This window comes from Lethenteron reissneri, chromosome 57 (genome assembly GCF_015708825.2).
Source record: "Lethenteron reissneri isolate LAM-NWPU_2019-01 chromosome 57, ASM1570882v1, whole genome shotgun sequence".
Classification (NCBI taxonomy): Eukaryota; Metazoa; Chordata; class Hyperoartia; order Petromyzontiformes; family Petromyzontidae; genus Lethenteron; species Lethenteron reissneri.
The window spans coordinates 8,859,893-8,991,485 of record NC_083835.1 but is presented as its reverse complement, the minus strand read 5'-3'; the positions used below and the strand labels follow the sequence as shown (position 1 = coordinate 8,991,485).

Below are 131,593 nucleotides of genomic sequence, written 5' to 3'. Positions count from 1 at the left end.
ATTAGTGTTGTTGTTGTGATTAGTGTTGTGTTGTGATTAGTGTTGTTGTGATTAGTGTTGTTGTGATTAGTGTTGTTGTTGTGATGATGTTGTTGTGGTTAGTGTTGTTGTTGCTGTGATGAGTGTTGTTGTTGTGATTAGTGTTGTTGTTGTGATGAGTGTTGTTGTGATTAGTGTTGTTGTGATTAGTGTTGTTGTTGTGATTAGTGTTTTGTGTGTGATGAGTGTTGTTGTGGTTAGTGTTGTTGCTGTGATGAGTGTTGTTGTTGTGATTAGTGTTGTTGTTGTGATGAGTGTTGTTGTGATTAGTGTTGTTGTTGTGATTAGTGTTGTTGTTGTGATGAGTGTTGTTGTGATTAGTGTTGTTGTGATTAGTGTTGTTGTTGTGATTAGTGTTGTCGTGTGATGAGTGTTGTTGTGATTAGTGTTGTTGTTGTGATTAGTGTTGTTGGGATAAGTGTTGTGTTTAGTGTTGTTGTCATGAATGTTGTTGTTGTTGTGATGAGTGTTGTGTTTAGTGTTTGTTGTTGTGATGAGTGTTGTTGTGATTAGTGTTGTTGTTGTTGTGATGAGTGTTGTTGTGGTTAGTGTTGTTGCTGTGATGAGTGTTGTTGTGGTTAGTGTTGTTGTGATGAGTGTTGTTGTGATTAGTGTTGTTGCTGTGATGAGTGTTGTTGTGATTAGTGTTGTTGTGGTTAGTGTTGTTGTTGTGATGAGTGTTGTTGTGATTAGTGTGGTTGTGGTTAGTGTTGTTGTGATGAGTGTTGTTGTGATTAGTGTTGTTGCTGTGATGAGTGTTGTTGTGATTAGTGTTGTTGTGGTTAGTGTTGTTGTTGTGATGAGTGTTGCTGTGATGAGTGTTGTTGTGGTTAGTGTTGTTGTGATGAGTGTTGTTGTGATTAGTGTTGTTGCTGTGATGAGTGTTGTTGTGATTAGTGTTGTTGTGGTTAGTGTTGTTGTTGTGATGAGTGTTGTTGTGATTAGTGTGGTTGTGGTTAGTGTTGTTGCTGTGATGAGCGTTGTTGTGATTAGTGTTGTTGTTGTGATGAGTGTTGTTGTGGTTAGTGTTGTTGTGGTTAGTGTTGTTGCTGTGATGAGTTTTGTTGTGATTAGTGTTTTTGTTGTGATGAGTGTTGTTGTGATTAATGTTGTGATTAGTGTTGTTGTTGTGATGAGTGTTGTTGTGATTAGTGTGGTTGTGGTTAGTGTTGTTGCTGTGATGAGCGTTGTTGTGATTAGTGTTGTTGTTGTGATGAGTGTTGTTGTGGTTAGTGTTGTTGTGGTTAGTGTTGTTGCTGTGATGAGTGTTGTTGTGATTAGTGTTTTTGTTGTGATGAGTGTTGTTGTGATTAGTGTTGTTGTGATTAATGTTGTGATTAGTGTTGTTGTTGTGATGAGTGTTGTTGTGATAAGTGTTGTCCTCACTCCGCACGTACGGTGGTGCCAAAGAAGAAGTTCAACAAAGAAGTTCAACACGCACACACACAGTGACTTTAACATTTGTGTAGTGACTTGTAGCGTCACTACTGTGGATAGGCCTCGGCAAGGTAAGGTAAAAGTTAAAAAGTAAAAACGAGCCTACCTTTACCCTACCTTTTACCTTAACACAATACAATCACTCTACCCTACTTTTTACCTTTTAGCAGGTAAGGTAAAAGGTAAAAAGCAACGAGCCTACCTTTTACCCTTACCCCATATAGATTACCCAATTACAGGGTAATTACTAGGGAACTACTACACATGAAAAAGGTTTATAACGGTAAATGCTGGGTAGAGTGCTTTATTAATATAGATTACTCTCGATGATCCCAATTTTGCACGCTTGTTGTTGTCATTGTTGTTGTCGTTGTTGTCGTCGTCGTTGTCGTCGTTGTTGTATCCTCAAATCTTGTAACTACATTTTTACCCAATTCCTAATGTGGTATCGACTGCAAACTTGGTATACTTATGTCATACTGATGACAACACTATATTCTATGATAAAATACTTTTATATACGTGTAATAAAGGACTCTTCCACTGTGTCTGTTGTCCTTTATTTGGGTTCTTACAACTTTGCCCCACACGGCCCTCGCTCAGAGCCTTCCGCTTGGCAGCTTCACAGCTGCCGTCGCTCACGTAGCCTTTTCTCCCCGCTCCCGATGCAGCTCCGCTGCAGGCTTCCCTCTTAGCCTCTCCACCCTTGTGCAGTCTCTCAGCTGCTCTCCCTGCAGCCCCACCGCTGTTCTCCGTTCCACCCGTGCCCGGACACCGCTGGCCAACGGTGCCGAGTCCCACCGCGTGGCGATCGCGCACCTCTCTGCCCTCTGCCCTGCGTGGCCTCCTCCTGTCTTTATTCTCACACTCTCCTCCCGTCTCTTCCGGTTACCGCCCTTAAGAGCTTACCCCTCTCCCCCACGTGACCTAACCCCTCCCCCCGTGACGTCATATCCGCGAGGCCGTTTATGCCCGCATTACACCACCCTCCCCCGTGGAAAAAATTCCAGCCGTCCACGGCTGAACAACAACAACAACAACAAGTAATGCGAGCGACCAGCAACCATTAGACATGCAAGGACAACGAAGCATACAATGAATATAACAATAACAACAAGAACAGTATCAATCAACGAAAAGTAAGGGACTTCGACCGCGTGCGGGTCGCCGGCCCGTCTCGGACGGGCGGCGGCCCCCCTGCAGACCGAGAACGTAAAGGGGTTTTAGGAGCGACAGGATCAAAACTTCCTGTCGCTTTTGGAGGCCCGCCAACGCCACGGTCCCGTTTCCCCGAAGGGCCAGAGTCCGGGGTGTCCCGCAATCGTGTCCGCGGCGGGGTCGGAAGGGCGGCGGGGCTCGGCGTCCCCGCAGCCGTGGTAGGCCCACCCCGAGCAGAGTCCTCTGTCTCCTGCAGTGTCACGGCCGGCTTGTCTGTAAAAGGCACGACAGGCGCTCTTGCAGGGTCAACAGGCACAGGCAAGGGTGCGTCGGCAGCAACAGACCCCGGCAAGGCAACATCAGGAGATGACGCATCCGTTTGAGGGGCCACATATGGTTTCAAGCGAGACGTGTGAACGTACCAACGCCGAGATCCGAACCGAACACGTGCAGACTGTGGGTTGGGAACCTCGATGAGCCGAACAGGCCCTTGCCATGGTTTATGTAATTTAGGGGAGGTCCCTGGCCGCACCTGTGGGCAATGCAGCCAGGCCATGTCCCCCACCTTCCAGGGGCACTTCCCCTTAGAGCGTCGAGCGCACCGTTCGTTCCGGGCCTGGGCTTTGGCCGTAGCCATGCGGGCCCCTTCCCGCGCCTCAGTGACGCGGCGAACGGTGTCCTGAATGTAATCAGGAAGAGGCTTAGTAGGTCCCCTCACTCCTGTTCCCAATTGCACATCCATCGGCAGCACGTTTTCGCGACCGTACATAAGGAAAAACGGCGAATATCCTGTAGACGCATGCGGCATCATGCGGTATGCCGAGAGTACCCCAGGGATATGCAAATCCCAATCCGCTTGTTTTTCACTCACCGTGTGACACAGCATGGCGGACAAAGTCCGATTCAGCCGCTCGACCATACCATCCGTCTGCGGGTGGTAGGGAGATGTCCGGATCTTTTTAGTTCCCAGAGCCGCGCACACTTCCCCCAACAACTTTGAAGAAAAATTCCGGCCTTGATCCATGAGGAGCCTCTCCGGCGCGCCCTTGTCCATAATGTACCCGAATAGAAAGGCGTCCGTAATGGACGCCGCCGACTGGTCGGGCAAGGGCCAGGCCATCGGCCAGCGGGAGAAGTACTCCACCCCAACTAGCAAGTATTTATTACCTTTAGCGGATGGCGGGAAGGGTCCCAAAATATCTAACGCCACCAGCTCATTAACTCGAGACACCCGAATAGACTGTATCGACGGCACATATGGGTGTTTAGGCGGCTTCCGCCGGGCACAATCGGGACACGCGCGAACGTGCCCGACGACATCCGTTGTCATGCCGTGCCAAAAGTAATCTCGCTGCAACGTCAATAGGGTCTTCTACACCCCCAGATGTAACAGCGTGTCGCAATGCAGAGTCCTAATCAATTCGTACCGCAAGGATGCCGGTACCACAAGACGCCAGCGTTCCTGTGTAGGGGTGTTAAAGAGAGGGCCCGTTATGCATGGCAGCCTATGGAAAACAAACACAGTGGGCGGGGCTACGTAAGTGCACGAGGAGGTGCCCTCTACGACGTCCGAGCCAGACACCCTGGGGGGGGCTGGTTCGAACGTTATGATCCCCCGGGGCCCCACCCCTCAGGGAGGGGTTGGGTATAAAAGGGGATGTTCAAAGGGCTCGAGTCAGTTATGTTTAAGCTAAGGGAAGAAGACTGAAGACGTCTTAGATAGAGCCCTGGACTCCCCTAGTTCGATGTCCTTTTCAGGGCCGGACAGGACTGAGCCAGCGGCGTGGTCCCGAAAGCCAGAGCCGGTGCTCTTGTAAGAGCTGGTCTGGAACTCCGGGTACCGGGCCCGACTTACCAGTGTCGGGCCAGTTAGCCTCCCCTAGCCCATTAGTGGAGGATTCGGGGCTAGGACAGAGTTAGCTAGGGGTGTATCCCGAGTTATACGGGTGAGGGGGCCGATACCCCCTCGAGTGTGTATATGCCCACTGTCGTATTGTGAAATAAATATACGTGTGCCTCAACCTCGGCGTCAACCGTCTTCACCGGTACTTCAACTGGTGTCAGAAGTAATTCGAACATGGACACGCGGAAAACAGCGCGGGCCAAAGTACCGCAGGAGGAAGACACTGCCGAGATCGTCGAGCCCGAGACGGCTCCACAAGACAAGGTGCAGCCGGGGCCTGACGCCTCCTTACCGGGGCATCGAAATGAAGAGGGGCCGCAGCCAGACGCGTTACGGCTGGCTCACGGGAGGCTGGCGGAGCTGCTGTATGCCGCTGCCGCCACGCTGGAGACCATCACGCGACTAGGGGCCGGTGATCCAACACGGGGCGAGGCGAGCCAACGACCAGGGCGCCTTCCCGCCATTTCGGAGCAGTCCGAATTTGAAATTCCCGCCATCGACGCTACAGCTGTTCGGGGAGTGGCCAGCCTAGACATCCGCTCCGACATCGCCGTCGCTGAAGCTGCAACGTCATCACAAGCGCGACAGGCGATCCCATCGGCCGTTCGCACCGACGCACAGCCGAGTGGTGGTGACATCAGCCTGCGGGAGTCCACAACGACCGCTGCGCTTCATCAGAGACTGCCCCCGCTGAAGGAGTTCATCGGCGCGGAGGGGGACTGGGCCGGTTTTCGCCGACGTTTCCTCGCCCATCAGGAGATGGCGAAATGGTCCGATGAGGAGGCTCTCTGCGCGCTGCCGGCGCTCCTCGACGGCGACGCGCTCGCCGCCCTCACATCGGCGCCGAGAGAGAAGCGGTCTACGTTACCGATGGCACTACAGCTGCTGAGCGGGGTCTATGGACCATCGGCTGAATGCCGACAGCAATTTTACGACCGCAAGCGGGGTGAGAAGGAGTCGCCCCTAGCATATCGGATGAGCCTCCTGGCGATGGCTAAGTCGGCCTTCCCTCGTATGGACGTCGACGGCGTGGACGCGATGGTCACGGAGAAGATCCTCCTCCTGGCAGACGACCTTGACATCGCGGTCGTCGCCCGGGAGGACGAGGAGATGACATCGCTCCAGGCGGCGCGGCTCCTCCACGCCAACCTCCTGTCACTGCGGCGGAAAGCCAGCAGGGCATCGGCGGGGCGTGCGGTGGCTGCAGCCACCATTCCGACGGAGGAGCTCTACGCCGTCGACCACCGACCGCAACAGGCGACAGGAGCACGGTCGGGCCGGGACGGGCCGGGCCGTTTCAACCATCCGTCTCCTCCAACGGCGCTCCCGCGGTGTTTCAACTGCGGCGTCCGGGGCCACGTCGCCTCGGGGTGCCGCGCTCCTCGACAGCGCGGGACGACACCTCAACGGGACGACGGGCCTCATCACAAGCTCCACCATCATAACCCGGCGAGTCGCGGCACCCCACATGTTTGGCCCACGCACACACCCGTCACGCACTCAAACACCGCAACGAGAGGGGGCCGATATCGCGCACCATCGCGCCATCACGCACCACCCCGGGTACTCATATCGAACCCGGCCAGTGGTCCGTGCTGGCCGATCGTGTGGTAGCCGCATCGTCGGGGTCGTCGGCCGTTGTGGGGCACATCGACGGGGTTGAAGTGCGCATCCTGGTCGATACGGGAGCATCGGCGACCATTATTTCGGAGTTGATTTACAATATTCTCCCTGTCCGGAGTCGTCCTTTGATGCCCATTCTATGCGGCTAACGGGGGCTCACTTGGCATCATCGGACAAATTCGTGCCCAAATTTGTATTGGGGATATTAAATTGTCTGGGCCGATTTTTGTTTCCTCCTCGCTGGCGGTTCCGTGCCTGCTGGGGACGGACTTCCTGGCCAAAATGCCGATTAGGATATTGATCGACCAGGGATGTATTGAGCTCCCGTCGGGCAGACGCATGGCGTTTCTGCCATCGCCTGTTACGACTCGGACGGCGTTCGCGACGGTGCCGGCATTCGTAGAGAGAACGGTGCGCGTCCCTCCGGGGGCGCAAATGTTGATTCCCTTGAAACTTCGGCGGCCCTTCGCTAAGGGTGTTGGGGCCCAAGGGGTTCTGCTGGGGCCGTCTAGGGCCAGGGTTAGTGGACCTCATTTACTTCCGGCCCAGACCATAGTAAGAGGGGACGGTGAACCCTTCATCGCGGTCCTCAATGTGGGCTCGCAGACGGTGGTGGTCCCACAGGGGACCGTGCTTGCTCACGCAACGCCGGTGCCATGTGAGGAACCCGTCGCAAATCACGTCAGCGTTGTCCCTGCGCCGCGACCGCATTCGGACAGCGATGAAGGGTGGCTCGAGGCGCTTTGTGCGGGATCGACGGACCTGTCAGATTCAGAGCGTCAACAACTTAAAACACTACTGCGGGAATTTTCCGACGTTTTTAGTCGGAATAAATACAATTTGGGTTGTACTCACCTGCTGCGTCACCATATTGACACAGGTGACAGCGCGCCAATTCGCCAAAATCCATTTCGGTTGAGTCCCGCCGAAAAGGACCATGTCAAATCGGCTGTTGATGACATGTTGGCTGCCGACATCATTTCTCCTTCCACCAGCCCTTGGGGAGCGCCGATCGTCCTGGTTAAAAAGCAGGACGGTTCGTTGCGGTTTTGCGTTGATTTCCGGCGTCTTAACAAAATTTCGGTTGCCGACGCATACCCGCTCCCTCGGATGGATGAATCGCTGGACGCCTTGGCGGGAGCGCGATTCTTTTCCACACTGGATTTACTTTCGGGATTCTGGCAGCTTCCTCTGGACGATGATTCAAAGCCTAAAACTGCTTTCCGTACACCGCATGGCCTGTTCCAATTCAACCGGTTGCCGATGGGCTTACACTCAGCGCCGGCAACTTTCCAGCGTTTGATGGAATTGGTTTTGGCTGGATTGCAATGGGAGTCGTGCCTCATTTATTTGGATGACGTTATCGTCTTTAGTAAAACTTTTGACGAACATCTCCAGAGGTTGCGGGCGGTTTTCCTAAAGATGCGGGCTGCTAATTTGAAATTCAAGCCCCAAAAATGCCATTTGTTGCGCGATTCGGTGCGTTATTTGGGGCACATCGTGGGACGCTCAGGTATTGCTACCGATCCCGCCAAAACGCAGTGTGTCAGCTCCTGGCCGACTCCCACCTCGGTGGGAGAGGTCAGGAGTTTCATTGGGTTCGCGTCGTATTACCGACGGTTCGTCGCTGATTTTGCGACAATTGCAAAACCCCTGCACGCTTTAACATCTAAAGGGGTTCGGTTCCACTGGGGTCAAGAGGAGGAGGCTGCTTTCTGCTCCCTTCGGGACGCCCTGGTAAAAGCCCCTCCCTTGATTTACCCAGATTTTTCTAAGCCCTTTTTGCTCGACACCGATGCGAGCAACACGGGTATTGGGGGTGTGCTTTCCCAGGTGGTTGATGGCGTGGAACGGGTGGTCGCGTACGGTAGTCGGGTGTTGTCTCCTGCGGAGCAAAGATATTGTGTCACCCGTAGGGAACTGTTGGCAATTGTCTATTTCATCCAACAGTATCGCCCATATCTGTACGGTCGGCATTTCACCGTCCGCACAGATCATGCGGCACTACAGTATGCCCTGCGAGTTCAACAACCATCGGGACAGTTGTCTCGATGGTTGGAGGTTTTCCAGGACTTTGATTTTGAAACCACCTACCGTAAGGGCGTTCGCCATACGAATGCGGACGCTCTGTCGCGCATGCCAACCACCTCCGAATGTGCATGCCTCCTGGGGTCGGGACGTTGCAGGCCTTCAGGGGACGCATCGGTTCCGATCTTGGCAGCCACCGACGACGACGAACCATTGGTTACTAATTCGATCGAACAACAGAGAAGAGATTCCCTGTTGGGGTTGCCCGTCACTGAATGGGGGCGCCTCCAAATGGAGGATACCTCCCTCCTCGGGTGGCGTCGTCGCGTCGGGGGTGCTGGGCGTGTGAAGGGTGATTCGGATGCATGGGAAATAGTGCAAGGTCTGCTGATGCATTGGGACGGCAAATCCCAGCGACATCGGCTGGTGGTCCCTTCTGGGTTGCGAGGCAAGGTGGTGTGGGCCGCGCATGAGCGCCTATTACACCTGGGGACCCAAAAGACTCTTGCACTGCTACAACTTGATTTTTTTTGGCCTGGCATGACGAGGGATGTTGGGGATCTATTGGGATCATGCCCTCGGTGTGCGCAACGGAAACCGCCGGCGCGGGAGTCTAACCCGCCCTTGCAATCGATCAAAGTGTCCAGAATAAATGAGCTTGTCGCGCTGGACATTTTGGGCCCATTTCCCGCCACCCCCAGGGGCAATAGGTATTTGTTGACTGGTGTCGAGTATTTTACACGCTGGCCGATGGCCTGGGCACTGGCCAACCAGTCGGCAGCAGCCATCGTGGAGGCCTTTGTTCAGGGATACGTCCTGGACAAAGGTGCTCCGGAGCGGCTGCTGACCGACCAGGGCAGAAATTTTTCCGGTAAATTACTCAAACAAGTCTGTGACCTCCTAGGCACGAAGAAAATTCGTACATCCCCGTATCACCCGCAAACTGACGGGATGGTCGAGCGCCTGCATCGCACCATTACGTCAATGATGTCACAGCAGGTCTCGGACTCACAGACTGACTGGGACCTGCATATTCAAGGGGTCTTGGCGGCATACCAGATGGCACCCCATGCAGCTACGGGATTTTCCCCCTTTTACCTCATGTACGGTCGCGAACCCGACCCGCCTGTTCGCGCCCAGCTGCAGATCCCCGAGCCGCAAGGGAAAACTAAATTGGCTGACCACGTCAAATTTAATCTGGCCAAATTAACAGAGGCGCGGGATGCTGCAATGCTAAACTCGGACCTCCGTCAAAAGGCGAATGAGCGCCTCAGGCTGGGTCGGGCGCACATGATACAGTGGAAGCCGGGGGACAAGGCATGGCTGCACTGTCCCTAAGTGCCACTGGCTACCTCCTCTAAGCTGGTGCGGCCGTGGCGGGGCCCTGTGGAGGTGGTCGAAGTTTTGCGACCACAGTGCGTGCGCATTAAATGGGGGAAGCGGCGATGGTTCGTGCACCCCTCTAGGTTAAAACCCTTCGTTGCGGTACACAAACCCACTTCACACATGCGTGGCCAAACGTGTGGGGGGTCGACCGACTCATTGGGTCCGTCTCCGTCGTTCTCACCTAATGCCTTGCCGGCCGTGCCACCTCCAGGTGCATCAGGACTGACGGGCTCACGCCCGACCACCCCTCCTGGGGATACCGACGGTCGCGCGGCATCGGATGAGGACTCACTCCGGGATGGACAATTGCCACCTGACGGTCCGCCACCCGGGGTTACCCCGTGTGAGGGGCCCGCTGCAAGGACGCGCGCAAAAATGCGCAGACTGTTATGAGGCCGGAAGATGTGTACATAGGTTGTGTTCATCGTGTGTTGTGTGGGTGGTGTGTTCCCTGCCCATTGAATGTACATATGTTGGGTTCATTGTGTGTTGTGTGGGTGGTGTGTTCCCTGCCCATTGAAATGTACATACGTTGGGTTCACCTGGTGTTGTGTGTATGGTGGGTTCCCTGCAAATTGTATATAGGTTGTTTTTTTTACGGAATTCGTATTTATTCAAGGGGGGGTGCATCGGGTTGTTTTCTCTTCTTGCTGTTGCATTTTGTTGTGTTCTTGTTGCTGTTCTTGTTATTGTTGAAAAATAGTGAGGCACACGCGCGGTCAAGGTGTAAATGCACTTTTATTGTCATTTTTGTATGTTGGCAGCCGGGACGGCTGCAAGCTATGCGGGGGGGGGGGGGTGATGTAGGGGTGTTAAAGAGAGGGCCCGTTATGCATGGCAGCCTATGGAAAACAAACACAGTGGGCGGGGCTACGTAAGTGCACGAGGAGGTGCCCTCTACGACGTCCGAGCCAGACACCCTGGGGGGGGCTGGTTCGAACGTTATGATCCCCCGGGGCCCCACCCCTCAGGGAGGGGTTGGGTATAAAAGGGGATGTTCAAAGGGCTCGAGTCAGTTATGTTTAAGCTAAGGGAAGAAGACTGAAGACGTCTTAGATAGAGCCCTGGACTCCCCTAGTTCGATGTCCTTTTCAGGGCCGGACAGGACTGAGCCAGCGGCGTGGTCCTGAAAGCCAGAGCCGGTGCTCTTGTAAGAGCTGGTCTGGAACTCCGGGTACCGGGCCCGACTTACCAGTGTCGGGCCAGTTAGCCTCCCCTAGCCCATTAGTGGAGGATTCGGGGCTAGGACAGAGTTAGCTAGGGGTGTATCCCGAGTTATACGGGTGAGGGGGCCGATACCCCCTCGAGTGTGTATATGCCCACTGTCGTATTGTGAAATAAATATACGTGTGCCTCAACCTCGGCGTCAAGCGTCTTCACCGGTACTTCACCTGTAACCCTTCCCTCCACATAAGCAGTCCGTCGCGGAGAGCGGTTCCCGGCGTTCCCCCGGAACCCGGTCCCCCACTCTCCTTCGCAGCCCGACTCCGCAGGGTCCCCAATGAATCGTCCAGCATTTGTTCACGAATCCATACAGCCCTTGGACGGTTCAAAACCCCATCAGCCGGTCCTGGCCCCACTGGAGCCTCAGGCACCTCGACCGCCAACACAACAGGCTGAGGGGGCTGCTGGATCGGCGCACACCTATGCGTCCCCGATGCGCAGGCCTTTAAACGCCGCCTCCTCCGGCGGTCCCCAATCAAATTTTCGTCCTTTACCCGTAAGGAGGTGCAGAGGCCTCGCGATCGTTGCAAAATTGAGAACAAACCTACGATAATATGAGGCAAACCCCAAAAACCGACGCACATCCCCCACCGTGGCCGGGGTTGGCCAGTCACGGACGCACGCCGTCTTGTCCGGATCCATGGCAACCCCATCCGCACTAACAATATGTCCAAAATAGCGCACGGACCGTTGCAGTAGGTGACATTTCTTAGGTTTAAATTTCAATTTTGCGGAACGCATCCTGGCGAACACCGCCTCCAACCTCAGTAAATGTTCGTCAAATGTGCGGCTGAAGACGATAATATCGTCTAAATATATCAGACATGTCTCCCACTGCAACCCCGTTAATACCAGTTCCATCAACCTCTGAAATGTGGCGGGGGCAGCATTCAACCCCATCGGAAGACAATTAAATTGAAATAACCCCTGCGGCGTACGGAAAGCAGTCTTTTCCCGCGAGGACTCATCGAGGGGAAGCTGCCAGAATCCCGAAGAGAGATCCAGCGTCGAAAAGAACTTCGCCCCCGACAAGGCATCGAGGGAATCGTCCATACGCGGCAGGGGGTACGCATCTGCCACGGACACTTTATTCAATTTCCGAAAATCCACACAAAATCGCAATTTCCCGTCTTTTTTCTTAACCAAGACCACAGGCGCACCCCATGGGCTATTAGATGGAGATATTATGTCCGCAGCCAACATTTCATCCACTGCCCCTCGAACATGATCTCGCTCCGCCGGACTCATCTGATGCGAGTTCAACCGAATAGGAGCAGCGTCTCCAGTGTCAATATGATGAGAAAGCAAGGAGGTGCGTCCCAAGTCCAGATCGTCGGAGCTAAACACATCCGAATAATTCAACAATAGCGCGCAAAGCGCGAACCGTTGTTCCCTGGAAAGGGAAGAATTTTCTCCGCACAATTCGGCTATCCAGCGATTATCTGGGGCCGCATAGGCTGAAACACCGGCAACCATCTCCCGGCGGCCCAGATAGTCCTGGGCCGTAAACGCTGTGGTGGCGTGTGCCACAACCGTTCACAGCCGGCAGACACACATTTTCCGTACTCCCATTAAGCACTTGCAAAAATGGCTGCTGGTCCGGCCGGATAATAGTCTGTGCCCCTACGAGCGCCGATCCGCCCGTTATAGTAGCGGACGGCGATAACAAAACTCCAGTTGCTCCCTCTCGACCAGGTACAAGTTTCCGATACCGCAAAGGGATAAGCATCTGTGAGCCCGGTGGAATGTCAACAGATACCTCAGACAGCGCCTGCACCTGGCCGACCGGAGCAGGTCGCCCCCAGGGCGACGGCAGAAATGTAATTTTACGACCCCCCGGTAATTCGATACAGTTTTCATTAATTCTAATTAGAATGGGCATTTTGGCCAGAAAATCAGTTCCCAACAAACACGGAACCGCAAGGGACCTCGAAATTAACACAATTCCCGAGGCCGACACTCCCCCGATAGATATATTGGCGTCCACCTGGCCCACAATGCCCATACTACCAAGTCGAAAAAGATGGCAAGCTACCCTTTTTGGATGTCCTAATTAAAAGGAGACCTGATGGTTCAATGAGCCACTCTGTCTACAGGAAAGCCACCCATACGGATGCTTACCTAAAACCGGATTCCCACCACCATCCATCCCAGAAGAATTCCCTCATCAAGACTCTATACCATAGAGCCCAATGCATCTCCGACCAGGAACACATTGCCAGTGAACTCAAGCACGTACGCCAAGTTCTTAAGGCTAATGGTTACTCCGACTACAAAATCCGCAAAGCCATCACTCCAACCATCAAGAAGGATCCTGTTGAGGAGCCTTTCAAGACCATCACCTTACCCTACATTGCTGGGGTCACAAAAAAGATCTTCAAAATCCTGATTAAACACAAGATCCAGGTCCAATTCAACACAGTACATAAAATCCGTGATCTGGACCCGTCTGTAAAAGATGTGGTTCCAGACATACAGTACCCTGGCGTCTACAAACTAAGTTGCCTCTGTGGTAGCAGTTACATTGGGGAAACCAAACGACATGCCTCGGACCCCATCCGTGAACATAAAGCAGACCTGAAACACGGTAGGACAAACACCTCAGCAGTGGCAGATCACTGTTACAACTCAGTGGGCTCACATAACATTGACTTCTCCAAGACAGAGGTTCTCTGCAAGCCATCTGGCTATCATGAGAGATTCGTTCATGAGGCGATCCACATATACAAACACAGAGACAATTTCAACCGAGAAGATGGATTCTGGCTTAGCAATCATTGGAAGGACGTAATAAACCATTTCGGATCTTAACTGATTGTGTTCACGTTTACGGTGACTTTCAGACCGCGTTCCACTCACTGGCATTGTATTCTCCGCAGGGAATGGATTCTTTGCTCCGCTGCAAGTTTTCCCCCCACGACTCACCCATTGACACGACGGTCAATGGTACAGTGTATAATAACAAATAGTATAACATTTATATGCTTAATACAATGTACAAAGTAATATATAGTATCGTAATTGTATAGTAAACATATAGCAGTGTGATACACATTAGGGTGGGTAGAATAATACATAGTGTTATATTAAAATGTGGTTTATAGCAAGACAGTATGTAATTTAATGTTGGGTTTATCTATGGCAGTACGGTGTATGCTCGTGTGATGTAAGAGAATAAAGTTTAGATGGAAGCATATTATATAATTTTTACGACGTAGAATTGTAATGTATTACTTGCTGTTAGTAACTCAGCTTATTGTAGAGTATAGTAAATATACTGATGGTGCTATGCAGTTTATACTTTAGTTTTTTTTTTATGTAGCTTGGCAGCGTCTCATTCTTCACCTGAAGACGGCTGCATGCGTTGTAGCCGAAACGTCGTGAGAATTATTTTATTTTATTATGTTTTTTTATTTTTATTTTATTACTTCCCTTCTACGTGACTTTACCGAAAGAACCAAGAACATACTACCCCCGTTCGCCGCAACGCAGGAATCGTAAACCGGACGCACGGCCTCTGGTGGGATGCCCAACAGATGGAAAATTACATCCGATATAATGGTCGCGGACGCCCCGGAGTCCACTAAAATGCGCACGTCCACCCCTTGTATAGAACCCGGTACAGTGGACGAACCAGTAGCGGCCGCGACGACCCGCCGTGCCAATTTATGCCACTGCGTTACTGAGCGGCATGGCCCAGTCGATGGCCTCCCGTTATTAACAACACCCGGATCGCGCGACAACGGTGATGAATGAGGTGTCAAGCCTTGCCGGGTGTCTGGTGCGCACCGACTTGCCTGTCCTGGAGGATCCTTCCGCGGCACGTCTGCTGTCGAGGCCTCCTGCTGGGGCGGACCTGGGATACGGGCCCAGCAGTCCCTGGCGTAATGGCCCTTACGACCGCAGCGGAAGCACTCGATGTCGTTGCGCCGCGCCGCAGGCCCCCCATCCCGACGCTCCCGCGTCGGCGGCGCAGATCGCGGCCCCGGTCCACCGCGGGCCGACCACTGAGCAGAGGCGGCTGTCAGCTCTTGCGGGCCCCCCCCGTCAGGAACGTACACCGCCTTCTTGGGATCCCAACCCACGGCACCTCCCTCGACGATGGGCCCCCCCGTCCACGCCGTGACTTGCTTCCAGCGGCGCAGGTTGAACTGGGCATCCAGACATTTAGCGGCCGCCCGGGATGTCAGCTTTTCGTGGCCACACACCGGCATAGGGATCTCCAAATCCCGGGACAGCTCGAGCATTTTGCCCAAAATGAGGGGTTCGAGTAGGTCAGGCTCCGTCTCTGGGTATGCGGCCATGGCTAACTCCAAGACAGCACCCCTGTATGTCACCGGCGACTCCTCGGGTGCTCGCTGGCGTTGAACAAACCGGCGGTGAGCATCATCCGGCGGCTCGTATGTATCCGCCATCTCGCCGAAAACTCCCCTCAACGTTTTCTTTTTCTCGGCCTTTATAGAACGGAAGAATCGCACCGACTCGTCGTCGAGAAGAGTTGGTAGAACCTCCAGGGCCTCTGCGTCAGTCCACCTGGCGGAGCGCACCACCACCAAAAATCTGCAGGCGAAAGCACTCCAATCGCCACCGATGGAGAATTCTTTAACAGTTGTCAGATGACGGCTGCGACTCCTCGCTGCGCCGTCCTCGGCAGGTGACTCATCACGCGGCATATTCAAAATGGCGTCGCATCGTGACGTGTCCAAGATGGCGGCTCCCCGCCGCGGAGAGCGCAAGATGGCTGCTTCCCGCCGTTCTTCCCCTGCCACGCCCAAGATGGCACTGGCAGCGCAGGCAAGGCCGAGGCCTGCGGATCACCACCGGGCCTCCCCGACGCCATCGCCGGCGTGACGAGGTCGCACAGTTGCGCCAGCACGGTTTTCAAGGTCTCCAGCTGCGCCGCCATCTGCCTCTATCGTAAGTCCGCGTCCTCCGGCGCGGACGGGTCCACTGACGCGGCGACATCTTGTACTCCCGGACCCGTACTCGTTCCCGCTCGGATCTCCTCCTCCATCGCAGGCAGGTCCACCGCCTAAGGAAGGTCGTCGTCGTCAGATGATGTAGCAGACGATGGTGCAGGAATATTCTTTCTTCTGAGCTGTTTTGACATGCTGTTTCACTTTTGACACCAGTGTAATAAAGGACTCTTCCACTGTGTCTGTCTCCGTTGTCCTTTATTTGGGTTCTTACAACTTTGCCCCACACGGCCCTCGCTCAGAGCCTTCCGCTTGGCAGCTTGACAGCTGCCGTCGCTCACGTAGCCTTTTCTCCCCGCTCCCGATGCAGCTCCGCTGCAGGCTTCCCTCTTAGCCTCTCCACCCTTGTGCAGTCTCTCAGCTGCTCTCCCTGCAGCCCCACCGCTGCTCTCCGTTCCACCCGTGCCCGGACACCGCTGGCCAACGGTGCCGAGTCTCACCGCGTGGCGATCGCGCCACTTTCTGCCCTCTGCCCTGCGTGGCCTCCTCCTGTCTTTATTCTCACACTCTCCTCCCGTCTCTTCCGGTTAACGCCCTTAAGAGCTTACCCCTCTCCCCCACGTGACCTAACCCCTCCCCCCGTGACGTCATATCCGCGAGGCCGTTTATGCCCGCATTACATACGTTATGTTTCGGCTTGGCTCTAATTGTCCACGGTCAACTGACGTTGGCTGTAAATGACCACGGTCCCTTACGTTATGGCAAGCTTCGGGGCCACTTCCTGGAGTCGTGGAGTTCTGGCTATTACCAGTACATTTAATAAAAGCGTGTTTTAATAAAGTTTGTTTTAATATTACTTGTTAAATGTAGGCCACGGACTGCGCCACGGAGCTTTTAGCGGTAAACAAGGTACCGTATTTACCGGGTAATACTTCGCGCTACCTTTACCCTACCGGGCAATTCTTCCGAGCTACCTTGACCCTGTTACCCTTTACCTTTTTACCCCTTGGCATGTCGACACCTTTACCCTTTACCCTTTTACCCGGTAAAAAGGGTCAATTACCTTACCTTGCCGAGGCCTAACTGTGGACACACGCACACGTGTGACGTTACTATGCGGGTGACGTCAGGGCCGGTTCAGGAGATCTGGAGGCCGTGGGTCAGGGCCACGGGGGTTGTGTGAGGCCGTGGCACTCTGAGTGAACCCAGGTGGACACGTGACCGGATCAAGGTGGGGGCGGGGGCCCCGGGGCCACCTCAGGGGGCCACGTGGACAGCAGAGGGAGGAGCTTCTAGAGAGTTCTCGAAGGTGGGCTTGGCCGGGGTGGGGCCCGGACACGCCGAGGCCACGCCCACCTTCGATCTCCACTTCCTGCCCCGCCTCCTCCACCCCCCTTCTCTCTCCCCCCGTACTTCCGAGGCCTACTATACACTATACTATACACTACACTATACACTACACTATACATTGCACTATACACTACACTATACATTACACTACTATACACTACACTACTATACACCACACTATACACTACTATACACTACACTATAAACTTCTATACACTATACTATACACTACTATACACTACACTATACACTACTATACACTACACTATACACTACACACTGCACTATACACTACACTATACACAACACTATACATTACACTATACACTACTATACACTAATATACACTACACTATACACTACACTATACACTGCATTACACACTATACACTACACTATACACTACACTATACACTACACTATACACTACTATACACTAATATACACTACACTATACACTACTATACACTACACTATACACTACACACTGCACTATACACTACACTATACACTACACTATACACTACACTATACACTACTATACACTAATATACACTACACTATACACTACTATACACTACACTATACACTACACTATACACTGCATTACACACTATACACTACACTATACACTACACTATACACTACACTATACACTAATATACACTACACTATACACTACTATACACTACACTACACACTACACTATACACTACACACTACACTATACACTACTATACACTACTATCCACTACACTATGCACTACACTATACACTACTATACACTGCACTATACACTACTATACACTACTATACACTACACTATACACTACACTATACACTACACTATACACTACACTATACACTACTATACACTAATATACACTACACTATACACTACTATACACTACACTACACACTACACTACACACTACACTATACACTACACTATACACTACACTATACACTACTATACACTACACTATACACTACACTATACACTACACTATACACTACTATACACTACACTATACACTACACTATACACTACACTATACACTATACACTACACACTACTATACACTGCACTATACACTACACTATACACTACACTATACACTACTATACACTACACTATACACTACACTATACACTACACTATACACTACTATACACTACACTATACACTACACTATACACTACACTATACACTATACACTACACACTACTATACACTGCACTATACACTACACTACACACTACACTACACACTACACTATACACTACTATATGTAGGACTCGTACTGATGCCACAGCTTCTTGTCTTTCTCGTCTTTTATTCACGCATATAGTTCACACCTCCTCCTCGTCATCCCTCCATGCCTCTCCGTTCGCTCCAATGCATAACCCGCCATCATCATCACTCCATGTCTCTCTGTTCGCTCGCTCCGCTCCGCGACTTCGCTCGCTCTCTCTCTCCCCCAAGGTCCGTTACTCCGCTGCTACCCTACTCTGTACTCACTCCATCCACTGCTACCCTATCTGTATTCTCTCTATCCACTGCTGCCCTTATCGTATCTATTCCTGCTGCTCCGTCTCTGTCCCGGGCGCCAACCACTCCAACTCCAACCAAGACTCTGTCTCTCCGTTACGCTGTGCCTTTATCCCCGAACCAATCAGCCCCAATTCATTATCTCATCCCCCGCTTCGCTACTCGCCCCCAGGCCCCCAGCCTCACGTGATCCTGTTATCGCCGCCAGCCCGGCGCCAGTCATCAGCCACTCACCCTCCTGACCAATCACCGGCCTGCGTCCTCGGTTACCCCCAACACCTGTGGCATCTCCCAATGACCTCCCCCCTAATGGTACAACAACTGTATCCTCAGTTGCCCCCACTGTACGCTGCTCGCTCCCATAGCAACAGAACACGTGGCGCGTGACTTTTCAAGTCCTACATATATAACCTCGTGCCACGACAGACCTCTCGCTTACGTCAGCAGTTTTTCCTTGCTGTGGTTGTCCCACCTGATGACGATTTGCTTGTGTTGCGATCGAAAGGTCGAGATCTATTATTTTCTACCTACGTGACTTTACCGAAAGAACCAAAGAGTATGGATTCCTGCAGTCACGAAAGCTTCAAATCAAGAGTGATACCCCGTGTTGGATATTTTCATGTCATGAGCGGTTGTAAAGGGAATGTGCATCAGAATCGTGTCTATCGAATGACGGGTCATATATTTTTTACTTCCCTCGCCCTTGCAGAGTTGTATTATTCTGTTATCAAACTCCGGGCCGTTGTTCTGCCCTACTCGTGATTGTGTGTTGTTCTGCGGGATGTTGCTCTGCCCTAACAATCTTGATGTTGCTAAATATTAGCCAGGACGGCTATCCTTTTAAAGAGAGCGGGGGGTGATGGAGTATAGCAGGGTGGACTGGTGGCCAGAAGTAGTAATTGCGGGTGTACCCACCCAAGGGGAGACAGTATACATGGGAAAGTCCACAAGCGGAAGAACTGGGCCAAGGGTCATGGAAGGGATCCATCTTTGAGCTCCCAGAACCAGCTAGAAGGTTCGAGAAGCGGGCGTGGCCAAGGCAGGGCCGGGCCCCGCTGGAAGCATGTAAGGGGGTGAGAGAGGGAGCGCGGCTGTCCGTGGGAATCGTGGTCGTCTCGCCGTGGAAGTCGTCATCGCCATCGTCGCTGGCGTCCTTGTCATCATCGCCATCGTCGCCACTGCTGGATAGTCAGCCAGCTATCCAGGCAGTTAGCGCCATCGAACTTGATGTTCAGCGAGTTGTGTCGTGTGAGTACAAGTAATACAAATAAAGGTGCCTCTCCAGTTATTGTCTCCGACATGCAAATGTAGAATATTTATTCCGATGAGTCCAAGAAGGCTTTTCTGTTATAACCGTAACACGCCGACAATATCGCCATTTAATAATAATGATAATACATTTATTTTATACAGTATATTTCCCACGCGCATGGGCGTCCGGACGGGTGTTAGCACGAATGGGTGGGGGGCCTGGCGGGTGAGAGTCCGGAGAAGTGGGGGTCTAGACGGGTGGTGGCACGGACGGGCGTAGATCCAGATGGGTGGTGGCATGAGCGGGTGGGGGCCCAGACAGGTGGCGGTCTGGACGCGTGTGGGTCTGGATGGGTGGGGGTCTGGACAGGTGGAAGTTCGGACGCTTGTGGGTCTTGACGGGTCGTTTCACGAACGGATGGAGGTGCAGATAAGTGGTGGTCCAGATGGGTAGGTGTCTGGACGGGTGGGGGTCCAGGTGGGTGGGTGTCCGCATGGATGATGGCACAGACGGTTTGGGGTCCAGACGGGTGGAGGCACGGACGGGTAGGTGTCTGGATGGGTCGGGGTCCAGGTGGGTTGGAGCCCGGATGGGTGCGGGTCCGGATGGATGAGTGTCCAGACGGGTGATGCCATGAACGGTTGGAATCCCAGTCAGGTGGGTGTCCAAACGGGTAGGGGCATGGACGGCTTGAATTTTGGATGTATGGTGGTCCGAATGTGTGGGGGCACGGACGGGTGGGGGCTCGTTTGGGTGGGAGTACGGATGGGTGGGGTTTCAGATGGGTGGGGGCTCGTTTGGGTGGGAGTACGGATGGTTGGGGGCACGGCTGGGTGGGGGCACGGATGGGTGAGGGCCCGGATGGGTGAGGGCCTGGATGGGTGGGGGTCTGGATGGGTGAGGGCCTGGATGGGTGGGGGCCTGGATGGGTGAGGGCCTGGATGGGTGGGGTCTGAGATGGGTGAGGGCCTGGATGGGTGAGGGCCTGGATGGGTGAGGGCCGGGATAGGTGGGGGCACGGATGGGTGAGGGCACGGATGAGTGAGGGCCTGGATGGGTGGGGTCTGAGATGGGTGGGGGCCTGGATGGGTGGGGGCCTGGATGGGTGAGCGCATGGATGGGTGGGGGCCTGGATGGGTGGGGGCCGGGATGGGTGAGGGCCCGGATGGGTGGGGGCCTGGATGGGTGGGGTCTGAGATGGGTGGGGGCACGGATGGGTGGGGGCCTGGATGGGTGAGGGCCGGGATAGGTGGGGGCACGGATGGGTGAGGGCACGGATGGGTGAGGGCCTGGATGGGTGGGGTCTGAGATGGGTGGGGGCACGGATGGGTGAGGGCCTGGATGGGTGAGCGCATGGATGGGTGGGGGCCTGGATGGGTGGGGGCCGGGATGGGTGAAGGCGCGGATGGGTGGGGGCCTGGATGGGTGGGGGCCTGGATGGGTGAGGGCCCGGATGGGTGGGGGCATGGATGGGTGGGAACCTGGATGGGTGGGGTCTGAGATGGGTGGGGGCACGGATGGGTGAGGGCCTGGATGGGTGAGCGCATGGATGGGTGGGGGCCTGGATGGGTGGGGGCTTGGATGGGTGGGGGCACGGATGGGTGGGGGCCTGGATGGGTGGGGGCCTGGATGGGTGAGGGCCCGGATGGGTGGGGGCATGGATGGGTGGGGGCCTGGATGGGTGGGGGCCTGGATGGGTGGGGGCCGGGATGGGTGAGGGCCTGGATTGGTGGGGGCACGCATGGGTGAGGGCCTGGATGGGTGGGGGCCTGGATTGGTGGGGGCCGGGATGGGTGAGGGCCTGGATTGGTGGGGGCACGGATGGGTGAGGGCCTGGATGGGTGGGGGCCTGGATGGGTGGGGGCCGGGATGGGTGAGGGCTTGGATTGGTGGGGGCACGGATGGGTGGGGGCCTGGATGGGTGGGGGCCTGGATTGGTGGGGGCACGGATGGGTGAGGGCCTGGATGGGTGAAGGCCTGGATGGGTGGGGGTCTGGATGGGTGAGGGCCTGGATGGGTGGGGGCCTGGATGGGTGAGGGCCTGGATGGGTGGGGTCTGAGATGGGTGAGGGCCTGGATGGGTGAGGGCCTGGATGGGTGAGGGCCGGGATAGGTGGGGGCACGGATGGGTGAAGGGCACGGATGGGTGAGGGCCTGGATGGGTGGGGTCTGAGATGGGTGGGGGCCTGGATGGATGGGGGCCTGGATGGGTGAGCGCATGGATGGGTGGGGGCCTGGATGGGTGGGGGCCGGGATGGGTGAGGGCCCGGATGGGTGGGGGCCTGGATGGGTGGGGTCTGAGATGGGTGGGGGCCTGGATGGGTGAGGGCCTGGATGGGTGGGGGCCTGGATGGGTGAGGGCCTGGATGGGTGGGGTCTGGATGGGTGGGGGCCTGGATGGGTGAGGGCCTGGATGGGTGGGGGCCTGGATGGGTGAGGGCCTGGATGGGTGGGGGCCTGGATGGGTGGGGGCCTGGATGGGTGAGGGCCTGGATGGGTGAGGGCCTGGATGGGTGAGGGCCTGGATGGGTGGGGGCCTGGATGGGTGGGGGCCTGGATGGGTGAGGGCCTGGATGGGTGAGGGCACGGATGGGTGAGGGCACGGATGGGTGAGGGCCTGGATGGGTGGGGTCTGAGATGGGTGGGGGCCTGGATGGGTGGGGGCCGGGATGGGTGGGGGCCTGGATGGGTGAGGGCCTGGATGGGTGGGGGCCTGGATGGTTGGAGGCCGGGATGGGTGGGGGCCTGGATGGGTGGAGGCCGGGATGGGTGAGGGCCTGAATGGGTGGGGGCATGAATGGGTGGGGGCACAGATGGGTGGGGGCCTGGATGGGTGGGGGTCTGGATGGGTGAGGGCCTGGATGGGTGAGGGCCTGGATGGGTGGAGGCCGGGATGGGTGAGGGCCTGAATGGGTGGGGGCACGGATGGGTGGGGGCCTGGATGGGTGGGAGCACGGATGGGTGGGGGCCTGGATGGGTGAGAGCCTGGATGGGTGGGGGCCTGGATGGGTGGAGGCCGGGATGGGTGAGGGCCTGAATGGGTGGGGGCCTGGATGGGTGGGGGCATGGATGGGTGGGGGCCTGGATGGGTGGGGGTCTGGATGGGTGAGGGCCTGGATGGGTGAGGGCCGGGATGGGTGAGGGCCTGAATGGTTGGGGGCCTGGATGGGTGGGGGCCTGGATGGGTGAGGGCCTGGATGGGTGGGGGCCTGGATGGGTGAGGGCCTGGATGGGTGGGGGCCGGGATGGGTGGGGGCACGGATGGGTGGGGGCCTGGATGGGTGGGGGCCGGGATGGGTGGGGGCACGGATGGGTGAGGGCCCAGATGGGTGAGGGCCTGGATGGGTGAGGGCCTGGATGGGTGGGGGCACGGATGGGTGAGGGCCTGGATGGATGGGGGCCTGGATGGGTGGGGGCCTGGATGGGTGAGGGCCTGGATGGGTGGGGGCCCGGATGGGTGAGGGCCTGGATGGGTGGGGGCCTGGATGGGTGGGGGCACGGATGGGTGAGGGCCTGGATGGGTGGGGGCCTGGATGGGTGGGGGCCTGGATGGGTGAGGGCCTGGATGGGTGAGGGCCGGGATGGGTGGGGGCACGGATGGGTGAGGGCCTGGATGGGTGGGGGCCTGGATGGGTGGGGGCCTGGATGGGTGAGGGCCTGGATGGGTGAGGGCCGGGATGGGTGGGGGCACGGATGGGTGAGGGCCGGGATGGGTGGGGGCACGGATGGGTGGGGGCACGGATGGGTGGGGTCTGAGATGGGTGGGGGCCTGGATGGGTGAGGGCCCGGATGGGTGGGGGCCTGGATGGGTGGGGGCCTGGATAGATGAGGGCCGGGATGGGTGGGGTCTGAGATGGGTGGGGGCCTGGATGGGTGGGGGCCTGGATGGGTGGGGGCACGGATGGGTGGGGGCCTGGATGGGTGGGGGCCTGGATGGGTGGGGGCCTGGATGGGTGGGGGTTCGTTTGGGTGGGAGTATGGATGGGTGGCGGCCGGGATGGGTGGGGGGCCGGACGAATGAGTGTCTGGACGGGTGGTGCCATGAACGGCTGGAAGCCAAGTCGGGAGGGTGTCCGCTCGGGTAGGGGCATGGATGGGTTGGAGTCTGGACATATCGGGGTCCGAATGGGTGTGGGCACGGATGGGTGAGAGCGCGGACGGGTGGAAGTCTGGACGTCTGGGACGGCTGGGGGAACGGACGGGTGGGGGCTCGTTTGGGTGGGAGTACGGACGTTTGGGGTCTCCGTCGGGTACGTGTCCAGACGGGTGAGGACCCGGACGGGTGGGGGTCTGGGCGGGTGGGGGCCTCGAGTTGATGCTTGTCAGTAGACGATGAGAGCAATGATGGTTGATAGCATCTGCGCATCTTCATTGGTGAAGAGTTCCGGACGGCTGCCCGTGCAGCTGGTCGTGGGTGGGATGAGGAAGTGGTGGGGCCGCGACCACGGGGCCGAGCGTCGTCGTCGTCGTCCTCCTCGGCACGGGCTCCCCAGGAGACGAGACGTTGAAACGACTTGCGCACAAAGTGCCACATTCTCTTGCGCCTGCTCTTGGGCTCGCAAGGTTCACTCGTTTGTGCTGCTGCTACCCGCGTCACCCACGGGTGTCGGAGAGCTTCTTGTGGGGTGAGTTCCTCTTCTGGGTTCCAACTGAAAAAAGAACAGAAAGTACACTTCTTAAAATCTTGATTTAAAGCTTTCATGACTGCAGGAATCCATACAACTTTGGTTATTTCGGTAAAGTCACGTAGAGTAGAAAATAAAATTAATCACGACGTTTCGGGCACGAATGTGTGGGGGCACGGACGGGTGGGGGCTCGTTTGGGTGGGAGTACGGATGGGTGGGGGCACGGATGTTTGGGGGCACGGAATGGGGGGGTCTGAGATGGGTGGGGGCCTGGATGGGTGGGGGCACGGATGGGTGGGGGCCCGGATGGGTGGGGGCCTGGATGGGTGGGGGGCCGGACGAATGAGTGTCTAGACGGGTGGTGCCATGAACGGCTGGAAGCCCAGTCGGGAGGGTGTCCCCTCGGGTAGGGGCATGGATGGGTTGGAGTCTGGACGTATCGGGGTCTGAATGGGTGGGGGCACGGATGGGTGGGGGCTCGTTTGGGTGGGGGCCTGGATGGGTGGGGGCACGGATGGGTGGGGGCCTGGATGGGTGGGGGCCTGGATGGGTGGGGGCCTGGATGGGTGGGGGCACGGATGGGTGGGGGCACGGATGGGTGGGGGCCTGGATGGGTGGGAGCCTGGATGGGTGGGGGCACGGATGGGTGGGGGCTCGTTTGTGTGGGGGCCTGGATGGGTGGGGGCACGGATGGGTGGGGGCTCGTTTGGGTGGGGGCACGGATGGGTGGGGGCTCGTTTGGGTGGGGGCCTGGATGGGTGGGGTCTGAGATGGGTGGGGGCATGGATGGGTGGGGGCACGGATGGGTGGGGTCTGAGATGGGTGGGGGCCTGGATGGGTGGGGGCACGGATGGGTGGGGGCCTGGATGGGTGGGGCACGGATGGGTGGGGGCACGGTTGGGTGGGAGCCTGGATGGGTGGGGGCACAGATGGGTGGGGGTCTGGATGGGTGGGGGCACGGATGGGTGAGGGCCTGGATGGGTGGGGGCACGGATGGGTGAGGGCCTGGATGGGTGGGGGCACGGATGGGTGAGGGCCTAGATGGGTGGGGGCACGGATGGGTGGGGGCTCGTTTGGGTGGGGGCCTGGATGGGTGGGGGCACGGATGGGTGGGGGCTCGTTTGGGTGGGGGCCTGGATGGGTGGGGTCTGAGATGGGTGGGAGCCTGGATTGGTGGGGGCACGGATGGGTGGGGTCTGAGATGGGTGGGGGCCTGGATGGGTGGGGGTACGGATGGGCGGGGGCCTGAATGGGTGGGGGCACGGATGGGTGGGGGCACGGATGGGTGGGGGCAAGGAAGGGTGGGGGCACGGATGGGTGGGGGCACGGATGGGTGGGGGCACGGATGGGTGGGGGCACGGATGGGTGGGGGCCTGGATGGGTGGGGGCACGGATGGGTGAGGGCCTGGATGGGTGGGGGCACGGATGGGTGGGGGCACGGATGGGTGGGGGCACGGATGGGTGGGGGCACGGATGGGTGAGGGCACGGATGGGTGAGAACCTGGATGGGTGGGGGCACGGATGGGTGGGGGCACGGATGGGTGGGGGCACGGATGGGTGAGGGCTGGGATGGGTGGGGGCCCGGATGGGTGGGGGCACGGATGGGTGGGGGCACGGATGGGTGAGGGCACGGATGGGTGAGGGCACGGATGGGTGAGGGCACGGATGGGTGAGGGCACGGATGGGTGGGGGCACGGATGGGTGAGGGCACGGATGGGTGAGGGCACGGATGGGTGGGGACCTGGATGGGTGGGGGCACGGATGGGTGAGGGCACGGATGGGTGAGGGCACGGATGGGTGGGGGCCTGGATGGGTGGGGGCACGGATGGGTGGGGGCCTGGATGGGTGAGGGCACGGATGGGTGGGGGCACGGATGGGTGGGGGCACGGATTGGTAGGGGCCTGGATGGGTGGGGGTCTGAGATGAGTGAGGGCCTGAATGGGTGAGGGCCTGGATGGGTGGGGGCACGGATGGGTGGGGGCACGGATGGGTGAGGGTACGGATGGGTGGGGGCCTGGATGGGTGAGGGCACGGATGGGTGGGGGCCGGGATGGGTGGGGGCCGGGATGGGTGGGGGCCTGGATGGGTGGGGTCTGAGATGGGTGAGGGCCTGGATGGGTGAGGGCACGGATGGGTGGGGGCCTGGATGGGTGGGGGTCTGAGATGAGTGAGGGCCTGAATGGGTGAGGGCCTGGATGGGTGGGGGCACGGATGGGTGGGGGCACGGATGGGTGAGGGTACGGATGGGTGGGGGCCTGGATGGGTGAGGGCACGGATGGGTGGGGGCACGGATGGGTGGGGGCACGGATGGGTGGGGGCCTGGATGGGTGGGGGCACGGATGGGTGAGGGGCAGGATGGGTGGGGGCACGGATGGGTGGGGGCACGGATGGGTGGGGGCCTGGATGGGTGGGGGCACGGATGGGTGAGGGCCGGGATGGGTGGGGGCCTGGATGGGTGGGGGCCTGGATGGGTGGGGGCACGGATGGGTGGGGGCACGGATGGGTGGGGGCACTGATGGGTGAGGGCCTGGATGGGTGGGGGCACGGATGGGTGGGGGCACGGATGGGTGGGGGCACGGATGGGTGGGGGCATGGATGGGTGAGGGCCTGGATGGGTGGGGGCACGGATGGGTGGGGGCACGGATGGGTGGGGGCCTGGATGGGTGGGGGCACGGATTGGTGGGGGCACGGATGGGTGAGGGCACGGATGGGTGGGGGCACGGATGGGTGGGGGCACGGATGGGTGGGGGCATGGATGGGTGAGGGCCTGGATGGGTGGGGGCACGGATGGGTGGGGGCACGGATGGGTGGGGGCCTGGATGGGTGGGGGCACGGATGGGTGGGGGCACGGATGGGTGGGGGCACGGATGGGTGGGGGCCTGGATGGGTGAGGGCCTGGATGGGTGGGGGCACGGATAGGTGGGGTCTGGATGGGTGGGGCACGGATGGGTGGGGGCCTGGATGGGTGAGGGCCTGGATGGGTGAGGGCCTGGATGGGTGGGGGCACGGATGGGTGGGGGCCTGGATGGGTGGGGGCACGGATGGGTGGAGGCACGGATGGGTGGGGGCACGGATGGGTGGGGGCCTGGATGGGTGAGGGCCTGGATGGGTGAGGGCCTGGATGGGTGGGGGCCTGGATAGGTGAGGGCCTGGATGGGTGGGGGCCTGGATGGGTGGGGCCTGGATGGGTGGGGGCACGGATGGGTGAGGGCCGGGATGGGTGAGGGCCGGGATGGGTAGGGGCACGGATGGGTGGGGGTCTGAATGGGTGAGGGCCTGGATGGGTGAGGGCCTGGATGGGTGAGGGCCGGGATGGGTGGGGGCACGGATGGGTGGGGGCACGGATGGGTGAGGGCCGGGATGGGTGGGGGCACGGATGGGTGGGGTCATGGATTGGTGGGGGCATGGATGGTTGGGGCCTGGATGGGTGAGGGCCTGGATGGGTGAGGGCCTGGATGGGTGGGGGCACGGAGGGGTGGGGGCCTGGATGGGTGGGGCACAGATGGGTGGGGCCTGGATGGGTGGGGGCCTGGATGGGTGAGGGCCTGGATGGGTGGGGGCCTGGATGGGTGAGGGCCTGGATGGGTGGGGGCCTGGATGGGTGAGGGCCTGGATGGGTGAGGGCCTGGATGGGTGGGGGCCTGGATGGGTGGGGGCCCGGATGGGTGGGGGCCTGGATGGGTGGGGGCACGGATGGGTGAGGGCCTGGATGGGTGGGGGCCTGGATGGGTGGGGGCCCGGATGGGTGGGGGCCTGGATGGGTGGGGGCACGGATGGGTGAGGGCCTGGATGGGTGGGGGTCTGGATGGGTGATGGCCTGGATTGGTGAGGGCCTGGATGGGTGAGGGAAGGATAGGTGGGGGCACGGATGGGTGAGGGCCTGGATGGGTGGAGTCTGAGATGGGTGAGGGCCTGGATGGGTGAGGGCCTGGATGGGTGAGGGCCGGGATAGGTGGGGGCACGGATGGGTGAGGGCACGGATGGGTGAGGGCCTGGATGGGTGGGAGCACGGATGGGTGGGGGCCTGGATGGGTGGAGGCCGGGATGGGTGAAGGCCTGAATGGGTGGGGGCCTGGATGGGTGAGGGCCTGAATGGGTGGGGGCCTGGATGGGTGGGGGCCTGGATGGGTGGGGGTCTGGATGGGTGGGGGTCTGGATGGGTGAGGGCCTGGATGGGTGAGGGCCTGAATGGGTGGGGGCCTGGATGGGTGGGGGTCTGGATGGGTGGGGGTCTGGATGGGTGAGGGCCTGGATGGGTGAGGGCCTGAATGGGTGGGGGCCTGGATGGGTGGGGGCCTGGATGGGTGGGGGTCTGGATGGGTGAGGGCCTGGATGGGTGAGGGCCTGAATGGGTGGGGGCCTGGATGGGTGGGGGTCTGGATGGGTGAGGGCCTGGATGGGTGGGGGCCTGGATGGGTGAGGGCCTGGATGGGTGGGGGCCGGGATGGGTGGGGGCACGGATGGGTGGGGGCCTGGATGGGTGGGGGCCTGGATGGGTGGGGGCACGGATGGGTGAGGGCCCGGATGGGTGAGGGCCTGGATGGGTGAGGGCCGGGATGGGTGGGGGCACGGATGGGTGAGGGCCTGGATGGGTGAGGGCCTGGATGGGTGGGGGCACGGATGGGTGAGGGCCTGGATGGGTGGGGGCCTGGATGGGTGGGGGCCTGGATGGGTGAGGGCCCGGATGGGTGAGGGCCGGGATGGGTGGGGGCACGGATTGTGAGGGCCGGGATGGGTGGGGACACGGATGGGTGGGGGCACGGATGGGTGGGGTCTGAGATGGGTGGGGGCCTGGATGGGTGAGGGCCCGGATGGGTGGGGGCCTGGATGGGTGGGGGCACAGGATGGGTGGGGGCCTGGATGGGTGGGGGCTCGTTTGGGTGGGAGTATGGATGGGTGGCGGCCGGGATGGGTGGGGGGCCGGACGAATGAGTGTCTGGACGGGTGGTGCCATGAACGGCTGGAAGCCCAGTCGGGAGGGTGTCCGCTCGGGTAGGGGCATGGATGGGTTGGAGTCTGGACATATCGGGGTCCGAATGGGTGTGGGCACGGATGGGTGGGAGCGCGGACGGGTGGAAGTCTGGACGTCTGGGACGGATGGGGGAACGGACGGGTGGGGGCTCGTTTGGGTGGGAGTACGGACGTTTGGGGTTTCCCTCGGGTACGTGTCCAGACGGGTGAGGACTCGGACGGGTGGGGGTCTGGGCGTGTGGGGGCCTCGAGTTGATGCTTGTCAGTAGACGATGAGAGCAATGATGGTTGATAGCATCTGCGCATCTTCATTGGGGAAGAGTTCCAGACGGCTGCCCGTGCAGCTGGTCGTGGGTGGGATGAGGAAGTGGTGGGGCCGCGACCACGGGGCCGAGCGTCGTCGTCGTCGTCGGCACGGGCTCCCCAGGAGACGAGAGGTTGAGACGACTTGTGCACAAAGTGCCACGTTCTCTTGCACCTGCTCTTGGCCTCGCAAGGTTCACTCGTTTGTGCTGCTGCTGCTGCTGCCCGCGTCACCCACGGGTGTTGGAGAGCTTCTTGCGGGGTGAGTCGCTCTCCTGGGTTCCAACTGAAAAAATAAAAAGTACACTTCTTAAAATCTTGATTTGAAGCTTTTGTGACGGCAGGAATCCATACATCTTTGGTTATTTCGGTAAAGTCACGTAGGTGGAAAAAAAATTAAAGAAATCACGACATTTCGGGCACAACACATGACGGATGCTTGTGTTGCGCCCGAAACGTCGTGATTTATTTCATTTTATACTCTACGTGACTTTACCGAAAGAACCAAAGAGTACACTTCTTAAAATAACGAAACTAAAAAGAGACACCGTTCGCCATAACAGATGTGTTTGCGTTAGATCGCGGAAATGTGAATGTGTCGTAAAACCCACCACCACCCGGCAGCCAATTATTAAGGTTCGCTGCGTAAATAAAACATGCCAATTAGTTACTGGTTAAACACACCGATGTGCTGGAGAGGAAACCAACAGCATCTACCATCCAAGCCTCGTGACGTTTCGCCACTAATTACAACCAGCCTCATCAGGTGACAGCCAGAATTGTGGAGAAATCCTCCTAACCCAAGAAACCTCTCATGGATAATATTGGTCGCACAAGCCTACGTGTTAAACAAACACTGTTGCCTATTTAATTCACGTGTAAATTAACCTCGAATTGTTATTTTCTAAGCGGGGGCAACGTTTATTCACAAAAATCCTTTTGCTTTTGACACGCTTTTATTTAACTCTGTCTGTTGTCGTATCCTCAAAAAATATTGTAACTCAATTTTTACCCACTTCTCAATGTGCTATCGACTGCAAACTTGGTATACTTATGTCATACTGATGACAAGACTATATTCTATTGTAAAAAAATCCAAAACATCTATTTTTAAACATTTTACACGCTTTTATTTAACTCTGTCTGTTGTCGTATCCTCAAATCTTGTAACTCAATTTCAACCGTCTTCCCAATGCCGTATCGACTGAAAACTTGGTATAGGTATGTCATACTGATGACAATACTATATTCTATCATTAAAAATATATATTTTTAAACAATCTTTTTTACGAGTATAATTGTCCTTGCTCAACTCATGTTGCCTGTAAATCACCACGGTCCCTTACGTCACGGAAAGCCTCAGGGAGCCACGCCCAGGGGCGGGGGATGTGGAAGGAGGGGAGGGGCCATGGGGGAAGGGGGAGGGGCAATGGGGGAAGGGAGCACGGGGAGGGGCAGCTCAGAGTTGGCGGGGGGGGGGGGGGTGCTCCCTTACGTTGTGGCAAGCCTCGGGGCCACATCCTGGAGTCGTGGAGTTCTGCCATTACTCGTACGGTACATTTCATTAAAGCGTGTTTTTTTAAAAAGTATTTTTATATATTACTTATTTTTACACGTTTTCTTTTAACTCTTTCTGTTGTTGTTGTCGTTGTTGTTGTCGTTGTTGTATCCTCAAATCGTGTAACTCAATTTTAACCCACTTCCCAATGTGGTATCGACTGCAAACTTGGTATACTTATGTCATACTGATGACAATACTATATTCTATCATAAAAAATAGAATATAAATATTTTTAAACATTATTTTTTATATGTTATGTTTCGGCTTGGGTCTAATTGTCCACAGTCAACTGACGTTGGCTGTAATCACCACGGTATCTTACATTATGGCAAGCTTCGGGGCCACTTCCTGGAGTCGTGGAGTTCTGCCATTACTCGTACGGTACATTTCATTAAAGCGTGTTTAAAAAAAAAGTATTTTTAGATATTGTATTTGAAGCCAGTGTCTCACCATTCAAATTATGTGACCATGTTAGGAATATAAAAGTGTGAAGATGACTTTTCCTACTCGATGCATCTCGACAGAGACATGCGGTGAGTGCTGGAGGCTCATTTGTGCCAAGTTGCTGGTGCTTTCAATTTCGATTTAAAGCTTTCGTGACTGCAGGGATTCATCTTCTTGGTTCTTTCGGTAAAGTCACGTAGAAGGGAAATAATAAAATAATAAAAATAAAACATAATAAAATAATTCTCACGAGGTTTCGGCCACAACGCAAGTAGCCGTCCTCAGGAAAGACAGCGTCTGAATGGGCACCACCATGCTTGGCAGCGTAAATTTAAGCTGGGTTGGAGGGGGAAGAGCGCCTTGACAAAGGAATTTGCATATCAAGAGGAATTTAGCATATTTATGGGAAATGCAGATATGGGATTAGTCACTACTTGTGGAGGTGGGGGGGGGTTTCAAAGTCATATTATGCCCGTGCATTATGTTTGCTCCATGCTCATTCTATGCATCCTTTGGTAGGATGCGCTGGAACTGATTGTAACAGAGAGAATTACAATTTTATTCAGATTTATTCCTATTTTACTTTGGAGGGAAGCTATTACGGATGATTATATGCTAAATTTCTCTTGATATGCAAATTCATTTTTCAAGGCGTCCTTCCCCCTCCAATCCAGCTTAAATATATACTGCCAAGCATGTTGGTGCTCATTCAGACGCTGTCTTTCCGACAGACCTGTTCTTCACCTGAGGACGGCTGCTTGCGTTGTGGCCGAAACGTCGTGAGAATTATTTTATTATGTTTTATTTTTATTATTTTATTATTTCCCTTCTACGTGACTTTACCGAAAGAACCAAGAAGACATTTCCTAACATTATTTGCCCCGAAAACCGAACGAAATCCGGAGGTCGAACGGCCAATCGCGACTTGAAAGGACCTGTACGGCTGAGACGCGTATGGGCAGCGTGCATGACGCTTGCCCAGACAAAGGGGACTCCCCTTAATTCTAGATTTGAAGCTTTCGTGACTGCAAGGATTCATATTCTTAGGTTTTTTCCAGTAAAGTGACGTAGGTAAAAAATAAAATTAATAAAAGTAAAATAAAAATAAAATAAAAATCACAACGTTTCGGGGGCAACACAAGCTTCCGTCTTGAGGTGGAACCGTCACAGCACGATAGCTGTATCAAGTAAGAGAAATTCCAAGAAAACAGTCCTTGTATATATACTGGTTGAGGGTGGGAGGAGCCAAGGTAGGGCCTGGATATTATTATTATTGTGAGGTTCGGTGCGGCTGAAGCACGCTGCTAGGAATGAGCCTTTGTTGTGTAGACTGGTTGAACTGGGAGGTTCCAAGAGTTGTTAAGGTGCGGCTGATGTGAAGGTGCGTGTAAATGGGACTGAGCCTCTTGTTATGTAGAGGTGGTGTGGCTGAAACCGCTTCCAGAAATGATTCTTTGTTGTGTAGACTGGTTGAACTGGGAGGTTCTAAAAGTTGTTAAGGTGCGGCTGATGTGAAGGTGCGTGTAAATGGGACTGAGCCTCTTGTTATGTAGAGGTGGTGCGGCTGAAACCGCTGCCAGGAATGAGCCTTTGTTGTGTAGACTGGTTGAACTGGGAGGTTCCAAGAGTTGTTAAGGTGCGGCTGATGTGAAGGTGCGTGTAAATGGGACTGAGCCTCTTGTTATGTAGAGGTGGTGCGGCTGAAACCGCTGCCAGGAATGAGTCTTTGTTGTGTAGACTGGTTGAACTGGGAGGTTCTAAGAGTTGTTAAGGTGCGGCTGATGTAAAGGACTCCCCTTCCAAACAATAACAGCACCACCACCTCCTCCTCCTCCTCACCACCTTCCACTAAAGCCATCAACTCTCCTTACTACAGGTAAAGTGAAGTTCTATGTTCATTTATTTCATTTATTCCATGTATTCATTTATTCCATTTATTGTGTTTCTTGTATTTTTGTATGATTGTATGCATGTAATTACTGTAAACTTCGTGTAAAAAAATGCTTTATAATGAGAGATTTCTTGTGTCTGGAACCAATTCATGTCATTTCCATTCATTCTTATGGGGAAAATTAATTCGGTGTTCGAACAAATCGGTGTTCAAACGGCCTTCCGGAACGAATTAAGTTCGATCTCCGGGAGGGTACCACTGTACTCATGTCTGCCACGGGTATTTTCACAAATGCACCCAATACAATAACGGGAGAAGCCAAAGAGCTGCGAGCGGCTCCAGAGCTTCAGGTTGACGACCGCCAGAGGTCGCAACCGGGTACCCGATACCCGTACCCTACCCTGGTGCGGCCGGGTACGGGTAGGCCGTGAGTCACTGGTGAGTCACCGTTTGTCACTCATTTTCCAACGTCTTGTCTCTTCTCACAATTCAAGTTCCTAGAATCAACCCACCCGTGCTTGCAACGTGGCTTCATCCCAGAGGTCGCAATCGGGTACCCGTACCCTACCCGATACCCGGCCGGGTACGGGTAGCCGGGTATCGGGTAGGGTACGGGTACCCGTTTTCGACACTGGTGCGGCCGGGTACGGGTAAGGAATCAAAACCCGTTTGCGACCTCTGACGACCGCTAGCCTATGGCATCAGTCTGCTGCCAGTAGTGAGCGATGATTGCTGCTTTGTGAGCAATAATCCACATCGAGTAACTCGAGGTGTAAGTTTTGAATTTGACAAACTTTAGCCCTGACGCCAGCCCACAATGGCCTTCTCTTGCGACGAATGTCACGGGATCACTGCCTCCTGCTTCGAAGCGCAGAGGTGGCGTGGAGCGTTACCATGGCGGTGGTTCTTACACCCTCGTTGATAACACTGGTCAACAACAAAAAAAAAATTCTGGCCTGGACTTTTGCAGCTGTTTTAGACCAATTTCAGGGTGCTGATTCCAAATCTGATCTCAGATTTGCTCTATCACATCTCATTTTTATGCTATCGGCATACCCCATTTTCATTGATTTTACCAGAAATTAACTTTGTCACTTATGATTGCAAGTTGTTGCGAGTCAGTGACTGCTTTAGTGTTAAAATATGGTGCTGTATTTTTAGGATAGTGTGTTTATAATATCATTTTATGTAGATATCCACATTTTTAAAATATTTTTCTTCTGCAGTTTTTATTGAAAATGCAATATTTGATATCTCAAAAACAAAAACTGATGCCAGATTTGGAATCAGCAACCCAGAATTACCTTAAACCCGTTGGAATACCTTATGCCAGAAAAAGTGTGTTGACCAGTGAAATCAGGAGGGCACGGCCAAGTTACAAGTGAAAAGTGACATTTTCAGTTTCATTTTCATTGATTAGGTATAGCCCTGTGAGCCATTCGGCTCTTGAATCGGGTGCAACCGCAACAAACTAAAACGTGAACAAGAAACATCTTAAAGTGACTACGTGCAAACAGAAGAATCCAGGAAAAATCAGCAAAGTCTTCCAGAAAAAGCACCGTATATCAACGCTGTGTGCAAAAATCCCAGTTGGATGCAAGTCAAACAATAACAACCACAAGACAATGTAGAACAGGACCCTGTGGGGTGGGCTGGTAGGAATAATACTAATACCGGTACAGGGATATCGACCGGGTATAGAGGAGTTAAAAAGAAAATGATTTGTGCATGGGGGGTGAGCGATGACGTCCACACCCCCCTCCCCACTGACTCGCGTGCCCACAGAGCAAGGATTGCAACAGGCGATGTCATTGGCTGCGCCGAATGCGACGGCCATCTTGTTTAGTTCATTTAGTTCACGGATCGCAGGGGGAGCGGGCGGCCATCTTGTCGGACAGACGGACGGCCTCGCGAAGCCTGTCGCAGTAGGCCTCGCGAAGCCTCCTGCAGTAGGCCTCGCGAAGCCTTCTGCACTAGGCCTCGCGAAGCCTTCTCTGCAGTAGGCCTCGCGAAGCCTTCTCTGCAGTAGGCCTCGCGATGCCTTTTCTGCAGTAGGCCTCGCAAAGCCTGCCGCACTAGGCCTCGCGAAGCCTGCCGCACTAGGCCTCGCGCCGTGCTTTTCGTGCACAAATAAGGCGATTAAATGTATCTCGTCTCTGTGTTAATAAATGTATCTTGTCTCTGTGTTAAAAAAACGTGCTGCGTTTCAGTAAAGTAAATCTGAAGCGAAGTTTAAAGTTTCGCCGTGAGGCGCCGGAAGCGACGGCCATCTTGTTTAGTTCACAGATCGCAGGGGGAGCGGGCGGCCATCTTGTCGGACAGGGTCATGCCAAGTGTTTGCAGTAGGGGGCGATGTTGATACACGGACGGACGGACGGACGGACACATTAATCTATTGGTGGTCTGGTCCACTTCGTTCCTACCAGTATAAAGTTGTCCGTCTAACTCTTACAACAACAAACAAATATGGCTGAATTCTAGATTTGAAGCTTTCGTGACTGCAAGAATTCATACTCTTAGGTTTTTTCGGTAAAGTTACGTGGGTAAAAAATAAATAAATGAAAAAACAACTAAATAAAATCACGACGTTTCGGAGGCAACACAGGCTTCCGTCTTCAGGTGGAACCTGTAGTGATTTTGAAATATGGATAAACCAAAGCGTTTTCGAAATCACCAAAATAAAGCTATAAAAACAATGCAACATTGATCATAGAACATCGTGATGAGGGGGTGGGGAGGATGAGTTGCACGAGGGGACGGCTGCTGTATATTTGATCTCCCTGTGGTCGTGTGGATTTATCTCTGGGTGCTACAGTTTTTCCTGCACATTTAGAATCAACGTCATGCGTCCAGAGTATTTGACCGCTGCTATAAATTACCAGTTGATGATCAACCACTTCGTTCAGCTATCATTTGTGGTCAGGTCACTTCTGAAAAAGAGCCATACAGCTCAGTGGGCCTTACCTGGTAAAATAAAAAAATAGTTTTATTTAGATTGGTGGGTGACTGGTCTACGAGTTTTAGTCGGGAAGATGTGATCGTTCGTTGAGCTCAGCCTGCAAAGTGGGGACATTGCAGGAATATTCCCAATTGCTCCTCCCCACCTCCCATTGTGTCGAAATTTGAAGGTGGTGATATGTAATCGGATGTGAATTTGTGAGTAAAATGCCGAGGGAAATTCATAGTGGGACACTTACCGTAGGAGACACCTGATGAAATGTTGGAAAGAGCTGTCCAAGCCGTTCAGGAACGTCCCGAGATGAAAGCAGTGAGGCATTCGTTCGATGCATCCCTCTGTCAGCTGTCCAGATTTGTCTGGGGAAGGGACAACAGATAACGAAATGGATCACAGTAACACATTCCTGCGGAGGGAGCTGGTTGGAACGTTGGGCTGCTCGGTCAATGGCCAGGGTCAACGGCGGCGTGGTGTATTCCGCAAATATGGCCGACTGTGAGGGCGGGCACAAGCCGGCGTGAGTAGGTTAAACGTTGAGTTTTCTAAGGGCACCACGGGGTGACCAGCCCCTCTCTACCCAGCCCCACCCCACCCATCCCCCACCCAGCCCACCCAGCCCCTCCGACCCTCCCCACCCAGCCCCTCCTCACCCTCCCCACCCAGCCCCTCCCCACCCTCCCCTCCCCACCCAGCCCCACCCTCCCCACCCAGCCCCTCCCCACCCTCCCCTCCCCACCCAGCCCCTCCCTCCCCACCCAGCCCCTCCATTCACGACGGACGGACACAATAATCCCCTGTGGGCTGGTGTAACCAGGAGGTTCCTACCAGTATTAGCCTTCTATACAACAACAGCATATGCAGACAATCGTTGAGTGGAAATGCCAATGAGGGAATTCTTCAAGCTAAAGCACGAGACCCCATTGTCGTCTAGCGACGTCCTATCTCCAGAACGTCGGTGGCACGCAGCCACGAATTGAAAACGAATTTATTTGAGAGCTGCTTTTGGTTTTTGATTTAAAGCTTTCGTGACTGCAGGGATTCATATTCTTGGTTCTTTCGGTAAAGTCACGTGGAAGGGAAATAATATAAATATAAAACAATAAAAATTCTCACGACGTTTCGACTGCAACACAAGCAATCATCACCAGGTGTGAAATTGTCTTGCTGTGGATTTTATTATTTCCCTTCTACGTGACTTTACCGAAAGAACCAAGAATATAGCTGCTTTTGGTGTTTAGTTTGTTGTCCTTCCCTCGGGCAACCTCTGATTTGCATGGTTGGCTACGTACGGTGCGAAAGAAGTTAAACGTACGTACATAGCGTAGCCACATTCTCAATTGCGTCCACGTCCATCCACTTAGTGTCCATCATAATTTAGAATTTGTAATGCGCACGGTATTTACTCACTCGCGATGAGAGAATTACGGTCCTCAGAGGCGCAAGTAACAACAGACAAGCAGGAAGGCAGCCACGCATTGGACTCGAATCAACTGGCTAAGCCTTATGGTTCTCTGTATTTGAACGTGTTATCTATTATACTGGTGGTTTGGCTGCTGCAGCTCCTTACTATTAAAATTCCTTCCCTTTATTACTGCTAACCCTACCTCCTCCCTTTGATGCTGCTAATCATACATAATGCACGGGCATAATATGACTTTGAAACCGCCCCCCCCCCCCACCTCCTACGCATTCCACAAGTAGTGACTAATCCCATATCTGCATTTTCCATAACTATGCTAAATTACTCTTGATATGCAAATTCCTTTGTCAAGGCGCCCCTTCCCCCCCCTCCAACCCAGCTTAAATATACGCTCCAAGCCTGGTGGTGTTTCATTCAGACGCTGTCTTTCCGACAGACCTGTTCTTCACCTGAGGACGGCTGCTTGCATTGTGGCCGAAACATCGTGAGAATTGTATTATTTTATTATGTTAAATTTTTATTATTTTATTATCTCCCTTCTACGTGACTTTACCGAAAGAACCAAGAAGATCTTTAATACTGTTAAAGTATCCTTTTATTTTACAAGGCAAGGCCCACTGAGATATGTAGTCCTGTTTTAGCAGAGAAATGGCTTTCACAAACGGTAGCTCAGCCAAGTGGTATATCATTACGTCAAGATTTATAGCGGCCAAATACGTTTAAACGCATGATGTTGATTCTAAATGTGGAGGGAAAGACTGAAGGTCGTGGAGGAAAATGCACGCAACCAAGAGGAAAACACGCAAACTCAAAATATACAGGCATCAGGGTATCCAATTCGCTTCTAGATTTGAAGCTTTCGTGACTGCAAGATTTCATACTCTTAGGTTTTTTCGGTAAAGTCACGTAGGTAAAAATAAATAATAATAATAATAATAAATAAAAATTATAGAAAAAATATCTATTTCTATAAATTTTTATATTATTATTTATTTATTACCTACGTGACTTTACCGAAAAAACCTAAGAGTATCCAATCGCATCTGCGTTATAAAAAAAAATGTGTTTCTGAATGCATTAATCACGCTACATCCATTTCACTTTATAAAAAAATGCATTATAGCAGAACTGACTGTATGTATGTTTCGCTTACCGAAATACATGCTCCGAAGTGGTGCAGCCTCCAGCATTTCTGACGGAGGTCCACCCAGGATCTGGAAATAGATTTCACGTTTTAATAATATTTTTTTACCCTTTTATCTGGCACAAAACGGACACCTTTTTACAAGGCAAAGGAGGTCTCATGATGTGAATGCTTACCCCGAGCTCTCAATACTCTGATGGGGTGTTGTCTTTGAGTTGTGCGCCTTTTGGCGTCATCTGGTCCAACACCATGTGAGACTAGGCTCTAAGAAAAGCTGTCTCGGGTGTGGACCAATCAATTTCAAGGACAATGCATACATTATCAGAGTGCTGTTTTTTGTTTGCATTTTGACCGTAGGTATTGTGGTCAATGCAAAACATGATCCCTTGTAAAAAGGTGTCAGTTTTGTGCCAGATAAAAGGGTAAAAAAACCTATTATATTTTGCTACTGGTAAAGGCGGTCTCATGAAATAGATTTCACATTTCTAAGTGTATCGCTGGAGAGTTGAGAGTTTCTTGCATTTACGGTTTGATACAAATTTGATTCTTTTTCGATGATGCATCCAATCAGTCGGATCGAACCTGCAAGTTGTGCCGTCGCAAATGTCGCATTTCGCAAGCGCTTGCCACTAACAGTTTGAAAACCCCCCCAGCTGCGATGAATTTCCGTGTGATGATGAGCCAATTTGTTGAGCTGTTATTGATGGCAAGGTCGCTTCTGCAAAATAAGTTAATCCCTCCGTGGGGGTTGCCTGGTAGGATGGGGATGTACTCTTTGTTTTTTTCGGTAAAGTCACGTAGGTAAAAAATAAAATGAAAATAAATTAAATCACGACGTTTCGGAGGCAACACAAGCTTCCGTCTATTTTTTTTTTGACCTACGTGACTTTACCGAAAAAACCAAAGAGTATGATGATGTTGTTGTTGATGGTATTGATGGTGGTGGTGATGGTGATGGTGGTGATGGTGGTGGTGGTGATGGTATTGATGGTGGTGGTGATGGTGGTGGTGATGGTATTGATGGTATTGATGGTGGTTGTGATTTTGGTGGTGATGGTGGTGGTGATGGTGGTGGTGATGGTGGTGGTGATGGTATTGATGGTGGTGGTGATGGTATTGATTGTGGTGGTGAGGGTGGTGGTGATGACCCTTGCAGTCACGAAAACTTCAAATCTAGAAAGGATGGGGATGGTTTAGTTTTATTTGTTTGTGTTTGGGTGATTTGTATACCGTGTGTGTACTTTACACTCCTAACGTGTTTTGCACTTTTCGATTTAAAGCTTTCGTGACTGCAGGGATTCATATTCTTGGTTCTTTCGGTAAAGTCACGTAGAAGGGAAATAATAAAATAAAATAAACATTTATTGTTTTTTTTATTATACAAGTGCTCTGTGTTTAATGGGTAATCATAGCCACGTGGTTTGGCTTGCCGTAAGGAAATTTTCAAGATAAATTGTTATCACCTGTGAATGACTAATTATAGCAACTTTCATATATTATTGCACTTATACAGGCAGTCCTCGACTTACGATGGAGATGCGTTACGACGACCCCATCGTAAGTCAAAAATATCGTAAGTGGAAGATGGCCTAGCCTACCCAGGAGTCGTAAAGAATGGTGATAATTTAGCAAAACAGAGCAATTTACAGTACCGTACTGTATAAACTATATACAGTATTTATTAATTAATTACAATACTGTATTGCACAGTAAAATGTAAAGTAACAAAAACAAGGTAAATTCTTAGCCTACCTATATGAACTGCAATTGAATAGAACGTTTTTTCAGGAAACAATCCTATCTGCTGTAAACACTTTTGACATGCATTGAACGTGTCGTATCGTGGTAACCCTAAAATGAAATCGCTAAAGCTACGTATCATACATGCATTGAACGTATCGTAACGTATCACATTGTACTGTACTCACCAAGATTCTGTCCGTCGTCTGCATACTTGAACGATGTTAGGTTGTCGATGGCAATTTTGTCGTAATGCTATCGCCATCGTAAGATCGAAATATCGTAAGTCGGACCCCATCGCAACTCGGGGACTACCTGTATTCTCCTACAAAACGGCCACGTCACGTGACTCTACAGTGCGGTGACCGTACCTTCGTGAGGCCAGGGACATCCAGCCAGAATTTCCACGTCGGAAGCAGCCTTTTGCCCACGGCCAACTCGGCGAGGATGACGCCAACAGACCAGAGGTCGATGGGCGAGCCGAATGGGAGACCCAGCAGAGCTTCGGGGGCCTTGTAGCCCGGAGTCCCCATGACCTGGACAACTGTAGAGAAGGAAGAGATGACGGTGGTGGTCCGTTAAGTGTCCTGCCGGAGCACAAAGTTGTCTTGCGAGGCTTTCTCAAGCGATGCGCTCAACTAACCCTTGGACGTGTGCATTTCCCCCTGGAATGTGAACCATAGTTCTGAAGAAGTCCTTCTTTCAATGGATCTAGCATAACCTTAAATTTCGATTTAGTGCTTTCGTGACTGCAGGGATGCATCTTCTTGGTTCTTTCGGTAAAATCACGTAGAAGGGAAATAATAAAATAATAAAAATAAAACATTATAAAATTCTCACGACGTTTCGGCCACAGCCGTCCTCAGGTTAAGAACAGGTCGTGAGAATTATTTTATTATGTTTTATTTTTATTATTTTATTATTTCCCTTCTACGTGACTTTAGCATAACCTTATCACCCTACGCTTAGGCAGTGTCGCTTATATTAACAGGAAATAGTACTCCAGGAGACATGGTACATTGCATATAACACCATCCTATTGTAAATTGGTATGATGAACTCGTGGATTTGTTAGTGTCTAATTACAACGGCATCTCAGGGGTTGTCACGTGCTCCTGTTTGGGGAAGTGAACACCAAATATAACTTACACGGTTCATCTTCGTTAAAGCAGGAGTTGAAGTCGATCATTTTTATGGAGCCCTTGTGATGGTTGTTCACCATTATGTTTTCCTGAAGAAGAGAAAAAGAAAATGTGCATTCGGTTATAGGTCTGAGCATGACACGTCGCCTGCACACTACACAACTATACACTACACTATACACTACACTACTATACACTACACTACTATACACTACACTACTATACACTACTATACACTATACACTACACTACTATACACTATACATTACACTACTATACACTACACTACTATACACGACACTACTATACACTACTATACACTACACTACTATACACTACACTACTATACACTATACATTACACTACTATACACTACACTACTATACACTACACTATACACTACACTACTATACACTACACTGTACACTACACTACTATACACTACACTACTATACACTACACTACTATACACTACACAACTATACACTACACTATACATTACACTACTATACACTACACTACTATACACTACACTACTATACACTACACTACTATACACTACACTATACACTACACTACTATACACTACACTGTACACTACACTACTATACACTACACTACTATACACTACACTATACACTACACTACTATACACGACACTACTATACACTCCACTACTATACACTGCACTATACATCATACACTACACACTACACTATACACTACACTACTATACACTACAATACTATACACTACACTACGATACACTACACTATAAACTACACTATACACTACACTACACTGCTATACACTACACTGCTATACACTACTATACACTACACTATACACTACACTACTATACACTACACTACTATACACTACACTACTATACACTGCACTACTATACACTGCACTACTATACACTACACTACTATACACTACACTACTATACACTACACTACTATACACTACACACTACACTATACACTACACTTTACACTACTATACATTACACTATACATTACACTATACACTACACACTACACTAGGAGTCTGCAGCATGACATGTGCAGACTCGTCACCAATCACCGCGGCCTCAGTAACAGTCGTTAGGCGGTCACAAAGACGAGTTTTCATCGTTACTGTGGGGGTCTTACGGACGATAAGAAAGGCCGTAAAAGTGGAGCGTCGCAAGCCAAACCGTTGTAATCCAGAGGTCACCTGTATACAGGTAGTCCCCGAGTTACGAGGGTCCGACTTACGATATTTCGATCTTACGATGGCGATAGCGATACGACAAAATTGCCATCAACAACCAAACATCGTTCAAGTGTGCAGACGAGGGACAGAATCTTGGTGAGTACAGCACAATATGATACGTTACGATACGTTCAATGCATGTGTGATACGTAGCTTTAGCGATTTCATTTTAAGGTTACCACGATACGATACGTTCAATGCATGTCAAAAGTTTTTTTTATAGCAGATAGGATTGTTTCCTGAAAAAACTTTCTCTGAAATTGCAGTTCATATATGTAGGCCAAGAATTTACCTAGTTTTGTTTACTTTACATTTTACTGTGCAATACAGTGATGTAGTTAATAAATACATACAGTATATAGTTTATACAGTACGGTACTGTACATTTCTCTGTTTTGCTAAATTATCACTATTCTTTAAGACTCCTGGGTAGGCTGGGCCATCTTCGACTTACGATATTTTCGACTTACGATGGGGTCGTCGTAACGCATCTCCATCGTAAGTCGGGGACTACCTGTATTTTGTCACAACAGATTGGACGCTTTGGTTAACAACAATAGCGCCAATTATATCCACCTACATTTGTAAGAACGAACTCTGATGCAGGATTAAACCTGTCAACCTCAAGATAACGTGAACTGGAGGCGTGCGATGACCTCAACTGTAAGTCCTCATTGAGATATGATCCTCCAAACTTACTGGTGTGATGTTGCCATGAACAACTTTCTTTTCCAGAAAGAAAGCCACGACCTTCAGCAAAGATCGCGCGTACAATTTAACAACGTCCAAAGGGAAGGCCCCTTTCTCCCGCAGGACATCCTGAAGATTCCCTCCCCTGAAGACAAAAACACATCCAGTGCCGACACAGTGATACATATTCCAATGTAGATGTGCTCACACATCTAATATACATGTGCACTGAATATTGTTACACCGTAATGGTGAGGTGAGGCTTGAGATGTAGACATATTCCTGGAATATCCATTGATTAAAACCGACTTAAAACATTCCGACTGTTTAAATTTCGATTTGAAGCTTTCGTGACTGCAGTGATTCATCTTCTAGGTTCTTTTAGTAAAGTCACGTAGAAGGGAAATAATAAAATAAAACATGATAAAATACATTCTTTTATTATTTCCCTTCTACGTGACTTTACCGAAAGAACCAAGAAGATTAATTCCGACTGTTTACCAGATGTTTTGCAGCAAATAATGAAACATTCTTGACAGATTATATTCTAATGTATATATATGAAAGGGAAATTTGTGAATGTGTGTGTCTGTTCGAAACGTTTAGCGTACTTCCCGACATGACATGCAACAAACTAGAAATTTGGCATGTGGGTAGCTTCCAGTCTGTACACAATGAAAAAAGTATAAAAATTTACTTTTGTATATTGGGGGGGGGGGGGGGGGGGGGGTGGACATGACTCTGTGAAGCAATTTGGTGGAATCCTTACCTGATGAGACTAAGAACGAGGTGCATGTTCCCATTCCACATGAATTCATCCAAGAGCCTGATGACCCTCCTGTTTTTCAATGTCTTGAGGAAGGCAGCTTCATACATACGCTCCGCCTCCGTCATGCTGTGCGTAACGAATTTGACACAGATCAGACATCTCATCACAAACTACTACGAACCTCCATGACCGTGTACACCGGGAACTTTTTTAAACTGAACTATTATAGATTCAGTAGTAATAGGTTTTTACCCTTTCAACTGGTATAAAAAGTGACACCTTTATACAAAAACTGACACCTTTTAACAAGGCATCATGTACCAGTTGAAAGCGTAAAAACCTATTACTATATTTTGCCACTGGTAAAGGAGGTCTCATAGCTTACCCCGAGCTCTCAATACTCTGATAGTGCGCTGTTTTTTGAGTTGTACGCCTTTTGGCGTCATCTGGTTCAACACCAATGTTTGGATTTTGACTGCTTGTGTTGTGGTTATTGAAAACATGATCCCTTGTATAAAGGTGTCAGTTTTTGTACCAGTTGAAAGGGTAAAAACCTATTACTATATTTTGCCACTGGTAAAGGAGGTCTCATATTATAGATTCGTTTTACAAGGTGAGGCCTATTGAGCCATGTAGTTCTTTTTCAGAAGTGACTTGGCTACAAAAAAGAAAATATTTAAAAGTACTTTTTTAAAAAACACGCTTTAATGAAATGTACTGTCCGAGCTGCCCCTCCCCCTGCCCCCTTCCCCCATCGCCCCTCCCCCCTCCTTCCACATGCCCCGCCCCTGGGCGTGGCTCCCCGAGGCTTGCCGTGACGTCAGGGACCACGTGGTGATTTACCGCCAACGTGAGTTGAGCATCGACAATTAGAGCTGTAAAAAAGATTGTTTTTAAAAATATATCTTTTTAATTTTCAATGATAGAATATAGTATTGTCATCAGTATGACATACCTATACCAAGTTTGCAGTCGATATGACATTGGGAATACGTTTGAAATTGAGTTACAAATTTTTGGATACGACAACACATACAGTAAGTTAAATAAAAGCGTGTAAAAAGTAAAAAAATATATATTTATTTTTTATTTTTTATGATAGAATATCGTGTTGTCATCAGTATGACATACCTATACGAAGTTTGTAGTCGATAGCACATTGGGGATTGTGTAAAAATTGAGTTCCAATATTTCTTTTTTGAGGATACAACAGACCAAGTGAGTTAAATAAAAGTGTGTAATAATGGCTCAAAGAAGTGGCTGATCATTTGGAAATGTACAGCACCCAAATATACTCTATAATTCTAGATTTGAAGCTTTCGTGACTGCAAGGATTCATACTCTTAGGTTTTTTCGGTAAAGCCACGTAGGTAAAAAATTAAATAAAAAGTTAATAAAAGTAATAATGGAAATAAAATAATAAATCACGACGTTTCGGAGGCAACACAAGTCTCCGTCATCAGGTGGGACAGTCACAGCTAAAATTACTGCATCAAGTGAGGAAAATTCCAAAAAGACCAGCCCTTAAATACAAGTTAAGGGGGGAGGGGCTTATCTGAATGTGGTAACCAGGGAATGGAATGTGGAGGTGGTGGGCGGGGCTACAAGAGAAATTGGTCAACGTTGACCTGTGCAAGAAAACGGAGCTTTTATTTTATTTCCATTATTACTTTTATTAACTCTTAATTTTATTTTTTACCTACGCGACTTTACCGAAAAAAACCTAAGAGTATATACTCTTTAAAGCAAGCGTTTCGAAATGTTGAGAGAAAAACCGGCGGACGCGGAGGGAAATCCACATGACCACGGTGAGAGAGAGAACACGCCAACTCCAAATGTACAGCCGGTGACGCATTAGGGGGCTTCGCTTGAGAGCCGCAACATTTCAAATGGTAGACTATGAATGGTGCAGGATGCTCAACAAAGAAATGGAATTCGATGGGGAACGCGATACGGCATCCTCCGATTAGCATGGTTGGCTATGTACTGTGTCAAAGAAGTTCAATATACATACATGTGTATTATGCTATACACTACATACTACACTACACTATACACTACATACTACACTACACAATACACTACATACTACACTACACACTATACTATACACTACATACAGTAAAACCTTGGATTGCGAGCATAATTCGTTCCGGAAACGTGTTTGTAATCCAAAGCACTCGTATATCAGTTGTGATCACGTGACGCTCGGCAGACAAAGCGTAGACACGTACTACTCGTATTGCAAGACCTCGCTCGTTTATCAAATTAATATTTATTTAAACTTTTGCTCGTCTTGCAAAACACTCGCAGACCAAGTTACTCGCAATCCAATGTTTTACTGTACTTCACTACACACTACACTATACACTACATACTACACACTACACTATACACTACATAATACACTACACACTATACTATACACTACATACTACACACTACATACTACACTACACACTATACTATACACTACATACTACACACTACACTATACACTACATACTACACTACACACTATACTATACACTACATACTACACTATACACTACATACTACACTACACACTATACTATACACAACATACTACACTACATACTACACTATACTACTATACACAACAGCACTATACTAAATTAAACTAATTTTTTTACTGCTTTTTGTGTTTAGTTTGTCCGCCTTACCTGACACACCCCTGATTGGCACGGTTGGCTACGTACAGTGCGATAGAAGTTCAACATACACCATTGGAACCTCATTTGCCAGTAGCAAAATATGATAATTGGTTTTTAACATTTTATCTGGCAACAAAACTGACACCTTTTGGCGTCATCTGGTCCAACACTATGTGAGACTAGGCTCTAAGGAAAGCTGTCTCGGGTGTGGACCAATCAATTTCAAGGACAGTGCATACATTATCAGAGTTATGTTTTTTGTTTGCATTCCGACTGCAGGTATTGTGATCAATGCAAACATGACTCCTTGTAAAAAAGGTGTCAGTTTTGTTGCCAGATAAAAGGGTAAAAAAACAATTATCATATTTTGCTACTGGCAAAATGAGGTTCCAATGGTGTAAATGCTTAACCCGAGCTCTCATACTCTGATGGTGCATTGTCTTTGAGTTGTGCGCCTTTTGGCGTCATCTGGTCCAACACCATGTGAGACTAGGCTCTAAAAAAAGCTGTCTCGGGTGTGGACCAATCAATTTCAAGGGCAGTGCATACATTATCAGAGTTATGTTTTTTGTTTGCATTCCGACTGCAGGTATTGTGGTCAATGCAAACATGACTCCTTGTAAAAAAGGTGTCAGTTTTGTTGCCAGATAAAAGGGTAAAAAAACAATTATCAAGTTCAACATACATTAAGAACCGTTTACTTCTGCAAGTCACGGAGCCTTCCATTGATTTGCTCCCATTTCCCGAGGCAGATGTTTCGAAAAAATTCACAAGCTTGCAAATTAAAATGGTCGTACAAGTTCCAACGTATTCTCACCTGTCAGCATTGTGTGTAATCTTCACTGCCACTTTGATCTTATTATTGCGGTCCACGCATTCAAATACGTTGCTATATATTCCAGAGCCGAGTTTGGACGAAAGCACATATTGGTGATTGATGTAGAAGTTCTGTGCCTAGGCATAGGGAAAGGGTTGGGGGTGGGGGTGCGGAAGAGGAATGGGATCAGTGAGTGCAGCACGTGGCAGTTTATACCGTAATGGATATCCATTGTAATACAGTGGTACCTCGGTATACGTCGTTAATTCGTTCCAGAAGATAGGAGAACTTATACCGAAAATGACGTAAACACCAAACGAATTTTTCCCATAAGAAATAAAGGGAAAGGAAATAATCCGTTCCAGAGTATAAGCAATTATATTTTATATGGCATATTATACATGAATGGGGTTGTATAAAATAATTTAGACACTATTATTACTAAAATGCATACATAAATTAAAATAAATAAATAAAAATGTTTACATCACTTTAGCTTGCTGAGAGGAGTTGATAGCCTACGAGGATGGTGTTGAGGAAGGGGAGCAGTCGTGAACGGGGTCTACGCGGGTACGCGGTGACTCATCCCGACCCATACAAGTTCTAGCAAGACGTATCCCAAGCAAGACGTCGTATCCCAAGCAAGACGTATCCCAAGCAAGACGTCATATCCCAAGCAAGGCGTCATATCCCAAGCAAGACGTCGTATCCCAAGCAAGGCATCGTATCCCAAGCAAGACGTCGTATCCCAAGCAAGATGTCGTATCCCAAGCAAGGCATCGTATCCCAAGCAGGACGTCGTATCCCAAGCAAGACGTCGTATCCCAAGCAAGATGTCGTATCCCAAGCAAGGCGTCGTATCCCAAGCAAGGCATCGTATCCCAAGCAAGGCGTCGTATCCCAAGCAGGACGTCGTATCCCAAGCAAGGCATCGTATCCCAAGCAAGGCGACGCATCCCAAGCAAGACGTCGTATCCCAAGCAAGGCGTCGTATCCCAAGCAAGACGTCGTATCCCAAGCGAGACGTCGTATCCCAAGCAAGGCGTCGTATCCCAAGCAGGACGTCGTATCCCAAGCAAGACGTCGTATCCCAAGCAAGACGTCGTATCCCAAGCAAGGCATCGTATCCCAAGCAAGGCGTCGTATCCCAAGCAAGACGTCGTATCCCAAGCAAGACGTCGTATCCCAAGCAAGACGTCGTATCCCAAGCAAGGCATCGTATCCCAAGCAAGGCATCGTATCCCAAGCAAGACGTCGTATCCCAAGCAAGACGTCGTACCCCAAGCAAGACATCGTATCCCAAGCAAGACGTCGTATCCCAAGAAGACGTCGTATCCCAAGCAAGACGGCGTATCCCAAGCAAGACGTCGTATCCCAAGCAAGATGTCGTATCCCAAGCAAGACGTCGTATCCCAAGCAAGACGTTGTATCCCAAGCGAGACGTTGTATCCCAAGCAGGACGTCGTATCCCAAGCAGGACGTCGTATCCCAAGCAAGACGTCGTATCCCAAGCAAGACGTCGAATCCCAAGCAAGGCATCGTATCCCAAGCAAGGCATCGTATCCCAAGCAGGACGTCGTATCCCAAGCAAGACGTCGTATCCCAAGCAAGGCGTCGTATCCCAAGCAAGACGTCGAATCCCAAGCAGGACGTCGTATCCCAAGCAAGACGTCGTATCCCAAGCAAGGCATCGTATCCCAAGCAGGACGTCGTATCCCAAGCGAGGCGTCGTATTCCAAGCAAGACGTCGTATCCCAAGCAAGACGTCGTATCCCAAGCAGGGCATCGTATCCCAAGCAGGACGTCGTATCCCAAGCAAGACGTCGTATCCCAAGCGAGATGTCGTATCCCAAGCAAGACGTCGTATCCCAAGCAAGACGTCGTATCCCAAGCGAGACGTCGTATCCCAAGCAAGACGTATCCCAAGCAAGATGTCGTATCCCAAGCAAGGCGACATATCCCAAGCAAGGCGTCGTATCCCAAGCAAGGCGTCGTATCCCAAGCAAGGCATCGTATCCCAAGCAAGATGTCGTATCCCAAGCAGGATGTCGTATCCCAAGCAAGGCGTCGTATCCCAAGCGAGATGTCGTATCCCAAGCAAGGCATCGTATCCCAAGCAAGGCATCGTATCCCAAGCAAGACGTCGTATCCCAAGCAAGGCGTCGTATCCCAAGCGAGATGTCGTATCCCAAGCAAGGCATCGTTTCCCAAGCAAGGCATCGTATCCCAAGCAAGACGTCGTATCCCAAGACATTTTTTTCTCGTGAAAACACGACGTAGACCAAATTCTACGTATTCCAAAGCGGTCGTCATTCATTACCTCCCCACCACCCCCCTCGGGCCTTCGCACGTGACTGGCTCGCACGTGACGACATGGCATTTATCCTTCCTCTATTTAAGACAGAAACAGGAATTCTAGATTTGAAGTTTTTGTGACTGCAAGGATTCATACTCTTTGTTTTTTTTTTGTAAAGTCACGTAGGTAAGAAATTAAAATAAATTAAATCACAGTAAATCACTGTATCAAGTGAAGAGAGCTTAGAGGTCTCTTCACTTAATACAGTAATTTCGCTGTGACGGTTCCACCTGAAGATGGAAGCTTGTGTTGCCTCCGAAACGTCGTGATTTCATTTATTTTAATCTCTTACCTACGTGACTTTACCGAAAAAACCAAAGAGTAGAATCAGGAAGTTTTCTCCACAACTCTGGCAGTCGCCTGATGATGCTCTTAATCATTACCGTGTTTACTCTCCAACACACCGGTGTGCTGTCCCAGTAACGAATTGGCATGCTCTGTTTACGTGACAAAACTTACTAATTGGCTGTGTTGGGTGGTGGCGGGTTTAATGGCACATTCAAATGTACGTGATCTAACCCCAAAACATCTATACTTTTGTTTAGACAGTAGGTCTCACGGCCCCCGACCATGACGACCCCTGACCATGGACGTCCAGTTCGCCATGGAAGTCCAGTTCACCATAAAAATCCAGTTTACCATAGAAGTCCAGTTTACCATGGAAGTCTATTTTACCATGGAAACCCAGTTTAGGATGGAAGTTGAGTTTACCATGGTAGTCAAGTTTACTATGGAAATTCAGTTTACCATGGAAATCCAGTTACCATGAAAATCCAGTTCACCATGGAAGTCCAGTTCACCAAGGAATCCAGTTTACCATGGAAGTCCAGTTTAGGATGAAAGTTAAGTTTACCATGGAAGTCTAGTTTACCATGGCAGTCCAGTCCACCAAGGAATCCAGTTTACCATGGAAGTCCAGTTTAGGATGAAAGTTAAATTTACCATGGAAGTCTAGTTTACCATAGCAGTCCAGTTCACCATGGTAGTCAAGTTCACTATGTAAATTAAGTCTACCATGGAATTCCAGTTCACCATGGAAATCGAGTTGACCATGGAAGTCCAGTTCACCATGGAAGTTCAGTTTACCTTGAAAATCCAGTTTACCATGGAAGTCTAGTTTACCATGGCATGGTATTCAAGTCCACTGTGGCAATTCAGTTTACCATGGAAATCCAGTTTACCATGGAATTCCAGTTTGCCATGGAAGTCCAGTTCACCATGGTAGTCAAGTTCACCATGGACATCTAGTTTACCATGGAAGTCCAGTTTACCATGGAAGATCATCTTCTTGGTTCTTTCGGTAAAGTCACGTAGAAGGGAAATAATAAAATAATAAAAATAAAACATAATAAAATAATTCTCACGACGTTTCGGCCACAACGCAAGCAGCCGTCCTCAGGTGAAGAACAGGTCTGTCGATAAGACAGAGTCTGAATGACACGTCCCCTAGGCTTGGAGCGTCTATTTAAGCTGGGAGGGAGGAGGAAGAGCGCCTCCCAGCTTAAATAGACGCTCCAAGCCTAGGACGTGTCATTCAGACTCTGTCTGATCGACAGACCTGGTCTTCACCTGAGGACGGCTGCTTGCGTTGTGGCCGAAACGTCGTGAGAATTATTTTATTATGTTTTATTTTTATTATTTTATTACTTCCCTTCTACGTGACTTTACCGAAAGAACCAAGATGAATCCCTGCAGTCACGAAAGCTTTAAATCGAAATGGTGAAGTTGCTTTTGACAAAGAGTTCCACAGGCTCAGTGAGGTCTTCCCTGGTAAACATAAACAAATAGTTTACGTAGTTAAGTTTCATAGTTGAGCTCACCCTTTTAAGTTTCATGGCTCTGCAGAAACTGTGGAAGAGCCCAGTGGAGGCAGGCATGGCTCCACGAGGTGCCGCGTGACGTCACCGGGATGAGTGACGCAACAGCGAATGCGGGAATCTCCTGGCACGTGACCAAAAACGAGAGACGTCATACAAACAAAACACATTGTCCTGCGGAGGGAGCTGGTAGGAACGTTGGGTTGCTCGGTCAATGGCCTGCAGGGTCAACGGCGGCGTGGTGTATTCCGCAAATATGGCCGACTGTGAGGGCGGGCACAAGCCGGCGTGAGTAGGTTAAACGTTGAGTTTTATAAGGGCACCACGGGGTGACCAGCCCCTCCCCACCCCCCACCCAGCCCCACCCTCCCCACCCAGCCCCTCCCCACCCAGCCCCTACCTCCCCACCCAGCCCCTCCCTGCATGACGGACGGACACAATAATCCCCTGTGGGCTGGTGTAACCAGGAGGTTCCTACCAGTATAAAGAATTCTCTACAGCACTGTTGTGTAAAGGGGCCGTCCATAAATGACGTCACGCACCTGGGGGGGGGGGGGGTCAGACATTTGTGACGATGTGTGACCGAAAGAACCAAGAATATCATATTAAACTAAAAAAAAACGTAAATTAAATTATTAAATTAAACTATTTAACTAAACTATCTGAGAATTGCATTGTTTTATTTTTATTATTTTATTATTTCCTTTCTACGTGACTTTACCGAAAGAACCAAGAATATCATATTAAACTTTTAAAAAAGGTAAATTAAATTATTAAATTAAACTATTTAACTAAACTATCTTAGAATTTTATGTTTTATTTTCATTATTTTATTATTTCCCTTCTACGTGACTTCACCGAAAGAACCAAGAATATGAATCCCTGCAGTCACGAAAGCTTTCAAAATCGACATTTAATATGATAGTTTACCTAAATAGTTAAATTTAATAATTAAATTTACCTTCAGAGCGAGTCGCGGTCGCAGCACGGAGTGAGACGCGCAAGCTCCACGAAAGCGATCACGTGCCGCGTGACGTCACTAGAAGGAGTGACGTAATAGCCAGGAGTATCTCGGCACGTGACCACTAAGGAGTGACGTCATCCACGCTGAACGCAGGCCCCGGGGGGCACGGAGTGAACAAAAACGTTCACGCGGTTAAGAGGAAAGTGAATAAGTTTGAGTTTAAGAATACTTATTTGGTTCTTTCGGTTAAGTCACGTCTAAAGATAAAAGATTAAATTGAATAAATCTTCTTCTAAAACATAATAATATAATGTTTTATTTTTATTATTTTATTATTTCCATTCTACGTGACTTTACCGAAAGAACCAAGAAGATGAATCCCTGCAGTCACGAAAGCTTTAAATCGAAATTTAGTACGGTACATTTCATTAAAGCGTGTTTATATAAAAGTATTGTTATATATTACTTATTGTGTTTATACAAAAGTATTGTTATATATTACGTATTGTGTTTATACAAAAGTATTGTTATATATTACTTATTGTGTTTATACAAAAGTATTGTTAAATATTACTTATTGTGTTTATACAAAAGTATTGTTATATATTACTTATTGTGTTTATACAAAAGTATTGTTATATATTACTTATTGTGTTTATACAAAAGTATTGTTATATGTTACTTATTGTGTTTATACAAAAGTATTGTTATATATTACTTATTGTGTTTATACAAAAGTATTGTTATATATTACTTATTGTGTTTATACAAAAGTATTGTTAAATATTACTTATTGTGTTTATACAAAAGTATTGTTATATATTACTTATTGTGTTTATACAAAAGTATTGTTATATATTACTTATTGTGTTTATACAAAAGTATTGTTATATGTTACTTATTGTGTTTATACAAAAGTATTGTTATATATTACTTATTGTGTTTATACAAAAGTATTGTTATATATTACTTTTTGTCTTTTAATGATGGTTGCGCTACCAACGGTACACGAGCTGCACAAAGTAAGGCGAGTACAGTAGGGGGATATTGCCATGTGACGCGGTGACTTTGCGAGGTGGTGGTGGTGATCGTGGTGGTGGTGGTGATGGTGGTCGTGGTGGTGATCGTGGTGGTGGTGATCGTAGTGGTGGTGGTGGTGATCGTGGTGGTGGTGATGATAGTGGTGGTGGTGATCGTGGTGGTGGTAGTGGTTGTGATAATAGTGGTAGTGGTCACAGTGGTGGTTATGATTTAGTGGTGGTAGTGATAGCGGTGGTGATGATAGTAGTGATGATGTTGGTGATGTTAGCGGTGGTGATGGTGGTTGTGATAGTGGTGATCGTGGTGATGATAGTGGTTGTGGTGGTGCTGATAGTGGTGGTGATGAGTATTAGTGATATCTGTGGTGGTAGTTTCGGCCTTCGCCAGATCATTGCGGGGTCGTGAGGGAGAGGGGGCACGAGTGGTGGCGTGGACTCAACAACAACAACAAGAACAACAACAACAACAAGAGGACGGTGCCTCCTGCGACCAGCTCGTCTCCGACTGAGTGCGTGTGTGACACACAAGCCCCGAGCAGAAGAGACGCACACACCGACACTACAAATGTACAATAGGAAGTCCTCTGCTGAGAAACACAATTATTTTCTGAAATTGAACGGTTTGGAAGAACACAATAATGTACTGTATTTAAATGCCCATTAAATTTGTTACGATTCAACCACCACTATCATCAGTGAAACATCTTGGTAGCGGAATTGTAAATGTGGTGGGTTTACTCTCCAACACATCGGTGTGTTGAACCAGTAACTAATTGCCATGTTTTGTTGACATGGAAACCCTAATAATTGGCTGTGTTGGGTGGTGGCGGGTTTTACGACACATTCACGCGATCTAACCCAAACCACCTCTGTTATGGTACAACAGCCTCTCTGTTAATTTCGTTATTTTACGAAGTGTTCTTTTTTTTCCAGTTGGGACCCAGATGAGTGACTCCCCGCAAAAGATGCTCTCCAACACCTGTAGATGACCGGGGTATCAGCAGTAGCAGCAGCAGACACCGATGACCCTTGCGGGCCGAAAGAGGAACCGGTTGCTGACGCCTTGATAGGATGTCACGATGATTCTCAAAGGAAGAGGATCCCAACCGAAATTCAGACGCAAAAGAACGTGGCACTTTCTGCGCAAACTCTTTAAAACGTCTCTGCAGTTGTTGTGGAGGCCGTGCTGAGTTTGACGACGCACGGCCACGCGGTAGCAAACACACCGCTTCCTCATCCCACCCACTACCAGCTGCACCCGCGGCCATCCAGAACATTCCTCCAATGCACATAAGCAGCTGCTTGCTATCATCATTAATTCGACCATCATCCACTTCCAGGCAACAGCTGGAGGCCCCCACTTGTCCAGACCCCCCCACCCATTCATCCGTGCCCCCACCCATCCAGACCCCCACCCATCCGGACCCCCACCCATCCGGACCCCCACCCATCCGGACCCCCACCCATCCGGACCCCCACCCATCCGTGCCCCCACCCATCCAGACCCCCACCCATCCGGACCCCCACCCATCCGGACCCCACCCCTCCGGACCCCCACCCCTCCGGACCCCCACCCCACCGGACCCCCACCCATCCGGACCCCCACCCATCCGTGCCCCCACCCATCCAGACCCCCACCCATCCAGACCCCCACCCATCCAGACCCCCACCCCTCCGGACCCAAGTTAAATGTGCAGGGAGTCCTCGACTTATGAACATAATTTGTTCCCGAGACCCGTTCGTAAGTAGGAACACAATGAACGTAATTGTTTCCAGTATATATGATTTAATACGTTTCACTGGTCAGTGATTTGGGTAGTAGGAAAGCGCTATATAAAATAAATGCATTATTATTAAATGCCCATATGGTCAGCGTGATGAAATGTGTTGCGTTCCCACAGAAAATGGAAGCCTTGTTAGACTCATAAGAATAAATATTGTACACGTGCATGTTTAACAATGTAATACATATTGTATGGTGAATAAAACATAAAATAAAGTGATACGAATCGAACACAAAAGTTGTGTTTTCACTTGCCTCTGAGTCCCGATGCTGAGTTACCACTTGGCAGAGGTCGCAACCGGGTACCCGATACCCGTACCCTACCCGATACCCGGCTACCCGTACCCAGCCGGGTACGGGTACCCGTTTGCGACCCTGGTGCGGCCGGGTACGGGTAGGCCGTGAGTCACTGGTGGGTAACTGTCACTCATTTCCCAACGTCTTGTCTCTTCTCACAATTCAAGTTCCTAGAATCAACCCAACCGCGCCTGCAACATGGCTTTCATCCCAGAGGTCGCAATCAGGTACCCGATACCCGTACCCTACCCGTACTCAGCCGGGTACGGGTAGGGTACGGGTACCTGTTTGCGACCCTGGTGCGGCCGGGTACGGATGAGGAATCAAAACCCGTTTGCGACCTCTGCCACTTGGTTCTGGCCACACCACCCCTCGAGGTCTGCATCGGCCCTTCATCGGCATTCCTCGCTCACAGAAATAAAATGTGTGGGCTCCTAACACACTCCAGCCAGGTTAAACCCAGGATGGATCGTAGGCAGACCAGCCTAAATGTTTCTAACCGCCGAAGATGTTCCATTCGGGGGGTCCACGTTTCGCAAGCGTAGAGAAGGGATGGCATGACTGTGGCTGAGAAGACTTGAAGCTTCGTGCGGAGCGACAGACCTGGTAGCTTCCACACAGCGTTACGCAACCGATGAAAATATATTGCCGCTCGACTGATTCGGAGTGAGACCTCTGCTGTCAAACCGGAGCCCGTCATGAGCACACTGCCCAGGTATGGGAAACTCTCCACTCTCTCCACAACTGCCCCATCACCGATTGGGAGTTGTGGGGGTGGAGTGTCCGATGGTACAAAATACCCAGGCAGGTGCTTAGTTTTGGTGGGGCTGATGGTCAGGCCCCACCTCTTAGTGGCACGCTCCAGGTTCAGCAACAGCGCCTCCAACTCCTCCTCTGAATGAGCAGCTATCACCCAATCATCGGCATACATAACGTGGTTGACCAATAGGGAGCCATCCCTTGACCGCACCCGGGCATCAATCAGCCTCCAATTGTATCTGTACCAAATGGAAATTCCTCTGGTGCAGCTATCGAAGGCTTCACGAATCCACATCTTTATCATCCCATCACCACCACCTTCACCCCCATCACCACCAACTTCATCAGCATGCACCAGTTGCATAATACAGGCGGCCCCCGCTGTTACGTTACAATTCGTTCATGGAAAAGCCGTTGTCGTAAATCGGATCGTCATAAAACCGGACCCCTATTTTTTCCTATAGACAGTAAAAACATCACTTGCTTGATGTGTGTTTTTCCCTTGCATTGGCCGTATTTAACAGGATTTATTAGGTAAACATCCACACAAACACTCGAGAATAACAAAAGCTCAACACCAAAGTCACATCAGAGACACGTCGGAAGATGCGTCGTAAAATCAAGTTTCTGCGTCGTAAATGGATCCACGATGGCGTTACATAAACGCTGTGAATGTGGACCGCAGTAAACCAGAGACCGCCTGCATTTCGACCAATCACAAACAATCGATTCCGACTTACAAACGGAAACGTCACCGCGCGTGTAAAGAAACAACTTTAATAAAACATCACATGATCGTCACGTGTCGGTTACGCGCGAGACACAGAGCGGTGGCGCAGTGGTTAGCGCCTCGCGCTCTGAACCCGCTGACTTTGAACTCAATCCCGGCCATCCGTGCCCGCAAAAAGTAACCTGCAGCGCCACACCTATTACCATCAGTAGGGGAAAAAACGGTGATCCAATCTCCGACCCCCAGGAACAGGTTTGCAGATTTGCTGAGCATTTCTGTGAGGTCCTGGGGGAGGGGAAATCCCTCAGCCAGGAAAACATCATGGCACAAAGTGGGGATATAACCCTGCTGAGGCTGCGGTGCCTCAAATATTGGAAGAGGTCACCCCCTGTGAGTGGCTGGCTGAGGTGCCATCTGTTGAGGAAGTACTGAAGGCGATCCTGAGTCTGAGACCAGGAAAGGCACCGGGCAGAGATGATCTCCCAAGCGAAATGATGATAGTGATTCTGGCTAACATCAACGGTGAGCGAAGAAACCCGAACCGATCCTGGGAACCCACCTCTCACCATTCTCCTGCCAGCACTGACCAGCGCGGTGAAGCATGGCTACCGCTGCCTTCATCTAGCAGTGCATCGACCAAGGCTCGTAAATCATCACTATCACTGACTACTCCACAGAGGATTCTTGCTTCTGGAAATAACTTTTTTTTGCGCCTTAAAAACAATCCGTGACTCAGAAGGGTGCTCAGCAATCTGCGGAAACAGATTTTGGATTCTTGTATCCATCCGTGTGGCGCTTTTCAACGTCACCCACTCGTATACAGCGCGGAGGGATTCCTCCGGGCTCCCGGGACGCGCGCGTCATTTCCCGTGATCCTAAACCACCGCTCCTAAAACTCCACAATCGTTTAAAATCATTCTCCACAAATTTGCACTTTTGAAACAAACAACCTCTTTCGATTTAAAGCTTTGGCGACTGCAGGGATTCCTATTCTTGGTTCTTTCCCTTCTACGTGACTTTACCAAAAGAACCAAGAATATAAAACAACCTCTCGTCGCCACACGTGTCAAAATGTCATCCTCTGTTGTCCTTCCCCCACAACCTCCGATGCGAAAGAACGTCAACGTACGTACAACATGTTTGCCGTCATTGCCGTGATCCTCAGTCGTGATCAATTCACCGCTGGATGAAGGCCTCCCCACCGGGCCACCAATCCACGTGCCGATTCCATCGCTCCATCTCCCCCGTTGACGTGCCCCAGAATGCACTCCGTTCCGCACCCACTATGCCTGTGATTTATCCTTGGAACATTTAACAACCTCCCTCCACCCCCCCAACAATGAAACACACACAGCTCCACATGTGACGCAATTAATTGTTCAACAAGGGCACCACGGTGGCTAGGAGATGTTAACTACCTCGCCTGGTGTGCAGGAGGTCGTGGGTTCGATCCCAACCTTGACGACGCCTGCTGCTGTATATTTGGAGTTTGCGTCTCTCTCTCATCATCATCACAGTGGCTAGGAGATGTTGACTACCTCGCCTGGTGTGCAGGAGGTCGTGGGTTCGATCCCAACCCTGACGCCTGCTGCTGCTGTATATTTGGAGTTTGCGTCTCTCATCATCATCACGGTGGCTAGATGTTAACTACCTCGCCCGGTATGCAGGAGGTCGTGGGTTCGATCCCAACCCTGACGACGCCTGCTGCTGTATATTTGGAGTTTGCGTCTCTCTCCCTCTCCCCGTCACGCAGATCTTTCTCCGGATCCTCCGCTTTTCCCCTCCACATTTAGAATCAACATCCCGCGTTCAGAGTATTAGACTGCCTGAAATTTCCACGCGATAAGCCACTTGGCTGAGCTATCATTTGCGGCCGGGTTGCTGCTGAGAAAGCGCTAGCGGGCCTTGCCTGGTGAAGTAAAAACAGTAAAATAGATTTGATTTTAGCGAAAGCACCAACTCCATAGGATTCTCGCTAAAGCCACGGTCAATTCATCGTCGACGTTAATGGAAGAGTGTTGCATGCGACTGGCCGCTGGCCACTTTCCCGCACCTCCGTTAAGCGCCGTTGGCTACGCTCGGCGCTAAATAATGTCAACGTCCAAACACGAACATGTACGATTTCAAGATACACACAAGCATACGTGCGGCCGTGTGAAGCAGCAGTATAACCCTTGTGGGAGGGGAGGCGGGGGGGGGGGTGGGACGCTATCCGGCAGTGCGCGTAGCTATGGACTGGGGGTGGGTGGGGGTGGGTGTAAATCCACTGCTTTAGAGAATTCAACACTACTACGATCCAGACACCATCACTATCATCTCGACTCCCCTGCCACCACCACCACCACCACGGCAGTGGTACCGGGCTAAGCCGAGCCCGTGGTCCCGGGCTCCGATTTGGGCACCGCTGAGCCCGTCCCACCAGGCGCCGTCCCCAAAGCCGTGCCGACACCGCCAACGGCACCGCCAACGCCACCGCCGGCAGCGGCCGTCACCCCCGCCACCGTCACCGTCACGGCGTTGCTCGTGGCTCCTCCTGCTGCTGCTCCTGCTGCCGGTCCCGGCGCACCCGGCTTGCGCAGCACCACCATGGGCTGGCCGTCGACGCCCTCCTGCTTGACGGCGATGAGCTGCGGCACGCTGCCGGCACCGCCCCTCGCCGCGACGCCCAGCGAGGACGACGCCCCCGCCGGCGCCGGCGTCACCGGCTTGCCGGTCACGTCGAGCGACGAGGAGGAGGGCGACGAGGAGGACGAGGAGGAGGAGGGCATCACCGAGACGGTGATGCCCGGCGCCAGCTTCTGGCTGGGCGCGAGCAGCTTCACCACGGTGGGCGTGCCGCCGGCCGTCGCCATCGTGGCCGACAGGGACGAGGACAGCGAGGAGGCGGTGGCGGGTGACGAGGTGGAGGGCGACGAGGTGGAGGAGGACATCGGCAGGATCTGCGTGGGGAGAAGCCGTTTGTCTGCGTGGGTGCTCGCTAACAGCACTTGCCCCAACAGTCGATTAAGGCTATACGGGAGATCCTTGCCTTTGTTTTTTCGTGCGCGTAGCAACATCATCAACGTCATCGTCATTATTCTATCATCTTCAATAGATTATCATCATCGTCCTAATTTATCCATGGCCAACAGCAGCAGCAACATCAACATTATCGAGTGTGTTTGTGTGCACGTGTGCTAACAGCACTTGCCCCAACAGTCTCTTAAGGCTATCACGGGGGATCTTTGTCTTTGTGTGCGTACGCGTGAGAGTCTCGCTTGGTCCTGGGTCCTCCCCTAGGTTGACTCAGCTTCAAATGAGTACATCTGGTGCGGTGGTGTGTAAACACGAGCACTGGGGAGACAAAGGCGGTTGGGCGTGGTTCTGGCCACCCAACCCCTTGTGTGCCGTGCCGGCCTTCATAGGTGCTACTCGCTAAAAGCACTTGCCCCTACAGTCTGTTAAGGCTATAAAGGGGATTTTGCCTTTGTTGTCTGTGTGCACACGTGTCTCTGTGTGCACACGTGTCTGTGTGCACACGTGTCTGTTTGTGTCTGTGTGTACACGTGTGTCTGTGTGTGTCTGTGTGCACACGTGTGTCTGTGTGCACACGTGTCTCTGTGTGTGTCTGTGTGTGTACGTGTGTCTGTGTGTGTCTGTGTGCACACGTGTCTGTGTGTACACGTGTGTACACGTGTGTCTGTGTGTGCACGTGTGTCTCTGTGTGTCTCTGTGTGTCTCTGTGTGTGTCTGTGTGTGTCTCTGTGTACACGTGTCTGTGTGTGTCTGTGTGTCTGTGTGTGTCTGTGTGTGTGATCACCTGTGTGGGGCCGGTGGGGGCCGACACGACGATGAACTTGGGGGGCAGCCCAGACGCGTCGCTGCCCCCCTGCAGGGACGTGGAATAGAGCCCCCCCCCTGAGCCTGGCACCTTGATGATGGTGGAGGAGCGGGGGGGCAGCGCCGTCTGGGGGCTCGCGAGAGAGTGAGGGGCACCGATGGCACCACGCACCTGGGGGGTGGGCACAGCAGCAACGTCAGCAACGTCATCAACACATCGTCATCGTCATCAAACTACCCATCGTCGTCGTCGTCGTCGTCCATACAGCGTCACAACTTGCAGGCGAGTGAAGTGGTGGCGGGCTTCAGGTGAGTACAGCGCTGTTCACGTGATGGCGGTGAGTAAAGGTGAGCGTGGAGCGGTTGTTGGGGTTACGACGTGGGGACTGAGGTGGTGAGTTTGAAGCCGCTCACCTTCCTGGTGAGTGAAGGTGAGCGCGGAGCGGTTGTTGGGGTCACGACGGGGGGACTGAGGTGACGGTGGTGAGTTTGAAGCTGCTCACCTGTGGGTGAGTGAAGGTGAGCGTGGAGCGGTTGTTGGGGTCACGATGGAGGGGACTGAGGTGAGGGTGGTGAGTCTGAAGCCGCTCACCTGTGAGTGAGTGAAGGTGAGCGTGGAGCGGTTGTCGGGGTCACGACGGGGGGACTGAGGTGATGGTGGTGAGTCTGAAGCCGCTCACCTGCGGGTGAGTGAAGGTGAGCGTGGAGCGGTTGTCGGGGTCACGATGGAGGGGACTGAGGTGAGGGTGGTGAGTTTGAAGCTGCTCACCTGTGGGTGAGTGAAGGTGAGCGTGGAGCGGTTGAGCTGCAGGCCCTGAGCGGTGATTGAGGAGGAGGAGGAGCTGACCTGCACGCGAGCCTTGGTGACGTGGGTGCACAGCAGGGGGCCCAGGTGCCCATAGTCCGCCTTGTAGGCCTCGGCGCTGTCGGGGCCCGGACGCAGCTTGACCAGCACCGGCGCGCAGTGCTTCTGTGGATCATAAAGCGCAGCCGCGTCACCACCGCTGTAGCACCAACACCACACCGCTGTAGCACCAACACCACCCGCTGTAGCACCAACACCACCACCAACACCACCATCATCATCCACTACCGCCCCTGACAACAAAGATCCCCCGTATAGCCTTAACAGACTGTATAGGTATTATATTCTTGGTTCTTTCGGTAAAGTAATGTAGAAGAGAAATAAAATAATATAAATATAAAACAATAAAAATTGTATAGGGGCAAGTGCTGTTAGCGAGCACCTATGAAGGCCGGCACGGTACACGAGGGGGTGGGTGGCCAGCACCACGCCCGACCGCCTTTGTCTCCCCAGTGGCGATGTTTACTCACCGCACCAGGTACTCATTTCAGGCTAAGTCGACCTAGGGGACGCCCAGGACCGGTTCAGATAATCGTCACCGGTGGTGGCCGTGAGCGGGAATCGAACCCGGATCGCCAGGTTCGTAGCGCAGCGTAGCGCTAACCGCTACACTACCGCTCCCCACAAATACCGCCCCTCACACTACCACCGCCACACACACACACAACAACAACAACCGCCATTCGCCACTAAGTGGCGGTGACGTCACCACGACGCTTGTGCCAGGCCAAGTGCACCTTGAGGCCACGTGAAGTGTCGAACTCCCGCTGGCAGGAGGTCACGGGACAGACCCAGGTGCCACGGGTCGACTGACCGAGATGATTGAGATGACTGGCTGATGCACCACCTGTGCCCCCTACTGTACCAACTTGCTGTGCTTTAGCCACCCGGCGCTCCGCGTGTGTGCACACACACACACGCGCACACACACACACACGCACACACACACACGCACACACACACGCACACACACACACGCGCACACACACACACACGCGCTCGTCTGACCAGCAGCAGCGTCTGCACGTGCTGCGCCCCGATCTTGTCGATGTTGCTGATCACCGGGCCCTCCAGCACCTGCCGGATGCGGTCACCCTCGGCGGGGAGACGCGGGATGACGAGCGTCTTGATCACCTGCGTGCGCGCACGGACAAAGAGGCCGTTGGGGCAAGTGCCGTTAGCAAGTAGCGGCGCCGGCGAGGCCGGCACGGCGCACGAGGCGGTGGGAGACCAGCACCACGCCCGGCTGCCCTCCCCAGTGGCGACGTTCACTACACACCGCACCAGCTACTCAAGTGAGGCTGTTGAGACGATAGTAGTGTGTAGTGTATAGTAGTGTAGTGTATAGTGTAGTGTGTAGTGTGTAGTGTATAGTAGTGTAGTGTATAGTAGTGTATAGTGTATAGTAGTGTGTAGTGTATAGTAGTGTAGTGTATAGTAGTGTAGTGTATAGTAGTGTGTAGTGTATAGCAGTGTATAGTAGTGTAGTGTATAGTAGTGTGTAGTGTATAGCAGTGTATAGTAGTGCAGTGTATAGTGTAGTGTATAGTAGTGTAGTGTGTATTGGTGATGTTCACTACACACCGCACCAGCTACTTAAGTGAGACTGTTGACCCGATCCTAGGCGAGGCCTAGGATCGGGTCAAATAATCGTCACTGGCGTTGGCCGTGAGCGGGAAGTGTATAGTAGTGTATAGTGTATAGTAGTGTAGTGTATAGTAGTGTAGTGTATAGTAGTGTAGTGTATAGTATAGTAGTGTATAGTAGTGTGTATTGTATAGTATAGTAGTGTATAGTAGTGTATAGTGTATAGTAGTGTATAGTATAGTAGTGTATAGTAGTGTAGTGTATAGTAGTGTATAGTAGTGTGTAGTGTATAGTAGTGTATAGTATAGTAGTGTATAGTAGTGTAGTGTATAGTAGTGTGTAGTGTATAGTAGTGTAGTGTATAGTAGTGTATAGTAGTGTGCATTGTATAGTATAGTAGTGTATAGTGTATAGTAGTGTGTAGTGTATAGTAGTGTATAGTAGTGTATAGTAGTGTGCATTGTATAGTATAGTAGTGTATAGTAATGTGTAGTGTATAGTAGTGTATAGTAGTGTGTAGTGTATAGTAGTGTATAGTATAGTGTATTGTAAAGTATAGTAGTGTATAGTAGTGTGTAGTGTATAATAGTGTATAGTAGTGTATAGTATAGTGTATTGTAAAGTATAGTAGTGTATAGTAGTGTGTAGTGTATAATAGTGTATAGTAGTGTATAATAGTGTATAGTTGTATGTATGTGTGTAGTAGTGTATAGTTGTATGTGTGTGTGTAGTAGTGTATAGTAGTATGTGTAGTGTATAGTAGTGTATAATAGTGTATAGTAGTGTATAATAGTGTATAATAGTGTGTAGTAGTGTATAGTGGTGTAGTATATAATAGTGTATAGTGTAGTATGTGTGTGTACGCATGCTGAACATCTGTCGCACCGTACGTAGCCAATCGTGCCAATCGGTGGGGCAGCATCAGAAACGGCGTCAGTGCGACGACCTCCCTCTGGACGCTACGGCCAGCCGGAGTGCCACTGGCCAGAGGTCGCAGACGGGTTTTGATTCCCTACCAGTGCCCGTACCCTACCCGAAATGAGTGACAAACAGTTACTCACCAGTGACTCGCGGCCTACCCGTACCCGTACCCGGCCGCACCAGGGTCGCAAACGGGTACCCGTACACGTAACCGGCCGTACCCGTACCCTACCCGTACCCAGACGGGTACGGGTAGGCTACGGGTATCGGGTACCCGATTGCGACCTCTGGGATGAAGCCATGTTGCAGGCGCGGGTGGGTTGATTCTAGGAACTTGAATTGTGAGAGGAGACAAGACGTTGGAAAATGAGTGACAAACGGTGACTCACCAGTGACTCACGGCCTATCCGTACCCGGCCGCACCAGGGTCGCAAACGGGTACCCGTACCTGTACCCGGCCGGGTACGGGTAGCCAGGTACGGGTAGCCGGGTATCGGGTACCTGGTTGCGACCTCTGCCGCTGACTGTCACGAGGGGGAGTGGAGGCGGCATGTGGGGGGGTTGGGGGGTGGAAAGGGGGGGGTTGGGGGGGGGTTGAGGGGGGGGGGCTGAGGGGGGAGGGGCTCACGTCGAAGCCGAGCTCGGCCAGGCCCGCGATGCAGCCGTAGCGCGTCGTCCACGGCGTCTTGTCGTCGTGCAGACTCTGAGCGACACAAAGTTCCACAAAGTCAAAAGATCCCCCCCCCCGGATAGCCCTGACGGCCTGCTGGGGCAAGTGCTGCTAGCAAGCACGGCACACGAGGGGGTGGGTGGGTGGGTGGCCGGCAAGATGGCAGAGCACCTTTGTATCCCCGCCGCTAGCAACAAGCAATGCACGCACAGGCAGTCTGTGCACTTGGATATGAGAGTTGCGCATTTATAAATTAACTCACTTAACAAAGGTCCCCCGTGTAGCCTTAACATACTTGTGGGGGCAAGTGCCGTTGGCGAGGAGCACCGATGAAGACCGGCACGGCACACGAGGGGGTGGGTGGTCAGCACCACGCCCGGCCGCCTTTGTCTCCCCAGTGTCGATGTTTACACACCGCACCGGGTACTAATTTAAGGCTGAGTCGACCTAAGAGGAGGCCCAGGACCAGTTCAGAATCGAACTCGGGTTTCCGGGTTCCTCGCGAGAGAGGATTTTGTATGATCTCCCCCTGTCCTGCAGGGTATGAGTGAGTGTAGTTTGTATGATCTCCCCCTGTTCTGCAGAGTGTGTGAGTGAGTGGAGTTTGTATGATCTCCCCCTGTCCTACAGAGTGAGAGTGAGTGGAGTTTGTATAATCTCCCCCTGTCCTACAGAGTGTGTGAGTGAGTGGAGTTTGTATGATCTCCCCCTGTTCTGCAGAGTGTGTGAGTGAGTGGAGTTTGTATGATCTCCCCCTGTCCTACAGAGTGAGTGGAGTTTGTATGATCTCCCCCTGTTCTACAGAGTGAGTGGAGTTTGTGTGATCCCCCCCTGTTCTACAGAGTGAGTGAGTGGAGTGTGTATGATCTCCCCCTGTTCTACAGAGTGAGTGGAGTTTGTATGATCTCCTGTTCTACAGAGTGAGTGGAGTTTGTATGATCTCCCCCTGTCCTACAGAGTGAGTGTAGTTTGTATGATCTCCCCCTGTTCTACAGAGTGAGTGAGTGAGTGGAGTTTGTATGATCTCCCCCTGTTCTGCAGAGTGTGTGAGTGAGTGGAGTTTGTATGATCTCCCCCTGTCCTACAGAGTGAGAGTGAGTGGAGTTTGTATAATCTCCCCCTGTCCTACAGAGTGTGTGAGTGAGTGGAGTTTGTATGATCTCCCCCTGTTCTGCAGAGTGTGTGAGTGAGTGGAGTTTGTATGATCTCCCCCTGTCCTACAGAGTGAGAGTGAGTGGAGTTTGTGTGATCTCCCCCTGTCCTACAGAGTGAGAGTGAGTGAGTGGAGTTTGTATGATCTCTCCCGGTACTGCAAGAGTGAGTGAGTGTGAGACCCTCCTAAAACCCTCGAGACTTTGTGAGGCCTCTGCCGGGTCCACGGAGCGCAACGGAGACAGCAAAGGAGGCGATGAGCACCTTCACGAAGGTCTTGGTCGAGCGGGACTGGATGTTGTTTGTCGTGGAGCTGAAGTTCTTGCAGATCTGCGCCATGAGGCGGGCGGCAAAGTCGCGCAGGGCCCAGTGGTTGTCCACGTCGGGGCGCAGGCAGAGCTGGCGGCTCACGATGCACGTCACCACCGCGGGGATCAGCTCGTGCAGCTGCACGAGACGGGGGACACATCAAGACGAAAGAGTGGGCGGCGCGGTGGTGAGATGTTAACTGGATCACCTGGTATGCAGGAGGTCGTGAGTTAGAGTCCGACGCTGATGCATGCTGCGTATTTGGGTCCTCCGGTTTTGATCTCTGCATTTAGAATCAAAACCGTGCGTTCAGAGCATTTGGCTGCGATATATTTCCACAAGATAAGCCACTTGATTGGGCTATTATTTGAGAAAAAAAAGATCCCACGTGTAGCCTGTACCAGACTGTTGGGGCAAGTGCTGTTAGCTAGCACCTACGAAGGCCGGCACGGCACACGAGGGGGTGGGTGGCCAGAACCACGTCCAGCCGCCTTTGTCTCCCCAGTGGCGATGTTTACACACCGCAACAGCTACTCATTTGAGGCCAAGTCGACCTAGGGGGAGACCCAGGATCGGTTCAGATAATCGTCACTGGTATTGGCGGCCATGAGTAGGAATCGAACTTGGGTTGCCGGGTTCGTAGTGGAGCGCACTAAACACTTTGCTACACACGCACAGACACGCACAGACACGCACAGACACGCACAGACATACAAACACAAAGATCCCCCGTGTTGCTGTTCAAAGGCTGTTGAAGTATGCAAAGACAAAGATCCCCCTCATAGCCTCAACAGACAATTGGGGCAAGTGCTGTTGGCGAGTAGCACCAATGAAGACCGGCACACTGTGGCAGACGAGGGGGTGGGTGGCCAGCACCACGCCTGATGCACGGAGCCACGGACACACAAAGCAACATCATCCTGCGCCCATCTTCGCGGACGGCGTAGAACCACCGAGCGGTGGAGATTCCACATTCCCATAGCCAGCACCGGTCTCTCCAATCTCCCACTGAGGAAGCAGTGTGGGAGCTGGGTGGTGGTGGTGGTGGTGTTCACACGAGCTCACGTATTTCTCCAGGTAGAGCGTCTGGTTGTCCAGCAGTGCCTTGGTCATCCTCATGAGGTAGATGAGCAGAGCCAGGTTGTTCTGAGCGACGTTAACGCGCACCTGCAGGTGCCGGGGGGGGGTAGTTCACAACGGCAGTGTCAGAGACAATGGTGATCCTGGGTTCCGGCCCGGAGCAGCCGAGGCTACTGCATGGCAAAGCCGAGTGAACTCACTCCTACTCTTAGGTTTTTTCGGTAAAGTCACGTAGGTAAAAAAAGAAAATTAAAAGTTAATTAAAGTAATAATGGAAATAAAATAAAATAAAAAATCACGACGTTTCGGAGGCAACACAAGTCTCCGTCATCAGGTGGGACCGTCACAGCTAAAATTACTGCATCAAGTATTTAAGGGCTGGTCTTTTGGAATTTGTCCTCACTTGAAACAGTAAATTAGCTGTGACGGTCCCACCTGATGACGGAGACTTGTGTTGCCTCCGAAACGTCGTCATTTTTTATTTTATTTCCATTATTACTTTTATTAACTTTTAATTTTATTTTTTTACCTACGTGACTTTACCGATAAAACCTAAGAGTATGAATCCTTGCAGTCACGAAAGCTTCAAATCTAGAATTGAACTCACTCCCTCGGAGATGAAGGTGCTGAAACGTGGCAGCATCTGGTACAGCCCCGGGTCGCTCGCGATGCTCTGCAGTGCTTCCTGTAACACGCACAAAGACAAAAATGCACCGTGTAACCTTAACAGAATGTTGGGACCAGTGTTGTTACAAAGCACCTATGAAGGCTGACACGGGACACGAGGGGGTGGGTGGCCAGCACCACGCCTTTGTATCCCCATTGGCGATGTTTACTACACACCGCACCAGGTACTCATTTGAGGCACGCACACATGACAAGAACAACAACCGCCATTCGCCACTAAGGGGCGGTGACATCACCACGGCGTCTGTGCCAGGCTATGTGCACGTTGAGGCCACGTGAAGTGTCGAAAGCCCGCTAGCAGGACGTCACGGGGCAGACCCAGGTGCCACGGGTCGACTGACTGAGATGACTGAGATGACCGAGATGACTGGCTGATGCACCACCTGTGCCCCCTACTGTGCTAACTTGCTGTGCTTTAGCCACCCGGCGCTCCGCTCGTTGTTGTGAGCGTCGCTCCTCCGCCCTCCGTTGTTGTTGGAGGGCGACTGCCTCCAACTGCCCAGTAGCGTCCTTCACGAGCTTTCTCTACAGAGCCCGATCTTGACACCGCTGGTACCAGTCATCGGCAAGTCCACTCAGCTCCACGTCCTCTTGTACCACATCACTCCATCTCTTCTCTAGCCCGTGCAGCGCCAATTTAGCCCCCTCTATCCGGCCAAACAAAAGCTGTTTAGGCATGAGGTAACTGGGCATGCGGGCTACATGACCCAGTCAAAGCAGCTTTGCCTGCCGGAGGAGGTCACCGATGGAACTTTGTCCAGATCTTTCAAGGATTTGTGAGCTCCTCACACAATCCAGCCTGGTTAAACCCAGGATGGATTGTAGGCAGGCCAGCCTAAATGTTTCTAACCGGTGAAGATGTTCCATTAGGGGGGTCCACGTTTCGCAAGCGTCAAGAAGGGAGGGAATGACTGTGGCCGAGAAGACCTGAAGCTTCGTGTGGAGCGACAGACCAGGTAGCTTCCACACAGCGTTATGCAACCGATGAAAAGATAATGCCTCTCGACTGTTTCGGAGTGAGACCTCTGTTGTTAAACTGGAGCCAGTCATGAGCACACTGCCCAGGTGTGTGAAACTCTCCACTCTCTCCACAACTGCTCCATTATAAATTGGGAGTGGTGGGGGTGGAGTGTCCGATGGTACAAAATACCCAGGCAGGTGCTTAGTTTTGGTGGGGCTAATGGTAAGGCCCCACCTCTTAGTGGCACGCTCCAGGTTCAGTAGCAGCGCCTCCAACTCCTCCTCTGAGTGAGCAGCAATAACCAAATCATCGGCATACATAACATGGTTGACTAATAGGGAGCCGTCTGTTGACTGCACCCGGGTATCGATCAGCCTCCCATTGTATCTGTACCAGATGGAAATTCCTCCGGTACAGCCATGGAAGGCTTCACTAACTACGTGGTCGAAACAAATGTTAAATAATGCGGGAGCCAGAGGACATCCCTGTCGCACCCCAAGGTGAAGAGGGAATGGCTCAGACTCCCGGTGACGTAGTTTTGTCCGGGCCCGCTCACCATCATGAAGGTCCTTAATGATTGTGAGCAGAGTCAGGGACTCCGAAAGCACGAAGAACCCAGAGCCTAGGTCTACTGATGGTATCATAGGCCTTGACCAGGTCAACAAAACAGAGATGTAGGTCTTGTTGGAATTCCCTACACCTCTGCTGTAGCAGACTGACAGAAAATATGGCATCTGTGCAGGACCGCCCTTTCCTGAAACCGCATTGGGGCTCCGCAAGCCTCTCCTCAGCGTGCCTAGCAAGGCGATGTTGAATAATCCTTGCCAGGCCCTTTCCCGGCACACTGAGGAGTGAGATGCCCCTGTAGTTGTTGCAGTCTGTGCGGTCCCCCTTCTTAAAGAGGGAGACCACCAGGGCATCCTTCCAATCCTGCGGAACCCGTCCAGTGGTCCAGACTGTTGTTATGATGTCATGTAGGGCAGTCTGTGCATAAACGCTACCCTCCCTTAGCATTTCACTTGGGAGATCATCCCTGCCTGGTGCCTTTCCTGATCTCAACTTTGGATCGCCTTCAGTACTTCCTCAACAGATGGCACCTCAGCCAGCCACTCACAGGCGGTAACTCCCTCTTCCAATCTTGACTTAAAGCTTTCGTGACTGCAGGAATTAATATTCTTTGGGTCTTTCGGTAAAGTCACGCAGATAGGTTCAAAGATGACGACCACTTGTGTTGCGATCGAAACGTCGTAGTTTTTGTTATTTTCTTTGAACCTATCTAGGTGACGTCACCGAAAGACCCAAAGAATAGACTTCTTCCAATATTTGAGGCACCCCAGCCTCAGCAGGGTCATCCCCACTTGACCCCATGATGTTTTCCAGGCTGAGGGATTTCCCCCTCCCCCCCCCCAAGACCTCAGAATTGCTCAGCAAATCTGCAAATCTGTTCCTGGGTGTCAGAGATTGGATCACCCTTCTTTCCCCAAATGATGGAGATAGGTGTGGTGTTGCAAGTTACTTTTTCGATGGCACTGAGGAAGATTCCATCTCCTCAGCAACTTATGTAGTCGGTTTTTTGTTTTTATTTGTGGATTTTTTTGTTTGTTTTGTTTTTATTTTTATTTTCTATCTACGTGACTTTACCGAAAGAACCAAAGAATATCGACACGGAGTCGTTTTTTGGTTTACAGCACAAAGTTACGGTTCATGATCGATTGTAACCCTCCACCACCCGACACGGCCAATCAGTAAAAAAAGTGTCACCTTTTTCAAAGGACAAATTCACTTCTTTAGCCCACCGGTGTGTTGAAGAGAGAATCAACAGCATTAAAAAATTTGAGTAGCACGACGTTTCTCTGGTAATTACAATCAGCTTCATCGGGCAAGAATGGTGAAGCTCTCCTACTATCCAACTATGTGGCTATGCGGCTGCGTGGCTATCATCCGGCTATGTGGCAATCTGGTGGAGTGGCTATCCGGTGGTGTGGCAATCCGGCGGTGTGGATATCCGGTGGTGTGGCAATCTGGTGGAGTGGCTATCCGGTGGTGTGGCAATCCGGCGGTGTGGATATCCGGCGGTGTGGATATCCGGTGGTGTGGATATCCGGTGGTGTGGATATCCCGTGGTGTGGATATCCCGTGGTGTGGATATCCGGTGGTGTGGATATCCGGCGGTGTGGATATCCGGCGGTGTGGATATCCGGCGGTGTGGATATCTGGCGGTGTGGATATCCGGTGGTGTGGATATCCGGTGGTGTGGATATCCGATGGTGTGGCTATCCGGCGGTGTGGATATCCGGTGGTGTGGCTATCCGGTGGTGTGGCAATCCGGTGGTGTGGCTATCCGGTGGTGTGGCTCTCCGGCGGTGTGGCTATCCGGTGGTGTGGCAATCCGGTGGTGTGGATATCCGGTGGTGTGGCTATCCGGCGGTGTGGATATCCGGTGGTGTGGCTATCCGGTGGTGTGGATATCCGGTGGTGTGGATATCCGGCGGTGTGGATATCCGGCGGTATGGATATCCGGTGGTGTGGCTATCCGGTGGTGTGGATATCTGGTGGTGTGGATATCCGGTGGTGTGGATATTCGGTGGTGTGGATATCCGGTGGTGTGGATATCCAGTAGTGTGGCTATCTGGTGGTGTGGATATCCGGCGGTGTGGATATCCGGCTGCGCGTGTCACCGCTCGCTTGGACTCGCAGGAGCCGACGCAGGCCTCCGTGATCTCCTTGTAGTAGAGCTGCTGCTCCACGGAGAGCTCGTGCGTGGCACGCGCTTTCACGCGCACGGCGGCGCCCTCCGCAGGCACCTTCCTCTTGTCCTTGCCTGCGCGAGACGCGGCGGGAGACGGGGCAGAGGGGCAGCGCGGGCGCGTGGGAGACGGAGGGAGAGAGGGCATGGACGTATGGACGTTTGTACTCTAATAATAATAGTTAAATTTGTAACACGCGCAAATTTGCAGACGTAGTGGCCACAACTCAGAGGCGCGGAGCCAAGCTCAGAGTCGCTCGAAAGCGCGTGGTTGTAGAGGTGAGTTTTTAAGTGTCTCTTGAAGGAGGCGATTGAGGTGATGCTGCGAATGTGCAGAGGGGTGATATCGTTCCACACTGAAGTTCTTTCGCGCCGTACATAGCCAAGCCGTGCGATTCGGAAGTGCGAACAGACGTGGCGAGGGAGTAGGTGAGAGAGGCCTGGTGTTCGCGGGACTGAGGGTGTGAGTGGGAATCGAACTCGGGTCGCCGGGATTTGTAGAGCGGCGTGCTGACCCCAACCAAAATGCTCCCACCAAGACAAAGAACCCCTGTATAGCCTCAAGAAACTTTATGGGGCAAGTGCTGTTAGCGAGCACCTATGAAGGCCGGCACGGCACACGAGGGGGTGGGTGGCCAGGATCATGCCCGGCCGCCTTTGTCTCCCCAGTGGCGATGTTTACACACCGCACCAGGTACTCATTTGAGGCCGAGTCGACCTAGGGGACGCCCAGGACCGGTTCAGATAATCGTCAGTGGTGTTGGCCGTGAGCGGGAATCAAACCCGTGTCGCCGGGTTCGTAGCGCAGCGCGCTAACCGCTACACTACCGCCCGCACACACACGCATGCTGACACACACACACACGCGCGCTGACACACACACGCGCGCTAACACACACACACGCGTGCTCACACACACACACACGCGTGCTCACACACACGCGTGCTCACACACACGCGTGCTCTCACACACGCGTGCTCACACTCACACACACACGCGTGCTCACACTCACACACACACGCGCGCTAACACACTCGCACACACACGCGCGCTAACACACTCGCACACACACGCGCGCTCACACACACGCGCGCTCACACACACACACGCGTGCTCACACTCACACACACACACACGCGTGCTCACACTCACACACGCGTGCTCACACTCACACACGCGTGCTCAAACTCACACACGCGTGCTCACACACACGCGTGCTCACACACACGCGTGCTCACACACACACGTGTGCTCACACACACACGTGTGCTCACACACACACGTGTGCTCACACACACACGTGTGCTCACACACACACTCACACGCGTGCTCACACACACACACTCACACGCGTGCTCACACACACACACTCACACGCGTGCTCACACACACACACACACGTGCTCACACACACACACGTGTGCTCACACACACACACGCGTGCCCACACACACACGCGCTCACACACACACACGTGCTCACACACACACACCACACACACACACCACACACACACACACCACACACACACTCACTCACACACACACACACCACACACACACACCCCACACACACACCACACACACACACGCACGTGCTCACACACACACACACCACACACACACACCCCACACACACACACCCCACACACACACCACACACACACACGCACGTGCTCACACACACACACACACCACACACACACACGCACGTGCTCACACACACACACACCACACACACACACCCCACACACACACACGCGCGTGCTCACACACACACTAACACACCCTTGCCGTCGGAGGTCCCGCTCGTGGAGGCCTTGTGTCCAGGCTTGAGGTTCCCGTCGCTCTGTCCGGGCTTCATGATCCTCATGGGCTCCGTCGCCTCCTTCTTCTGCTGCTCCTTTGGCGCTGGGGGTGGTGGGAGGGGGGTGGGGTAGGGTGGGCGTGATGAGGGATGCAAAGTTAGTCGGGAATATGGGATTTATCTTCTTGGTTCTTTCGGTAATGTCACGTAGAAGGGAAGTAATAAAATAATAAAACTAAAACATTATTTTATTATATTATTTTATTATGTTTTATTTTTATTATTTTATTACTTCCCTTCTACGTGACGTTACCGAAAGAACCAAGAAGATGAATCCCTGCAGTCACGAAAGCTTTAAATCGAAATATGGTATTTGTGCAGGACCGCCCCAGCCTGAAGCCACATTGAGCCTCCAAATTCAATCCCATAGGCTGCAGTGATGACAATGGTCAGAATGAGTGACCCCCGGACTGTGTCCACTAACAATTACTCAAGTAAACACCTTGACTGTGGGAACACAGGCCGAATGGCACACGAAGCTGCTTCAATAACACAAACATAGCTCTGCGATCCGGCATTTTACCATCCGGAATGTCCCTATGAACCGGCGTCTGTCATAGGCTGCAATACGAATCTTCCTTCAACGTATCCGGAAACATTCCGGCAGCCATCCGGCATCTTCCCCGTGCGCTTATCGTAGGTCCGTTGTTTTTTACGGGAGATTCGGGACGCTGCCGAGTGGTGGTGGTGGTGGTGGTGCCAGGGGCAGTCTGTACATACAGCCCGTTCGTCCATCAAAGTTTCAGCTTTTCAGTTTCATTTATTTGGTATAGCCCTGTGAGCCATTCGGGCTCTTGAATCGGGTGCAACCGCAACAAAGAAAACATCTTAAAGTGACGATGTGACTAGGTGCCAAACAGAAAAATCCAGGAAAAAACTGAAAAGTCTTCCAGAAAAAAAGCACCGTGCACCAACGCTGTGTGCAAAAATCCCAGTGGGATGCAAGTCAAACAACAACAACAACCACAAGACAACTTAGATTAAAGCCATCATTCTAACTCCGTACTACAACAAACAAAACATGGCCAAACCAAAAAAACTTTCGAAATCACCAAAATAAATCCATAAAAGCAATGTAACAGTGATCATAGGAACTGTGACCGAAATTTCACAATAAACGACATAAACAACATGTACCACCAAAACCCTGCAGCCATAGCTGGCTGCATGAGTCACTCCACAACAGCAGGAGCATCAGTAGGAGTATCAACATTTTTCAATTGCACATTCAAAGGTTGACGATGACCACGGCACACGTCATTGGGACGAGGAGTTTGGGGTTCGGTGAAAACGCAGGTGGCTGAAAAGGTCAATCTGAGCCCGAAACACTCCTGGGGCACACTGGACATGCCATGTTGGTAGAAACTTCCTGGGAGACGGGTCTCTTGATAAGGGTCTTGCACCATTATCTCTTCAGCATGGCAGTAGTACGGTACGTACAGTAATGTACTGCTGTACACTGTACCCTAATTGGCCCCACTGCTTCTCTGCATTGAACTTAGAGAATACTCAACAACTGTCTTTGTAAAAAGGGTATCTTATTATTATTTATTCTGTCATCGTTAAAATGTCACATTCCGATTTAAAGTTTTCGTGACTGCAGGGATTCATAGTCTTGGTTCTTTCGGTAAAGTCACGTAGAAGGGAAATAATAAAATAATAATTCAACATAATAAAATTCTCACGACGTTTCGGCCACAACGCAAGCAATCATCATCAGGTGAAGAACAGAGCTGTCGGAAAGACAGCGTCCTAATGGATCATTATTGTTTATTTTAATTATTTTATTATTTCCCTTCTACGTGACTTTACCGAAAGAACCAAGAATAAAATGTCTACATTCGTTTCTTTCTTGAAAAGTGTTTTAATGCTTTCGCTACGTTGTCCCCACCTGAAGTAGTGCGCTTGTGTTGCGCCCGAAACGTCGTGATTTAATTTATTTGAATTTTTCACCTTCGTGACTTTACCCAAAAACCCAAAGAGTACCACGTCATGGCCTCGATACACGTGGGGAGTGCTCGTGTAGCGGACAGCGCACTGCACTACGAACCCAGCGACCAGAGTCAGAGTCCCACTCGCAACCAAAAACAGTGACGATAATTTGAACCGATCCCGGGTCTCCCCCGAAGTCGATTCAACCTTAAATGTCTGGCACGGTGTGTTTAATAACATCGCCACTCGGGATACAAAGGTGATCCGGCATGATACTGGCCACCCACCCCCTCGTGTGGCATGCCGGCTTTTATAGGTGCTCGCTAACAGCACTTGCCCCAAGTCAGTTAAAGGCTATACGAGGATCTTTGTCTATGTGTGTGTTTTTTTTGTGGTGTAAATACTCACTGGGAGGCGGGTTCTCCGGAATGGACGGCTGAACACCCTCAATGCTCAGCCAGTGAGCTGCAACACATCACAACACATCACAACACACCACAACACAACACACCACAACACACCACAACACACCACAACACATCACACACATCACAACACAACACACCACAACACACCACAACACACCACAACACACCACATCACAACACATCACAACACACCACAACACACCACAACACACCACAACACATCACAACACACCACAACACACCACAACACACCACAACACACCACAACACATCACAACACACCACATCACAACACACCATCAGAGTCAAGTTGAAACTACAGTGAAACCTTGGATTGCGAGTAACTTGTTCTGCGAGTGTTTTGCAAGACGAGCACATTTTTAAAATAAATAATAATTTGATAAACGAGCGAGGTCTTGCAATACGAGCAGTACGTACAGTATACGCTTTGTCTGCCGAGCGTCACGTGATCACAACTGAGCCAATGGTTCTTCTCTCTTTCTCTCGCTGCGGGATTGTGGGTAATCGTCTCCCATGCTCGGTCTCAGTCGGCGTGCCTCACTCGTATAGTCAACATCCGTGCGAGCGTTTACCGTTTACTAAAGCGTTGTGACCACGTGTGTGTGCGTAAAGCATTGTTTTATTTTGTGTCCAAGTGTAGTGGCTGTTCTTTAGGAACTGTACTGCAACAATGCTTCTTGCCACCTCAAAAGGAGGCAAAAGCAAGTGTCAGTGGATAGGTTTCTTGTTAAAGTCGCACGAAAAGAAAAAGATTCCCGTGAGCCAACGGATGGCAGTGATTCCGTTAGTGACCGTGAAAGTCCAGATTTGAAGCTTTCGTGACTGCAAGGATTCATATTCTTAGGTTTTTTTCGGTAAAGTCACGTAGGTAAAAAATTAAAATCTATAAAAGTAAAATAAAAATCACGACGTTTCGGAGGCAACACAAGCTTCCGTCTTCAGGTGGAACCGTCACAGCACGATTGCTGCATCAAGTAAAGAGAAATTCCAAGAAAACAGTCCTTGTATATATACTGGTTGAGAGTGGGAGGAGCCAAGGTAGGCCCCTGGGTATTATTTTATTTTTTATTTTATTTTTAATAATATTCAGGGCCTACCTTGGCTCCTCCCACCCTCAACCAGTTTATATATACAAGGACTGTTTTCTTGGAATATCTCTTACTTGATACAGCAATCGTGCTGTGACGGTTCCACCTGAAGACGGAAGCTTGTATTGCCTCCGAAACGTCGTGATTTTTATTTTATTTTTATTTTACTTTTATTAATTACATTTTTTTACCTACGTCCTACACAATAACCCTCCTCCTCTCCTCTCTCTCGTCTCCCTCACACCAGCCACGATTAAATTTAATCAATACATTTGATTACTTTATATTAAATATAAACAAAAATAGGTACAGAATTTTGTATTAATAATTTTTATATGAATATTTTTGGGGTCGTGGAACGAATCATCTGAGTTTCCATGATTTCTTATGGGGAAATTCGCTTTGATATACAGAACCGACCTGGTCACAAATAATATCTCAACGAAGTGACTTATCAGGTGGCAATGTATCGTAGCCAAATAGCCAAATAGATGTTGATTCTAAATGTGGAAGAACTGGAGAAGAAACCACGTGAACGCGGGGAGAACGTGCAAACTCAAAATATACAGCAGCAGGCGTCAGGGTCGGGATTGAACACGTGACCTCCTGCCTACCAGGCGAGGTAGTTAACATCTCATTTCCATGCGATAAGCCATTTCGTTGAGCTATCGAGCTCTAGAGCTAGGTGGGGCTTATCAAGTAAAATAAAAAGTTAGTTTGTGAGTACTTGGTCATGAATAGGACTCTGACAATGAACATGATGGTGATCTTTTTACACGCTTTCTATTAACTCACTCAGTCTGTTGTTGTCGTATCCTCAAATGTTGTAACTAAATTTTAACCCACTTCCCAATGCGGTATCGACTGCAAACTTGGTATACTTATGTCATACTGATGACAATACTATATTCTATCATAAAAAATATATTTTTTTGTAAACAATCTTTTTTATATGTTATGTTTCGCATTGGGTCTAATTGTCCACGCTCAACTAACATTGGCTGTAAATCACCATGCTCCCTTACGTTGTGGCAAGCTTTGGGGCCACTTCCTGGAGTCGTAGATTTCATCCATTACTAGTACGGTACATTTCATTAAAGCGTGTTCAAAAAAAAGTTTTTCAAAATATTACTTATTTAGAGTATGTAAAGTATTTTTTTTTGTGTTTACGTTTTTGTCCTTGCCCCGTACCTCCAATGCACACGGTTGGCTACATCAGGTGCTAAAGTTCCACATGCATAGATCCAGTGTCTATATGATGCACTCGACTGCCGATCGCGATGTCGATGACGCATTGCGCTCGCCACGAGTGATAAACACTTCACAGCGGTGACAGTCGCGGTGACATCCTTCGTAGAGCGCGTACAGAGAGCCGTAACACCGCTTCCACCACTCGTTATGAACGTGACGATGACCTTCACGACTAAACACTTGTGCAGTGCGCGTGCGGCGCGTGTGTGTATGCGGGAGCTTAGGGTAAACACCAGTGGCAATTATCTGAATCGGTCCTGGGCCTCCTCTAGGTCGACTCAGCCTCAAATGAGTACCTGGTGCAATGTGCTAACATAGCCACTGGGGTAGACAAAGGCGGTCGGGGGTGGTGTTGGCCACCCACCCCCTCGTGTGCCGTGCCGGCCTTTATAGGTGCTCGCTAACAGCACTTGCCCCAAGTCAGTTAAAGGCTATATGGGGGCCTTTATCTTCTGGAGGGGAGCGGTACGAACCAGGCGACCCGAGTTAGATTCCCGCTCACAGCCACCAACTCCAGTGGCCATTACGTGAATATCCCCCTGAGCACCCCGCACACGGGCCGATTTCATCGCTCCGTCTCCTGGGTGGGGCGTCTTATCCCGACGAGTTCCATCAACCTCAGCTGCCGCCGAGTCGTTCGTCCCAGCCGCCTGGCATCGCCGCTAGTGGCCCCGATGTCTACCTACCAAAGCCCACTCACATCCCTTAAACGCTTTAAACGATGCCATTAACCCGCGAACTTCCTCTAATCCACGTCCTCCTCTCTCCCGTGACGATTATCACTGACACCAAGTGACGTCCTGGGCCTCCGCTAGGTCGATTCAGCCTCAAATGAGTACCTGGTGCGGTGTAAACATCGCCACCGGGGAGACAAAGGTGGCCGGGCGTGGTGTTGGCCACCCACCCCCTCGTGTGCCGTGCCGGCCTTCATAGGTGCTACTCGCTAACAGCACTTGCCCCAACAGTCTGTTCAGGCTACACGGGGGACCTTTGTCTTTTGTTTTGGGGCGGGGGGGGGGGGGGGTGCGTGCGTGTGGGGGGGGCTCCCCTGCCCACCCTTGAGGCTGATGTCGAGTGGCACGCGCGGGAGCGGCGTGTTGATCATGTCGCTCAGGTTCACTTCCTGCTCCTCGTAGAAGAACAGCTCCCGCCCTCCTCCGCTCGCGTAGCGGAACGGGATGAACTCGGCCGACTGGAACCCGTACAGGGGCTGAACACGCGAACACACACACACATACACACACACACGCACATACACACACACACAACACACATACATACACACACACACGCACACACACATACACACACACACACGCACACACACGCGAACACGCACACACACACACACACACGACGATTAACACAAAGATCCCCCGTATAGCCGTAACAAACTGTTGGGGCTAGAATCGTTAGCGAGTAGCACCTATGAAGGGCAGCATGAACACACACACACACACACGCAAGCACATGCTAGCACACGCAAACACACGCATGTGCGCAGGCAGGTGAGCACACAAACACCAATCTATATTTTTTCACCAGTTACTAAAATATACCAGTTCAGATATAATCGTCATTGGTGTTGTCCATGAGCGGGAATCGAAACCAGGTCGCCAGGTTCGTAGTGCTGGCTTATACAACAACCGCCATGCGCCATTAAGTTGCAGTGACGTCACAACGACGCTTGTGCCAGGCTATGTGCACTTTAAGACCACGTGAAGTGTCGAACGCCCACTGGCAGGAGGTCATGGACAGACCCAGATGCCACGGGTTGACCGAGATGACTTGCAGATGCACCACCTCACACGTGCATAAACACACGGAAAGGCTGGCTCACGTAAACTAACATCCATAAGCACCGACACACAAGCAGGTGCACACAGACACAAGACAAAAATCACCCATATAGCATCACCAACCTCTCGGGGCAAGTGCTGTTAGCGAGTAGCAACTATGAAGGCCAGCAAGGCACACGAGGGGGTGAGTGGCCAGCACCACGTCCAGCTGCCACCTTTGTCTCCCTAGTGGGGATGTTTACACATCACACCAGGTACTGATTTGAGGCGGAGTTGTCCTAGGGGAGGCCTAGGACCGGTTCGTCACTGGTGTTGGCCGTGAGCAGGAAACGAACTCGGGTCACCGGATTTATCGCGCAGCGCGCTAACCGCTGCACTACCGCTCACGCAGGCACAAAAACAAAGATCCCCCGTGTAGCCTCAACAAACTGTTGGGGCAAGTGCTGTTAGGGAGCACCTATGAAGGCCGGCACAGCACACGAGGGGGCGGGTGGCCAGCACCACACCCAGCCGCCTTTGTCTCCTCAGTGGTGATGTCTTTACGCTCTGCACCAGGTAGTCATTTGAGGCCGAGTCGACCTAGGGGAGGCCCAAGAGCGGTTCAGATAATCGTCACCGATATTGGCCGTGAGCTGGAGTCGAAGTCAGATCGCCATGTTCGTAGCACAACGCGTCAACCGCTACACAGAGACACACGCGCACACCTACCTCAATGTTGCGTATCTTCAGGGCGTGGTCGAGGTCGGATGTGCTCAGTTTTTTCCGCTTGCCATGGCGCATGAATTTGGCCGCTTCCTGCACATCACCAACATCGACAATAGCAAATACTGCAAGGGAGTAATCGGTATCAGCATGATCAACACCAAAAGCAGCGTCAACATTCTCATCACCATCAATTACAGCATAACCGATAATTGTTTTTTCACCCTTTTATCTGGCAACAAAACCGACACCTTTTTTACAAGGAGTCATGTTTGCATTGACCACAATACCTGCGGTCGGGATGCAAACAAAAAACACAACTCTGATAATGTATGCACTGTCCTTGAAATTGATTGTTCCACACCCGAGACAGCTTTTCTTCGAGCCTAGTCTCACATGGTGTTGGACCAGATAGCGCCAAAAGGCGTACAACTCAAAGACAATGCACCATCAGAGTATGAGAGCTCGGGGTAAGCTACTGGCAAAGGAGGTTAAAATGGTACAACATAACCATCAACACTCCTGCTGCAGCCGCGAGATGTTAACTACCTCGCCTGGTATGCAGGAGGTCGTGGGTTCAGTCCTGACCCTGACGCCTGCTGCTGTATATCTGGAGTTCGGATGTCTCTCTCCGCATGGTCGCGTGGGTTTTTCTCCGTGTCCTCCGGTATTTTCCCTCCACATTTAGAATCAACGTGCGTTTAAAGTATTCGGCTCCTATAAGTTTCCACACGGATGTATGTTGAAATTATTTTGCACGTAGCCTAACCGTGTTAGTCGCATGCCCGATGATAAGCCACTAAATTGTACGATCATTTGTGGCCAGGTTGCTTCTGAAAAAGAGCTACTTACCTGGTAAAAAATAAAAAAATTTAGTTTTAGTTTTATTCTAAACTAATTAACCCTTTTCCATTCTGATGATGTACGTGTACGTCATTCCGTTCCGGAATCGTGAGAACACCAAAATAAAATAACTCCAATAATAATAATAGGGGTTTTTCCCCTTTTTTTCTGGCAACAAAACTGAAACCTTTTTACAAGTGTAGAGGAGCAGTGAGTGACGTCACGGGGAGACCCTGGGGGACGGTAACGTCATGTCCCAGGGGGGTATTTAGGGGGAAGCACGTGACGTAAGAGGGGTCGTGGTGGGAGCCGGGAACGGGAGAGGTTGCAGGTTGGGACCCGGGGTAGCGTAGCTCTGACACGAGGCTAAGGGTGGCTACTCACCCGACCGGCCGAAGTGCGGTTCGCCCTCGGCCGGTGCAGGGAGGAGAGCCCAGAAAGCAGAGGTCGCAAACGGGTTTTGATTCCTTACCCGTACCCGGCCGCACCAGGGTCGCAAATGGGTACCCGTACCCGGCCAGGTACGGGTAGCCATTCCCTACCCGTACCCCAACCCTACCCGAAATGAGTGACAAACGGTTACTCACCAGTGACTCACGGCCTACCCGTACCCGTACCTGGCCGCACCAGGGTCGCAAATGGGTACCCGTACCCGGCCAGGTACGGGTAGCCGTTCCCTACCCGTACCCATACCCTACCCGAAATGAGTGACAAACGGTTACTCACCAGTGATTCACGGCCTACCCGTACCCGTACCCGCACCAGGGTCGCAAACGGCTACCCGTACCCAGCTGGGTACGAGTAGCCGGGTATCGGGTAGGGTACATTTATCGGTTACCCGGTTGTGACCTCTGTCAGATAGCCGGGGTGGTAGCATCCCCAGGACCCGTATCCCCTGAGGAGTATAGTCTAGGGCGTCCCTTGTTAGGCGTAAGCCCCAAATAAACTTGGCGTGAGCCCCATACAACTCACCTGCCTCCCCGTCGTAGTTTGCACCATAACACAAGGAATCGTGTGTGGATTAACCACAATGCTTGTGGTCAAAATGCAAACAAAATAACACACTCTGATAATATACGCATTGTCCTTAAAACTGATTGGTCCACACCAGAGACGGCTTTCTTTTGAGCCTCGTCTCAATTGGTGCTAGACCAGAGGACGCCAAAAGGCGTGAAAAAAAAAGTGAAAAAACCCTATTATTATATTTTAGTACTCGCAAAGGAGGGTCTAATGATAAAATAACTCCATCGGCACATCTTCAGGTTAGAAGACGTACCGAGACTCCCAGAAGGCCGTACGAGAGGGCGTGTGGCAAAGTGCGGTGCCAGCTATCATAGAGTAGTGGCGGTCGTGTCGCAACAGTTCTCTGCGGCGAGTAACAACGTCTTTAAAAACAACGGCGCTACGCCTCGCCAACTAAAATTAACCGAGCCGCTTGCACGTTCCGAGATTTGGCGGTGAACGGGACACCTACCCTGCCAGTTGCTGACAGACATCTCGGAAAGGGGATTAAAGGGGATTAAAGAGCGAACGTCTGGCCCCCTCACCTGCGACAGCTCCTTGAGTCGGAAGCCAACCTCCTCTGCGAGCAGCTGACACGCGTCCTCCGACATCTGCGCGAGTCCCACGGACTCGCCGATGAGCTTCACCGACTCGACGGGCAGCAGCGTGCCGCTCACGCGCGACTTCTTCTCCTCCGCCATCGCCCCTCGTGCCAAGCACAGCCGCGCTACGCGACAACGCACGGACAGACGGGGGTGGCGTGGGGGGGGTGGCAAGGGTTACAGGGAGATAGGAGGGGCAGGGGGTACAGGGAAATGGGGAGGCAAGGATGTATGTTGAACTTTGTTCGCACCGTACGTTGCCAACCGGCGGTGTGGGGGAAGGACAATAAACGAAACTGAAGAAACGTCGTGATTTTTATTGTTTTATTTTTATTAATTTTTATTTCATTTTTACCTACGTGACTTTACTGAAAGAACTAAGAGTCTGAAGAAATTAGTTTTCAATTTAGATTTTAAAGTGCATTGCTCCAGTGGCTTTCTGACTCACCCTACCGGACATCTGTGAAAAAGAGCTTTACAACTCATCGGATTCCTCCAGTACAAATAAAGATTCTGAATCTGGCTTCCTAATATCAGAAGGACGAGTGTTCCAGACGGCGGCAGATGCATATCTGTAAAAGCGCGAGATGCAGTGTCCCCGCCGCCTTTGTTCGATAGCCAGCCAAAGGCCGACGCTGCGAGGATGACCGGAGTTCATGCGATGGTTCAGGCTCCTTGACGAAATCAGCAAGGCAGTGTGGCTCATTTGTCGTAAGCACTTTGTGTGCAATGAAGCTATGTCTGTCATACACAAGTGGAACAGACAGTGTCTCTAGAACAAGGAGTTGGCAACCGGCAGCTCTGGAGCTGCATGCGGCTCTTTTAGGATTGCTTCGTGACGTTATCTAGTAAGGACACGCATTGCAGCTCTTGAAATATAGAGTTTTCTTTTACAGAATTCATCTAGAATAACACTGGTCAACACACTTTTCCTGGCATAAGGTATTCCAACGGTTTTAAGGTAATTTTGGGGTGCCGATTCCAAATCTGGCATCAGTTTTTGTCTATCACATCAGGTTTTTGAGATATCAAATATTGCATTTTCAATAAATACTGCAGAAGAAAAATATTAAATAGATGTGGATATCTACATAAAATTATATTATAAACACACTATCCTAAAAATACAGCACCATATTTTAACACTAAAGCAGTCACTGACTCGCAACAACTTGCAATCATAAGTGACAGAGGTAATTTCGGGTAAAATCAATGAAAATGGGGTATGCCGATAGCATAAAATGAGATGTGATAGAGCAAATCTGAGATCAGATTTGGAATCAGCACCCTGAAATTAGTCTAAAACAGCTGGTTAATGTAAGCATGATTCCTTGAAAAAGGTGTCAGTTTTGTTGCCAGAAAAAGGGGAAAAACCCTATTAGTACATTTTGGTACTGGCAAAGGAGGTCCCATGATGTAGACAAATACATTTAGCAAATACATACAAGATTTGACAATACAACGACAACAACAGACATATTGTGTTAAAAAAAGCGTGTAAAAAGATAGTTTTTTTTATAAAATATAGTTTTGTCATCAGTATGACATACGTATACCAAGTTTGCAGTCGATACCACATTGGGAAGTGGGTTAAAAGTGAGTTACAACATTTGAGGATACGACAACGACAACAACAGACAGAGTGAGTTAGAAGAAAGCGTGTAATAAAAAAAGACCGACAGAGATGAGACATGGCCACTCAAAGCAGCAGTGTCCTTCTGTAACATTGGCACTGCTACAGAAGTGTAGTGCTGTTAACTACTCGCTGTTCGTAAACTGAGAGAGCGGATCGTAAACAAGGTTTTCCCGCTCAATCAAACGGTCAGGGTCAAATGGGGTGAGGTAGGATCCAAACGCCAGATTGGGAAGGACCAATCGGAGGGTCCCACAAGGTGGCCGGGGATTGGACAACCCGGCCACGAACAGGTATAAAAGCCGGAGCGCTGAGAGCTCTTGGCCAGTTCTGCTACACGAAGACCCAAGTCGGCCGAAGACATCTAGGACCCTGGACCAAGCCCTCCAGCCCTTGTCAGGGCAAGGGCTCAGAGTCACCAGTGGTCGGGGAGAGATCTCCTAGGTCCAGCCAGAGGACACTGGGAGAGCAGGGAGATTAGACAGCCTGCAAGGTCCGGAGGCTGTGTCTCCTCAGGGTAACGGGTGAGGGGACCATATACCCCTTTGTGTGATAGGGACTGTGTACTAAGACAATAAACAGTGTGTGCCATAAAGAAGTTTAGAAGTCCGTCCTTTACAACACTACAGAAGGATACTGCTGCTGCATCTAAGCTGGACCCAAAGAATGCCCCAACGTAGATGATAATGGTTGAACCATCGAAGAAGACGACCTGTAGATGATGATGATGATGCAGGCAATGATGACAAGGTACCCGGCACTGTTTAGACACATTGAGTTAGGATGGACAACAGGAAAATGTAAAGTGTGTGGTTTGCAAACAATTGAAGGAACCGGGAAAGAGAGGAAGACCTTGATTTGAATGTTTCGTGACTGCAGGAATCCATACTCTTTGGTTCTTTCGGTAAAGTCACGTAGGTAGTTATTTTATTTTCTACCTACGTGACTTTACCGAAAGAACCAAAGCGTATAGAGGAAGACCTGCTGACAGAGAATGGGTTGACAACGACGAGATCACAAGGAGGGTTCGGTGCCAGAAAAATGTGGCCACTACTTGAGCAATATTGGCACTACGAGCCAGAGGAAAGTGGGAACAATAAACGAAACCTGCAGTTGACACCACGGGAGATATCTCCCCATGGATAGTGGTGATGATGTACTACACTATACACTACAATATACACTACGTTATACACTACACCACTATAACTTGGCTATATACTATACGATACACTATGATGTGGCACTACTTGAGCATGCTGGCACTACAAGACAGAGGAAAGTGGATGCAAGAAATTACTAAATGTGAAATGGAAACCACCGTTGGCTATCTGCCCATGGATCGTGATGATATCCCTATACCATCCACTACTATACACTACGTTGTACACTACTATACACTACACTATACACTACACCATCCACTACTATACACTACACTATACACTACACCATCCACTACTATACACTACACTATACACTACACCATCCACTACTATACACTACTATACACTACGTTGTACACTACACCATACACTACTATACACTACGTTGTACACTACACTATAATGTGACACTACTTGAGCATATCGGCATGACAAGACAGAGGATGCAAGAAATGACTGCAGGTATTGTGGTCTATGCAAACATGACTCCTTGTAAAAAGGTGTCAGTTTTGTAGTCAGATTGAAAGGTAAAAAAACAATTATCTTTTTTACTGCCAAATGAGGTTCCAATGGTGTAAAAGCCTCAGCTTTGTTCTATCCACTGCTAAATGAAGGCCGACGCTAATCTCACAGCCCACCCCTCCCTTGTAATGCAACACACCAAAATTAACACATCGTCTGAAATAATGATGATGTATACGTAGGAAACAATGGCTAGCGAGCGTTAGTGTTAATTTGATTGTTAAAAAACGTTTAAAATCGGGGCTTTCTTACCGAGTTTATGTTGAATCCGATCGGACGTGGACAAACCTCCGAATGGTTTTCCTTGATACGTCGTATATACCTTCGCTTGGCGTCTGTAGAAAACCTAATTTTATATCTATTTTAAAACAACATTTTTTATTCCGTTTCACATTTAACAAAACACTTTAACCCGCGTAAAATAATCGGGGCCGACCGTCCCCATCAACAATAGCCCGTGGGTTTCCTGGCCCCCTTCATCGGCCATCTTAGGTAGGGGGGGGGGGCAGTGACGTCATCAGCTGCTCATTTACTGTCCAATGGGAACTCAGCCCTGAGCAAGATGGCCGCCATAAACCGCCCCTCCCTCCGCCACTTCCCCCTCCCCCCGACCCCGCTCCTCGTCCCGCCCCCCTTACCCCCCCTGCCCCGCCCCCCTTACCCCCCCTACCCCGCCCCCTTTACCCTCCCCTGCCCCACCCCCCTTACCCCCCCCTACCCCGCCCCCCATACCCCCCCTGCCCCACCCCCCTTACCCCCCTGCCCCACCCCCCTTACCCCCCCCTACCCCGCCCCCCATACCCCCCCTGCCCCGCCCCCCTTACCCCCCCTGCCCCGCCCCCCTACCCCACCCCCCCTGCCCCGCCCCCCTGCCCCACCCCACCCCCCTTACCCCCCTACCCCGCCCCCCTGCTCCCCCCTACCTCGCCCCCCTCTACCCCCCTGCCCCGCCCCCCTTACCCCCCTCTACCCCGCCCCCCTACAACGCCACCCTCAACCCGCCCCCCTCTACCCCACCCCTTACCCCGCCCCCCTACAACACCACCCTCAACCCGCCCCCCCTTACCCCTCTGCCCCGCCCCCCTCTACACCTCACTACCCCACCCCCTACAACGCCCCCCCCTACCCCGCCCCCCTTACCCCCCCTACCCCGCCCCCCTTACCCCCCCCTACCCCGCCCACCTTACCCCCCCCCCTTACCCCCCCCTGCCCCGCCCCCCTTACCCCCCCCTGCCCCGCCCCCCTTACCCCCCTGCCCCGCCCCCTACCCCGCCCCCCCTTACCCCACCCCCCTACAACGCCCCCCCCCTGCCCCGCCCCCCTTACCCCCCCTACCCCACCCCCCTGCCCCACCCCCCTTACCCCCCCCTACCCCACCCCCCCTACACCCCCCTGCCCCGCCCCCCTCTACACCTTACTACCCCACCCCCTACAACGCCCCCCACCCCCCTTACCCCCCTGCCCCGCCCCCTACCCCGCCCCCCTACAACGCCCCCCCCTACCCCACCCCCCTTACCCCCCCTGCCACGCCCCCTTCAACTCCTCCCCCCACACACCCCTTCTACCCCCCTCCCTTTCGTCAACCCACGTGGTTTCACGAGGTGCCCAATCAGAGACTCCCTCGCCCGCCTCTGAATAATCCCGGCAATCGATTCGAATTCATTGATCTTTTATAATCGATTCTTAACGAACGGATAATCGAGAATGGCCGAGGCCCGAGGAATCAGAATCTTTCATTGAGACTGGAGAAATCCGATCATCCCCGGCAATCGATTCGAATTCATTGATCTTTTATTATCGATGCTTAACGAACGGATAATCGAGAATGGCCGAGGAATCAGAATCTTTCATTGAGACTGGAGAAATCCGAAGATCTGTGAAGCTCTTTTCAACAGGCGTTCCGGTGGGGGCGGCTCAGAAAGTAACAACAAGCAACAATTATAGGAGTGCAAAGTGTAGTAAATGAAAGTTAACCTCACGAAACAGATCATTAAAATAGATACTATAATATATGGGGCCGTCCATAAATGACGTCACTCACCTAGGGGATGGGGGGGTCAGACATTTGTGACGATGTGTGACGAGGGGGGGGGGGTTGAGAAATGTGACGTCACATCAAAATCCGCAACTTTAAATCAAGTTCAAGTTCATTGATTAGGTATAGCCCTCTTCTTGGTTCTTTCGGTAAAGTCACGTAGAAGGGAAATAATAAAATAATAAAAATAAAACTTTTATTTTTTTCTTATATAAAAATAAAACATTATGTTTTATTCTTTTTATTCTATTATTTCCCTTCTACGTGACTTTACCGAAAGAACCAAGAAGATGAATCCCTGCAGTCACGAAAGCTTTAAATCGAAAGGTATAACCCTGTGAGCCATTCGGCTCTTGAATCGGGTGCAACCGCAACAAACAAAAATTAAAAAAAAGATGAAAAAAAACATCTTAAAGTGAATATGTGACTAAGTACAAACAGAAAATCCAAGAAAAGACAGCAAAATGTTGCAGAAAAAGCACCGTACTGTTGTGTATATGCCCCCTTTTTATTTTTTTTTAATATTAATTTTTTTAAAGAATTATTCTGCCAACATAGATAATATCGTTTTTTTTAATAGACGCGGCCACGTGGGAACGAACACGCCCCCACACTTCCACAGAGGCCCCCACACTTCCACAGATGCGCGCATACCTCATTTCAAAGGAGAGAGGACATGAAAGGGGGGGCAATAAGGTAATAAAAACTCCCCTAAATTCACACAAGAGGAACAAGGGAGGGGGGGGAATTGCAGGCGGGGGGGGGGGGGGTCAGCAGGACATCGTTTTGTTAAAAAAAAAAACCACAGAACCAGGCACCATGGAGTAAGAGATAATTATATTCTGAACAAAGATAAGCCGGGATATCAGATTAAATAATCACAAGAAGTCAAATAATAAGTACGGAATTAAAGTAGAAGAGGAATCAAGGGCGGAGAAGGCTCTCAAAATTAACCAAACACAACACCCATGGGAAGCGAGCAACACGGCCGCCTTTGTCTTTCCGAGAGGATCTCCACACACAGGCACCAAGCTAGGAAATGACACCCATAAAGGGGGCAATGGCTCAAAGGAAATTAACACGTCTTCGAATAAATAAGCGCATGCGCCGGGTGCTCCCACCGTGGAAACAACCGCCTTTGTCTCCCCACAACACGGACAAACACGCACGCGAAACACACGGACGGACACACACACGGACGCAGATGGTCCACCCCCACAGGAAGGTTTTATGACACAGCTTTTGAACAACTCGGGAAGCCGAGTGGAATTTTCCGATATAAACCGAAGGAAAATCCATACAACTCAGATCGACAGGGGCTCTGGCCTCCATCACAGATCGACAGGGGCTCTGGCCTCCATCACAGATCGTCAGGGGCTCTGGCCCCCATCACAGAGATCGACAGGGGCTTTGGCCTCCATCACAGTTCGTCAGGGGCTCTGGCCCCCATCACATATCGTCCGGGCTTCGGCTCCAACACACATATCATCCGGGCTACGAGCCCATCTTCGGCTCCACCACAGATCGACAGGGGCTCTGGCCCCCATCACAGATCTCCAGGGCTGTGGCTCCATCTCTCCTTGTCGCCGCCAACGAAGAAGCTCCTGTCATTCAGAATGACGAGGTTTGCGGAGTAGCGACGCGTAGCTAAAAGCCGAGGTCTGCACCACCTGAGAAGAATCGCTACTCTGAGTCGCAGAGCTGCGAGTGAAGCCAACAAAGACGCCAACGTCCACCCTGCCACGAACGAAGCACCGCTCCTCGTCAGAGTGACGACCAGCGAACAACCCGCAGGAAAGGCGGAGATCGCTGAACGAGCGCTGACCGTGCCCACCTTGCGCCTCCGTGCGCCACCGCGCGCCATCGAGCGACAACGAGCGACACGAGCGACCGAGCATCTTCAAGGACAGCATCGTGCCAACTCGTCATCTAGCAGTAGAAAGAGAGAGCGCACGAGCAGCACCAAGCCCCCGGAACCATCAAGCGCCAAGCAAGCAAGTTTCTTCAAGGAACATCGTGCCAACGCCGCTCAATCCAGCAGTGGAGAGAGAGAGAGAGAGCAAAAGCCGAGCGACACGCCGAGCGAGGGAGCAGCAGGAGCTGTTCGTATCCTCCCACACCACATAAGCTAACGACACAATTAATATTACGAGAGGACAACGCACACACAGCACGCACACGAATAAGACTTTAAAAGAAAAACTGTCTTTTCGTTTCAAAAAGGGTTGCCATTTCGAGGTGGTGCGTTCAATATCAACTGATCGTGCAAAGCAGTTGCTGCCGTCGAGTTACATAAATGCATAAGAGTTTTCGTTATTCATATTGCATAATTGCATAATGTCACAACTGCATAAGTTTTTGTCGTTCATATTAGTTAATTGCATAATCTTGCCCATGAATTATTGACGCATGTTTGACCTGCATGATAGAATGTCACGTGCTTGTTAGAATAAAATTGTAATCCAGAAGCATATCGAGTGTTCCTTCCAAGTCCATGCAAAACTGTCTTATTCTTGACAACTGTATCCTGTGATGAGATATGAAAATGGAGACCTAAAATATTATAACACACACTAGGATAATCGGTAAATGAATCTATGATAATCGTGTTATCCTGATTGATAACTCTGGATAAACGAAACTAAGCAAATTATCATAACTGCACACATTAACATAATCGCAAGCCTCCGCATAAATTACTACGATTATCTCCGTGATTATCATAATTTATGCATATAATTACACGCATTATCATAATTTATGCGTATTAATACACACACTATCATAATTAATGCGATTTGCGCATTTTTCGGAAAATTATTAATTTTTATTATTTTCATCAAAATTTCATAATCACAACACATACAACATAATGGGCGGCGTCGTCCGGGATCTCTCACAGACAGTGTTTTGCATGGATGATGGAATGAATCACTTCGTGTTAACCAGAATATCAGGATCGAACATTGCATGGTAATTGTGAACGGGCGGAAAACAAAAAACGCCCTCTAAGGTTAAAACCCAGAATAGCAGGTTAAAACAGAGACAGTGGAATTAAGATAATATCGTATCAAACCAATTGCATCCTGTGATAAATGGTGTTAGAGGTACGCACTCTGAATCGGAAAATAACAGATAGCTCGAGTCGAATTGACTACACTCTGTGAGATAATTGTTTTATATGCACTCTGAAAGGGAATGTCAAAGTAACTCCCGCCACACCTTGAGATGCTGGGATTAAGAATAATTTTTGAATGGGTTACGGGATACGGGGAGCTCGTATTTAAACGTACCGACCAATCTGTTACAAAGCAGTACAGTCAGAGAGACATATGGGAAGGGAGCTGTATCGATAACACGAACACACCTCGGGGGAAACTAATTGACTGGATAAAATGTAACGAAGGCGAACACGATGCAAAAACTGCAGAGAAGGCAGGACAGGACTCATTCCTTCTCACACAGGCATACAGACAGGGATTGTGGAATGAGGGAAAGTTTGGAAAGGAAACGGGAGAGAAATCAGTGCTCGCGACACCAGCGAAACTCACAGACGTGGATCCACAGAATAAATATGGAAGTGACATTAAATCACACTCTTGGGTACGTGGACAGAGTCCAGGGATTGATCGCACAAAAATTATGGATATCGAACAAAAAATCCTTGACAAAGGGAAACCCTCACAATTCGAGAGAGGGAGGAAAAATGTTAAAATAAAGTCGACAGGACATGCTCCACTAAGGGCAGAGGCAAAAACTGAAGGGAAATGGCAACACGCCCGACACGGCACAGACCAAAGTGACAGATTGCCTGATGATAACTTGTTTTATGATGACGCTGTCGGCGATCAACTTTCGGAATACCTATTCACCAGTAAAACCCTTAAATTGATGGACAAGGCTCTAGTCAGAATTCCCGATTTTGACCCCCACAATAAGACTATGGATATCCACACACATATCGCAACCGTAGAAGAGGAGGCAATGATTAGAGGGCTGAGGAGACGGGATGAAAAAGCGAGTTTGTTGAAACGGACCTTACATAAAGAATCCATTCCATGGGTAAAGTCACTGCCACGCAAGGTTAGAAATGATTTTAAACAACTGAGCCTGGCAGTGATTCGGAAGTTTGGAGAATATTCGACACTCACTGAGGGGTTTTATGCTGTAAAATCGATGACCCAGGGCATGGACCAAGATCCACGTGACTACCTCGTCCAATTTAAAAGAGCCTATTACGCAGGCGATGTGAATCAATACCACGAAGGAGATAAAATGTTCAAAATTATGTTTTTTGAATCCTTGAGCCCAGAGATTACAGAAAGGGTGAGAATGGTTTTGAATCCAGAAACCGCATCCTTACGCCGCATAGAGAGCAAGGCGTACATGGCATGGTTATACAGAGCTAAGAATCATAATTCGGATCCAGAACACAGGGAGAGGGATGAGGAACCCAGCCTCTCAGAGAGGAATAAAAATCACCGAGCAGTCCCACCATGCAGGACGGAGCAGAAACGCACGCACACATGGCAAAATAACCCAGAGAGAGGTTGGCACGAGAATGAGAGCGGCACAAAGCCGAACATTCAGGAGAATCGCAGGAGGGGGAGGTTCAGAATAGAACCATACCAACACCCCATGCCACGACACACACAAGATCAAAATTACCCACAAAGATGGCGAGGTAACAATCCAGGAAAAATTTGGCACCCAAATGGGAGAAATACTGGGCTAAAAATGTACGAGAATCGCAGGAGGGAGAGGTTCAGAGCAGAACCATATCAACACCCCATCCCACGACACACGCAAGGTTCAAATTACGCACACAGATGGGAAGATAACCACCTAGCGGGAAGGTGTTACACAGACCGCGGAGGTATGGATGCGAACATTCAGGAGAATCGCAGGATGGGAGGTCAAACACAATCGATCCAATTCCGACCAATTCCTCCACCGGCTATACCAGGAGGGAATAGAGGAATAACACAGAATGCGGTCCAAATACGTGATGAACCATCCACAGTGAGTGCGAGCGAGCGGCCAACACGCGCCCCACCCGCCGAGGTGTTAAACCCTGAGCAGGCTGCAAGTGACAGGGCTGAATGGAAGAGTGATCGGACGGTGGATAGCAGACAGCAGAGACAAAGAGAGAACACAGAGACACGCCCTGAGGAGCGCAGGCGTGAGCCTTTGAATGGAAAATATCCAAGGGAAACCAAAAATTATGTGGATCGGAGTGCTAAAATGGAGACGAATGTCCATGACGTATCGGGAATGGTGTTGAAATCCAACACACTCGTAAAAACAAAGAGGGCAACATTACGAAGGACAGAATTAAATCGACACACTGACTCGGCAAATGTGCATGTAATCGCAGAGAGAGCGAATGCCACGAACCAAGTGTCAAAGTGGGTCGTGTGCGCGAATTCTGGTTACGTGCAGCACAATTTTTCACCACACACTCCCACGACGCGAGAGAGTGAGAGAGGAAACTACAAAAACGAACCCGAAAACCGTGATCAAATTATCAAAGTGATAAGTGGTAAACCAGGCAACATGAGGAAGGTAACGCATAAATGCGTTCGAAACCGCTACCTAGCGTTTCCCAGGATTTAACAAAAACAAAAATGAATGTTCGTCAGAGTTATGATGTATGAGAACCGATGTAACGCAATATCGATGTTAACGTGTGTTATTTTCTTTGCTTAATTCAAATGTAACCAGGATTTAACAAAAACAAAAATGAATATTCGCCGGAGTTATGATGTATGAGAACCGATGTAACGCAATATCAATGTTAACATGTTGTTATTTTCTTTGCTTATTTCAGATGTAACCAGGTTAAGATTGTAATACGTGCACGCGCGTCGTAAGAAATAACCGCCGAGAGTAAGGGCGGCTGATGGGATGCATGACATAAAAAGGGGGCATTACTTTGTTTGAAAATTCGCCAGTGGCCAAATCGACCCCTGATAATTTTCAAAAGGGCGGACTGTTGTGTATATGCCCCCTTTTTATTTTTTTTTAATATTAATTTTTTTAAAGAATTATTCTGCCAACATAGATAATATCGTTTTTTTTAATAGACGCGGCCACGTGGGAACGAACACGCCCCCACACTTCCACAGAGGCCCCCACACTTCCACAGATGCGCGCATACCTCATTTCAAAGGAGAGAGGACATGAAAGGGGGGGCAATAAGGTAATAAAAACTCCCCTAAATTCACACAAGAGGAACAAGGGAGGGGGGGAATTGCAGGCGGGGGGGGGGGGGTCAGCAGGACATCGTTTTGTTAAAAAAAAAAACCACAGAACCAGGCACCATGGAGTAAGAGATAATTATATTCTGAACAAAGATAAGCCGGGATATCAGATTAAATAATCACAAGAAGTCAAATAATAAGTACGGAATTAAAGTAGAAGAGGAATCAAGGGCGGAGAAGGCTCTCAAAATTAACCAAACACAACACCCATGGGAAGCGAGCAACACGGCCGCCTTTGTCTTTCCGAGAGGATCTCCACACACAGGCACCAAGCTAGGAAATGACACCCATAAAGGGGGCAATGGCTCAAAGGAAATTAACACGTCTTCGAATAAATAAGCGCATGCGCCGGGTGCTCCCACCGTGGAAACAACCGCCTTTGTCTCCCCACAACACGGACAAACACGCACGCGAAACACACGGACGGACACACACACGGACGCAGATGGTCCACCCCCACAGGAAGGTTTTATGACACAGCTTTTGAACAACTCGGGAAGCCGAGTGGAATTTTCCGATATAAACCGAAGGAAAATCCATACAACTCAGATCGACAGGGGCTCTGGCCTCCATCACAGATCGACAGGGGCTCTGGCCTCCATCACAGATCGTCAGGGGCTCTGGCCCCCATCACAGAGATCGACAGGGGCTTTGGCCTCCATCACAGTTCGTCAGGGGCTCTGGCCCCCATCACATATCGTCCGGGCTTCGGCTCCAACACACATATCATCCGGGCTACGAGCCCATCTTCGGCTCCACCACAGATCGACAGGGGCTCTGGCCCCCATCACAGATCTCCAGGGCTGTGGCTCCATCTCTCCTTGTCGCCGCCAACGAAGAAGCTCCTGTCATTCAGAATGACGAGGTTTGCGGAGTAGCGACGCGTAGCTAAAAGCCGAGGTCTGCACCACCTGAGAAGAATCGCTACTCTGAGTCGCAGAGCTGCGAGTGAAGCCAACAAAGACGCCAACGTCCACCCTGCCACGAACGAAGCACCGCTCCTCGTCAGAGTGACGACCAGCGAACAACCCGCAGGAAAGGCGGAGATCGCTGAACGAGCGCTGACCGTGCCCACCTTGCGCCTCCGTGCGCCACCGCGCGCCATCGAGCGACAACGAGCGACACGAGCGACCGAGCATCTTCAAGGACAGCATCGTGCCAACTCGTCATCTAGCAGTAGAAAGAGAGAGCGCACGAGCAGCACCAAGCCCCCGGAACCATCAAGCGCCAAGCAAGCAAGTTTCTTCAAGGAACATCGTGCCAACGCCGCTCAATCCAGCAGTGGAGAGAGAGAGAGAGAGCAAAAGCCGAGCGACACGCCGAGCGAGGGAGCAGCAGGAGCTGTTCGTATCCTCCCACACCACATAAGCTAACGACACAATTAATATTACGAGAGGACAACGCACACACAGCACGCACACGAATAAGACTTTAAAAGAAAAACTGTCTTTTCGTTTCAAAAAGGGTTGCCATTTCGAGGTGGTGCGTTCAATATCAACTGATCGTGCAAAGCAGTTGCTGCCGTCGAGTTACATAAATGCATAAGAGTTTTCGTTATTCATATTGCATAATTGCATAATGTCACAACTGCATAAGTTTTTGTCGTTCATATTAGTTAATTGCATAATCTTGCCCATGAATTATTGACGCATGTTTGACCTGCATGATAGAATGTCACGTGCTTGTTAGAATAAAATTGTAATCCAGAAGCATATCGAGTGTTCCTTCCAAGTCCATGCAAAACTGTCTTATTCTTGACAACTGTATCCTGTGATGAGATATGAAAATGGAGACCTAAAATATTATAACACACACTAGGATAATCGGTAAATGAATCTATGATAATCGTGTTATCCTGATTGATAACTCTGGATAAACGAAACTAAGCAAATTATCATAACTGCACACATTAACATAATCGCAAGCCTCCGCATAAATTACTACGATTATCTCCGTGATTATCATAATTTATGCATATAATTACACGCATTATCATAATTTATGCGTATTAATACACACACTATCATAATTAATGCGATTTGCGCATTTTTCGGAAAATTATTAATTTTTATTATTTTCATCAAAATTTCATAATCACAACACATACAACAGTACACACCAACGATGTGTGCAAAAAAATCCCAGTGGGATGCAAGTCAAACAACAACAACAACCACAAGACAACTTAGATTAAGGCCAAACAAATATGGCCAAACCAAAAAACTTTTCGAAAATCACCAAAATAAAGCCATGAAAGCATTGAAACAGTGATCATAGGAACTGTGATGGAATTTTCACAAAAAACGACGTCACGCGATTTTGGACGATTTTTGACCCCCCCCCCCCCCCTTCGTCACACGGCATCACAAAAAGTCAGGCCCCCCCCCCTCAAATATGACGTCACAAAGCTCTGCCTGCCCCCCCCAAAAATAGAACATGCTTCAAATCGCTTTAAACTATTGTCATTGCAGTGCGTATTTAATGTGGCGCTGCACTCTGATGTTGTAGGAGAAAACATTTATTAAAAGTCTATTTAATTAAGTAGAACGTGTTGTCTATATTTATTTAAAGTTGGGCATTTTGATGTGACGTCACATTTCTCACCCCCCCCCCCTCGTCACACATCGTCACAAAATGTCTGACCCCCCCCCCACCCCCTAGGTGCGTGACGTCATTTATGGACGGCCCCTAAACCCACGACAACATTTACAATTACTCTTTGGCTCTGTCGGTAATATCCTTGGTTGGTAAAGTCACGTAGAAGGGAAATAATAAAATAATACAAATAAAACAATTACATTCTCAGATAGTTTAGTTAAATAATTGAATTTAATAATTTAATTTACCTTTTAAAAAAAAAGTTTAATATTATATCGGTGAAGTCACGTAGAAGGGAAATAGTAAAATAATATAAATAAAACAATTACATTCTCAGATAGTTTAGTTAAATAATTGAATTTAATAATTTAATTTACCTTTTTTAAAAAAAAGTTTAATATTATATTTTTGGTTCTTTCGGTAAAGTCACGTAGAAGGGAAATAGTAAAATAATATAAATAAAACAATTATATTCTCAGATAGTTTAGTTAAATAATTGAATTTAATAATTTAATTTACCTTTTTTAAAAAAAAGTTTAATATTATATTTTTGGTTCTTTCGGTAAAGTCACGTAGAAGGGAAATAGTAAAATAATATAAATAAAACAATTATATTCTCAGATAGTTTAGTTAAATAGTTTGATTTAATACTTTAATTTACCTTTTAAAAAAAAAGTTTAATATTATATTTTTGGTTCTTTCGGTAAAGTCACATTGAAGGGAAATAATAAAATAATAAAAAAAAACTATTAAATTCTCAGATAGTTTAGTTAAATAGTTTGATTTAATACTTTAATTTACCTTTTAAAAAAAAAGTTTAATATTATATTTTTGGTTCTTTCGGTAAAGTCACATTGAAGGGAAATAATAAAATAATAAATAAAAAACAATTAAATTCTCAGATAGTTTAGTTAAATAGTTTAATTTAATAATTTAATTTTCCTTAAAAAAAAGTTTAACATGATATTCTTAGTTATTTCGGTTGAAAAAAGTGGCGGTTTAGAAAAAAAAACATTATTGCTGTGGTCTTCACACCTGATGATGATTGCTTGTGTTGCAATCGAAACGTCGTGATAATTTTATTGTTTAATTTTTTAATATTTTATTATTTCCCTTCTACGTGACTTTACCGAAAGATCCAAGAATATAATATTAAACTAACAAAAAAGGTAATTTAAATTATTAAATTAAACTATTTAACTAAACTATCTGATAATTTTATTGTTTGATTTTTTATATTTTATTATTTCCCTTCCGCATGACATTACCGAAAGAACCAAGAATATCATATTAAACTTTAATAAAGGTTAATTAAATTATTAAATTAAACTATTTAACTAAACTATCTGATAATTTTATTGTTTTCTTTTTATTATTTCCCTTCTACGTGACTTTACCGAAAGAACCAAGAATATCATATTAAACAAAAAAAGCTAAATTAAATTATTAAATTAAACTATTTAACTAAACTATCTGATAATTTTATTGTTTTATTTTTAATATTTCCCTTCTACGTGGCATTACCGAAAGAACCAAGAATATCATATTAAACTTAAAAAAACAAAGATAAATTAAATTATTAAATCAAACTAACTAAACTATCTGAGAATTGTATTGTTTGATTTTGAATATTTTATTATCTCCCTTCTACGTGACTTTACCGAAAGAACCAAGAATATCATATTAAACAAAAAAAGGTAAATTAAATTATTAAATTAAACTATTTAACTAAACCATCTGAGAATTTTTATTTTTTTATTTTTTATTATTTCCCTTCTACGTGACTTTACCGAAAGAACAAAAATATCATTAAACTTAAAAAAGGTAAATTAAATTATTAAATTAAACTATTTAACTAAACTATCTGATAATTTTATTATTTTATTATTTCCCTTCTACGTGGCGTTACCGAAAGCACCAAGAATATCATATTAAACTAAAAAAAAAGGTAAATTAAATTATTCAATTAAACTATTTAACTAAACTGAGAATTTTTTATTATTTCCCTTCTACGTGACTTTACCAAAAGATACAATAATATAAATCCCTGCAGTCACAAAATCTTTAAATAAAAATGTCTTTCGGTAATGTCACGTAGAAAGAAATCAAATTAAATACAATCGGAGTACGACGTTTCGCCCGTAATTACGAGTGGCATCATCAGGTGACCTCCCATCAGCTGTCCTCGAGTGAACCGGCGGAATCGATGCACCAATCGATTAATTCGGTAATCGATTCCTAAAAGCCGCGAATTACAATACTGTAAATGGAATCGAAAACGCGTAATCGGTAATCTTGGGTAATCGATTCCCTACGCGCGCTTAATCTTGTAGCACATTTCAACAGAATCGATTCCCCCGCTAATACAACAATGAAATCGCTTGATCGATTCTCAGCTCCTGCACCACATCCACAATCGGCTTCACCGCCTCAACTAAAATCGATTCGCAAAAATCGAATTGATGACAAATCGTTAAACCGATTCGCACGCGCGGGGTTTAGCGCTCAAACGCATTCCCCTGGAACGGAATCGATTCCTGCAACGTATAAACCGACTCGAATCGACAATCGATTCTCTCTCCCACACTCCCAATGTTGGGGTTGGTTTTGGGTCGCGGGCAGAGACGGTGGTGGTGGTGAGGTAGTTTAGTTGTTGTGGTGGTGGTGGTGTTAGTTTAGTTGTGGTGGTGGTGGTGAGGTAGTTTAGTTGTTGTGGTGGTGGTGGTGTTAGTTTAGTTGTGGTGGTGGTGAGGTAGTTTAGTTGTTGTGGTGGTGGTGTTTGTTTAGTTGTGGTGGTGGTGAGTTAGTTTAGTTGTGGTGGTGGTGGTGAGGCAGAGTTAGTTTAGTGTTGGTGGTGGTGGTGTTAGTTTAGTTGTTGTGGTGGTGGTGAGTTAGTTTAGTTGTGGTGGTGGTGAGGTAGTTTTGTTGTGGTGGTGGTGAGTTAGTTTAGTTGTGGTGGTGGTGAGGTAGTTTAGTTGTGGTGGTGGTGAGTTAGTTTAGTTGTGGTGGTGGTGAGGTAGTTTAGTTGTGGTGGTGGTGAGTTAGTTTAGTTGTGGTGGTGGTGAGGTAGTTTAGTTGTGGTGGTGGTGAGGTAGTTTAGTTGTGGTGGTGGTGAGGCAGAGTTAGTTTAGTTGTGGTGGTGGTGGTGAGTTAGTTTAGTTGTGGTGGTGGTGGTGAGGCCGAGTTAGTTTAGTTGTGGTGGTGGTGGCCGCCTGAGTTTAGTTGTGGTGGTGGTGGCCGCCTGAGTTGGCGGTGGTGAGGCCGTTAGTTGTGGTGGTGGTGAGGCCGAGTTAGTTGAGTTGTGGTGGTGGCCGCCTGAGTTGGTGGTGGTGAGGCCGAGTTAGTTTAGTTGTGGTAGTGGTGGCCGAGTTGGTGGTGGTGAGGGCATCTGAGTTAATTGGTGGTGGTGGTGGTGATAGGCACAGCGGGTGGCGTGGCTTTGAATACATTCGTTGTTTAGGGAGGGGGGGTGTTTGGTGGTGGTGGTAGTGGTGGCGGCGATCTTCACCCAACTTGAAAAAAGTTACAGGGAAGTAAGGGGGGGCCGCGTGGTGGTGGGTGGTGAGGGGGGCTCGGTGGAGGGGGGCTCGGAGGTCTACGAGGGGGGTCAGGTGAGGTGGTGAGGAGGTCTACGAGGGGGGCTCGGTGGAAGGGGGCTCGGAGGTCTCCGAGGGGGGTGAGGTGAGGTGGTGAGGAGGTCTACGAGGGGGGTGAGGTGAGGTGAGGTGGTGAGGAGGTCTACGGGGGGGGGGGGGTGAGGTGGTGAGGAGGTCTACGGGGGGGGGGGGGTGAGGTGAGGTGAGGTGGTGAGGAGGTCTACGAGGGGGGTGAGGTGGTGAGGAGGTCTACGAGGGGGGTGAGGTGAGGTGGTGAGGAGGTCTACGAGGGGGGGTGAGGTGAGGTGAGGTGGTGAGGAGGTCTACGAGGGGGGTGAGGTGAGGTGGTGAGGAGGTCTACGGGGGGGGGGGGTGAGGTGGTGAGGAGGTCTACGGGGGGGGGGGGGTGAGGTGAGGTGAGGTGGTGAGGAGGTCTACGAGTGGGGTGAGGTGAGGTGAAGGTGGGAAGCACGTGGCAGCGATGGCGCCAACAACATGGCGACGAAAACAACAACAACAACAACAGCAACAACAACCTCGACAGAGAAATCAACAGCGACGGGGTGTAACTCGACCGGCCCGATCCACGACCACGAGGCCCAAGCAACAGCCCCCCGCAACAACAGCAGCAGCAGCAGGCGAGGCTCTGCTGCCTCTCGAAAGTTGCATGTGTCCCGTGTGTCTGGACATCCTGGTGGAGCCCGTGACGATGCCGTGCGGACACTCGCTGTGCGCTCCCTGCTTCGCGCAGTGCGTCGAGAAGGCGGCCCTCTGCTGCCCGCTGTGCCGGGCCCGCGTCTCCAGCTGGGCCCGGCGGAGGGCCCGCGAGCCGGGCGGCCTCCTGGACGCGGAGCTGTGGAGCAGACTGCGGGCACAGCACCCAGAGCGGTGCCTCAAGAGGATGCGGGAACGTGGTGACGGTGGTGGTGGTGACGGTGGTGGTGACGGTGGTGGTGGTGATGGCGGAGGTGGTGATGATGATGGTACGGGGCATGCTGATTTGGTGTCATTGGTTTGGTCTGGTGGTGGTGATGGTGATGATGATGGTGGTGATGATGATGGTACGGAGCATGCTGATTTGGTGTCATTGGTTTGGTCTGGTGGTGGTGGTGGTGATGATGATGGTACAGGCATGCTGATTTGGTGTCATTGGTTTGGTCTGGTGGTGGTGATGGTGACGATGATGGTGGTGATGGTGATGATGATGGTACGGAGCATGCTGATTTGGAGTCATTGGTTTGGTCTGGTGGTGGTGATGGTGGTGATGATGGTGGTGGTGGTGGTGATGATGATGGTACGGGGCATGCTGATTTGGTGTCATTGGTTTGGTCTGGTGGTGGTGATGGTGATGATGATGGTGGTGATGATGATGGTACGGAGCATGCTGATTTGGTGTCATTGGTTTGGTCTGGTGGTGGTGGTGGTGATGATGATGGTACAGGCATGCTGATTTGGTGTCATTGGTTTGGTCTGGTGGTGGTGATGGTGGTGATGGTGATGATGATGGTACGGAGCATGCTGATTTGGAGTCATTGGTTTGGTCTGGTGGTGGTGATGGTGGTGATGATGGTGGTGGTGGTGGTGATGATGGTACGGAGCATGCTGATTTGGTGACATTGGTTTGGTCTGGTGGTGGTGATGGTGATGATGATGGTGGTGATGATGATGGTACGGAGCATGCTGATTTGGTGTCATTGGTTTGGTCTGGTGGTGGTGGTGGTGATGATGATGGTACAGGCATGCTGATTTGGTGTCATTGGTTTGGTCTGGTGGTGGTGATGGTGACGATGATGGTGGTGATGGTGATGATGATGGTACGGAGCATGCTGATTTGGAGTCATTGGTTTGGTCTGGTGGTGGTGATGGTGATGATGATGGTGGTGGTGGTGGTGATGATGATGGTACGGAGCATGCTGATTTGGTATCATTGGTTTGGTCTGGTGGTGGTGATGGTGATGATGATGGTACAGGCATGCTGATTTGGTGTCATTGGTTTGGTCTGGTGGTGGTGATGGTGATGATGATGGTACAGGCATGCTGATTTGGTGTCATTGGTTTGGTCTGGTGGTGGTGATGGTGATGATGATGGTACAGGCATGCTGATTTGGTGTCATTGGTTTGGTCTGGTGGTGGACGTGGTTATGGTGGTGGTGGTGGTGGTGACGGTGGTGGTGATGGCGGAGGTGATGATGATGGTACGGGGCATGCTGATTTGGTGTCATTGGTTTGGTCTGGTGGTGGTGGTGACTGGTACAGGCATCCTGATCTGGTGTCATTGATCTGATGGTGCCTGTGGTTGTTGTGGTGGTGGTGATGATGATGATACGGGGGGCATGCTGATCTGGTGTCATTGGTTTGGTCTGGTGGTGGACGTGGTTGTGGTGGTGATGATGATGATGGTACGGGCATCCTGATCTGGTGTCATTTGTTTGGTCTGGTGGTGGTGACGGCGGAGGTGGTGATGGTGATGATGATGGTACGGGGCATGCTGATTTGGTGTCATTGGTTTGGTCTGGTGGTGGATGTGGTTGTGGTTGTAGTGATGATGGTACGGGGCATGCTGATCTGGTGTCATTGATCTGATCAGGTGGTGACGGTGGTGGTGATGGCGGAGGAGGTGATGATGATGGTACGGGACACCCTCATCTGGCGTCATTGGTTTGGTCTGGTGGTGGACGTGGTTGTGGTGGTGGTGATGACGATGATGATGGTACAGGGCATGCTAATTTGGTATCATTGGTTTGGTCTGGTGGTGGACGTGGTGGTTGTGGTGATGATGGTACGGGGAATGCTAATTTGGTGTCATTGGTTTGGTTTGGTGGTGGCTGTGGTGGTGGTGATGATGATGTTACGGGGAATGCTTATTTGGTGTCATTGGTTTGGTCTGGTGGTGGTGGTGGTGACTGGTACAGGCATCCTGATCTGGTGTCATTGATCTGATGGTGCCTGTGGTTGTTGTGGTGGTGGTGGTGGTGGTGATGATGATGATACGGGGGGCATGCTGATCTGGTGTCATTGGTTTGGTCTGGTGGTGGACGTGGTTGTGGTGGTGATGATGATGATGGTACGGGCATCTTGATCTGGTGTCATTTGTTTGGTCTGGTGGTGGTGACGGCGGAGGTGGTGATGGTGATGATGATGGTACGGGGCATGCTGATTTGGTGTCATTGGTTTGGTCTGGTGGTGGATGTGGTTGTGGTTGTAGTGATGATGGTACGGGGCATGCTGATCTGGTGTCATTGATCTGATCAGGTGGTGACGGTGGTGGTGATGGCGGAGGAGGTGATGATGATGGTACGGGACACCCTCATCTGGCGTCATTGGTTTGGTCTGGTGGTGGACGTGGTTGTGGTGGTGGTGATGACGATGATGATGGTACAGGGCATGCTAATTTGGTGTCATTGGTTTGGTCTGGTGGTGGACGTGGTGGTTGTGGTGATGATGATGGTACGGGGAATGCTGATTTGGTGTCATTGGTTTGGTTTGGTGGTGGTGATGATGATGTTACGGGGAATGCTGATTTGGTGTCATTGGTTTGGTCTGGTGGTGGACGTGGTTGTGGTGGTGATGATGATGGTACGGGGCATCCTGATCTGGTGTCATTGATCTGATCTGGTGGTGGCTGTGGTTGTGGTGGTGGTGATGACGATGGTACAGGCATCCTGATCTGGTGTCATTGATCTGATCTGGTGGTGGCTGTGGTTGTGGTTGTGGTGATGACGATGATACGGGGCATGCTGATCTGGTGTCATTGGTTTGGTCTGGTGGTGGTGGTGGTGGTGGCGGTGGTGATGATGATGATTGTACATGCATCCAGATCTGGTGTCATTGATTTGATCTGATGGTGGACGTGGTGGTGGTGATGATGATGGTACGGGGCATCCTGATCTGGCGTCATTGATCTGATCTGGGGGTGGCTGTGGTTGTAGTGGTGATGACGATGGTACAGGCATCCTGATCTGGTGTCATTGATCTGATGTGGTGGACGTGGTTGTTGTGGTGATGACGATGGTTACGGGGCATCCTGATCTGGTGTCATTGATCTGAGCTGGTGGTGGACGTGGTTGTGGTGGTTACTGGCGGTGGTGGTGGTGGTGAAAATGCTAGGGGCCTCCTGATCTGGAGTCTTGATTTGATCTGATGATGGATGTGGTGATGAATGTGCTGTTACTGCTGCTGGTAGTGTTGGTGATAATGATGTTCTCCTGGTGTCCTTGATCTGATCTGGTGCTGGACGTGGTGGTGGTAGTAGTAGTGCTGGTGCTGTTACTGGGAATGGTGGTGATGATGGTACGGGGCATCTTGATCTTCTGGTGTTCTTGGTCTTTTTTGCTGGTGGATGTGGTGGTGGTATGGCAAGCGGTGGCTCAGTGATTAGCGCGTTGCGCTACGAACACAGCAACCTGAGTTCTAAACTATAACCGACGTTTTATTTTATCAAGTAAGGCCCACTGAGCTATGTAGCTCTTTTTACTGGTAGGAACGAAGTGGACCAGCCTACAATAGATTATATCGTCCGTCCGTGTAGCAACATCGCCCCCTACTGCAAACACTTGGCAGGACCCTACTGCAAACACTTGGCATGACCCTACAAAAACCTTTAGACTCAGTGACGCTTTCCTGGCTAAACAAGTGTAACATTCCCTTATAATTCCCTCAGATAGCTTTTAATTAAAACATTTAAATTAACGAGGCTTTCCTGGCCAAACAAGTGTAACATTCCCTTATAATTCCCTGAGATAGCTTTTAATTACAACTTTTAAATTCCAATTTTACTCACAGCGCCCTAAAGCCTACAGCTAGGCCTAAAGCCTCGAACTACGCCTATCACTCTCCCTTCGTATCGTACCCCCGCGTGTGTGCAAGGGAGTTAATGTTTAACAATGTTACATTCCCTGATGCTTTTAAGTAGAAACATTTAAATTTAAAGCTTTTACATAAATAATAAAAACATTTAATCTTAAAATTAACTCACGGCGGTCTAAAGCCTACAGCTAGGCCTAAAGCCTAGAACTAGGCCTCAACCTCTCCCTTCGTATCGTACCCCCACGTGTGTGAAAGGGAGTTAATGTTTTACAATGTTACATTCCCTGATGTTTTTAAATAGAAACATTTACATTTTAAGCTTTTACATATATAATTAAAACATTTAAATTACAAATTAACTCACAGCGGCCTAACGCCTACAGCTAGGCCTAAAGCTTAGAATTAGGCCTCACACTCTCCCTTCGTATCATCCGATTCGGTGTAGCAACATCGCCCCCTACTGCAAACACTTGGCAGGACCCTACAAAAACCTTTAGACTCAGTGGGGCTTTCCTGGCTAAACAAGTGTAATAATACATTATGTTTATATTCTTTGGTTATTCGTTCCTACCAGCCCACCCCGCAGGGACCTGTTCAGAAGCGACTTGGCTCGCTAACAGCACTTGCCCCCCGTAGCCTGTTAAGGTTATATGGGGGATCTTTGTCTTTTGGAGATTATAATGGTATGGGGCCTCCTGATCTCCTGGTGTCTTGATCTGATGTTGTGGTTGTAGTGGTGATGGTTGGTGGTGGTGGTGATGATATTACAGGTGGTCTGATCTTTTGGTGTCTGAATCTGATCTGGTGCTGGTGGTTGTTGTTGAGATGATGGCCGCGGTGGTGATTGTGGACATGATGCTACGGGGCCTGGTGTCTTGATCTGGCGGTGGGAGAATTGATGGCAGCGGTGGAGATGATGGCGGTGATGGTGAGGGTGGTGGAGATGACGATGGTGGTGGAGATGACGATGGTGGTGGAGATGATGACGGTGGTGGAGATGGTGGCGGTGGTGGAGATGGTGGCGGTGGTGGAGATGGTGGCGGTGGTGGAGATGACGATGGTGGTGGAGATGACTGGTGGTGAAGATAGTGGTGACGGTGGTGATGGTAGTGGTTGTGGTGATGGTAGTGGTGGTGGTTGTGGTGGTGGTTGTGGTGGTGATGGTGGTGGTAGTGGTAGTGGTGGTGGTAGTGGTGGTAGTGGTGGTGGTGGTAGTGGTGGTGATGGTAGTGGTGGTGATGGTAGTGGTAGTGGTGATGGTAGTGGTAGTGGTGATGGTGGTAGTGGTAGTAGTGGTGGTGATTGTGGTGGTGGTAGTAGTGGTGATGGTGGAGGTCGTGGTGATGGTGGTAGTGGTGGTAGTGGTAGTGGTGATTGTGGTGGTGGTAGTAGTGGTGATGGTGGTGGTAGTGGAGGTCGTGGTGATGGTGGTAGTGGTGGTAGTGGTGGTGGTAGTGGAGGTATTGGTGATGGTGGTGGTGGTGATGTTGGTGTCTCCACGTTGCCCCAGGGCCCCTGTTTCAAGCTCCCGTGCTCGTCAGCCGACCCGGGGAGGTGCGCCGCGAGTACCAAGAGCAGTACGAGAAGGTGCGGAGACGTGAGCTCACACGCACTCCTACCACACGTACCACACACACTCCTACCACACGTACCACACGCACGTACCACACACACGTACCACACACTCGTACCACACACTCGTACCACACACACGTACCACACACTCGTACCACACACTCGTACCACACACTCCTACCACACGTACCACACGCACGTACCATACACACGTACCACACACTCCTACCACACGTACCACACGCACGTACCATACACACGTACCACACACTCCTACCACACGTACCACACGCACGTACCACACACTCATACCACACACACTCGTACCACACACACGTACCACACACTCGTACCACACACACGTACCACGCACTCGTACCACACACACGTACCACACACTCGTACCACACACTCGTACCACACACTCGTACCACACACTCGTACCACACACACGTACCACACACTCGTACCACACACACGTACCACACACTCGTACCACACACACGTACCACACACTCGTACCACACACCCGTACCACACACTCGTACCACACACACGTACCACACACTCATACCACACACACTCCTATCACACGTACCACACACACGTACCACACACACACGCGTACCACACGCACGTACCACACACACTCCTACCACACGTACCACACACACGTACCATACACACGTACCACACACACTCCTGCCACACACACGTACAACACACACAAGTACCACTCGTACCACACACACACCTACCACACACACGTACCACACACATGTACCACACACACTCCTACCACACGCACGTACCACACACACGTACCACACACATGTACCACACACACGCACCACACACACTCCTACCACACACTCGTACCACACACTCGTACCACACATACGCACCACACACACAAGTACCACACACGTACCACACACACTCCTGCCACACACACGTACCACACACATGTACCGCACACATGTACCACACACACACGTACCACACACACGCACCACACACACAAGTACCACACACACGTACCACACACACGTACCACACACACGTACCACACACGCACCACACACACGTACCACACACACGTACCACACACACTCCTGCCACACACACGTACCACACACATGTACCGCACACATGTACCACACACTCGTACCACACGCTTGTACCACACACACGTACCACACACTCAAGTACCACACACGTACCACACACTCCTACCACACGCACCACACACACGTACCACACACTCGTACCACACACACGCACCACACACACAAGTACCACACACACGCACCACACACTCCTACCACACGTACCACACATACGTACCACACACACGTACCACACACACGTACCACACACACAAGTACCACACACGTACCACACACTCCTACCACACGCACCACACACACGTACCACACACTCGTACCACACACACGTACCACACACTCGTACCACACACACGTACCACATGTACCGCACACACACGTACCACACACTCGTACCACACACTCGTACCACACACACGTACCACACACACGTACCACACACTCATACCACATGTACCGCACACACACGTACCACACACTCGTACCACACACTCGTACCACACACACGTACCACACACACGTACCATACACACGTACCACACACACACACGTACCACACAGACTCGTACCACACACACACGTACCATACACACATACCATACACACGTACCACACACTCCTACCACACGTACCGCACACACTCCTGCCACACACACGTACCACACACACGTACCACACACACGTACCACACACGTACCACATACTCCTACCACACGTACCACACACACGTACCACACACTCGTACCACACACTCGTACCACACACACGTACCACACACTCGTACCACACACACACGTACCATACACACGTACCACACACTCCTACCACACGTACCGCACACACTCGTACCACACACACTCGTACCACACACACACGTACCATACACACGTACCATACACATGTACCACACACTCGTACCACACACTCGTACCACACACTCGTACCACACACACTCGTACCACACACACACGTACCATACACACGTACCATACACATGTACCACACACTCCTACCACACGTACCGCACACACTCCTGCCACACACACGTACCACACACACGTACCACACACACGTACCACACACGTACTACACACACGTACCACTCATACAGCACACACGTACCACACACACTCCTGCCACAGTACTACACACACACTCCTACCACACGTACCACACACACTCTTACCACACGTACCACACACACGTAGCACACACACACACTCCTACCACACGTGTACCGCACACACGTACCACACACGTACCACACACTCCTACCACACGTACTACACACACACTCCTACCACACGTACCACACACGTACCACTCGTACCACACACTCGTGTCACACACGTACCACACACACGTACCACACACACGTACCACGTACACCACACACACGTACCACACACACACTCGTACTACATGTACCACACACTCGTACTACATGTACCACGCACTCGTACCACACGTACTACTCGTAACAACACACACAAGTACCACTCATACCACACACAAACACATACCACACGTACCACACACACGTACCACGTGCACTACACACACATACCACACACACACACCCTCGTACCACACACACACACCCTCGTACCACACACACACGTACTACACGTAACACACACACACGTACCACGTGCACTACACACACACACACACGTACCACACGCACACACCTACCATGTGCACCACACACACCACACACACTTGTACCACACACACGTACCAAACACACACGTACCACACACGTAACACACACACACACGTACCATACACACACGTATCACGCACACACACACACACTCGTACCACACACACACACTCCTGTACCACACACCCACATTTCTACCTCGCATACCACACACACGTCCAATGCAATTCCCTCAATATTATAGGGCATCAATGCGGACTTTTAAAGCGTGTTTTAACGACGACAGAAAGATGGACAATAACTCGATCGGGAATACAAAGAATCTTAACAAGATTTGGAATGTAATGAATATGCCTTCTTGTGCAAAGTAATACTTTTCACAAAGTAACACTTTGCACAAAGTAAGACTTATAATATTATTGGATAATATTATTAAGTAACCAAGTACAGTGGTACTCCGGAGATTGAGCTTAATTCGTTCCGGAAGGCCGTTCGAACACCGATTTGTTCGAACACCGAATTAATCTTCCCCATAAGAATTCATGTAAATGACATGAATTGGTTCCAGACAAAAGAAATCTCTCATTATAAAGCATTTTTACACGAAGTTTGCAGTAATTACATGCTAAGAATCATACAAAAAAAACAAGAAACTTGTGTATGGATGAACACCAAAAAAAACACTAAAATAAAGGAAATTACTGAAAAGTTAAGGGACGATGGTTTGCGGGTCTGCACTGGGTGAGAGCTACGTGTTAACTGAGCCTCTCATACGGTAAAAACCTTTGGGCAAGCGTCATGCACGCTGGCCATACGCGTCTCAGGCGTACAGGTTATTTCAAGTTGCGATTGGCCGTTCGACCTCCGAATTTCGTTTGGTTTCCGGGGCAAAAAATGTTCGGAAATATCGTTCGAACGCCGATTTGTTCGAGTTCTGGTGCGTTCGATCTCCGAGGTTCTACCGTACAAACGACTCTTCAAAACCCATATTCTTAGGTTTTTTCGGTAAAGTCACGTAGGTAAAAAATTCAAATTAATAAAAGTAAAATTAAAATAAAATAAAATCACGACGTTTCGGAGGCAACACAAGCTTCCGTCTTCAGGTGGAACAGTCACAGCACGATAGCTGTATCAAGTGAGAGAAATTCCGAGAAAAAACCGTATTTGTATATATACTGGTTGAGGGTGGGAGGAGGCAAGGTGGGCCCTGAATATTATTTTTGTGAGGTTCGGTTCGGCTGAAGCACGCTGTTAGGAATGAGCCTTTGTTGTGTAAACCCCACGGCGACATGAACAGCACACGTCTGCACAGCGCCCCCCCCCGCGCGTCAACGATTACAGAACACCGCCTACAACCGATTTCGATTGAAAGCTTTCGTGACTGCAGGGATTCATCTTCTTGGTTCTTTCGGTGAAGTCACGTAACTTTACCGAAAGAACCAAGAAGATACAACCGATTCTTAAAAAAACTCTCCAGACTCAACCGACGCGCCCCGCCTGTGTGTTGGCGATCACAGGGCACGGTGGCAATGAAACGCGTACAGAATGAGTAATATTTAAACATTCTTTTTTTAAAACACGCTTTAATGAATGTACCGTACTGGTAATGGCAGAACTCCACGACTCCAGGAAGTGGCCCCGAAGCTTGCCACAACGTAAGGGGCCGTAGTGATTTACAGCCAACGTCAGTTGAGCGTGGACAATTAGACCCAAGCCGAAACATAACACGTAAAAAAGATTGCTTACGAATTTTTATTTTTTATTTTTAATGATAGAATGTAGTATTGTCATCAGTATGACATAAGTATACTAAGTTTGCAGTCGATATCACATTGGGAAGTGAGTTAAAATTGCGTTACAAGATTTGAGGATACGACAACAACAACAGACAGAGTGAGTTAAATGAAAGCGTGTAAAAAGATAGTTTAAAATTATTTTCACTTTTGTATGATAGAATACAGTATTGTCATCAGTATGACACAAGTATACAAAGTTTGCAGTCGATACCACATTGGGAAGTGAGTTAAAATTGCGTTACAAGATTTGAGGATACGACAACAACAACAACAGACAGAGTGAGTTAATAGAAAGCGTGTAAAACGATCATGTGGCTACCAACCCCCCCACCCCCCCTCCCCCCACCCCCCACCCCCCCACCCCCCTCCGCCTGCCTCCCGGCTGCAGCTGCAAGCGGAGCGGCTGGCCCAGGATGAGGAGGAGCGGCGTCTGTCGGAGCGCCTCATTGCCCAGCTGATGGAGGATGAGCAGCAGCAGGAGCTGGCGGCCCGTGCGCAGCAGGAGGCCATGGACAGCGAGTTGGCTCGCAGGCTCAGCCTCGCCAAGGTGAGACGCACACACGCCGTCACACGCACGCACGCACGCATGCGTGTCGTACGCGGGTGTCGCTGATACGTACATGACACGCACGCACGCGGTCACACGCACGCACGCTCGCATGCGTGTCGTACGCGGGTGTCGCTGATACGTACATGACACGCACGCACGCACGCGGTCACACGCACGCACACACGCAGGCATGCGTGTCGTACGCGGGTGTCGCTGATACGTACATGACACGCATGCACGCACGCGGTCACACGCACACACGCACGCATGCGTGTCGTACGCGGGTGTCGCTGATACGTACATGACACGCACGCACGCACGCGGTCACACGCACACACGCAGGCATGCGTGTCGTACGCGGGTGTCGCTGATACGTACATGACACGCATGCACGCACGCGGTCGCACGCACGCAGGCATGCGTGTCGTACGCGGGTGTCACTGATACGTACATGACACGCATGCACGCACGCGGTCACACGCACACACGCACGCATGCGTGTCGTACGCGGGTGTCGCTGATACGTACATGACACGCATGCACGCACGCGGTCACACGCACGCACGCAGGCATGCGTGTCGTACGCGGGTGTCACTGATACGTACATGACACGCATGCACGCACGCGGTCGCACGCACGCTCGCATGCGTGTCGTACGCGGGTGTCGCTGATACGTACATGACACGCACGCACGCACGCACGCGGTCACACGCACACACGCAGGCATGCTTGTCGTACGCGGGTGTCGCTGATACGTACATGACACGCATGCACGCACGCGGTCACACGCACACACGCACGCATGCGTGTCGTACGCGGGTGTCGCTGATACGTACATGACACGCATGCACGCACGCGGTCATACGCATGCACGCATGCATGCGTGTCGTACGCGGGTGTCGCTGATACGTACATGACACGCACGCACGCACGCGGTCACACGCACGCACGCAGGCATGCGTGTCGTACGCGGGTGTCGCTGATACGTACATGACACGCACGCACGCACGCACGCGGTCACACGCATGCACGCAGGCATGCGTGTCGTACGCGGGTGTCGCTGATACGTACATGACACGCATGCACGCACGCGGGTCGCACGCACGCTCGCATGCGTGTCGTACGCGGGTGTCGCTGATACGTACATGACACGCACGCACGCGGTCACACGCACACACGCAGGCATGCTTGTCGTACGCGGGTGTCGCTGATACGTACATGACACGCATGCACGCACGCGGTCACACGCACACACGCACGCATGCGTGTCGTACGCGGGTGTCGCTGATACGTACATGACACGCATGCACGCACGCGGTCATACGCATGCACGCATGCATGCGTGTCGTACGCGGGTGTCGCTGATACGTACATGACACGCACGCACGCGGTCACACGCATGCACGCACGCACGCGTGTCGCACGCGTGCGTCGCTGATACGTACATATCACACACGCGGGAATCACCGGCACACGCGCACGCACGTGTAACACATTCCACATTACTGTGACAGGGCTCCGTCCATCCGTGCGTATTGACTGCCGGCCCCCCCCCACTACCCCTGCCCCCTGTGAAGGAGGAAAAGCCGGTGCAGATGTCATCGTGGTCCTTGATGAATCAGAGGTCGCGTTCGAAGACTCTGAGTCCACGCACCCCGGTCCAGGAATCCACATCCGTCTCCAAGGGCATAGAGAGGTCAGTGGCTGACGATGATGACGACGACGATGACGACGATGTTGCCATTGCTGTGGTGATAATGGAAATGGCAACATTATCATCATCATCATATTGGCAGTGATAAAAACATGATCTTGGCAATGGCGTCATCACATCATCGTCATGGTATTGACATGTCAATGACGTTATCATAGTCTCAATGACGTCATCATTGACATCAATGTCATAATACCGTGAGATTGTTGACATCACGATGATCTCTTAAAATCACCTGGCCACAAATGACGGCTTTAACGAAGTGGGCTTATCACGGGGAACTTTATTGCGGCCAAATACTCTAAACACACGTTGATTCTGAATGTGTAAGGGAAAAACTGGAGGACCCGGAGAAAAATCCACGCGAACGCGTGGAGAGAGAGAGAAAGAGACACGCAGACTCCTATACAGCAGCAGGAGTCAGGGTCGTGATTGAACCCACGACCTCCTCCATACCAGGCGAGGGAGTTAACATCTCGCCATTGCGGCGCCCCTCATAATGATAGAGAGAGGCTGACTCGGAGAGAGAGAGGACGACTTAGGGAGATCTAGACAGAGAGGAGAGAGGGGACGACTGAGAGCGATGTCACATCTCCTAGCCACTGCGGCACCCAATGACATCGTCGTCACCGTCTCCCCCACCCCCGTCGTCGCTCTGTCTCCCGCAGGTTCCTCTCTCCCGTCCGGACACTACCAACGTCTCCATCGCCGCCCGTGCACCACCGCAGAACCGGACTGTCGCTGCAGCCAGGCACCAGCGCGGCCACCAGCACCACCACCACCTCCGCCAGCAGCAGCGGGGGGAGGTGGGAGGACGACACTCGCCACCACCACCACCAGCAGCTTCACCAGCTCCCCCACGGTAGCGCTCGCAGCAGCGACGACAGCAGGGAGGGCAGTACTCGGCAGCAGCAGCAGCAGAACCTCCTGTGCACCAGCAGCAGCAACAGCAGGAGCAGCAGCAGCGAGGGCAGCGCTCGGCAACGGCGGCCACAGCAGCAGCAGCAGGAACTTTTGTGTAGCAACAGCAGCAACAACAACAACAGCAGCATCAGCAGCAACAGCAGAGAGTGCCGGACACAGCAGCCACAGCTCCTCCCGCACCGCAGCAACAGCAGCAACAGCAGCAACAGCAACAGCAGCAACAGCAGCAGGGACGGCGGCGCGAGCAGCGGGGGCGACAGCATCACGCAGGAGCTGAACCACTTCAAGCCCATCGTGAGCTGCCCCCGCACGCCGCCCAAGCAGCTCCCGGACGGGCGCGTCCTCTCCCCCGCCCTCGTCAAGGCGACGCCCATCAAGCCCACCACCGCCACCGTAACCGCCTCGTCGTCCACCTCCTCCTCGTCGTCCTCGCTGCGAGCGGAGGTGCCGGTGGTGGAGCTGGTCGCGAGCGCGGGGCGGGCAAAGGGGCGCAGGCCGTGCCGGGCGCTGGCGGAGGGAGCCTGGAGGTCGTCGCGCCGAGGGCGGCGAGCGGACGACGGTGACGGAGGTGGTGGAGGAGGAGGTGGAGGAGGTGGAGGAGGTGGAGGAGGTGGAGGAGGTGGAGGAGGTGGAGGAGGTGGAGGAGGTGGAGGAGGAGGTGGAGGTGACGGTTGTTACGAGGAGCAGGTCCTGTGGTCCAGGTGGCGTCGCATTGCGGAGGAGCGGGAGGCGGTTGCCCGCGGCGATGACGGTGCCGACAACGGTCACCACGGCGACAACAACCACGATAACACCGGCGAAGATGCAGATGCTGTCTATGTCATTGACGATGGCGGCGTTGCCGTCGCGGATGTTGAAGACTTGGAGCTGGAGCTGCCGCCCTCGCTGTTCCGCTGGCCCATGGCGCCGAGCGGATCCTCCGCGACTAAAAGCGACGGTGGCGGAGGAAGAGGCGAGCGGGGAGCGCCGGGAATCCGCGCGACGACGCGCGACGCCTCTGGAGCCAAGCGGCACCTCCCCTCCTCCTCGCCGCCGCCGCCGTCGTCGGCAAGAAAGACAAACGGTGGCGGCGGTCGCCCGCCGGACGACGACGACTCGGAAGACAACGTCTTTCTGACCAAGCGGGTGCCGGCGGGAAAGCGGCCTCGCCAATTGGTCTCCCCGGTGCCCGCCGCCACCTTCACGCGGCGGCCGCGGCTCCCGGCTCGCCCCCCTCGGCCCGGCAGGAGGAGTTGGCGGCGGCGGTGCGGCGAACGTTGATGACTACGACGCCGACACCGCCGCCGCCGTCGCCTTAGTGAGGCGGCAGGACGAGGAGGAGGAGGAGCGGCTGGCGCTCCAGGAGGACCGGGACCGCTGCCTCGCTCGGCGCCTCCAGCGGCAGCTCAACTCGGAGGCCAAAGCGGTCGACCGCAGCGCCGGCTCGGCCTCCGCGTACGACTTACGGCGCCAACGCTCCTGCCACCTCGCGGCAACGGGGGCGGCGGCGGCGGCTTCCGGCGGCGGACGGAGTCGGAGGTCGACCGGCGGGTCGAGGAGACGTCGGCCCAAGGAGGCCGCCGGAGACGCGCGGGGAGCGAAGGGCAGCCCGGCAGGAAGAGGGCCGTATCGGCAGCGGCGGCGTCGGATGGGAAGGGCGGCGGAGGTCAAGGAAAGGTCGGGGCGAGGTCGAGGGGGAGGGCAAGCGTCGGGGGGACCGCATGTTGCAGGTGAAGATCAACAGGATTTTCCAGAGGTGCCTGCCCGAGTCGAACGCGTCCTGCTGATGAGGGGTTGGCCGTGGAGGTTTCTTTCTGTCGATTTGGCCGTTTTTTTTTTGTTGTCGATATGTCGGTTTCAGAACGATGTGTGATCTGTCGTGTCGATTGGCAATTTTGTCGCCGGATGTTGGAATCCGTCTGTGGATTTGGAATGAGGCCGTCGATATTGAATCTGCGCGTCGATTTGGAAACGATCAGTAGATTTCGAATCGGAAGTGTCGAATTGGAATCGGAGCGTCGATTTGGAACCGATCTGTCCGTCGCTTGACCGAGTCGGAAATGGATTCGTCCGCTGCTCGGAACGGATGGATTGCGATGCGTGGGGGAGGAATGGACCGCTTGAGGCTTCCAGCGAAGGACATGCCGAGGAGAGGGGGAGGGGAGGCAGAGTGATTTGTGAAACTGAAGAAGTTAGGACGGTGCGTCTGCGACAGACGGTCCAGCACGAGGTGGCAGGAAAAAGCCCTGGGTCGGTGTGGCTGGCAAGTGCGGACGGGAACGCCGACCGAATCGGACGGTGAATGTAGCAAAACGTGGCGGTGGACGGAATCATTCACCGTGCACACACAAGCAAGACAAAGATCCCCCGTGTAGCCTTAACAGACTGTTGGGGCAAGTGCCGTCAGCAAGGAGCAGCAGGCCGGCACTGTGGCACACGAGGGGGCGGGGCGTACAGAACCACGCCCGACCGCCTTTGTCTCCCCAGTGGCGATGCTCACACATCCCACCGTACTCATTTGAGGCTGAGTCGACCGAGGGGAGGACCACGACCGGTTCAGATATAATCACCGTCGGTGGCCGTGAGCGGGAATTGAAAACTTGGGTCGGTGGGTTCGTATCGCAGCGCGCAAAACCGCTGCGCCACCACTCCCCCGCACCCCCACTCTTGCGTACACACGCAATGAACATTCTTAGGGCGGGGAATTTATTTCAAATTTTTTCCCCCTTTCTTTCCTCTCTCTCTCTCGCCGCCCACATCGGCTGTCCCAGCGGAATTTACGGTCCGTGAAACGATTGCCCTGAGATCTACGGCGGAATCCTTTAGCCGCTGCTTGGCACAGCGAGATCGTGGCGCGTTGACAGGTTTCTTTCCCAAGAAAATCCCCGCACACAGTGAGCAGCTTTGCCGCTGTCCGTAGCGTAGATCGGGAAGCTTTATTTTCGGAGGAAATCTTTACCGCAGAGGAGGGCGACGTCACCCTTTGGCCCGCCGTGCGACTGGCAAATGAATGTAGTATTCGCTTATCGCTGCCTGCCCCGTTCATCTCCGTCGTCATCAACGATCGTCATCTTCATCGTCGCGGCCACTGCCTAGTTGTAAAGCGGAGGGGGGGGGGGTGTCCGCCAAAAGTACCACCGACCGATTGACTCCCCCACAAAAGTGGTGCTCGTTTTTATCGTCCCCGGAGAGAGGTGATGATGGCCCGAGTCTGCTTCGCCCCCACCCCCCCGCGGCGTCGAAGGTGCCGTGGAAGTCGCTGGGACGCGATCAACAACAGCGGCGTGCGTCTTCAGAACGAGCTAGGGGGACCCACAGCTCCGACACCTGATTCTTACTCGTCAATTATTATTTTTATTCACAAGCCAAGGATGGGGCGGTGGGCAGGCAAAGTGTTTCTTAACGATCCGGGGAATGCGGTTATTGCACCCACCAAGCAGAGTGGCCACTGTCAGCCTGGCTTTGCCACTAAAGGGTGAAAAGAGCTTTAATAAGGTTTTTATTACTTAGTTGAATTTAGGTTTTGTCGTTTCACAGATTACGTTGTAACGGTCATTCGCGTGAGAGATCCTCGCTGTGTCTCGTGTTTTGCTGTTGGGGTCCTTGCCTACATTGGAAAGTTTGGGCCAATTTGTGAAATTATTATGATGTGTTTGTTTTTCTTTCTCAAATGCAAGTGTTTGGCTTCACGTGGGAGGGAACCCACCACGATAGGAGGGTGGGTGGGTGGGGGGCGGGGGCCACACACGGCAATATGGACCGGGTGCGTTAACCCTTGAACCCCGTAGAGTGGCAGCAGTTGCAGCGCTGTTTGGGGACCGTCGAACGGCCCTGCCAACTGGGGACGACGCCGTTGATTTTGGGGCGGCTGGGCCCTCGAAGTGAGCCAGTGAGGGCGAAACTTCGGTGCGAACTCGCGTCGCTGTTCACGACTTCAGCGTGGCCCTGCACTGGCCGAGGGGGGGTCGCCCTAAATGTTCGGAGGCACTAAACCCAACTTGGGTGGCGACTTTTTCTTGTTTTCTTCCTTTCCATTGCACAACCGAGCCGTGCCGGAGCCAGCCTGGCACGGCTCGGTGATAATTCACTGGTCAACACAATTTTTCTGGAATAAGGTATTCCAACGGTTTTTTAGGTAATTTTTTAGGGTGCCGATTCCAAATCTGGCATCAGTTTTTGTCTATCACATCAGGTTTTTGAGATATCAAATATTGCATTTTCAATAAAAACTGCAGAAGAAAAATATAAAATGTGGATATCTACGTAAAATGATATTATAAACATACTATCCTAAAAATACAGCACCATATATTACACTAAAGCAGTCACTGACTCGCAACAACTTGCAAACATAAGTGACAGAGTTAATTTCGGGTAAAATCAATGAAAATGGGGTTTGCCGATAGCATAAAAATGAGATGTGATAGAGCAAATCTGAGATCAGATTTGGAATCGGCACCCTGAAATTAGTCTAGAACAGCTGCAAAAGTCCAGGCCAGAATTTTTGTTGTTGTTGTTGTTGACCAGTGTTATTTTTTCCACTGCTGAGCCCCGCCCCTGACGACGCGGGTGGTGTGACGCGGGGAGACACCACGTGGTTGCCACGTGCTCGCCTGCGTCGTTAGCCCCGGCCCCCTGGCCCTGCTTGGCCCCCCAAGCCAGATTCAGATGTCCTCTGAGGCAGAGGTCGCAACCGGGTACCCGATACCCGTACCCTACCCGATACCCGGCTACCCGTACCCGGCCGGGTACGGGTACCCGTTTGCGACCCTGGTGCGGCCGGGTACGGGTAGAACGTGAGTCACTGGTGAGTAACTGTTTGTCACTCATTTCCCAACGTCTTGTCTCTTCTCACAATTCAAGTTCCTAGAATTAACCCCAACCGCGCCTGCAACATGGCTTCATCCCAGAGGTCGCAATCAGGTATCCGTTACCCGTACCCTACCCGGCCGGGTACGGGTAGGGTACGGGTATCGGATACCCGTTTGCGACCCTGGTGCGGCCGGGTACGGGTAAAGAATCAAAACTCGTTTGCGACCTCTGCTCTGAGGCCAGTAGCACATCGGCATTTCGACCTGGCTCGGTTCTTCAAATAGTCCCAATGGACAAATAAAAACAACAACACGACCCGTGTACCCCATGCCGTGCTGGCAGAGCGTCGGTTCGGCTCACATTGTGACGGTCATGAAGTTGGCAGTCCGTGCAATCTCGGTATTGGTCGTCTCCCAGCAGCCCATGTGGTCTCTGGTTTATTTGAAAACTCTGTGACCCACCAACCCTTGTGGGTCCAGACTCCCTTTACCAATGTTACCAGGAAGTCTGTGATGCTAATAAAGGATCTTGTTACTTAAGCATCGACTGATTTTCATTGTCGCTTGAAAGTGAATTACATGCAGTCACTCGCCTCTCAAGCTACTCCCCTCCACGCACTCTCCTACCTCTCCCCTCTCATCTCACTCTACTCCCCTCCACGCACTCTCCCACCTCTCCCCTCTCATCTCACTCTACTCCCCTCCACGCACTCTCCTACCTCTCCCCTCTCATCTCGCTCCACTCCCCTCCACGCACTCTCCCGCCTCTCCCCTCTCATCTCACTCTACTCCCCTCCACGCACTCTCCTACCTCTCCCCTCTCATCTCACACCACTCCCCTCCACGCACTCTCCTACCTCTCCCCTCTCATCTCGCTCCACTCCCCTCCACGCACTCTCCCGCCTCTCCCCTCTCATCTCACTCTACTCCCCTCCACGCACTCTCCTACCTCTCATCTCACTCTACTCCCCTCCACGCACTCTCCCACCTCTCCCCTCTCATCTCACTCTACTCCCCTCCACGCACTCTCCTACCTCTCCCCTCTCATCTCACTCTACTCCACTCCACGCACTCTCCTACCTCTCCCCTCTCATCTCACTCTACTCCCCTCCACGCACTCTCCCACCTCTCCCCTCTCATCTCACTCTACTCCCTTCCACGCACTCTCCTACCTCTCCCCTCTTATCTCACTCTACTCCCCTCCACGCACTCTCCTACCTCTCCCCTCTCATCTCACTCTACTCCCCTCCACGCATTCTCCCACCTCTCCCCTCTCATCTCACTCCACTCCCCTCCACGCACTCTCCTACCTCTCCCCTCTCATCTCACTCCACTCTCCCCACGCACTCTCCCACTTCTCCCCTCTCATCTCACTCCACTCCCCTCCACGCACTCTCCTACCTCTCCCCTCTCATCTCACTCCACTCTCCCCACGCACTCTCCCACCTCTCCCTCTCATCTCACTCCACTCCCCTCCACCCACTCTCCTACCTCTCCCCTCTCATCTCACTCTACTCCCCTCCACGCACTCTCCCACCTCTCCCCTCTCATCTCACTCCACTCCCCTCCACCCACTCTCCTACCTCTCCCATCTCATCTCACTCTACTCCCTCCACGCACTCTCCTACCTCTCCCCTCTCACTCACTCCACTCCCCTCCACCCACTCTCCTACCTCTCCCCTCTCATCTCACTCTACTTCCCCTCCACGCACTCTCCCACCTCTCCCCTCTCATCTCACTCCACTCCCCTCCACCCACTCTCCTACCTCTCCATCTCATCTCACTCTACTCCCCTCCACGCACTCTCCTACCTCTCCCCTCTCATCTCACTCCACTCCCCTCCACGCACTCTCCCACCTCTCCCCTCTCATCTCACTCCCCTCCACGCACTCCCCTGCCTCTCCCCTCTCATCTTACTCCACTTCCCTCCACGCACTCTCCCACCTCTCCCCTCTCATCTCACTCTACTCCTCTCCACGCACTCTCCTACCTCTCCCCTCTCACCCCCCGTCCCCTCCCCCGCCCCCCCGTATCCGCAGCGCGCGTCGTCAGATTGCGTGGGAGACGCAAAGTCAAACTCGTCGAAACTAAAGTTTTATTCGGATCTGCATCGCCTCGTAGAAAGCGGGGACCACATCGTTCTCTGCCCCAGCGGCGGAGGGAGTCGGGTTCATCATCCCGCAGTCGCCGTGGCTGCGTTGAACGATTAATCGATTTCAAATCGACATCGCAATTTGAAACAAAGCGATTAGCAAAACGCAAAAGCTGCGATTTTTTTGCGATTTGACAGGTCCTATTACTTATCGGAATTGTTTATTTATTTATTATTATAACTTTACTTATTTAACTTAACAATTGTTCTATGTGTGATTGCTTCATTTCAATTATTATTTTCAAAATAATTAATATCTTTTAAGTTCTCATGCATTAGAATATATAGAGCAGTTCATATGTTGATGGTATGTGGTAATGCTCCATCGCATGTTTTAAATCTATTACACAGTGAATATTGAACCGAAGCTTGACTTACATTTTTTTAATCGCAACTCAAATCGCAACCGCAATATCTTGTCAGAAGAATCGAAATTCGACGTTTTACCAAAATCGTTCAGCCCCAGTTGAGTTGTGAGTGGGGTGAGTGAGTGGGTGAGTGGGTGGGTGGGTGGGGTGAGTGGGTGGGTGGGTGAGTGAGTGAGTGGGTGAGTGAGTGAGTGGGTGAGTGGGTGAGTGAGTGAGTGGGTGGGTGAGTGAGTGAGTGAGTGACTGAGTGACTGAGTGAGTGACTGAGTGAGTGAGTGGCTGACTGAGTGAGTGAGTGGCTGACTGAGTGAGTGAGTGAGTGGCTGAGTGAGTGAGTGACAGAGTGACTGAGTGAGTGACTGACAGTGACTGAGTGACTTACTGACTGAGTGACTGACTGAGTGACTGAGTGGGTGACTGAGTGACTGTGTGATTGACTGAGTGAGTGACTGTGATTGACTGAGTGAGTGACTGACTGAGTGGGTGACTGAGTGACTGAGTGAGTGACTGACTGAGTGACTAGGTGACCGAGGCGTTGCTGTTGGCGGTCTATCCGGGCCAAGGCCGTAGCCGTGGAGTCACATTGGGGGGGGGCAAATCTCCCAGGGGTCCTGGGGGTCCCAACCCAGAAAAAATATCTACATTTGAAAACTCATTTCCTGGCCAAAATATGAAAAAAAAATGCACTAACACATGGGATGGACTTTTTATTTATGTTTTACAATAATGTCTAATAACGTATTGTATTACATTGCTCTGTTTTAACTTTTTATTGATCATTGTTTTTTTACCCTTCCATCTGGCAATAAAACTGACACCTTTTTTTACAAGGAGTCATGTTTGCATAGACTACAATACCTGCAGTCATAATGCAAACACAAAACACAACTCTGATAATGTATGTGCACTGTCCTTGAAGTTGATTGGTCCACACCCGAGACAGCTTTCCTTAGAGTCTAGTCTCACATGGTGTTGGACCAGATGACATCAAAAGGCGCACAACTCAAAGACAATGCACCATCAGAGTATGAGAGCTCGGGTAAGCATTTACACCATTGGAACTTCAGGGACAGTGCACATGATCAGAGTTATGTTTTTTGTTTGCATTACGACTGCAGGTATTGTGGTCTATGCAAACATGACTCCTTGTAAAAAAGGTGTCAGTTTTGTTGCCAGATGGAAGGGTGAAAAAACAATTATCATATTTTTTACTCCAATGGTGTAAATGCTTACCATTTCTTGTTTCATTGTAAGTAATGGCAGAGATTAGGGATTCATAAAGTACAACCATAACCACAATCATATAAACAGAAATCTACACATTGATTTATATGAAGGCAAGTCCAGATATTGTGGCCAAGGTTTAGCAAATTGTTTTTATTTACATCGCATAGCAATAACATTTTTCTTTATAGCAATATATTGGGGGGGACATTTTGAGCATATTTGAATATTGGGGGGAGAGGTGTTATAATTAGGACAGAGGTCGCAAACGGGTTTGATTCCTTACCCGTACCTGGCCGCACCAGGGTCGCAAACGGGTACCCGTACCCGGCCGTACCCGTACCCTACACCCGTACCCGGCCGGGTATCGGGTACCTGATTGCGACCTCTGGGATGAAGCCACGTTGCAGGCGCGGGTGGGTTGATTCTAGGAACTTGAATTGTGAGAAGAGACAAGACGTTGGGAAATGAGTGACAAACGGTGACTCACCAGTGACTCACGGCCTACCCGGCCGCACCAGGGTCGAAAACGGGTACCCGTACCCGGCCGGGTACGGGTAGCCGGGTATCGGGTAGGGTACGGGTATCGGGTACCCGATTGCGACCTCTGAATTAGGGTCTTGATGCACGACCCGGTCGACGCAGCAGCAGCTCTTCCCATCGGGGGCCTGTTTGGCAACCTCCGTTCGCGTGCCACCAGAAACTTTCCCCCGCGGTGTTGCTACTTGGGTCGGTCGCAGGGGGAGCCGAGGCCGGATCGTGGAATCCGATCATTTGTCATTTCCGAGCCAGCGGCATGCCACACGTCACGGGAGTGAAACATTCGCAAACATAATCGATGATTTGCAACGTCCGTAATGATTGTGTCAATCAGCTGCCCGATCATTCATGGACCCCTAAGACAAAGATCCCCCGTATAGCCTTAGCAGGCTGTTGGGGCAAGTGCTGTTAGCGAGCAGCACCTATGAAGGCCGGAACAGCACACGAGGGTGGCCAGCACCACCCCCGGCCGCCTTTGTCTCCCCAGTGGCAATGTTCACACGTCACACCAGGTACTCATTTGAGGCTGAGTCGATCTAGGGGAGGCACAAGAACGGTTCAGGTAATCGTCACTTGGTGTTGGCCGTGAGCGGGAATCGAACTCGGATGGCCGAGTTCGTAGCGCAGTGTAGCGCTAACCACTCCACCACCGCTCCCCCCACCACACACACACATTCCGTATATAATGTAACATTTATAATATATAATAACAAGCATCATTTGGTGTATATATATATCTCAATAAACACATTTGCGTAAACATGTTTTATGTACATAATAATTTCTTTATACATAATACTCCGATCAAAGTGCTGTATTCATTTAATGCTTACACAAGGTAAAGGTTCAGCCCTGCAGGTGCCAGCTCACGCCACCGCTTGCAGAAGCCGCCGGCTAGGCGGCTGAGCATGGCAAGAGCTGTCAGTACCCACACTTCACCCCACCACCACCACCACCAATACCGCATGTGACGAACCTGCCCACACACACTGCAGCGTGGTGAGCCCATTTGTGTGGTGGTGGTCGTGGTGGTTGTCGTGGTGTTGGTTTTTGTGGTGGTCGTGTGTGTTGGTGGTGGTAGTGTTGGAGGACTTGGTGGTGGTCGTGGTGGTACTGATTGTGTTGGTGGTGGTCGTGGTGGTGGTAGTGGTTTTGGTGGTCGTGGTGGTTGTGGTGGTTGTGGTGGTGGTTGTCGTCGTGGTGGTTGTGGTGGTCGTGGTGGTGGTTGTAGTCGTGGTGGTGGTGGTATTGGTGGTCTTGGTGGTGGTGGTAGTGTTTGTGGTCTTGGTTGTTGGTGGTGCTGGTCGTGGTTTGGTGGTGGTCGTGGTGGTCGTGGTTGTAGTGGTTGTGGTGCTCGTGGTGGCCGTGGTGTTGGTGGTGGCGGTTGTGGTGGGTGTCTACTGGACATCCGTGAAACTGCTGAACATCTGTGAAACAAACATCTCCACTATAAATAAACATTCCGATTCAGGTGGTGGTGGGGGGGGGGGGAGTGGGTTGGGGTTCCCAGAAACCTGCCCCCAAATTGAACTCCAGGACGACGAGGGAGAGGGCCTTTGCACTGTTCGGCCGCACCACCCGTTATTTATTTATTTATTTGCCCCCCCCCCAAAAAATCCATTTCCATTTTCCGCCATCGGCGTCCAATAGGGGGCGCTCACAGCTAGCAGAGCACGGCCCCGTGGAAGCGGATATACAGAACTACCACCGAGACCTCGGTCTGTCTCCCAGTGACGCTCTGGTACAGACAGAACGGCCCGCGGAAGTGGACATCACAGAGTTACCACCGAGATCTCCGTCTGTCTCCCAGTGACGCTCTGGTACAGGCAAAACGGCCCGCGGAAGTGGATATCACAGAGTTACCACCGAGATCTCCGTCTGTCTCCCAGTGACGCTCTGGTACAGGCAGAACGGCCCCGCGGAAGTGGATATCACAGAGTTACCACCGAGATCTCCGTCTGTCTCCCAGTGACGCTCTGGTACAGGCAAAACGGCCCGCAGAAGTGGATATCACAGAGTTACCACCGAGATCTCCGTCTGTCTCCAGTGACGCTCTGGTACAGGCAGAACGGCCCCGCGGAAGTGGATCTCACAGAGTTACCACCGAGATCTCCGTCTGTCTCCCAGTGACGCTCTGGTACAGGCAGAACGCCCCGCGAAAGTGGATCTCACAGAGTTACCACCGGGATCTCCGTCTGTCTCCCAGTAACGCTCTGGTACAGGCAGAACGGCCCCGCGAAAGTGGATATCACAGAGTTACCACCGAGATCTCCGTCTTCTTTAATTGTCGGCCTGATCCACACGCGGTGGCTCGCGAAAACGAATGTCGCAGAGTTACGACTGAGGATCCCGTCCTCTTGAAGTAGTCAGCTCTGGTCCACACGCGCACACACGCACATACACGCGCACGCACGCACGCACGCGCACACACACGCACACGCACGCGCACACACACACGCACACGCGCACACACACGCGCACACGCGCGCACACACACGCGCACACGCACGCACACGCACACACGCACACACACCAGCACGCAAACACACCAGCACACACGCGCACACCCACGCACGCACACACACACGCACACACACACACGCACACACACGCACGCACACACACACGCACGCACACACACACACGCACACACACACACGCACGCACACGCACACACACGCACGCACACGCACGCACACACACACGCACGCACACACACACACGCACATACACGCGCACGCACGCACGCACGCGCACACACACGCACACGCACGCGCACACACACACGCACACGCGCACACACACGCGCACACGCGCACACACACGCGCACACGCGCGCACACACACGCGCACACGCACGCACACGCACACACGCACACACACCAGCACGCAAACACACCAGCACGCATGCGCACACCCACGCACGCACACACACACGCACACACACACACGCACACACACGCACGCACACACACACGCACGCACACACACACACGCACACACACACACACACACGCACGCACACGCACACACACGCACGCACACGCACGCACACACACACGCACGCACATACACGCGCACGCCACGCACGCGCACACACCACGCACACGCACGCGCACACACACACGCACACGCGCACACACACGCGCACACGCGCACACACACGCGCACACGCGCGCACACACACGCGCACCAGCACGCCACACGCACACACGAACACACACCAGCACGCAAACACACCAGCACGCATGCGCACACCCACGCACGCACAGCACACGCACGCACACACACACACACGCAACACACACGCCGCACACGCACGCACACACACACCAGCACGCACACACACACCAGCACGCACACGCACACACGCACACACGCGCCACACACACACACGCTCACGCCAGTAGGGGGCAGCACTTGCCCTGCCACGAGGAATTGTCATCGCTCGTTGCGTGCCGCTCAAACCGAAACTTGAATTTGTCAACAACGAAAAGTTCGCAGCATCAGCGGGAATTTCGCGAATTTGCGTGCAAAAATGAAACTCGATGAGCTCAGGGTGTTTTAGGGAAGTCATTGGTGACCAGGCTGAAACCAGAAAGTGCGTAGAGGGGAGGAGATTGAGATGAGAGGGGAGAGGTAGGAGAGTGCGTGGAGGGAGTGGAGTGAGATGAGAGGGGAGAGGTAGGAGAGTGCGTGGAGGGGAGTGGAGTGAGATGAGAGGGGAGAGGCGGGAGAATGCATGGAGGGGAGTGGAGTGAGATGAGAGGGGAGAGGTAGGAGAGTGCGTGGAGTGAGATGAGAGGTAGGAGAGTGCGTAGAGTAGAGTGAGATGAGAGTGAGAGTTCAGAGTCCATGAAGGTCGTGATCGTGAATTTGCCCCGGGGCTTTGCTTTCGGGTGACCCCCCCCCCCCCCCCACGGTGTGGGGAGGGAGTGGAGGCAGCAGCAGCAGCAGCAGGAGCAGCAGCAGGAGGAGGATGGATCGAGGCCTCATCCCGGTCGCCACGCCGAGGTGCCCGCGTTGGCCTGGGCCAGCGAGCAGTATTCAGAGCCGGCGGCGAGCGGCCCGGACACGTGACCACCGTGACCGCCACCGCCGCCGCCGCCACGACGACCACGGAGGCCAGCGGACGGAGGAGAGGTGTGTGGTGGGAGCCGTGGCGATGGAGGGGATGAGCGGGTTGTCGGGCGGCCTCCGATGATTGGCACTCGGAGATGATCTCCACGCTGGGAAAGATCTCCTCCGGCACGCGGCACGTGGGGGCCTGGCACGAGAGGCAGGAACGTGCGCTCGGAATCGCGTCGTGGTGGCCGTGAGATGTTGACTACCTCGCCCGGCGCGCAGGAGGTCGTTCAAGTTCAAGTTCATTTATTAGGTATAGCCCTGATAATTGGTTTTTTACCCTTCTATCTGGCAACAAAACGGACACCTTTGTTGCCAGATAGAAGGGTAAAAAAAACAATTATCATATTTTTACTGGCAAATGAGGTTCCCATAGGTATATCCCTGTGAGCCATTCGGCTCTTGAATCGGGTGCAACCGCAACAAACAAAAAACATGAACAAAAAAAACATTTTAAAAGTGAATATGTGACTAAGTGCAAACAGAAAATCCAAGAAAAGACAGCAAAATATTGCAGAAAAAAACACCGTGGGTTCGATCACAGCCATGAGGCCTGCTGTGTGGTGTTTAGAGTCTGCGTGTCTCCTTCTGGCCCTGTGGTCGCGTGGATGTTTCTCGCTTTGGGTCCTACGGTGTTTCCCCTCCACATGTATAATGTTACATCACCTGTTTAGAGTTTTTGGCTGCTGCTGCTGCTGCTATAAATGTAATTTGTAATAACCAATGGGCCTTAGCTGATAAATACTAAAAATACTCCCTTCGTCTTACAGTTTCAATCAAAATTTTTTTTTAATGAGGACCCAGAGAAAAATCTACACGACCAGGGGAAGAGAACGAGGATACGCAAACTACAAATATACAGCAGCAGCAAGCGTCAGGGTTGAGATCGAACCCGCGACCCTCCTGCATAACAGGCGAGGGAGTTAACATCTCCCCATCGCGGCGCCCCTAATAATAATATAGTAGTGATAACGATAGACAGAGAGGACGACTCAGAGAGAGAGAGGACGACTCAGAGAGAGAGAGGACGACTCAGAGAGAGAAGAGGACGAACTAAGAGAGAGAGACGACTCAGAGCGAGAGAAAGGAAGACCTCAGAGAGAGAGAAAGGACGACTCAGACCAGAGACAGAGACAGAGAGAGTGAGAGGACGACTCAAGAGAGAGAGACAGAGAGGACGACTCTACCAGTCGAGTCGTACCTGTGCGAGCTGCTGCTCCTTGCCGACTTTGAGGTCGAGGAGGGGTCGCAGGGCCCAGGGACTCGAGGCCAAACGTGGGCCTTGACCATCCTGCGTGGCACGCGCACACAGACAAAGGTCCCCCTCGTAGCCTTCACAGACTGCTGGGGCAAGTGCTGCGAGCAGCACCTGTGAAGGCCGGGCCACGGCACACGAGCGGGTGGGTGGCCAGCACCACGCCCGGCCGTCTTTGTCTCTCTGCCCCAGTGGCGATGTTTCCTGTGCACTAGGTACTCATTTGAGGCTGAGTCGACCTAGGCGAAGCGCAGGGCCTGGTTCAGATGAACCGCCACTGATGGTGCTGCTGGCCATGAGCGGGGATCGAACTCGGCGCGTCGGGTTCGCAGCAGAGGTCGCAACCGGGTACCCCCGATACCCGTACCCTACCCGATACCCAATACCCGTACCCTACCCGATACCCGATACCCGTACCCTACCCGATACCCGTACCCTACCCGATACCCGATACCCATACCCTACCCGATACCCGATACCCGTACCCTACCGATACCCGGCTACCCGTACCCGGCCGGGTACGGGTACGGGTAGGCCGTGAGTCACTGGTGAGTAACTGTTTGTCACTCATTTCCCAACGTCTTGTCTCTTCTCACAATTAAAGTTCCTAGAATCAACCCACCCGCGCCTGCAACATGGCTTCATCCCAGAGGTCGCAATCGGGTACCCAATACTGTACGCTACCCGTACCCGGCCGGGTACGGGTACGTACGGGTACGGCCGGGTACGGGTAAGGAATCAAAACCCGTTTGCGACCTCTGGTTCGTAGGCAGCGCGCTGACCACACAGGCGCCGTGCGTTTCGTATCGTGCA

At 51.2% G+C, this 131,593-nt stretch overlaps 3 protein-coding genes across 4 annotated transcripts in view; 2 read left to right on the top strand and 1 right to left on the bottom strand.

Moving 5' to 3' along the window:
• LOC133357232 (phosphatidylinositol 3,4,5-trisphosphate 5-phosphatase 2-like) overlaps positions 1-18,806 on the top strand; it is a 69,724-nt gene extending 50,918 nt beyond the window's left edge. The window contains exons 14-19 of the mRNA XM_061575061.1: positions 2,773-2,852; positions 14,739-14,853; positions 15,506-15,715; positions 16,128-16,200; positions 16,924-17,023; positions 18,789-18,806. Of these exons, the coding sequence (XP_061431045.1) occupies positions 2,773-2,852; positions 14,739-14,853; positions 15,506-15,715; positions 16,128-16,200; positions 16,924-17,023; positions 18,789-18,806 (596 nt within the window). The remainder of the gene's footprint in view (positions 1-2,772; positions 2,853-14,738; positions 14,854-15,505; positions 15,716-16,127; positions 16,201-16,923; positions 17,024-18,788) is intronic.
• A 37,489-nt stretch (positions 18,807-56,295) lies between these two features.
• Positions 56,296-88,169, bottom strand: LOC133357299 (transcription initiation factor TFIID subunit 6-like). Of its 2 annotated transcripts, none has more exons than XM_061575176.1 (15): positions 87,929-88,169; positions 84,299-84,480; positions 81,915-82,001; positions 80,464-80,617; positions 77,028-77,084; positions 74,609-74,731; positions 72,753-72,895; positions 69,034-69,111; positions 68,412-68,513; positions 67,302-67,484; positions 65,844-65,918; positions 63,716-63,841; positions 62,612-62,812; positions 61,823-62,014; positions 56,296-60,962 (listed from the first exon to the last, which is right to left on the bottom strand). In XM_061575176.1, the coding sequence occupies exons 2-15, from the start codon at positions 84,452-84,454 to the stop codon at positions 60,387-60,389; spliced, it is 2,253 nt and encodes a 750-aa protein (XP_061431160.1). In that variant the 5' UTR covers positions 84,455-84,480; positions 87,929-88,169; the 3' UTR covers positions 56,296-60,386. The 2 variants fall into 2 exon arrangements, with proteins under 2 accessions (XP_061431160.1, XP_061431161.1); XM_061575177.1 differs by having other exon boundaries at positions 62,690-62,812.
• A 14,396-nt stretch (positions 88,170-102,565) lies between these two features.
• Positions 102,566-120,190, top strand: LOC133357231 (E3 ubiquitin-protein ligase RNF169-like). The gene is made up of 10 exons (XM_061575060.1): positions 102,566-103,151; positions 104,756-104,797; positions 105,421-105,462; positions 108,485-108,561; positions 113,527-113,685; positions 115,266-115,384; positions 116,071-116,885; positions 117,186-117,389; positions 117,553-117,982; positions 120,094-120,190. Exons 1-10 carry the CDS (start codon positions 102,650-102,652, stop codon positions 120,188-120,190), a joined length of 2,487 nt encoding a protein of 828 aa, XP_061431044.1. The 5' UTR covers positions 102,566-102,649.
• The last annotated feature ends 11,403 nt before the right edge of the window (positions 120,191-131,593 follow it).

Coding starts and splice junctions, on each gene's coding strand:
- LOC133357231 (XM_061575060.1), top strand. CDS start 102,650: ATGGCGCCAACAACATGGCGACGAAAACAACAACAACAACAACAGCAA. Junction 113,686..115,265: donor GCAGGCTCAGCCTCGCCAAG/GTGAGACGCACA, acceptor CCCCCTGTGAAG/GAGGAAAAGCCGGTGCAGAT. Junction 116,886..117,185: donor AGGGCGGCGAGCGGACGACG/GTGACGGAGGTG, acceptor CGGATGTTGAAG/ACTTGGAGCTGGAGCTGCCG.
- LOC133357299 (XM_061575176.1), bottom strand. CDS start 84,454: ATGGCGGAGGAGAAGAAGTCGCGCGTGAGCGGCACGCTGCTGCCCGTC. Junction 74,732..77,027: donor TCCGGAGAACCCGCCTCCCA/GTGAGTATTTAC, acceptor CACCACCCCCAG/CGCCAAAGGAGCAGCAGAAG. Junction 69,112..72,752: donor CCTGCGAGTCCAAGCGAGCG/GTGACACGCGCA, acceptor TGCGTGTTACAG/GAAGCACTGCAGAGCATCGC.